General features: G+C 30.3%; 15 protein-coding genes across 20 annotated transcripts; 5 read left to right on the plus strand and 10 right to left on the minus strand.

The window, feature by feature from the left end:
* Window positions 1-1,454: 1,454 nt before the first annotated feature.
* Window positions 1,455-2,455, minus strand: LOC114162476. The gene has a single exon (XM_028046389.1). It carries the CDS (start codon window positions 2,415-2,417, stop codon window positions 1,878-1,880), a length of 540 nt encoding a protein of 179 aa, XP_027902190.1. The 5' UTR covers window positions 2,418-2,455; the 3' UTR covers window positions 1,455-1,877.
* Window positions 2,456-5,887: 3,432 nt separating this feature from the next.
* LOC114162299 (39S ribosomal protein L41-A, mitochondrial) lies at window positions 5,888-9,089 on the minus strand. The gene is made up of 4 exons (XM_028046137.1): window positions 8,946-9,089; window positions 7,136-7,286; window positions 6,660-6,724; window positions 5,888-6,203 (listed from the first exon to the last, which is right to left on the minus strand). The coding sequence occupies exons 2-4, from the start codon at window positions 7,278-7,280 to the stop codon at window positions 6,135-6,137; spliced, it is 279 nt and encodes a 92-aa protein (XP_027901938.1). The 5' UTR covers window positions 7,281-7,286; window positions 8,946-9,089; the 3' UTR covers window positions 5,888-6,134.
* A 2,248-nt stretch (window positions 9,090-11,337) lies between these two features.
* Window positions 11,338-19,834, minus strand: LOC114164313 (queuine tRNA-ribosyltransferase catalytic subunit 1-like). 3 transcript variants are annotated; one of them, XM_028048942.1, is made up of 16 exons: window positions 19,587-19,834; window positions 19,328-19,371; window positions 18,948-19,041; window positions 18,146-18,324; window positions 17,927-17,977; window positions 16,679-16,735; window positions 15,836-15,956; window positions 14,931-14,997; window positions 14,773-14,814; window positions 13,975-14,080; window positions 13,780-13,890; window positions 13,391-13,462; window positions 13,201-13,302; window positions 13,064-13,110; window positions 12,917-12,944; window positions 11,338-11,805 (listed from the first exon to the last, which is right to left on the minus strand). In XM_028048942.1, the coding sequence occupies exons 1-16, from the start codon at window positions 19,711-19,713 to the stop codon at window positions 11,662-11,664; spliced, it is 1,392 nt and encodes a 463-aa protein (XP_027904743.1). In that variant the 5' UTR covers window positions 19,714-19,834; the 3' UTR covers window positions 11,338-11,661. The 3 variants fall into 3 exon arrangements, with proteins under 3 accessions (XP_027904743.1, XP_027904745.1, XP_027904744.1); XM_028048944.1 differs by having other exon boundaries at window positions 19,476-19,819; XM_028048943.1 differs by having other exon boundaries at window positions 18,948-19,371; window positions 19,476-19,820.
* Window positions 19,835-23,184: 3,350 nt separating this feature from the next.
* LOC114162289 (isoamylase 3, chloroplastic) lies at window positions 23,185-39,767 on the plus strand. Of its 3 annotated transcripts, none has more exons than XM_028046119.1 (24): window positions 23,185-23,630; window positions 23,736-23,802; window positions 23,891-23,959; window positions 24,526-24,683; window positions 25,574-25,667; window positions 26,842-27,078; window positions 27,320-27,424; window positions 27,980-28,084; window positions 28,420-28,554; window positions 28,696-28,782; window positions 29,305-29,356; window positions 32,089-32,152; window positions 32,521-32,620; window positions 33,774-33,874; window positions 34,398-34,449; window positions 34,565-34,627; window positions 35,962-36,051; window positions 36,130-36,202; window positions 36,344-36,423; window positions 36,623-36,727; window positions 36,798-36,896; window positions 37,027-37,088; window positions 37,251-37,359; window positions 39,369-39,767. In XM_028046119.1, the coding sequence occupies exons 1-24, from the start codon at window positions 23,500-23,502 to the stop codon at window positions 39,498-39,500; spliced, it is 2,370 nt and encodes a 789-aa protein (XP_027901920.1). In that variant the 5' UTR covers window positions 23,185-23,499; the 3' UTR covers window positions 39,501-39,767. The 3 variants fall into 3 exon arrangements, with proteins under 3 accessions (XP_027901920.1, XP_027901921.1, XP_027901922.1); XM_028046120.1 differs by having other exon boundaries at window positions 23,186-23,630; window positions 23,886-23,959; XM_028046121.1 differs by lacking the exon at window positions 23,185-23,630 and having other exon boundaries at window positions 23,730-23,802; window positions 24,431-24,683.
* Window positions 39,768-40,925: 1,158 nt separating this feature from the next.
* LOC114162615 lies at window positions 40,926-42,257 on the plus strand. The gene has a single exon (XM_028046562.1). It carries the CDS (start codon window positions 41,448-41,450, stop codon window positions 42,072-42,074), a length of 627 nt encoding a protein of 208 aa, XP_027902363.1. The 5' UTR covers window positions 40,926-41,447; the 3' UTR covers window positions 42,075-42,257.
* A 7-nt stretch (window positions 42,258-42,264) lies between these two features.
* Window positions 42,265-47,996, plus strand: LOC114163691 (formin-like protein 5). Its single transcript, XM_028047986.1, has 3 exons — window positions 42,265-42,284; window positions 42,401-42,512; window positions 47,229-47,996. The coding sequence occupies exons 1-3, from the start codon at window positions 42,265-42,267 to the stop codon at window positions 47,790-47,792; spliced, it is 696 nt and encodes a 231-aa protein (XP_027903787.1). The 3' UTR covers window positions 47,793-47,996.
* A 3,519-nt stretch (window positions 47,997-51,515) lies between these two features.
* Window positions 51,516-52,606, minus strand: LOC114162674 (blue copper protein-like). The gene is made up of 2 exons (XM_028046628.1): window positions 52,317-52,606; window positions 51,516-52,154 (listed from the first exon to the last, which is right to left on the minus strand). The coding sequence occupies exons 1-2, from the start codon at window positions 52,480-52,482 to the stop codon at window positions 51,766-51,768; spliced, it is 555 nt and encodes a 184-aa protein (XP_027902429.1). The 5' UTR covers window positions 52,483-52,606; the 3' UTR covers window positions 51,516-51,765.
* Window positions 52,607-65,596: 12,990 nt separating this feature from the next.
* On the minus strand, window positions 65,597-67,664 carry LOC114196071 (30 kDa ribonucleoprotein, chloroplastic). The gene is made up of 5 exons (XM_028086580.1): window positions 67,247-67,664; window positions 67,056-67,154; window positions 66,659-66,946; window positions 65,970-66,216; window positions 65,597-65,882 (listed from the first exon to the last, which is right to left on the minus strand). Exons 1-4 carry the CDS (start codon window positions 67,586-67,588, stop codon window positions 66,010-66,012), a joined length of 936 nt encoding a protein of 311 aa, XP_027942381.1. The 5' UTR covers window positions 67,589-67,664; the 3' UTR covers window positions 65,597-65,882; window positions 65,970-66,009.
* Window positions 67,665-68,849: 1,185 nt separating this feature from the next.
* Window positions 68,850-71,562, minus strand: LOC114164226 (centlein). Its single transcript, XM_028048812.1, has 6 exons — window positions 71,172-71,562; window positions 70,797-71,063; window positions 69,769-69,920; window positions 69,537-69,642; window positions 69,318-69,440; window positions 68,850-69,203 (listed from the first exon to the last, which is right to left on the minus strand). The coding sequence occupies exons 1-6, from the start codon at window positions 71,361-71,363 to the stop codon at window positions 69,066-69,068; spliced, it is 978 nt and encodes a 325-aa protein (XP_027904613.1). The 5' UTR covers window positions 71,364-71,562; the 3' UTR covers window positions 68,850-69,065.
* Window positions 71,563-87,058: 15,496 nt separating this feature from the next.
* LOC114162666 (transcription factor bHLH94-like) lies at window positions 87,059-88,874 on the minus strand. Its single transcript, XM_028046621.1, has 3 exons — window positions 87,957-88,874; window positions 87,486-87,872; window positions 87,059-87,401 (listed from the first exon to the last, which is right to left on the minus strand). The coding sequence occupies exons 1-3, from the start codon at window positions 88,431-88,433 to the stop codon at window positions 87,309-87,311; spliced, it is 957 nt and encodes a 318-aa protein (XP_027902422.1). The 5' UTR covers window positions 88,434-88,874; the 3' UTR covers window positions 87,059-87,308.
* Window positions 88,875-112,162: 23,288 nt separating this feature from the next.
* LOC114196081 (RING-H2 finger protein ATL11-like) lies at window positions 112,163-113,827 on the plus strand. The gene has a single exon (XM_028086598.1). The coding sequence runs from the start codon at window positions 112,438-112,440 to the stop codon at window positions 113,527-113,529; it is 1,092 nt and encodes a 363-aa protein (XP_027942399.1). The 5' UTR covers window positions 112,163-112,437; the 3' UTR covers window positions 113,530-113,827.
* An 8,861-nt stretch (window positions 113,828-122,688) lies between these two features.
* Window positions 122,689-124,072, plus strand: LOC114196022 (putative clathrin assembly protein At4g40080). The gene has a single exon (XM_028086510.1). The coding sequence runs from the start codon at window positions 122,724-122,726 to the stop codon at window positions 123,747-123,749; it is 1,026 nt and encodes a 341-aa protein (XP_027942311.1). The 5' UTR covers window positions 122,689-122,723; the 3' UTR covers window positions 123,750-124,072.
* A 2,379-nt stretch (window positions 124,073-126,451) lies between these two features.
* LOC114196177 (protein DETOXIFICATION 27-like) lies at window positions 126,452-132,830 on the minus strand. The gene is made up of 8 exons (XM_028086732.1): window positions 132,332-132,830; window positions 131,696-132,237; window positions 131,519-131,605; window positions 131,358-131,414; window positions 129,890-130,128; window positions 127,179-127,297; window positions 126,762-126,851; window positions 126,452-126,662 (listed from the first exon to the last, which is right to left on the minus strand). The coding sequence occupies exons 1-8, from the start codon at window positions 132,638-132,640 to the stop codon at window positions 126,588-126,590; spliced, it is 1,518 nt and encodes a 505-aa protein (XP_027942533.1). The 5' UTR covers window positions 132,641-132,830; the 3' UTR covers window positions 126,452-126,587.
* LOC114196178 (ruBisCO-associated protein-like) lies at window positions 127,320-128,811 on the minus strand. The gene has a single exon (XM_028086733.1). The coding sequence runs from the start codon at window positions 128,348-128,350 to the stop codon at window positions 127,967-127,969; it is 384 nt and encodes a 127-aa protein (XP_027942534.1). The 5' UTR covers window positions 128,351-128,811; the 3' UTR covers window positions 127,320-127,966.
* Window positions 132,831-137,028: 4,198 nt separating the features above from the next.
* On the minus strand, window positions 137,029-141,714 carry LOC114162563 (protein DETOXIFICATION 27-like). Of its 2 annotated transcripts, XM_028046493.1 has the most exons (9): window positions 141,257-141,714; window positions 140,625-141,166; window positions 139,917-140,003; window positions 139,766-139,822; window positions 138,928-139,166; window positions 138,716-138,834; window positions 138,319-138,405; window positions 138,035-138,090; window positions 137,029-137,230 (listed from the first exon to the last, which is right to left on the minus strand). In XM_028046493.1, exons 1-8 carry the CDS (start codon window positions 141,695-141,697, stop codon window positions 138,043-138,045), a joined length of 1,620 nt encoding a protein of 539 aa, XP_027902294.1. In that variant the 5' UTR covers window positions 141,698-141,714; the 3' UTR covers window positions 137,029-137,230; window positions 138,035-138,042. The 2 variants fall into 2 exon arrangements, with proteins under 2 accessions (XP_027902294.1, XP_027902293.1); XM_028046492.1 differs by lacking the exon at window positions 137,029-137,230 and having other exon boundaries at window positions 137,825-138,090.
* Window positions 141,715-144,179: the final 2,465 nt, after the last annotated feature.

The raw sequence follows: 144,179 nt of genomic DNA on the forward strand, positions 1-144,179 counted from the left end.
TTCCTTTTATGAGAGAGACACCAATAAACAAAGGTAAAAACAAACCACACTAATAAACAGAAGTAACAGAAACTGATTTCATATTTTTTTTATAAACTGTCACTAAAAAAAAAAAACACTCAGAAACCGTTCAACCATTATCAACATGATCTAATTAATGCATATATTCTGTTTGTATAAGCAATTAATATATAGATCCTTTTTATTTTACTTTTTATAATCATTTTTAATAATTAATATTGAGATTTGTAATAAAATATTTTTGTCATATATAAACATTCAAACATGAAAATCAAGTATTATAAAATTTACAAAATTCAGGCACATTATTCAACTGAATGAGCTAAACACTTGTGTGTGGTAACACGTAGACCTAATATTTTTGTGAGTTTTAAATTTTAGTGAATACAGCAATGTCTTTTCTTATATTTGAATGTGTATTCTTTGAAAATTCCACGAAGATTAGGTCTAGATCCTTAATGTCTCTGGTTAATTAATTTAAATTTGAAATCATGCTACGTGTTCCATATATGGGAGAATACATTAATTTTGAGCTTCGTGGTTCCAATTCAGATATTTGAACTTCACAACGCAAGCAATGCAGCGAAAATTGTAAGGGCCCACGAAAGGTTACAAGTTTCTTATTCAGACTAATCTCTGTATATGTGTAAATAAATTAAAAAAATAAAAACTAAGGAAAGGAAAGTCAAAGTTTTGAATCAAAACAGTGAAACCCACCTTAAAATCTTGTTACCTTGATTAAAAATTGGAAAAAATAGCGAAATAAAACCACTTTTGAAACATTGAGACTAGGAACGGTAGTGGGGCGGGCGAGGGGTTTGATTAAATAATGCTCAGCTTAATTTCATTTATGATTTTTTAAAAATTTAAATAGATCCATAATTTTTATTTGATAATTAAGTTTTTTAGTTTTGATAAATAATTGAATTATTTTTTTATATTAATGTTGTGTTTATACATGAGTTAATCACTAATATTTTTAGTTTTTTTAATTCTTTTATTAGTGTTTTTTTTTTGTCACTTGATGTTGGGAGTATCACATATCACATGATAATGATAATACCACATAATAGTATCTTAGTATTTTTTTTTTTAAATGGAATAATTTTTGTCCTCTTTAACATTAAACAAAGATAGTAACAAAACTTAATTATAATTTATATACATATTAAAATAATTTAAAAGAGAATATATATCAAATTACTTTACCTAAATATTAAAATTAATTATATTTTATAACTTTTAATTTTAATAAAAAAACTCTATTTTAAACTTATGATTTTTATAAAATATTAAAAATATAAATATAATTTTTAAAATTTTAATATTTACAATAACTTAAAAATTTGTATATTTTTGTCTGATAGTTTATTTATAAATTTAATATAACAAATAAATTTAAAAAATAACGATGATGGTTAAAAAAATTCATATAATTAATTAATTACACGATATATCTTTTGATTATTATTAAAATTTGTGATCTGGGGTGGGACACTGTTTATCCTTCTAAGCTATGAAATGACAGCATCAAAACCAAGTCATGCCAGCAATACATGTCTCTCTGGGCAAACTACTACTTCATCAGATCTAAAAGGAATAATATCATCCCTCTACAATTTAATATATACGTACCCTTCGTACTTATGCATAAGCCTTTGATTATTCCCTCTGTTAATCAATATCAAAAAAGTGTTCATTTACACAAATCCTGTCTATTTTTCTGTCTTCCTTTTGCAGAAAGGAGATTTGGAGAGGTAGAGTAATTAACATTCAATTATAATCCACTCAAATTGTAGGGTGGGATTTGAAAGAAAGAATGAGTAATTAATGAATGAATACATGAACATGGATGGCTAAGCCAGTGTTTGTATTAGAGACGTAGTATGAACCAGCTTAGTGCCTTTCATCTCTTCGATTCTCTTGCTTTTGGGATGAAGCAACTTGGACCAGAACCCACTTTTCTTCCCACTCTTATTATTCTCACCATCATCACCTTCATCTTCGTTTCTTCTTCTCCTTCTCCTGGTGGAAAGAACGCTCATTGACTTGCTTTTGAGGAATCCGGCGTGCTTGGCGGTGAAGAGAAAGATGGAGGCGGTTCTCGGTTCATTGGAGAAAGCAAAAGGAAGGGCTGCGGGAGAGGCACAAGAAGAGGAATAGGAAGAGACGGAAGAAGAAACGGAAGATGAAGGGGATGAAGAAATAGAGTTTGTTTTGCGGGAAGAAGAGGAAGAGGGTGAGTCGGAGGAAAGTTGAGAAAGCTTGTCTCTGAGACAGAGAGAACATACGCCAGGTGATTGACGATGTTTGGGGTGTTTCTTGCAACGAGCGTGGGGCATGAACCTGCCAATGATGTCCTTGTCTTTGGGGGGTGGTCGTGGAAGAGTTGCCATTTGTGAAGTGTGTGTGTGTGTGTGTGGAGAAGTGGTTGATATATAGAGAATGAGATGAAGGAAGGAGGAAGGAGAAAGGAGAAAGTTGGGGGAGAGTGAGGGTGGTGTGTTTCACTTTCCGTGATACTTCATGGCTGTTTCCTAAAAATGGTCTTTTTGACGATGTTTGCATGCAAGTTGAAAAATATGACTTGGTTAAAATGGACGACCCTGATTTATGCATGTGTGTTAAGACGCTGCTTCTGATCAGATGAGTCCTCACTCTGTGGAACAGGCCAAACCTCTTTTCTGGGGCGGCTTGGAAAATCTCATCTTTAAGAACCAAAATCAAAGTTGACCACGGTAAACGATTCAACGTCCCCGTTTTTCTATTGCCGTTTCCAACTACGCAAATTAAATTACACTTCTATTTTATTTGGAATATTAGACATTATCAGTTGCTGTCACTAACATTCATAACTGATTATATACGGTAAGGGAATTTGTGAATATTAAATTGTTTAGAATTAATTATCTGAGTTGGCAGGAGCAGAGAAGTGTGGAGGGTAGCATGTGAGGTGTGTGTGAGTACAGAACCAATGGTACGTTGCCATGCCTTGACTTAAGTTTCAATAGAGACAATGTATACTTTACTCAACTTCGTGTCTTTCATTCTTAACTTAACTTCTGAGGTGTGACAGCTGTGTATTTTTCCTTCCTTTCGTCAATGAATCGATGGGATTCACTGATTCACCCATTCTGGCATACACTTTCTTCTTTCTCAGATGCAGATTCAAGGTCTGTTCCCTATTGCAGAGGCCTTTCCTTTGCTCTATTTTGTTTACAAAAAAAATATATATATATATATATTTGATTGCGTTAAATAAAAATAATTATAATATTTTTTGAATTGAAAAGAAAATTATAAGAAGTTATTTCGGAGTGTAAAGTTCAAAAATAAAATTTAAATCAAGCTTGTTTAAGGTTAAAATAAAGATATCTATTCAAGTCTAATATATCTAAAGTAAAGATATATTTAACTTAATATAATAAAATACGTTTAAGACTACTATTCTCTTTTATAGTAAATGATATATATGGAAAATTTTATTATTAAATAAATTGTAATTAATAAAAGTTACTGAGTTAAAAAATTATTTTACCAATTTTATATCAACGCAAAATTATTTAATGTATTATTTGTTTGCCTCAAAATTAGCACAACACAATGTTACCAATAGATTAAAAGAGTCATTCTTTACCATTCATCCTCTCTTATCATCTAAAATTTATTGAGAATGACAAGTTTGGTGAATCGCACTTCCCCTTTCATCGTCTTCCTCTTACTTGAGTGTAGTTTTTAATAATTTCAAACCATATGAAAGGAATGACATATGACACTGCTTCAATTAGAGGGATGTCAACATGACGAATAAATTACGGATAATAGCTTCTTCATATCTTACTGCTAGATAAATATTCACTTTGTACCTATATCAATATCTTGCGGATATCCATTATGCAAGTACTCGCATATTTTTTTAATGTTCACGGATATCCACAGGTACCCACGAGTATTTACAAAAGAAAAATTTAACATTTAATAAAGTATTTTAATCATAAATTCAAATAAAAATACAACGCATAACATTCATAAATTTCATACAAAAGTGCAAATAACCCATTTAAATAGTGTTGAATAACAGTTCACAAAGAAATAAAGATTTTTCAAAACCAATTGATAAAAAATAAGTCATTCAAAATCAATGTGTTAATGTTTTAATCACATTTATTTTATTTTTAATTTAAATTAGAGTATAGCAGGTACGAGTATCTATGGATACGGATACTATGATACTCGTACACCTGTACCTTAATTTAGAATTCATTTTTTTTATTATTGGCTTTCATATTTCCTCAGTAGACCATTTTTTAGACTTACCTTCTGTTTCCCTATTTTTTGACCTCTTTTTTTATTTTCCGGGGAGAAAGCTGCCTATTTTTACATCTAGAATTTACATAGACAACATATATCACTGTCAAGATTAAGAATAAATTATTATTATTATTTAGATTAGATCTTTCGATTTCAAAATTCAAAAATAAGATCAAATTAAAAAAAAAAAAGATTGGGTTGCGCCATACATAGAAAAGAGTATACAATAATGATGTATTTGACAAATCAAATACCATCGTTTAATTTAATAATAACATAACGAACCTTTGGGATTAATTGATAATAGTAGTTGATTTTTGTAAAAGATTTCATTAACTCCTAAGTCATATCGAGTAAACCTTATTGTTTCAAGAATTCTTAATTCAAGAGTTGTAGGAAGGGATACATGCTCCGTTGACATGCAAGTATAAAAAATACTCGTACATGTTATTCGCGAGTATCCATTTACAATATTAACTTCCTAACCGTTACGAGTTTTCAAGTATGGATCAACCTTCAGTTTCACTTCTCATCCCACTTTCATAATATCAAATAGTGTATGTTTGGAACAAAAAACAGAACATCATAAAAATGATCCCTTCCTTGTCAAAACGAATCGTGGCACTTAGGCTGCTGTTACACTTTTAAATAAAAAAGAGTATACCCTGACTAATGGCTATAGCTTTTAGCCTAGTGGTAAGCACTTAATCCTAACAAGTGGTATCAAAACATGGTATAAAAATCGATGGTTAAAACTGGCTCAAATGAGTGCAGTATAGTCCTTGTATCGAAAGTCTTCCTGACAAAGGTTTGAAGTAAGTGTCTCGTTAAGAAGAACACCGGTACAGAACAAGCAAAAAATGAATACTTGTGATTGAGAATGTTTTCGCTGGAAGGAGAGTGTACCAGTGTGATTAAAGAAACTTACCCTTGAGTGAGAGATTGTTAAAAATAAAAGTCTCACATTGACTACAAATGAGAAAATAGAATACTATATAAAGATAAAGACTCATAAACTCATGAATTGAGAGTGGTATCAATGCCTTTTATATAATTAGACTTATGTCTCATTGATATTATGTCTACCCAATAAAACCCCCTTCTTATACCTAACAAAAACTAGTAGAAATGATGATGGATCGAATTACTTTCAATAGAAGTAACATAAAGTCCTATTCTTAAGTTTGGTGCACAAAGACTTGATAAAAGAACATTTTTTTTCGAGCTGATTTAGAAAAAAATAACAATTTCTCAAAAATCAAATTTACAGAAAGCATAAAACTATAATTTTCTTACAGTTTATTTAACATGTTCAGCATTTCCCATTTCATTTTCTATTGCATGAGAAGAATTCGCTAGACTTTTAGAAACAGCGATGAATTGGAACCACACAAAAGTGTCAAAGCTGTTACTTCATTGTTTGGAAAATTTCAAGGGAAGTTGCTCTTCAAGATTACAACGTCAATGGCAATTTATAAAAGCATGATAATCTCATTTGGTTTAAGGTCTTTCCAATTTTAAAAATTCCACTCGATTAACTCCACAAATTCAAACATAACCAAAAATCATAAACATGAAATTTATTGATAATTTTGATAGTCCAAATCATTCATCGCATTACATATTTGAATGATATTTGATACGTTAATATCCAATTAAGATATCAAATATTTGTGCAAGGCAATATCTCAAGATGTTGAAATTTCAAAAGAAGCGAGAACAAACAACAAAAACGAAGGGCATGTCCTCTTCGTTTAAAATATCTGCAGTTACAAAGAAGTATCTTATACTACTCAATTTGGTTATTTGGCCGGTTGGGAAGCTTCAGAAGTCTTAACTTCAATAGGACACTGAGATACATATGGTTTGAGCTGAAAATAAAAATAATGGACTATATGAATCAATTATGCACGAGAAAAACTAAATTCATAGAAGTGTTAGCATTGCAGAAATTGTCGATCTCTAGTAATTCATGAAGAAAAATAATATTTTTCATAATAGCTTCCGATCATTTGTAGGAAGATGAAGCCATCTTCTTTTGACCTATCTAATGGTCGAGTAGTGCAGGGATGATGAGGATAAGAACACTGTCTATGAAATCAAAGGCAAGTGCTAATACATAAAAGCACCATGTTTGTTGCCATTGTGTAAGGAGACGAAGAAAAGTTCAAACATAAATAACCGTAACTGACCCAAACTATGCCAATAAAACTCAATGAGTTGAATAAAGAATTTATCCAGGTAATTGTCAGCATAGTATGTTGAAGAAAAACAGGTGAACAACAGAAAAATATAGCGATGAGATTAAATGAGTGGAAGATGCAAACCTTGAAATCAGTCAAATCAGGAACTACATAATTTGGCAATTTTTCTTGCATCAGTACATACCCACCTGCAACAATATGGAGACTTACATTTTATTTGACAGTAAAAATAAATGCATCAATATAATATGTATGTTGCTTGGAAAATTATTTTATTACAATACCCAAAAGTTATAAATATTATTAGAGTAACAAATTAAGAGATTTTTATGAAGCCACTTTACTAATTACATAGACATCCAGGACAAGAGAAACAATCCAAATTATTAGCAAGGAGACCACAAATTTTTAGAGTTCGTCATAGAAATGCAAATAATTTCAGTCAACCAAACCAAAAGAACTATACCATGTCACCCGACTTGGTTTAAAACCAAAGTAAGACCAATACAACAATAAAAGTGTATTCTAGTCAAGCTAATCCTTAATTATCCTTAAACAAACAAACTGATTCGACCTCAACGTCAATTGAAGAAACAAACCTTTGCGGGTGTGGAAACCAGTAGGCTTGCAATTCTTGCCCTTGTAATAACCACGAGGAGCACGTTTAGATGATAGAATGTCAAGTGAAGATGTTCGCTTTCTTCGAAATGCCCTTCCTATTCCTATAATGAGCCCTAGAGGCATCTTTTTCTGCAAGTAACAAAGCCATAATCACAAAAATCAAACATGTATGTCACAATCAAGGAACGACATATATAAAACACAAATAGTATTAATACATGATCAAATACAGAAAAAATCTGCAAAAAAAAAAAGCAACATTGTGCACTAGCAATTGATGAGGGCCAAATAGAAAGACAGTTGATGGATAAACAGAGAATTCAAGATGGGTGGGTTTGTGGAAATGAAAACTAAGGGAAGGGAACTCATCTTTACTCACCCCTGTTCGTGGACCAAACACACATTGACCATATAATTATCATTTGGATCTATTTTATTATTTTTTTGGGTAAGTTGGGCGTGAACTGGTACCCTTTTCTATTTGGCAGAGGTACGATTCAAGTCCAAGCCATCCTTTCCAAACTTCAGAAGACGCAGCTCAGGTTATAGCATCCATGTATCGTGTAGGGAGCAAATGGAAGAGATCCAAATTTACGAATCAAGATTCAAGATAAGAAAAAGACAGATGCAATTATGAATTAAATTAAATCAATTAGACTTCTTTTTCGTATCCCTCGTATTCAAAGAAATTGTGTTTATTATGACCAATTAATCAGTGGCTGTCGAACACAGAACTTCTATTCAAAACAAAATCTAATAAATAAAATACTAGCAAATAATCACAGGACAATAATAAAACTAAAGACAATTTCCAAACAACCATTCATTAAAATACCACCAAGAGTTATACCTTCGAAAATTCAACTGTCAACATATATCAGAAATTATTTCTAAAAAGTTTAGGCATTTCATCAAATAGGACATAGGCAAGTATGCTTATCAACTATATCTCCATAGTCTTAAACCAGCCCAAAAAAAGGCTTCAGTATCACCTATGACTTTAAATGATTTATAGAGACTCAAACATTGATGCTAACCATAACATGATTGCACATCCCAAACAATGATTGGAAGCATAACTAAGTAAACAAATAAGGAGAAGCACAAACTGTTGTGAGTCAAAAGCTTGGGAAGCAGAAGGCGACAAGAGCCTCATGTGACGCTTTGAGGAAGAAAAATAATTGGTGGGAAGAGAATGAGGATGCCAACAGTTGGATTGTGCTTGGTTGCAATAGCGCAAAACAGGATAGGTAGGGATTACAGAGAATTGCGTTGAAACATAATTGCCTCTGAAGAAAGTAATGAGGTTTTACATCTTTAATAAATAATGATGGTCAATTCTAATGGATTGTATGTTCTGTGCAGCCTTTCCTCCATCACAGCCTTATGACAAGCCAGATGGATCAGAGGTATATGAGGCTTCTAAGGAATTATGATGTTGTAATAGAACAGCTAACAGCTTCAGAGTTATCAAACACTTAACAGCTTCAAAAAGGTTTGTTTCATCAGACCGTAAAAGAAATACATTTTTGAGTGATTGTAAGACACATCGAACTCATCGTACCAGACCCTAACAAATAGGCTTTAGCTTTCTCCGTGGGACTCAACAAATTATTTCCTCATACTCCCACCCTAAAGTTCCATTTTTTATACAAATTAAACAACCCCAAAAGCGTAGCACCAAACAATATTGAACAAAAACCAGAAAAGATGCAGAGAAAACCAAAATAAAAGCGTGCAAATTCAATAAAAGAAAGTGTTAGGGAACAAGAGCTTCCAGAAGTATACCTGGAAGTCGCAGAGATAAAGTTATACGCTATATGAGGAATAATCGGAGGAAGTGGCGAAAGAAGAAAGACAATGGCACCTGAGGGTTTAGGGTAGAAGGACAAAATACAAAAATATGAGTATAGCAATTCGACAAAAAATATAAGTACTTTGGGTGTGAGGAAAGGTTTTTCATGTTTCGAATTATTATAAGTTAATAATTGAAACATTTTGTTGATTTAGGGAATAATTTATCACGTTAATATAATAGCTAATGTGTTTTAATTTAAGTAATAATTTTTTAAAATTTGAAAAGGTTCAATTTTCACTCTTTTCATATTTTCTTTCGTGAATAATAGAAAAAAATTACAAAAAAGTATAATTTATTGAAAATGTTATTCTTTTATAAACTAAATCAAATATGAAAATAAATTTGTTTTAATTTCATACATTTGTGAAACTATTTTTTTTTCGGTACTAAACATTTTTTAAAAGTAAACGAAAAATGAATATAAAGGATAAATCTAAGAAATATAAAAATAGTTATCATATTAAAAAAAAACAATATACCACTTTAAAAAATTACAAATTTTTCATAAGATTAACTTAATATTTTAGAATTAGTGCTCATAAGATAATAATTAATATGATCATATATAACTTTAATTAAAGTGAATAAAATAAAATAAAAAGGAGTTAAAAATAATTCTTATTCAACATATGCTCTTGTGTTAAAGTAAAGTTCAAAACATAGTATTCATAAACAATATATAGGAAGGTAATATGCTTGAGGAGAAGTTCATTTAAGGAATACTATTTGCTCCTTTTTTTTCAATAATTTGCTATTTAAGATTTTTTTTTCTTAACATAGGTAATTTTGCATCCATAATTACAAAAATGAGCAAATTTAAAAAAAAAATTGGACAAATCGGGTAGTTCCACACGATTTCATATAAAGAAATCATGTTTCGATGAAATCGTGTTTCCCTAGCCAATTTTTCTGTCAAATGGTCATTAGATATGAAATCGTGGGGGCCAAGATGATTGTCAACTTGAAATCGTGTGGGGTTAGACGATTTTCATGGTAATAGATTACGAAGGGGTGTAATTGATTAAAATGGCTATGTTGTGCTCCGACATTCTTTACATTTTGTAATCGATTACAGACTCCATGTAATCGATTATTATACAGTCTGATACCCAAAGCACGTAATGTAACAGTATTTGTTGAGACTTGGGGTGCTTCGATGTTAAAGGGACTTCATTGACAATGAACTCTACGATCACAACCATGCTTCTCTTTCACGTTTTATGTGTGCAATGGCGGGGTTTGACCGTAAATTTTGAAGGGACCAAAATAATATATTTTTTTTCTATTTCGTGTTTTAGTTGTGATAAATGAATGATCAACTTGAAATAAAAAAAAGTGGTGATAAATGAATGATCAGCTTGAAATAAAAAAAAAATGTGAAATTACTTGACCCTTATACGATTTCAAATCAAAAATCGTCTTGACTCTTATAATTTTAGAGTTGACCATTTGACATGGAAAAATCATACAGTGGACACGATTTCTTCATAATAAAATCGTGTAGGACAACACAATTTGCTCATTTTTATAATTATGTAGGCATATTTGCCTATTTTAGAAAAACTCACTTTTTAGGTTAGAAGCTACATACATTTTGAATTCTTGCTAAGAATTACAAAGAAAACCGAAAATATCATAGTTATGATGATGCCTACTACTCTTGCATCATATGAAATTCATTGATCAAAATTCCAACTAAATTCTTTCATGATTTAAGTAGTCATTAAAGTAAACATCGCTCATTGAAAGTATGCATAAGGTACCAAGATATAGTAAATAAAAGACTAATACCTAATTGTTTTAAAAATAACCAAAATTATTTTTAACTAAATTTCCAATGGCCATGAATTTTACAGAATAGACAAGTATTCGTCCTTAATTTTCTTTTGACATAATATGTCAAATTCAAATTAAAGTAGAGAACTAAATAACCTAAAGCAAAGTTAATGCTTAATATTGTTGAGGTTAATTTTCATAACTAGAGAGTACCTATTGCTCTAGAAGTGTCTAAATGTACTTACTAGGAGTGAAGGTAGTAACCCAGAAGAAATTGAAAAATGCAAGCAGTTTAATTGAATACATACTTAGTCAACCTTTATCTGATAAAAAAACTATCACAGACTTCACTGTCCAATTCGATAATGTTCTTCATGAACTTATTGACATAAATTCATAGACCTAAAAAAAGGTTTATAAACTATTTTTGAAGCTACTTTTTCAAATATCCTTAGCATAGAGAACACATGGTATAGAATTTTTTTCATGCTATTGCTCTATTAGTTTTGAGTTTAAACGAACTCAGACGGGATTGTACATGTAATATTGAGCAAACTTGTGGTCATAAAAGAGTTACATTTAAGCTTCGCTTCAGTGTCAGATAATCTCTCACTACGTGTACTTCGGAAACAAAAACAGTATATGAAACAATACATCGTTTTACATTCTATAGCATACAAGACGAATCTTCATATGCGTGATAAAGAAGAACCTAAAGGGATATAGTATAAATTATAATTCTAACCTTTCATATTTTTTTTACTATGGCGGCATAAGCAGAATACAAAATTTATGCCGCAAGAAATCATAGTAAACTACAGTGTATCTCTTCAATGTAACTTTTTGGTTCTATTCGTCTGTGTATCATCTTTACCCTGCTAAAATAACTTCTTTGGGCATGCTTTTAGAAACATATTCTTCGCATGATGAAAATGGAGCACAGCAGGAAGAAATGTCGATTCCAGCCACCTCCATAGCATCGCAGACCCATTCAGGAACATCACCTTTGGGAAACTGCAGCATGAACTAGTAAGTAGGTCTAACAACTACTTGGATTGAAAAAAATAATGTCAACAGAAATATTTTAAAGGTTTCAATTTCAATACAAAATAAAACTAAACAATAATAATGGCAAGAAAATAAAAACCCATGACATGCTTCTAACAAAATGATATCCTGTGTTTACTATTCGAAAGTACTGCTCAAGTATTAAACTGAAGGTTATATGGCTAGAAGTAGTCCTGAAAGGCCAAGTCTGGATAAGAACTTCTACAACTAAGATATGTACCGTTTTGGAAAAACTCATTCTGGCTTTCAGGGTGCTATAGCCCGAGTTTGGCTACAAAGCTTACTCCTTGCAAGGTCAGAGGTTTAATATTTGCCTTTCCCTAAGTAATTCTAGCACTATACCATCAATTATCAGTATAACAAACTAAGTATTGCGTGAGAACAAAGGGAAAGAGTAGAATGGTTCCCAATCAATTCAACTTACTTGACAAGAAAGTACAAGGAAAAAAAAAGTTAAAAGTGTATGCATTAAAATGTGAGATTTTTACAGTGTCATTTATCACTCATCGTCATGTATGGTAAGTTTATGAACAATATTTTCTATTGGTTGATAGTGTGACCCTTTTATACTTACAATATATAGCTTTTCATTCTTTTAAGAAAATTATTTAATTAATATTTAGAACAGTGGATAGCGGTTATAGACATAGATACAAGTATACTCACTATTTGATGGGAATAAGGATCAAACACAAATTTCATGCACGGGGATGGGGACAAGGATGTGCACAAAATTTTACTTCAGGAAGAGTGGGTATAGTCAAAGCTAGACCCGTTTTACCCCGTTGGCATCCCCACAGACAATGGAAAACTAGACATGGGGTTGATAACCTCTGATGACAGGTTCACTAACATTGATATCACTCCACCTTCCGTTTTCTGCTATTCTTTTGCTTTTAAGCTTTAACAAGTATTTGAGAGCAGAATTCACAAATCTATAACTAAAGCACGAAATCAGTTTAGTAGGGAGGAGGGTGTTAAGAAGACTTTGTTAAACGAAAAAAAGTCAATGTGCTGTGCTCAAAATTTAAGGTCCAGGCGATTTTCTCGAGCATACCATTTTGTGTAGAAAGTCACATACAAACCTAAAAAAAAAGAAAAAGAAAAACGGTTATTGACACATAAATAAGGGAGGAAATTGTTGAATGGATTTAAGATCAAAAGTGAGATGAAATGGGAGAGTAGAAATTGAATATGAACTTACTCTGGGAACCTTCCTTCAACTATTGAAGAGTGTAGATTCCTACTGAGCTGCAAATTTTGGAGATGCAACGACTTTAATCAAACACATTAACACAATATAGTTATAATAGTCTTTTTATCAGATGATATTACTTGTACCTGCAGCATGTAGTATAAATTATGATACGACAAAAGTTGAGATCCCATTGCATCTTTTGTCACAAGGCAATGGATGTAAGCCCTGGTATAGTTCTTGCAAACCTGTGACAGAAGAAACAAACTAAAACACGTGCAGGGTTTCTGCAGAAAGATTTATCGGATAAAAAAAAGTTAACCTACTAAAACATACCATACAAGGGCAAGTGGGATCAATTGGACGGGTGTCTTCGGCCATTGCTTTGTGTTTTAATTTTAATACTCCCTGCAAAATTACAGGAAAAAAAGTAAAAAAATATATTGACACATAAATGAGTAAAATTTATAGATTTTTTTTAAAACTAGTATTACTGCAAATATATTAAAACCAGTGCAATAAAAAATTGAATCACTTGAGCCTAATAGGGAGACATCATCATTATCTGTTAAAGTTCAGTTTTTCCAATGTTACTATAATTACAATTTTGTTACCAGTTTCTTGGTCCTTGTACAATTATTAGTAGTAGCCTTGTATAAGACCGTTGTGTGCACGTGTGGGGAAAGAATGTCAAATTATGAATAAAAAGGATAAAAAATGGCCACCTCAGGAATGAGAGCAGTGCCAAAGCGTGCTGTACGGGTGGGATACACGCAGTCATACATATCAGCACCCAAAGCACTACAAACAACAATATCAAGAGGATAACCAACTCCCTGAAAGTTCATGCAAAATGTGATAACATTACACTGATTATTTTAAAAACCAAAAATCGGTTCATATGATCAAGTCATTCTGACCATAACATATCGTGGTTTATCCTCTGGCAAAGCAGCAGTGCACTGAGCAACAACTCGCCAAAATGAATTTTTATCTTCACCGCCTGAAAGACCACCAATAGCATAGCTGTGACAAAATAAAATTATATTTAACCCCACATAACTATTGAAAAAACTATTAATTTCAATTTTCAAGACTCTTCTGTGTGCAGGTATTCATATATAAAAGCAACTTGGGTCTATGAAAATTATGTTCTTTTTGCTGGGAAAAAAACCAAGTGCAAGTAAAAGTATTCAAACATTACCATGTAAAAATACATGTTTTCAAGTGTCGATTGCAAGGGATAGTCTGTAAGGTTCATTCTAATTTGCGTAAATTCATAAAAGAAAACCTTTATGCATCAAAATGTCTTGTATACTAGAACAAAGTCTCCAGTATGAATTATTTTTTCTAGTATCCATGGATGACAATAGCAATTAAGCTCAATGAATTAAAAAAACAGATCAGGCAAAGGTCCCCCTTCCTTCAAAAAAATGAAACATTGATATAGACCAAAGGGGAGAAAACTAACAAGTTAAATGTAATTAACAACGTAAAACTATTTTTTAAGCTTAAAACTTATCATAGTGCACATCTGATTTATGAATAATTTGTTTGATCAAGTTCAGTTTAGAAAGGCAACTGTACCCAAAGCCAAGTCAAATCAAAGTGGCCAGTAGGTCCAGTACACTCTAGTCTTTTTCTTAAAACAACCAAAAAATATAAATAGTATCAGAAAACCATAAACAGTTTACATGTTGACAAGAATTTACACCTACCCAGGCAAATTGCGATCCACCAGACCTTTAGCACAGATATCCCTGATAACAGAATACCATAATTTATAAGCAATATGCAACTTACACAGAGGTAAAATAGTAATCAAATATAATGAAGAATAAATAGCAAGAAGGTTATGTTTTGTGCTTCAATTCACCTCAATATAGGATCTAAACCACCTTGAACAATACCGAATAAATTTTGATCATGAGGTCTTTTGTGAGCTGTTACATAAGGAAATGTGTATCGTTATTTAGCACACAAAGCAGGCAGTCCTAAAACACTATATAAATGGAATTAAAAATATGGCCTATCATTTCTATTTAACATTCATGCTAAAATAAATACCAAACCTTTTACAAACTGACCATGCGATACATCTTTACCAGAATTTTATACATGGCACATGCTAAGTGAAAAACATAAATATCTTTCATCCTCTCTTCTATAACAAAGTATCTAATGTGCTGTGATTGAATAAAAAGAACTCAAGAATGGAAAACTATATAAATTTTTCCTTCCATTGTCTGTCTTTTACAGTTTTATCTTCTTTCAAGAAATAGAATATACAACAGAAATGTGTACTAAATAAAATTAAGAAAATATATTACTGCAATAAGGCTATGTTTTTCATTATGAAGAAATAGCTGTCCAGTAACCAAGTGATATACAACTCATGCAGCCACTATAAAAGAAATGAAAAAACAAAATTTTAAATGCATGTTTTCCATTTCAAAGATGTGCATAGTTATCAATATTATAATTTACTAGATCTAGAATGTAAAGGTTAATCCAGTGATTCAATTAGAGGAAAAATGTATGACTGATATGGTTTAAGGGTTGCTTCTCAGGTTAGCTTGAATAACGTCAAAGTCTGAATTTAAAATGATTCCAGTTGCACTCATGCTTCACAATGAAGGAACAAATAATTGAAAATCGGAGGATTACTTTCTTATTTTGCATCACAAGAATAAGAATTGTGCAAGTTAGGCCAGAGTTTGTCCGGTATCACAATTCAATTCTCCTTATTGTGACTCTGTAATCCACCACTTCAATATTTACCTGCTATACATCTATCTATCCATCTAAGTGTTCGATACATAGCTTCCTCAACTCGTGGACCGGTAATGGTGGTCTTTACAACATCATCAAGAGCCATAATGATGTCTGCTCCAATTCTGTTCTGCATAATTAATGACAAAAACATGAAAGCCCATTAAACAAAAGAGCATAAAATCTTTCAAAATTCTTACTTAAAGGTACAAACTGTCCCAGCAACAAATGAATGTATTAACCTGCTGAATTAAGAAATAAGAAAGAAAGAAATATAGAGGGAGAAAGTATAGAATTGTTTAAGTGAAATTGGCCAATTGTACAGTACTAAAGATATGTACAATGTCTATATATCTCTATTAAAAGACAAGTGAGGACTTTTTCCACGTAAAGACAGAAAGAAATATCTTAAGAAAATAAACAGAATTATGAATGATTAACAATTACAGATGTTCCATCGATAATAAAGTGAAGAATATCAAAGCCAAGAATATTACGGGCTGTCTTGAACTGTTATTTGTAAATCTTTCTATAATATAATAGCAAGAAAGTTGAATAAAGAGTAGAGAAGAACAGCAACATCAGCAAAACAGAGAAATGGGAAAGAAAGATAAAGGACAAGACCTTTATATAAGGTCTAAATTCCAAATGTTCATGGAAGTTCTAAAGAAATATCAACCTTCCCTCAATTTGAAAATAGTGTAGAAATGACTAACTTAAAACAACGAAATATTTTATTTAAACTCAAAATCACATTATGCAGAGTACTCAAAATCTTAAGCACAACATACTAATTCGGCTAAAAAAAGTGCCCAGGTAAAATTAAAAGAAAAACACGGAGAAAGGCATTACTTGGATTTGAATTGATTCCTCAGGTGTTAGAAGCATTGGCTTTCCATCAACCGGTGACTGCATCAAGAGAATAAAATTTTGTTGCAATAATACAAATAATAAAAGATGGCTATATACTTCATTAACATAATTCCATAAACATCACTTCATATAAATTCTTTTATCAAAAAAATAATTAAATAAATGCAATCAATTGATTGTAAAATGACCGCCACACTATTCCATTAATTGCAAAATGCAAAGGAAAAAACACTTCAAATTTTAATATTATCATATCATGCCTCCAAGGGATGTCAATGGGGTGAATGTGAGTGTGGGTAGTATTTCCCCTGAATCCATCCCTAGTTATATTAACAGGTATTCAGACTGGCAATGGATGGCAATTATCCATGGATAATTACATGTATACCTGAATTTAAAAAACATAAAAGGATTAGCACCACTTAATGCTACGTGCTTGTACAATAAAAAAAATCAATATGTATGAAATGTTGAAAATCATAATCATGACATGCATGTAATGTTTGATAAGACAAATAAATTTTATAAGAAAATGGGTACCCATGTGTAGGTATTAAAACACCCATAACCACTCATCCAGCACCCAAATCAGACAATGGAAGTATCCATCATGACCTCTTCGACAAATATTCTATCAAACCTCAGACGTCCATCTAATCAAAATGAGAAAAGCCAAGCATTGCACTGTTTTAAAAAAATGTTTGACCAATGAACCAGGGGTCAGATTGGTTCATGGGTCAACAACATGCATCATATATAATATGTAGTTATCTGTAATGTGTGAGAATGTATTAGTAAACCAGAGGTACAAGACTAAGTAAATATATAATGATAAATATCAAATGCTTTTCTTTTCTTTCCATTTCTCTAGATTATTTTAACAAATTTGTACTATGAGACCTGCAATCAACATGGAATATTAGGAGAATTGAAAACCAGTCCATGTTTGATCCAGTAAAGCCCAAATTTCAGTTAGGCATAAAACTAGGTAATTTTTAGAAGTCTAAACTAGTCCAACCCTCCAGCTTTAGACAGTTTAACCAGTTTCCACTGTTTTGTGGGTTAGAAATGATTTAGGTTGTTTAGGGTTTAATCACACTGGTATGCAGTCAAAGTTAGAAGATTGGAAGGCATGGTCACAAACTAGATTTCAGAACACAGATCATGAGTGAAGCACAGAACATACTATCGAAATATTTTCTACATCTTAAAAAGGGAAAAAAATACCTGAAATGTCACACCTTTTTCTGTGATGTCAGCGAGATGCAACAGCGAAACCTAAAGCATCAGTGAAACAAAAATGAATTTATTTAACACGGATCCTGAAGATACATTACAAAGAAGATAAGTGTCTCATATACAAAGAAGATACAAAGAGATGGCCCAAGGTCCATTAGTTACATTTAACAAAAACTATAACCAAATACACATAAGGTCATGAACTACCATTTGAAAGCCACCAGAATCTGTAAGCAGACCCCGTTGCCAATTCATAAAATTATGAAGGCCACCAACTTCATCAAGAAGCTCAGAAGTAGGTCGAAGGGCCAAATGATAAGTATTTCCAAGTATTATTTGGCAACCTATATCCTCAAGCTGACTATTTGTCAATCCCTTTATTGTTCCTGATCATTCAAAAATCCCAGCTATAAGAAAAAATTACAGCATCTCAATTGAACCACAACCCGTAAGCAATGCAGCACCCAAACCAAGACAATCACATCAAACAAATGAAAATAACATCATTTAATATAGTGTTTTCCATGGACAAACAATAATCAAAGCCCATAGGAAAATAATTCACTTCAAAATAAGAAACATAAATTCAGTATATTGCTCCATTTAAAATGGAAAGAACAACTAAAATATGATTTTGATCTTTCATCTAAATTTTTGTTCCAGTTTGGTCCCCTAAATTTAGAAGGTTTCACTTTGATCACTTAAGATGTTTTTATTAGATTAGATTGTTCCTTCCAAGTTTGCCACGTGTGACCAAATTAACGTAGTAGACTAACAGAAGAAACATTTTGGTCCAACAAAAACACAACGGAGTGAAACTTTTTAAAATTGAACTAAGCAGACCAAACTGAATCCAAAAATATTTTAGCCATTCGGGAACTTGTTTAAAAAATAGACCCTGTTTTTTCAGTGCAAGCAATGTTTTAAGAAGGAGAATAGAAAGCAGTAGAAAAATTATTTTTCTCACATTGCAGCAGCGAAACAGAAAGAATAAAGTTTGAACGTTGACCTTGTGTGCCCACAGGCATAAACAAAGGAGTTTGGCACACATGATGAGGGAGTGTCAACCGAGCAGCGCGAGCACGGTTGAATCTGCCAAGAACCTGAGAAAAAAAGAGAGGAAGATTTCCAAGAATAACTGAATTACAATTTAAAGCCATTAAAATATCATGCACTGGCAGGACTGACAAGCACGTGTACAGAGATTATCAGTCATGGCATCATCTAGCTAAACATGTCATGCATCCATCAAGGCACCGTTCATTCAAACATTAAAATGAACCAAAAATTACTCAAAGCTCGATTAAGAAAATTCAATTTCATTCAACAGCAACAACTTAACAGAATAAAAAGTGAGACAATGTGGCAGTAGATGTAGCGTCGGTAAACCTCAAAAACAAGCGCCATCGCGTTTGTGACGGTTGTAGAATATCCTGACATGGAAAGAGGATAAGAATAAGGAAACGTAAAAAAAAAAAAAAAAACGTCTGCAATAACAGTGAACGTTGTCGGTGAGAGAGAATGAGAAATAACTTACAGGTAGGGAGAGAGAGAAGAAGAAGAAGAAGATGCGGCGAATGAAGGAGTGAAGCAGCGAAAGAAAGTTAGGGTAGGTTAATGTGAAAAAAAGGTGTGAGTGAGTGCATACCTTGGCGGCTGCGAGTGCCAGAGTGTAGCGGTGGCAGCATATTTGTAGTGTTTGTTTTTGGTTTTGGTTTTGGTTTGAAACACAAACACCAAGTGATGGGAGCCTGAAGGCTCGTCCCTCGAAACATGCGAACGACCCCGCTTTGACCAACAATGTTCCTGTTCCACAACGCGTTCGCTCTCTCCTTTCCCACTTTTTGATAAAATGTTGTTTGTACCCAAGGGCGTCCCAATAGTGCCGGAAGGGAACTTACTAGGATAACTTTACCTACAATTTAAGGGTATGTGTCTCTCCGCCAGGCTCACCCATCCCTATAGGTCAAACCCAAGGCGCCATTCACATGTGTACTTGCTACAAAAAAGTTTACCTACAATCTTATTGCTAATAAAAGAAATCATTTCTTTAATTGCCTTGGTTTAAATATTTCTACTTATAAGATAATATAACATAACATAAGTTTATGAATAGCAAAATATGTGGCATCTTATTGTAAGTTTATAATGACGCTTCTTATAGCGTCAATGTTTTGTGTGTGTTTGTAGAAACACTTTGATATTTGATAATAGTGAAAAAGTCAGCAAGATTTGGTTGCTGGTAGTAAAATGATATTTTAACCTATTTTTTTTAACCCATTTTTAATCCATTACTTTAATGACTATTAGATCATCTTTTTTTATTTTTTTTAGTGATGTGATGTGATGATCTAATGGTGATTGAAGTGGTGGGTTAAAAGTAGATAAAAAAAATGGGTTAAAGTATCATTGTTCGTTAGTGGTAAGTTAAATTATACCATAACACTAGCATATACCAAATCTATGTATATAATCAGAATTTTAAATATAAATTATATTAAATTTAATTTACATGTTAAATGGATTTGTGTTTTGTTAGAAGTGGATTAACTCATACTTTGTCGTCACCAACTTTTTAATGACTGTAATTAATTTGTTTTGAAATGTTAATGATATAATTTGTTTTGAAATGTTAATGATAATACATCTATTCTAATAAATACTACACCCAGGTCCATTAATCATGGCCCATATACAATAGTTGACATCAATGATTGCTGTCTACACCCCCATAATCGCTCAATGTTACAAGTCTGCAATGGAAAGTGCAATGGAAAGTGCAGAACGAATTGAGATCTTAAATTCGTTGGCCCGTATAATCGCGACTTGTACGGGCCTCGGACGGGTTGGACTGACCCACAATCAATATTCCTCAAATGAAAATCAAATTTTGTTTGTTAAATGTTTATAAATTTGCTTTATCATGTAGTAATTGTTTATGACTTACATTTTGTTTTGAAATACCTAACTAAAGGTTATTTATTTATGACCTCAATTTTTCTTCAATCCTCAATCGTTCAATTCCAATTTTCTCTTCTTTTTTTTTTCAGAAATTTCTTTGTTCATTGTTGAAGCTGCATTCTTGAAGTTATCTAGATAGAGGCATGCTTGAGGAAAAGTTTGATGTTTTCATTTCCTATTTACATTAATATTTACAAAAAAAATCAATTTATTTTCGCTTTGAAAGATTAGTAAGTATAAGAAAATATGAAAACAATATTTAAAATTGGTTACTTGTTAACTTTTTTTCACGGACAAGCTGTATGAGATCAATCATGTTGTGATAATATGGTAGGTCACATGTTATCTTTAAACTTGTTACTGGAAAGCTCTGCCATTTCCATCGCAAACAATCTCATCAAACTATACATCAACTTTAATTCTACTTAATAAATAAATATATTTTGTAATTCAGACATCAATTATGGATTCAAATTGTAAGCCAACGAACAAATGAACAAATAAAGTAAATATTCTATTTTTTTTTCATATTCAAATAAAATAGATTATAATAGATAATAAAATAAATGACAAAAAAATTTAGGACTCTTGTTAACCGAATAAAATGGATAACAAAGTAAATTTCTTAATATCTTCTTATTCTATATAATAATAATAAAATATAAAAGTTAATTTTAATTTGAAAAAAGATAAAGTTGTTTAATTTTTTTTTAAATTAGACTGGATTAAAATAAAATATAAATATAAAAACAAAATTTGAGACTAAAACAATAACACCAAACGTGATAGATAACATTGTCGATATCGCGTGACATGTCATATCGACACATAATATTTTTTTTTAAATAAAAAATAAAGTAGAAAATATATAAATTTTTAAAAAATCATAAAAACAACAAACTGATGACATATTCTTAATATACACTAGTCACGTAAATAACCTAATTTCATTCGATTTTTCAAATATAAACTAAAGTGAGATGCATAAAACCAAAAAACTTAATTGACATTGAAAAAAACAAAGACATAACTTAATCTAATTTAACTATTAAAACATAATTGCAACAATTTATTCTATTAAAACATTTATTTTATCTATCATTGAATCATTTAAAAATTTTCATAAATTTTACTTTCAAATATCTTTATTTTCACTTTCTAAAAACAAATGACATTATATTTCTCTTTATGAATTAAAAGAATGGAAAATGACATTATATTTCTCTTTATGAATTAAAAGAATGGAATGTGATAGCTAATTTGTCACCATAACTTAACTTATTAGTTGGTGGTTAGTTACTGTTCATGGAGATAATAAATAAAGCAATAATGCTGAAAAATGGTTTAAAAACTAAAAATAAAACTTTAGAGCTAAAATATATAACTATGTTAAAAGGAGTTGATATGATTCATACGGGTTAATTCACCACGAGTTGGGTTGAAAATAGTGAATTCAACCTGATTCACTTTATGACGAGTTAAAAATTTTACAACTCGATTCAACTCATAATGAATTGGTGAATTAAGTGAGTTGTCTCAAGTAAAAAAAAAATATATTTATTTATTTTTAAGAATTTAAATATTTAAATAATTTTTTAAGCAACCCATAACACGATAATCACAATAAAATTAAGAATTAACGTCTTTATCATGCTCACCACCACTAATATATTAAGAGAAATTAAACATTTTTTGTCATGCTAATTTATCAAATTTTGTTTCAAATAATATACTATAAAGATTATAGTTAAATATTAAAGTACCAACTTATATAACTTGAAAATAAAAATTAATTAAACATTTAAATAATTTCAATATTACTGAACATTATAACATTTAAAAGTAAAAATATGAACTTATAAACTTATATAATTAAAATAATAAATAATGATTAAAAAATTTTAAAAAATTTTAAAAAAACATTAATAGATTATATAGATAAACCCAATTCGAACCCACAAATTAAATTAAATGAACCTAGTTGAGATCGACCTACTCTAAAAAAAACTTAATTTTCTTAACCAATCAAAATCAAATCGATAATGAACCGAATTATCTCGGATGTTAAAACTCATTTTTACATCCCTAAAAAATAGTAATCCTTTACATGAATCAAACATATAATATTCAGCGGAACCAGATCTCCTGCAATTCATTTGAGGACTGCCAAGTGTGCGGTTCCCAATCTCACCGCTAAAGTGTTCAGATCGTTTAGTAAACACAAATGTAAAGCTTACGAGCCATTGGATACAACTGCATTTTGAGGGCGGTTCATACTTAAAACGTAGATGATCTGCATTTAGCAGTGAGAAGTGTGGTGATGAGTGAGATATTTTATACGGAAAAAGACGCAGGTCCCAATAATGCAACACCGGACACAACTCCACCGTCACGTTCTCGTCTCTATTCCCAAACTACCGTTCACGTGTCAGCCATGAATTTCGCATTGCTTGTTTCCTTGCCGTGACACAAATAGCGAGAGCACCACCGCTCAATCTCACATTCACCGCTACCGCAACACTCCACTTCCAACTCCTCATTTTCGTCTTCATCATAATAGCACAATCCAATCGATCACGTCTTTCACTTCTCCACCCACGATGCCCCTCCAGCCATTACTCTGCGGTTCAAAAGTCGCATCTCAATCCACACTTTTCGCTTCGGCGTTTTCCGCCAGAAACAACGCCGGCCGCTGTTCGTTCACCGGAAATTCGTCAGTCCGTGGCGTGAGGTACTCCGCTTTCAATTCTGCATCCACTGGTTGTAACTAGCAAGAACATTAGGTTATTACTGAGCGCAAGTGTTTTCGAGAATTGTCATTTGGTTTTATTGTTAGGCCGGTGAGGTTTATGAAGCAAGCATCGGGAAGCATAACGAGCGATGAACATGGAGTTTTTAGCGAGGTACGTTATTGTAATGCATTCTTTAAGTTCTTGGAGTGGTTTCTCATAGTCATTTTAAATTTTGATTGAAAATTTTGGCATAGGTTAGACAATGGATCGTTCCAAACACAGGACACCTAATGCTTATGGCGGTCGTGCTCAAGAAGGGGTTCTTGAGGTATTTATGTCATTACATGCGTCATTGGCCTTGAGATGAAAACTTTTATTTCGTACAATAAATATCAGAGAGCGTGATTGTAGCACAGCTGGAATTTGTAATGCAACTTGGTATTTAATGTATGGGTTTGTTTAGAGAAATTTCTTTATAAGCTTTCTATGGAAAAATAAAACGATTTTCTCCCAAAGCTAAAATATTGGATAGAAGTTCGGATGATTTTGAAATTATTCGTAAGCTATTTTATGTTTCCTTATTATTTTCTTCTCCTATAAATAAATGGCTACGAAAAAGTTTATCCAAACAAAATTTGTCTATAATCTATCAATTTGATATAAAAAAGAGCAAGGTTCACGGATAGGAAGCCTTTTTAAATTTTGATGTTCGTCTCATTACTTCTAGATGACATTAAAAGTTCACATTTTAATTGTTGAAGCAAATAAAGTTGGATGAAATTGATGTAAATTTGCATAGGTTTAGTAGTCAGTCTAAATGGCGCACTTCAACTATGATAAGTGCCACCTTGCATATCCACTTTTGAAGGGCATCAATATATGTATCAATTCCAGGAAGAATCCTCCAAAGTGATAGAGAGCAGACCATCATGGAAAACTTTCCCAGGCAAGGCATTTCCATTGGGTGTATCAGAAGTTGACAGTGGCATCAATTTTTCTATTTTTTCTCGACATGCAACTGCTGTCACTCTTTGTTTGGTCCTTCCTGAGAGGTAAAATTAAATATTCTTTATGTAAGATGAGATTTGTTCAAATTTTAAAATATTTCATATACTTGAGTATATATTTAAAAAATGTGTTTTGTTTAATTTTTATTTTAGCTACACTTAAGCATTCTTGTCATGATTATTTAGTTTCTAGCATTGACTATTTTTCATGTTCCGTATATACTTCCTCAAAACTGTAAACTGTAATACATGACGCAAGAGCTTTATTAATAAAGATTCAACGTCTCATTCATTTTGAGATCAATTTTGAAAGCTTAAAGCATTTCGGCTCAAGATATTGATGTGTGTCACAAACAGTTTCACATGGTTATTGTTACATCTTAAATAAAAAATAAACTTTGGATATTGTTCATACTATGCACTATCAGTTGTTTTTTTATTGTAGCTTTGGTTTATAGGTGTTAAGGTTATATATCTACTATAACTATTCATTGACCCTAATGTACTAACTTAGGCTTTTAGGTAGTCCTTATTGACAAAATGGCCTTCAGTTCAATCTTTCTTGTCCTCGGTCAATTAAAGATTTAGCTCCATCTTGTTGTATAAATCCATTTTTTGAGGATTTTCTTTTCCATTAAGGTCCTGATAAAATTTGGCGGAGGGTGCAGACTGCTAAATCTTTCTAATATTTGGAGTTCTCTTCTGTGGCAAGATTATATGTTTTTTCTTTGGGTGGGGGTGAGGGGGATTGGATGAGGTGCAAACATAAATGTTCTTTGTCTTGGTAAGATATATTTTCTTGACTGCAATATTGCCTGAATTATCAAGCCATTAAACTTTATGCTTTGACTCTAGTTCTTAAAAAAAGTTAAATATAGCCACAAAATTTATTGGCTCCCTTTTTGTTTTGCGCACTTTTTTCTTTTTTTTTGTAGGGGAAGTATAGACACATTGAGTGGTGGCATGATAGAAATGGTATTGGATCCTGGTTTGAACAGAACTGGGGACATTTGGCACATTTATATTGAGGTATATGCTATTCGACTACCTGGACTTTGGCCTTGCCTTGGTCGTGTGCTGAAATTGTTGTTTTAGATTCTGTAACACCTTCAAAAATACAATAGCTACACAATTACCGAATAGCTGTCCAAATTGTTTAAATAAATAATACTGTTCTTCATATTTGAGCATAAAATTTTGTATTTATATGTAATACCTTCGTTAATTTTTGCAGAAATGTTGGGTTGAGGAGATAAAAATCAACTTTATTGTTGTACCTGCATTTTTCTAAAATATATTGTCAGTGTGGTGGGAATTGTTTGGGGCATGTATGTTTAGATAATCACGTCGGATTCCCACATGATTTACTTTACTGTGGAATGGTGATGTAGATTGTTAAAAGTTTTAAATGTAATTGGACTATATGTTTTAAATTTGTTGATGTTATACCATGATGACTGTGTAGATGAAAACATCTATTAAATTTCGTGTAAGCTTTTCACTTACTTTCTCCTAATTTTTATATTGGAATACGTATGTGTAGAATAATTTTCTTTAAGGAGAATACCCTGTTGAAAGAGGAAAACACCTGTCAACATTTTCTTTCATTGTTAAGGATTTCCTCTCCTTTGTTATAATTTTCTATTGTCATGTCTAATAAAGATTCTGTTCCTAGTAAACGCCATGTCAAAATACTCATAGGAAACTTAATTGATTTTTTGTGTCTCACTTAACTTGGTTGATCTTGAACTTATGTAGTCATTATGAAATATTGATTGATATTTCTTCATGCAATTGGGCAAACTTCCTGGTTGAATTTTTCTTTTTTTATTGTAAATTAATCTTGTTATAATAACATCTAAATGATTCATGTTGGATCAGTTTTTGAAATATTTTCATGGTTTCATATACTAATAGGGTTAAATAATGTACTTATCTGTCATAGATAAATCTACATCAAACTTTTCTTATTTAACCTTGTACAAATTTTAGATAACGCCATCACTTTTTTCAATGCTAAGTACTGGAACCAATTGAGATACAAAACCCAATGGCTTTACATAAGAGTTGCACACTTGTACTGGAGAATAATAAACTTTTCTATCACTTTATCTATTTTCTTTATTTTCTTTTGACGTGACCTAGTTCTATCAGAAGTCGACTAAAATAAGCATTCAAGTATATGTACAACCTTTAATGGCAGGATCTTCCTCGAAGCAATGTTCTATACGGATATCGCATAGATGGACCTCAAGACTGGGGTGAGGGGCATCGATTTGACAGCAGTGTTGTGCTTGTTGATCCTTATGCAAAACTAGTTGAAGGCCGAAGGTATTTTGGGGATATTAGCATGAAGTTGTCTAAGTTTCTTGGCACATATGATTTTGACAGCTTGCCTTTTGATTGGGGAGAAAATTACAAGCCTCCAAATATTTCTGAGGTATTTTCCCAGCACAAATGCCTGCCATTTCTTGTAAGCGATATTCATCACAACATTTTTGCTAGATCAAGGCTTTGTACAAGCTGATTTCTGCATAATTATGTCTATAGCTAGCATTCTACCTCTGCTTTGTGTGCTATTAGACTATGTATGCTCTTCATTTTGACTGAGAATATATTTCTGGTTGAATGAAGTCTAATGCTTGCTTCCATTTTCATTATTTTTGTTGCTGCTAATGCAGAAGGATCTTGTTATATATGAGATGAATGTCCGTGCATTTACAAATGATGAATCTAGTGGTTTGGATAGCAGCATTCGTGGTAGCTATCTCGGTGTGATTGAAAAGGTAATATTTGTATTATAATTAAGAAAAATATGAAGCATCACTATAAATTTTTGAAAGCTATATTTCCTTGGGAAGTGTTTGTCCAAAATGTATCAAACTATAGCAGTTTTGAACCTAATGAAATCCTTGCGTCATGAAACGGAGTGAAGCAAGCTTTCCTTTGCCTCAAACGGAAGTTTAGTGTTAAAATATAAACAGCTGAGTAAAAGATGTTTTACTGACAAAGTGAGGATTTGAATATTGGAATAACATTGACTTTTTGCTAAAGTTGATGTAAAGGTATCTCCTTCTCCCACCTCAAGATTGATGTGTTTTAGTTAGAAGAGTCTAAAAAAAGTAAGAAGGTTCCAATCTTTTTAATCATACTTTGTCAGGGACATATAACTGAATTCAAATCCAAAGGATAGAATACTGTCCAAGGAGAGCTAAGCTATATTGGGCCTTTTGAAAATTTCTTTGATATGTCATATAAGAATACATGCCACAACAAATCTTTACTCACGGAAAATTTATTCTCTTTCTTTATTTAAACTTAATTTATTTCTTGTCTTGTAGATTCCACACCTTCTAGAGCTTGGTATCAATGCAGTAGAATTGCTGCCCGTCTTTGAGTTTGATGAGTTCGAATTCCAGAGGCGTCCAAATCCCAGAGATCACATGGTAAACTAGAAAAGTATTTTTCTTTGTTTTTTGTATCAAAGTTAATATTGAAGCTCTTCCTTCAGTACTGTGTATTCCCAATAAATAAATAAATGAAGCGGCTTCTGCTCTTTATGCATGATCTCCGAAGAAATTCAGTGCATGATAACTGAATACATATTGGAAGCACAAATTTATTTTGATATTTAGAGTTGATGTGCAAATATTAAAAGACCAACTATGTCTGGGATATGTATATTTCTTTGATCATTGAAGAAATTTTGAATATGTAACTTTGGTTTACCAAGTGGCTGCTATGTCATATATGACTAATGCTTGTATTTTTTCTTTCCAAGATTAATACGTGGGGTTATTCTACAATAAATTTCTTTTCTCCTATGAGTCGCTATGGTAGTGCTGGTGGAGGATCAGTTAATGCTTCTCGAGAGTTCAAAGAAATGGTTAAAGCCTTACATTCTTCTGGTATAGAGGTAGTAATGTTAATATTACACTATCACAACTTTTGAGTGGAAGTCTGCTTGACATTGTTATTTTCTGTTTTTGTCTTATTTATATTATCTCAAGTCTTATATACCGCTTGGCTCTTTCACTAAATCTTATCCATAAAACAGGTTATTTTGGATGTGGTCTACAATCATACTAATGAGGCTGATGATGCCAATCCTTACACTACCTCATTTCGTGGCATAGATAATAAGGTAATTTCAATTTGCAACTATTGTTTTGACAGATTGTGTTACTTGCATGTTATAATACTTGAAGTGAAGTTAACTCTTACGGTCCAATTTTAATTATCTTATGCATTAGTTAGTCCTATACACACTCTACTCTACAGTACATGGTGTGTGGAAAGAACTTCAGAGATATTTTTTCAGTTAATAATAATTGATAAGAATCCACAATAACATAAGTTATGTATATAGGTTTAAACATAAAATGAGGTATAAAAAAGACAAGAAATAATTTAAAAGAAGATAGATTAATTCAGTTTTCTTAGAAATTTTAGGGGTATAATGTCAACTTTTTCTCATTTTATAATTCTACAACAATTTAAAACTATTCCTGGGGAATTTCTCTATCAAGTACTTTACGTGTCATTGGAAACACTATTTAGCTTTGAGGTCATCCATTCACTAACAAAATTGTTCTGTGATGTTAGTACATAGAATGTTAAAAATGACTGCCTTTTCTTAATGTGAAAATTTTCTTCATTTCTGCAGGTTTATTACATGCTGGACAATAATGGGCGATTGCTGAACTTCTCTGGCTGTGGTAATTTTATATCTTGGTCTAACCATTAAGATTCTATCCTTGTAGCTTTATTCATACAAATTTACAACTGCATACACCTATTTTTAAGTTATACTATTGAAATATTTTGTTGTTTTTTCTATTTTAATTTGATTAGACTTGTCAATTTGACTCATGACCTACTCATCAACTCCAACCCACTCTTAAAATAACCTTTTTAGTGACCCACTTGAAAAAGCCACAACCCTCACATACAATGTGTTAGGTTCAGGGTTAAAGTCGATTTAGTCCACTACTGAGACTACATCAAGGGAAATAATTGACATCACAATATTAATTTGCAATTCTAAACTGCATCATTGAGTGATTTCAACTTTGAATGTACACAAGAAATTAGACAACTCTGCTTCATGTGCTACTTTGAAAAGAAGTAATTACTGTTTTTTTGGTGTTATATTCATTTTGAAAAGAGAAGCAATATTTTGATTTAATAGTTTTATTTACTGTCCTTCTAAAATACAAAATTATTACTTTTGATCTTATAAAATTGGTACGTTTTTATTTTGATTAGGTAGAACATTTCTTTATAGATTTTATTTTTTTCAAAATCTAAAATCTCTATTTTTGTTTTTTAAATTCATTTTAACATAAATGATATTTATATTACGAATTAAAAGATCTCATTTTTGTACTATAGAAATTAGCATGGGGATTAAAATATAAGGACATTCTATTGATACAGTATCTACAAATTATAATGCAAGAAAGTGTCTCCTCAAAACATAAATTGAGTACATATATTAATGTGCCAAACAAAATTCACTTACAAAAATAATAACTATGATCATGCAACTGATTTTTGTATTAAAATCGAGCCTATTTCGATATAAAATTAAAACTATGTATAAAATGATAATTAGTGCTGCCTTCATTGACAAATGAAAACCAACAGTTGTTTTTGTGCCACAATTCACAAAAACGAAATCCATTGTCTTGAAATGAATTCTTCTACTCTTTCATACAGCTAAACTAAATTGTAGAATGTAAAAAATGTGGCGACAATATGTTGCACCTATAATCATGTTTTCCGTAACTTCAAAACAAATTTCCAACTAACTTTAAAATTCAACCCACGAAAAAATGTTCAGGGGCGAAAAATCCAGTCAAATTTGGGAGATCCACTATTATTTTTAAGGAATATTTTTTAGTTTAAAAAAATTGGTCCCTGGACTGGCACTTGTCCAAAGGGCTTGTGGGCATTTTGGTCCCATTAGCTTTTTTGGCTGTGTTCCACTTGGATTAGGATCAATCCCTGTTTTCTGGGCTAAATTTGATGTTGTCTATGCATGTGTTGGCACTTGCTCTCCCTTAATGGGTAGAAAATCAGCCAACCATGAATTTGAAGAATGGGCTGCACAATTTATATGGTATGAAAAAGTACAATGGCTGTTGGTATAACATGGACAAATAGGAAACAAAAGTACTTGCTTGTAGGAATGAGAAAAGCACGTAATAGACAAACGTGGCTATAATAGATAGCACGTAATGTTGTCCATGGACTGTCAATCTGTCCCCTGCCTGAGGTACCTAAATTCAATTTTCCTCTGGTCACTTGCTAAGGTTCAGCTTTGGGTCCATGGCTTTGAATAGTTCAGGCATAAAACCATACAAACTGCGCATTTTATACTTGGGAAATTTTGAAACTTTTGTGCAAATTGCAGTTCAAGACTTCTCAAAGGGGAGAAAAACCAAGCCAAAATAACTAATGCATTTCAAAGTAAATATTCTTTTTTCGTGAAGAGTATTTTCTTCCTAAATCCTAAGAGTCACATTTTTATTATGCTTACTTTGGAAAGTGGATTTAGGCCTAACTTAATCCTATATAAAATGAGATTTACATCTATTTATATACCATAATTTGGTAATATCTTTTATTGATGTAGGATCTTCAATACATTCTCTTACGCTGAGGGTTGCTGAGGGCTGGATATATCGAGTGTGAGACTAGATATTTGTAGGTGGTCTAATAGATCAACAAACCTTGTTAGGATAGATTTGTACACATTTATGCACGTTAATTTGATTGAATCTGCAGTTGATGTGAAATCTCTAACACTTTTACGAAAATAAATATATTTTGTGAGCAAACTAACATGAGGGACAAATGCTAAGAAGAAATGAAGACAGATCATAAATATAGATTGCACTTTTGGGTTAGTCTACGTTAAGCCTAGGCTTAACTGTTAAATGGTCTGGGCTACACTTGGAGTCTGTTAATTAAAAGCTAGGCATGTTTGGCTAAGCCCACTAAGCATGCAGGTTGTCGAACTCCAGAATCCACTGTCATCATGGCAAGAAATATACTGGAAAGGAACCACAATTTTAACCAAATTGGACTACTTTTGTTAATGCTCAGTGTGGGGGACGTATCATCACTTCCACCTTCACATGACCTTTATGAAAATCTAGATACCTGAAGCTATGTAGTATTATTCCTTTGTTAGCCTTCTGCGGAACCTTATTTGTGCAACACCAGGGGACTCTTAAATTTTATGAAAACTTCCATTATGTGGAGCTTCGCCTTCTTATCTGAGGACATTTAATATGCAATATTTTCTTTCTGGGACTACTTTCAAAATTTAACAATTTTTTATTTATTATTATTATTTTTTATTTCTATTATCACCAACATAATTTTGGTATATTGATATCAACATTAAGTTTTCTCACTTCACATGACTGTTTATCCCCAGGAAATACATTAAATTGTAACCATGCTGTAGTTATGGAGCTAATTCTTGACAGCCTAAGACACTGGTATGGACTACTTATACAATATTATTTTTTAATTCTGAATTGTGTCTTGATATGACTTGATTTCTTTCATGAAAATAGGAATTCATTGAATTCCAGCTTCTCCGTGTTTATTTGTATCCCATGGAATTAATACATTAGAATTTTAGATTTTTAGATTCTTTTTTACATGGCAATCAATAAATAAAACTGGCATGTTTGCATGAGGATCTGGTAATGCATGACTATTGTTATTAATTTTTTAAAAATGAAAGGAATCATCTTTTAGCATTGCAAGTGCTATCATTTACAAACTAACTTAAGTCATAATTTTCTTTTTAGTTCCTAATAAGCATTGTTGTGTTTTTTAATAATAATTTACGTTATTGTAGGGTCACCGAATATCACGTGGATGGATTTCGATTTGATCTTGCAAGTGTCCTTTGTCGAGGAATTGATGGCTCCCCCCTTAATGCCCCCCCGATTATTAGGGTAAATTAATGAATTCAGCTGTCATTTGGTATGGTGCTTACCAGTTAGTTCAGTCATTTGAGATATATTTAATTTCTGAAAATATTGCCAGACATGAGTTTGACATTCATGTCATTCATAATGCAACACTTTAGAAATTCTAGACCGTTTTAGTTTTTTGTTCCACTGTCTCTATTTGTGTCCATGAGTGTTTTTAGCTGGGTAATCTGAAGTGAGGTAATTACATATGCTTTCGGGGCCAATAGAACTAGACCTATATATTGTGTCAAACTAATGCATCCAAACTGAAAACAATCAGCTTGTTTTTGACATACGGAGTTCATACGACTTTCAGTAGTCTAAAGAAAAAAAGATAGTCCAAATTTTCTCACAGGATGTTAATGACATTTCAAGCAACTCATTACAGGACCGTGTGAGCAACTTAATGTAATATATGAAAATTTGCTTTACCTATTCACTATCTTGCCCTGGGATTGGTTAGAGGCATGCATACCATTAGTTATACAGATTAATAAGTAGTGGTGACATTAAGGTAGACAAAGGGGTTGAGGTAGAGTCAGGAGAAGTATTTCTAAGATTAAAAAGTAAAAGGTTTAGATGGCACATTTGATTAAACAGGAAGCAAGTAAAACTACATTTGATCAAACGGGAAGCAAATAAAACTATATAAAGTTGTGAAATGAACTGTTTTGCCAAATTGGCACACAGAAGGGAAAATTTGTTCCTGTTGCAGAATAGAGAAAGGAATTGATTTCAATAACACATGAGCTGAAAGCCTGAAATCAGTTAAATGAAGAACTTGTCCTACAAAATAGATAAAGGAATAAAATGAGAATAGTATTAAAATCTCCGGATCTTGAAGACCTTGGCACCAAGTTGAAATTTATGCCTTTCCTTATTAGAAATTAAAAGCCAAATAGAACTGACAAACTCAATAAGAAATTTAGGGACAATGAAAGCTTGGATTGGAGTTCATTTGGTTTTTGAATAGTTTTGGTTGATTTGGTTTTGCCAAACTTTATTAGTGTTAACCACACGTGCATTTTATAGACTTGAAGACAATAATTGAGTAGTGGTTTTGTCCCTCAAGAAGAAAATTGAGAATTTATAAATTTTAATGTTTCAGTGAACTAATTTTTATTTACTTTTGCAGGCAATTGCTAAAGATGCAGTCTTATCAAGATGTAAAATTATTGCAGAGCCTTGGGATTGTGGAGGTCTTTATCTTGTTGGGAGTTTTCCAAATTGGGATCGGTAATTTTTTTGTTATTAATGTTTCTAATCGTAAGCAAATATTTTATGAATAGTCTTTGTTATAGTCCTGTACATCCGGAAGGTTTTAAACAGCGTATAGGTTACTAGCTTAATTCTTGATTTCAGTGTTTGCTATCATGAGTCAGTCATTTTTTTTTCTGCTTGCAACCTTCCCACTTGCAACTTTCCCAGTAATCATTATGAGATTGCACCACAAGTAATATAACATAAAATCACCACTAAAGTTACTTTGGTGGTTCTAATTCTGCCGTTGAATTCCTCAAGGTTGTTGAACATGATATTGTTTGTAGCTTCTTAGCATGAAATGGTGACTCTATCATCACGTGATCTATATGTCTGTGCCAATGGTCACCATCCGAGATATTAACTTTGGTGCTGATAACATGATTTCCCGGACATAGTCTCTGCATAAGTACTGGAAATTATTTCTTCAGTGGAGAAGGTAATCTATTGTTAAAAAAGAAAACATGTTCCCTTCATTAATGGTTTATGTTTGATGCAGGTGGGCTGAATGGAATGGGAAATATCGTGATGATGTACGGAAATTTATTAAGGTAATTCTAATAGTAAAAAGATACAAATTTAAATAGATCGAGATTGTCCAGTCTATCTTGATTTATGGCTTATTTGATTTGTTCCTTTGTTGTTTCCTTAAAAAAAATGTCCTAGGGTGATTATGGTGTAAAGGGGAGCTTTGCTACTCGTGTTGCTGGGTCTTCTGATCTTTATAGAGTAAGCTACTTATAGATATTTATTTTTGTTAACTTTGTGGATTTGTATCATGTCAAAGACCAACTCCTTAAGTTGTTAAGTGGAGACCTAGGAATTACTTTAAGCTCTAACAAACAACTATTGAATTTAACTTTCTCGAGGTAAAATCTTAGATTAAACTACCGTAAATTATTTTCAAGACGCAACATTTTATGACAGGATGGGCCACAGACCCAAAATAAAGAAGATTTAGCTGTAAAATTATTTATAGGATTAGAATTGTTTGAATATGATGTATAATATTCAGTTTATATTTTAATTCCCTCCTAAAGTTAGATGATGAGATTTGTAGGGTCATCATTTACCATGTGTCTAGAAAGGGAATTCACAATTTCAAACGAATTAAAATGCATTGAATTTGAATAGGTTTTAATTCAAATCTATTGAATTTTACTTGTTTGGAGAGAGTACATTAATTACCATGAAATACAAAAAAATATTTTAATATTAAACAGTATTTAATGATTCAAAAATATTATTTGGTGATATTTTTCAACCAATGTTGGTCAAGGCTATGATCAGACAAAATAACTCGTTGTGTCAACCGAGAAATAACACTGGACTAAATCGGGAGAAAAATAATCCCAACAATGTAAAATAAAAACTCATGTCAGTGTCAATGGAAAAACTCTTGTCTAAAACAGTCCCAATGATAAGAAAAGCTATAAGTTACATAGGCTGAGAAAATAGTATTGCCAACAATCGACAGAATCATGGCTAAGCCCAAGCCGATGACACCTCAGTTGAGGTAAAGCTGATGATGCCCTGGCTTAGGTCAAGCTGATGAAAAAATATGAAGAGAAGAGGTGTAAATTTGAGAACTAAGTTTGTAAAGAATTTCAAATTCGTACTTTTTTTAGGTGGAATTTGAAATTTCATGATTTTAAGTAATCAAAATGCTCTTAAGAATCTTCAGAATTTCAGTTTGTTTAATATTTTTTTTATTGAAACAACATATTTTGTCATAAAATATTTCAAATTTTCCATAAAAATTCAAATTAATTATCCTCTAAAAATTCATTTTCCAAACACCCTATTAGTTATTAGTTTCTCTTAGGTTATGTAAGTATATTCCTACTTATCAATCATCAATGAAAAATATGAATCCACCCAAATGCACCATTCGTGCCTTTTTTATTTTATGTGTCCTACTGAGTTAGTGTATAGTGTATTGAAATAATGGTCTAAGATATAGTGTAGCTGGATTTGACCTTAATTTCATGAATTGTGCTATACTATGCTGCTGTATAAATAATTCTATAATGACGGCTTCCTTCCTTCATTTGTTCGTACAGGTGAACAGGCGAAGGCCATATCATAGTATTAACTTTGTTATTGCACACGATGGATTCACCTTGCGTGACCTTGTTTCATACAATTTGAAGGTAATTCTTTATTTTTTTTCTTCAATTTGTCATGATTCATCAAAACTATGTATATTCCTTGATTCTTGTTTTTTGTAGCACAATGAAGCCAATGGGGAAGGTGGAAATGATGGTAGCAATGATAACTTTAGTTGGAATTGTGGTTTCGAAGGTAGTTTTCAAATTGCAGTTCCTTGTCTACTAAAACTATAATATTTTAGTTTGAAATGATGATATCAATGTTTCTTTGTTGGGCCGAGATTGTAATATTTTCCTTTTGCTGAACTTTTTTTTAATTGTATTTGTTTTGCAGGGGAAACTGACGATGCTAGTATAAGAGCTCTGCGATCACGGCAAATGAAAAACTTTCACTTGGCACTAATGATATCTCAGGTGCACATATAAAGGGGATTTTTTTTTTCTTTTAACCTATTTTTTATATATACATGCAGTTTAGATAGTTACACTATGTCTTGATTAATTTTCATTTTTAAAGAAAACTTGAAGACAGCAATATATGATTTTCATTTGTTTCGCATTATGCTATCACTGAAAGAGAATAATGATTTAAAATTTTGTAATGAATGACCAGGGTACACCAATGATGCTTATGGGAGATGAATATGGTCATACTCGCAATGGAAATAACAATAGTTATGGGCATGATACTGCCATAAATAATTTTTTGTGGGATCAGGCAAGTTTATAACATCCCTCTATACCAATTAAGAAACTATTTCTGAACGGATTATCTTTTTGCTCGATAGTTGGATGCCCGGAAGAGTGATCACTTCAGGTTTTTCTCGAAGGTGATAAAGTACAGGCATGCACATGAAGTATTCAGCCATGAAAGTTTTCTCAGCAAGGTAAAATATCCTCTGCTTCATTATGCCGATGCACATGCTTCATTTTTAAAGCGGTAAACATTGATGCAAGCAGTTCTATTAGAAATAATACTCTTCCATTATGCTGATGCAACAACTATTTTTTTTGCAGAATGACATAACATGGCATGAAGACAATTGGGATAATCATGACAGCAAATTTCTAGCATTCACGTAAGAATATATGTATATCTTTAATTGGGAAATGAGATAGATAAGTCATAGTGCTTCTTTCTAAAATTTTAATTAGTGAATGTCTATTTGTTCGCTATCAGACTTAACTGAGATGGACTTAACCGCACGTGCTCTCCTTTGTGTTTGTGAATGTGCATGCAGGCTTCATGCCAGGAGCGGGGCAGATATCTATTTGGCATTTAATGCTCATGATTACTTTATCAAAGCTCTGCTGCCCACACCTCCACAAACGAGGAAGTGGGTCCGTGTGGTAAGATTTTCCATTTTTGGGGCATATCCAAAAATACATTATTTTCTCTTGCATACATAATTACAATGCATAGAGGAATATTATGGCAAACTCATCTCTTGCCCCAAATTCCCGGTACCTTTTGCTAGAAGAGGAAGTAAATTAACCTCCCCCCTTCAGAATCTGCAATCTGCTCAATCTGAATGACTGACTGAACGGAGACCATAATGATGGGTTACTGATTGCAAGAATGATGACTTTATTATTATTAAAAGTTAAAAATGGGTTAAGCATATATTTCATCCCAATAAATATGGAATAGCTCGATTTTAGTCCTTCATTTTAAAGAGGTTGAATTTTGATGCTCTATTCTCAAAATTGTGATTATTCAAGTTTTAGTAATCAAAAACGGTCACAATATGTGAATTATTGATTACTGCAAGTTGTGTCGGATTTAGATCACCACAAAATTGTGAATTATGAAACTTTATAATTTAGAAAAACAAATATCCTTAAAATAGAAAGGGAAAAGAACAATATTTCAACAAAATTTCTTTCAAAATACTTCAATTCAAAGATTAAGTCACCACCATATGATGTATGACCTTACCCACAAAAGGATAAAGCTAGCACTTCTCCTTGACACCGAGCCACGCATCAACCTGCAGCATAATTTTGAACTAGTTGACAACCAGTTGCTTAAGTATGTGTCAAAACATTTATCAATTGACTGTGATGTTACTATTATTATATTATTATATAAAAGTTATCAATTGGATGTATATGGTAAAGGAATTGTCAAAGCATCATTTCTCAGATATATGGCATTAGAGACAGCTGTTGAACTTTGGGTTGGGTGGACAAATGTTAGAAGTTGTATTGTGATGAAAACATGCCCAATCAAATACTGGATGTAAAATGTGAGTGTCGAAGCTCTAGGCTGAAAAGGGACAGGAACACATACACAAGGGTTGGAATTGGTATATTCACGATTTGATAGTTTCATGATGAAAGTTTGTCATAGGATGAAAATAATTCTGTTGGGGAATGGCCATTGGTATGAAAACAAATCACACGACTCTTGAGTCCTCATTTTCTCCCTATTTGCTTGATGAGGGTGCTTTTGTTGAGAAGAGTTACTTATAGGCTTATTAAGGTATAGACTAAATATTGATAGGTAAGTGAAGTCATCGAAGAAGAAAGAGTTATTACCTTCTCAGTGTCGATAAAGAGAAAGTTGTCGTAAAGAATCTTTAAAGGGATGAAAATGTAGGAGTCTCGCGTCAAGGAAGTGATGTTGAACTTAGATCTAGAGGTTTCTCCACCAAATAAACTAACATTTTGGTTTGAACTATTCTTTTATACTTAAGTCTTAACAACAAAGGAATAGACTCTGGAGCAAGAAAAAGTCCAAACGTAAGGATTTTTTCATGAAAATATTTACCCAAAGTAAGAGTACAGAAAATCCTGTCGTACTTTTTTAAAGTTCAAAATCTTGAACGCATCAGCTTCTTCAGGCTTTAGCTTCGTAGTATTTAATGAGATTGTGTGTGTGTTTTCATTATTGCCGATTTGAAGTGTATTATTATAGGTTTTGATTTGATACCCTTTCTAATAAATCAGAGTGGCAAGTGCTGAAAATTTGTGACGCTTAGACACTTCTGGCTAAGATCAAGAAGAATTTAACATGATTATACGCATTAATAGTTGAGGAGCAACCTTGGCTCCCACCAGGGAAGAAGACAAAGGTGTGGGCACAATTTGTGAGTAAGGGCGTAGCCTAGCCTAGTCTAAAATTGGCAAGCATTACCCTCCCCCCAAAAAATCACACCCTCGCCCTGGATAATCTTGTTGGAAGTCAGTCTATGGTTTTGACTTGATCGAAAGAATACATCTATCAAAGTGTGATTGGATCCATGGTTGCTAATTTATATTTCTTCCGAAGAGCAATAATATTTTATTTGTTGCATGTCCACTTTTAATTCTTCATTATTTTTTCTATTTAATTTGAATTATGGACGCACACGCAGGTGGACACTAATCTGAAATCACCGGACGACTTTGTTCTTGATGGTGTCCACAGCATAGAAAACACGTATAATATAGCTCCATACTCCTCCATTCTTCTTGAGGCCAAGTTTGACTTTGTATTAAAAGGATAAGGGAAAAGCGGATCAGCTGCAGTTTAAGGGGAACAGAGGCGTATGAGGAAAATTTCACATCTTATCATTTCCGGAACGGCACAAGGCATGGAGTTAGGTATATTGTTTATATTGTAAATTTCGTTTGAATGGAATAAATGCCCTTTCTTTATAGAGTTGGAATAAATGTCAGTAATTGATATTTGAATCGTGTAACGTAATAACTCTTTTAATTGTTTATTATTTTTATGAAAAAGAAATATCATAAGTCTCAAATTTCCATCTTAATATCTTTATTCAATTTCTTTTATAACTCTCAAGTTAAAAGTTTAATTTTGTTATTTTTCATAAAAAATCATTTAAAACGTCTTTTATATTATTTTTTTTATACAAACTTTCATTTTTAATTATTTTTTTGAACCCAATAAATTTTCTAGTGATGAAAGAAAAGAAAAAGGAATTAAAAAATATATATTCTTAAAAATTAATGTCAACACTTCATCGAATAGAGTCAAATACACATTGAGATGAGTTAGAATTGGACTTGAATATGTTAATTCAGACAGGGTTCCTCAAGTTTGGATTCATGTCCAACAATGTTACTTCAGGTCAAGTTTAAGTTGACATAGGTGGATGGAACCAAACAAGTTAGGTTGGATTTTAACCTTTCAATTAATGTTGTGAACATTAAAAGTTAATTAATGAATAATTTATCATATAAAATATTTAATGATTAATTTATAATTTAAAATTTAGTAATCGAAGTTCTAGTTCAAACTCACCTTCCTTCGTCTTAACCTAGAAGTGAACCGGAATTGATCCATGGACTATAATTAAATTGATAACTCTATTAATCAATAATATAACTATTTATATTTTTTTACATTGGTTGCCTTGATGTATTTAATTGAATTTTGCTAATTTTAGGTGGGCAAATACAATCTAAGAAACTAGTGTTAACATTTTCTTTTAAGAGTAAAGAAGTAAAAGTTAGGTATTGTAATTTATAATAGAGTATATTTCTTCTTATTTTCCGTTAGTTGGGTTGCTCTTCTCAATAATTTGTTTTTCAAAGTTTTAATTTTATAACTTATTTTATAATAATAATAATAATAATAATAATAATTATTATTATTATTATTATTGAAAACACGTACGCTATGTGTTAACTTTTTTTAGTTTTAAAAACAGATATAAATGATTTTTAAAATTGTATTATAAATATTTTTTATTTATTTTATAGATATTTTTTTATTAAAAATATTTATTTAAGTTTAAATAATTAATTAAAAATATAAATAAAATGAATGAACCAGTTAAATTTACAAAATCGGTTACTTAAAATATAAAAGATAAAATAATTGTTTAAATTAAAAGAAAAGTTATTTATTAAAGAATAAAATTGAGAATAGAATTATTAATATCAAAATAGAATACTTTATATGTAGGTATAGATATAAAATGAGTGGTGAATACATTGTTAGTATCAGATTAAAAGTTGGGAAACAATCATTTAAAATGGTAATACAACAAATTAGTTTCTTATAAATATTGTTTTTGCTGTATCACTAATTTTTTTTCTTTAAATTATCTTTTTGTTTTTATTTTAGATAATGGAGTTGTTTCTTAGTGATGCAGTAGTAAATAACAATAACAGCGGTGGTAAACTATTTGATGACAGAAAAACAGCAATTACTATAATTGAAGATATAACTTTATTTCACAACAAAAGTTAAAGATCGGGTAACCCCAAGTTCTAAGCCATCTGCCCCGTTTTAGCGTTAGAAACAATGGAAATGTAGATTTAAAAAACTTTAAAAAACCGTAGAGAGGAGTATTTCTGTAAATTCACAAAATCGACCGTTGGAAAAATTCAAAAAGACTCATCAATACACCCTGTTTATATACAACTATTCGTTTCAGAATCTAAATCCATTCTTGCTCTCTCTCTCTCTCTGCAACGCTCCTATGGCTGACAACAACGAAGAGCAACAACAGAGCACGACGAGATCATCGATCATGGAGTGGAAGCACATGCACCCACTTCACCAAATCGCCGAAACACCCACCCACAAGCTCCTCCTGAAGCAGTGGCTGAAAGAAGAGGAACTCATCAATACCCGCATAGCTCTGAAGGAGACTCAAATAGATTCGACCCGCAAAGAGATCACCACACTCTACATCTTCTTCTTCCTCTTCCACTCCACCACCCTCATGCTCCTCTTCAACGCTTCACAATCATCACCGTCTTCTTCCTGTCACAGGTCATGGTTCCCTTCCCTTTGCTCTCTGCTATTCTCGCTCGGAATCATATGGGCCCTCCGCTACAAGAGCGATGTGGAGGCTCACATGGAGAAGATGCTGCTGCGGGAGAAGGAGGACAAAGGGTTGCTGGGGAAGTGCGTGGAGGAGTTGAAGAAGAAAGGGTTGGAGTTTGATTTGTTGAAGGAGGTGGATGCTTTGAGGAGAGCCAAGAGTTTGAGGGTGGAGAACAAAGATGTTAGGAAATGGTCTTCGAGAGACTTTGTTTCCTTGTTTTTCTTCTCCATGGCTTGCTTCTCTCTTGCTCTCACAAGGGTCATCTTGTGCAGTTAGGAACCAATTTATTGTTCTAAACTTTTAAATCCTTTGATTTTGGTTAAGATTTTTGCTATGTGTCAATTATTATTACCATTATTGCTAGGGGGGCAGTTGCAGAATGTACTGTTCTGCTTTAAAATGTGTAATTTGGGGATACTATATTGAACTTGTGGAATAAAGTTAAGTTTATTTTTCAAATCTGATCATGATTGCTGGGGATGGAAGGTGAAATGTGATGCAAATGCTGTTTTTGATTCATAGAAAATTATAAAAATGAAGTTGAGATTTTTATGTAGCCAATTCTTAAATATACTGTTATGGATATTTGTTTGAGTGTTAAGCTGTTTGGATGATGTAGCACAAAGATGCTGTGAAATTGATGCTCCATACAGAGAACATTTGTTTGTTTATGCCAGAGAACTGCAATTTCTAACCACAACTTTTTCAAAAACTGTTCTACCATGACCCAGTTTTACCTTATTATGATTTTAAAGAAATAAAAGTTGAGCATGCCACAGATCCACCAAGTTAACTGTGAAAGGTTTCCTGTGAGGTATTGACATATAAAGGTATTTCTTATCAGTCAAAAAGGAGGAAACTGCCAACCAGTGAGCAGAGAAAATATATTCTCCTTACAATAATATAATAAAGTTAAATATATTTTTATAATAAAATATTATTATACAAATTTACAAAACAAAGTATTTATATTAAATTTTAATTACATTTTTTATAAACATAAATTTCTTTTATAAATATTAGTGTCTATACGCATTTTTTAAATATGTGTGATATTATATTAATAGGTGATGATAATATAATGTTATTAAGTTAATATACAAAATAAAATTATATTTATTAAAAATAAAATGAAATATATATAAAAAAAAAGTTTGTATAAGTAACGGTCAATTTTCAAAAATTTAATAAATAATTATATTTTAAAAGATAAATAATATTTTAAAATATGAACACAAAAGAGAGAATATTCTTTATTATTGTTATGGATATTCTATTATTTCTCTGATCCGTGTAATTTTGATTACAATACTCAACACATGGTGATTCGATAAATGAAAAATATATATAAACACATACTTTCTATCTTAATATAAAATATTTTAATTTCTTTTTATTTTCAAAATTAAACTAATTGTGTTTGGGAGAAAGAGAAAATACGTCAGAGGATAAAATTTATATTGTTTTTTTAAAAATGTAGGAAGAAAAATAAATAAATTTGAATTTCAAATTTGTGAAAATGAACGAGTAATTTTGATTGATCATGGGTAAAGATAATCTTGATTATGGGTGTTGTGGAGTAAATAGTCTAATGTCTTAAAAGAATATTAATTTGACTTTATTTTAAATGCAGAAATAGAATTAAATAAAAAATACAAAGACAGAAATAATCATAAATTTTTGTAGTATTTTAAACGATATCTTAAACGGTTGAGTTGTTTATTAAGTATATGAAATTAAATATTAAGACACAATTTAAAAGGTAAAAGAAAATTTGATGTTGGTAAATCTGAAAAACTATATTAATTTATTTTAAATATATATGAAAAAATTAAAGATAAAAAATATATAAAAATTCAAGACATGAAAATTCAAATTTCATCTCTAAATTTATAAATTAAAATTAAAGATATATTTAACGATAAATCTTTTTTTTTTCTAATTACCTATACATCTCAACAACTGTGCAATAAAAATAAGTTTTTAAATCTCCAAGTAACTAATTTAATTTATTAAATAAATAAAAACTAATTAAAAAGGAAATGTTTGGAGTGTTCTTTCTATGAAAAGTTTTTATTTTAAGTTTAATTATAAAATGTCATTTTATTTTATCTTTAATTGTTTTCATGAATAAAAATAAAAAATTGTTAATTTTTTTTTTATGATTATTTTTCGCATTTGATATGTCAGTGTTTTGCACATTATTACCTTGTATTTTTATATTTAAGAATTGTAAATGTTAAAAAATTTTCACCTAATTGCAAAGAGAAAAATAACTAAAGTTTCTCAAATACTTTTTTTTTTAATCTGGCTTTTGATATAAGCATAGTCATAACAAATTCTATTTCAGTTAGTTGTATAACAAATATAAAAACTTGTTTGATATGTCTGCATTCTTATACTACTATATCATGGTTAAAAAGGAACAAACACAAAAATTGTGATTTATTATTACGTCAATTTTTTAACAAATAAAATTTAGACTTTCTTTGTAGTCAGCCTTTTAATAGGCATAAAAAATTTATTTTTTGTACATTGTTAATATCTATGTCAGTTTTGACATAAAAAATTATAAAAAAAATTATCAAGATAAAGTAGAACACTTAATTTTAAAAAAATAAAAAAGAACAATTAATTTTTTGTTTATTTAATATTGTGACATTTTTTTAAGATAATAAAAGTTTGACATATTTTCAGAGGAAATTGATTTATTTTTTTAATTTAACCATGATAAAATTTTGTTGATAAAACAATATAGTCTATTAATCTTAACCATGATTCGAGAACAAAAGAAAAATAATATGATATGATAACTAAATAAATATGGTTTAAACGAAAGTCATTGTGCATGTGACGCTTTCTTTATTTTAAAGCCGTATAATCTCACACAACTTTTTAATTTTATAATTTCTTAAAAAATAATTTATTTATGTAAAATCGGATTAAAAATAAAAATTATTTTCTTAAATATTATACGTTTTTGCTAGGAAAAACTATGTTTTTTTAATGGCTATTAATTTTTGTATGCAACTCTAAATAGACATTTTGTGGTAGAACTCTAAATTCAGTATTTTTATCAATGTTGACCAACTCAACAAATAACATTAAAAAAGAGAGTCCCTTAGCATAATTCATTTTCAAAACAAAACTAATTATAGAGATCAAATATCAATCACTGTATAAGCATTGTTCCTCTTGTTTTGCTTCAAGAGACGGAAATGGACATATATATTGGGTAAGAAGAAAAAATTAAAAAAAGAACGGAATAAAAAAAAATGAATAAACTTTCTACTTGAAATGAAATGTTCATAATATAATATTCAGAAAAATAATCTTTATGTTTTAAATGTAATATTATATTTATATGTTATTGAGTTTTAATTAATAAATTAAGTTTTCTTAATAAATTAATGTTACTAGTAATTATATTTTATATAAAAATAATTAAAATTAATATTAAAATAATGAATTCTAATATTATAATTGTATATTAAACAATTGTAGTAAGTTTCTAAATAATTTTGAATTCATTTAATTTTAAAATTTTAATTCTATATTCATATTTTATAAAAAAAAAAGTTTACATATAATTTCACTTTTCATTATTTCTTTCTTTCTTTCTTCTTTCTCCACCCTCCCATCTATCTAAAAGAAGAAATATATTCCTTTTGGAGGGGACATTATCTTGCTAGGTCAAGACTTTTACAAATATTCTCAGTCATTCCAAATGAGATTATATGCATGAAATTATAAACTCTAAATAAAATTATGTGGCATAGGTATCCGAATGATAAATATTAAATTATGATTTGCAAGAAAATAATATTTAAGTTTAATACTCCTTTCTAGATCAATGACAACATAAATATCTAGATGATAAATTTTAATACTTTCTAAATTACGAAATAGATAGATAATATTTATTTAAGCACAACTGTAAATGCATCAAGTCTTACTCATCATTGTTTAAAACTCAAAGCTGAGGTAAACATAAGGCAGAATACACATTCGAAATCTTCTAAATTTCAATTATAAAAAAATAAAATCTTTTAAAACATGATAATACTTTTGAAATTATTTGTACAATTATAAACTTTGATTTTAAAATAATCAAAGTCTATAGTAATATATACTTTAATATTTTAAAATAACTCAAATACTATTACAAATAATTTCAAAAATTTCAAAAATATCACTGATGATATTTTACTACTAGAAATTCTTATATTATATAAGATTTTTCTTGCAAATTTGTTAAAAACATTTGAATGAAAAGACTTTTTTCTCCTATTTTTTCTAAGAATTTTAATTGACAAGTAATTCCTTTGTGTGTAATCATTTCTTACAAAATTATAAAATTTGCAAGTATTTTCTACAAAATGTGTTGCGAAAAATGTTTTATACAAAATATTTTGCAAGAAAATTGGTAGCAATTTCTTGCAAATTTTTTTTCACAACAAAATTTGTAAGTGTTTTCTACAAAAAAAAATTAAAACAAAATTGACAGAAAATATGAAATTTTTTAATAGTATTTTTTGAACTATTTACACATTTTTAGGTTTCGATTTTAAAATAATTGAAATCTATTTTTCTGTCTAAAGTTAAATATTTAGAAAAGTTATTTCCATCCGATAACATTGAGTCATTATTGTGAATCCTTCGTTTCCAGTTTGGTATTTTTTTCTTGGTTCTCTTCTTTGATTATTTTTGTTTGCAATGATTGTTAATAAGACATGCCAATTTTTTAAGCATGTTTCCAAGGTTCTCTTAGGTAGACAATTGTTTTTATCAGTTTCAGTAATTATGAAAATAAAGATATTGATCGATAACAATAAAAAAAAAAATTGATATTTTTAATCGTTTTGTTTACGATAAAGTTTTACAAAATTCATAAAGAATCGATAATCTTAATTGGACCTTTTTTTTTTTTATTTCAACTAAACATTTTAATTTAATTCATATTAATGTAGGTGATACTTTTGTAATACTAAGAATATATATATATATATATATATATATATATATATATATATATATATATATATATATATTTTGAGAGTAGTAAGTGATTGCATGAGGAGGTGTAATTTTAGTTACGTACTATGCATAGAAAGTTTTGAATGAAATTGAAAGAAGCCAAGCATTACATAATTAGAATGGTTGGTTTAGCGCAGTTGACACTGCAGGACCTATGGAGAAAACAAAACGAAAACCTCTCCTCACCTCAGATGAACAAAAACACATTACATCGTTTTGTTTCACCCACAACACAAACATATACATATAAAACCACATCCTTCCCTTCCCTGTTCCTCACATGCATTCTTAATCTTCTTTTTCTTTTTCTTTTCCCTCAACCACAAACCATGGCAAAAACAACCTTCCTCTTCCTCTTCGCCACGCTACTCCTTACCTCCGCTCTCGCCGTAGCTCCCTCCGGTTCCCCCGCCCCCAATCCCAGCCCTTCCTCGCCACGAGCCGCAGGCCCAAAAGCTTCTCCATCCACCGCCCCCAAAGCTTCTCCTCCCGGCGCCTCTGCCCCCGCCGCTGCCAACGCCTCCGCCCCCTCCGCCGCCAACGCCTCTGCCCCAGCCTCTGCCCCCGCCGCGGCCAACGCCTCTTCCCCCACTGCCTCTTCTCCAACCGCCACTGCCCCCACCGCCAAAGACGCCTCTTCGCCCACCGCCAAAGACGCCTCTTCTCCCGCCTCTTCCCCCACCGCCACCGCACCAAAGGCCTCCACTTCTCCGGCGTCTTCTCCACCGTCTCCTTCTTCCTCCTCCTCACCTACCGAATCCCCAACCGAATCTCCCCCCGCTCCCGACGCCGCCGATTCCCCTGATACCGCAGCCGACGCCTCCATTCCCGCTGCCGCAGCCGATGGACCCGCGGACGGTCCCGCTGCAGAGGCTCCCGTCAGCTTCGCCCCCCACCGCAGAGTCTCCACCGCCGGAGCTGTCGCCGTGGTGTTGCTCGGCGCCGTGGCCGGGTTGATGGTGTAGAGATCCGTCAGTTTTGTATGGTTAGGGTTTACTTTTATCGTTGGTACGAGGTTGTGTGGAGTTGGAGTTAGAAAGACAGCGAAGATTTGTTTTTATTATTGTGATTCTTATTAACGTCGTGTTGATAGTGACTTTTGGGAGATCTTCATTAGGGTTCTTGTACTCTCTGAAACTGATACTACCATCATATTATTTATTATCAATTTATCATCTTTTTCTTCCTTTTAATATTTTTTTTATCCCTTTTAAAATTTGTTAAATTGTTGCTTTGGTACGATGATATGTAGTTTTTAGGGAGGACAAGTTTTTGTCGTGTTTTGGAGTGTGGAAGCAGGTGACAGTTTTTACAGTTGGAGTGGGAAGGTTCTTCTTCTTTTTCGGGTTTTAGAGTGCTTAAATTTCAGAAGTAGAAACAAACATTAAATATAAATGACCTCCTATTTTTCAGGAGCAACATGTAACATGTGATGTTTTAGAACATTGACTAGAGGATGTAAAAGATGAAAATTATGGAACATAGAAACAAGAAGCAACAAGTTGTGGTTAGATCTAGTGCAAAAACTAAACTTAGAAAAATGATTTTTGGACTATATGAATATTTTTAACTCACAAATAATTTCTCCTGTATTTAGAGTTTTCTCACGTATTTAATGTGTCAGATTTCTCACAACCCTGTGTAACATGACCATATATATGAAGCATGTAGAGGTTGAAAGATCTTTGATCAAGAATAAACTTGATAAAAACATTATGGAATTACGTACCAAAATAAAGGACATGAAGATCAACTTGCAATATTCTTAACAAGATTTGTAACAACTAGATTTTTGGAAGATGGTTAGACAAATTGGGAACATATAACATTCTGTTGTGAGATGAAAATATTTTATTAGTTAAATTATAGGTTTGCATTCGGTACAAAATATTGTATAATCAATTTTTTTTAATTTAATCTTGATTTTTAGAAGGAAAATACATATACGAACAAAATATTTATAAGAAGAAATATATGAAAGAAAATTATGAAATCAATTCTATTGTTGATTTACCTCAACAATATTTTTAGTTTGTTAAGTAATACTTACTTAATGAAATAAACTAGAATTTCTAGAAGGAGAAGGATTTTCCAAATCTCTTTTTATTTTTCTCCATTTTACCAAAAAAAGAAGAAGGGTGGATAAAGATTTCGACCAAGTATAAATTGGTGATAAAGAAATGAAATAATCGAAACATTAATGAAAGGATATATATTAAATATAATGCAATAAAAATGTTGCTGTATTGTTTGGATATTTTGTGATGAAATGAAAGATAAATGTTTGAAAAAATGGATAGAGATTGATATGAAGCAATAGAGGAAAATGTATCATGATGCATTTTTTTTTTCTTGAAGTTTACCTTGTAGTTTATTTTAGATTTTAGCACTTATCTAATCATAGCCTTAAGCTATAATCGTTGAGGAGGTTCAAAATATAAAGAATCGTCAACGTGAAGAAAAGTGTTTTCCATAGTTTAAATGTTTGTATGTTTAAATTTACTTTAATTTTATTCAACTTTAATAATTTACTTTAAAGATGCCATCAGAAAAGAAATAGATGTCTGGTTTCACGTCACAGTTAAATATAAATATATTATTAAAGTTTAAATTTAAATATTATTTTGATTCATTTTATTTAATTTGGTTTCGTTTTCGATTTGGGTTTTATTTTTACTAAATTGTGTTCACTTTGGTATTTTTCCTTAACGATGTTTAAATTGTCAATATAATACTATACATGGTGGCACTACTTATATTATGTTCATTGTTAATTATTACGTGGCCTAGTAATTAATGTAGTAATTACAATGGATAGTTCAATCCTATATTGTGTTTATTATCCATTTAAACGGTATTAAAAAATATCTAATTAAATACAATTTAATAAAATAAAAAAACATATCAAATTAAATAAATTAAATTATAAGAGGGATCAAAATAATATTTAAATCTATTATCAACTTTAATTTTTCATACCAATTGTGAATGAAGTCACATTAAACCTGTCTTTAAAACGAGTTGTACAAATCACAGATATAAAATTAACCAAAAGTTCGATTCGAGATTTTTATTTTTTTTAAGATTATAGTTATCGATACATCTTCAATTCCATATTATGATTGATAATTAGAAAATCTAACCATAGTTAAATTACTAAACCCTAAACAATAATATTTCCCCCTAGTAATCAATTTGATTTTAAAAGAAGGCGATGCTTCCGCATCCTATTATTTTTCTTTCTGCATCCCATGAAAGAAATGTCGTCACTGATATTTTAATTAGAAATGACAATGCGGGTCAGTTCGGCCCACATAAGGCCTGTACAATGTGGGTTGGCCCGTCCTATCCCATACATTTTATGTGTGTTGCAAACACTTGCCCGCGGGCTGACCCGCTTTTTTTTAATTTTTATGATAAAACTTTTAATGTTTAAAAATATACATAATACTTGTTTTTTTCAGTTATACAAGAATTTGAAACGTTAATGCAAAAGTCCATAAAAAAGGTAATTAATATACACAAGTGCAAGTTTTTCTTTTTAATTTTATGCGGGATTGCCGGCCGGATTGCGCAGACTGCGGACTTATGCGGACTGGACCACTGCGAACCTACGGACTCACTATCCTGATCCGTCCCACATTTTTTTTGCAAACCTGCAGGCCGGCCCAACGGACCGAGTCCTAATTAACACTCGTACTTTTAACATTTCTTTTTTTTTTACTTTAATCTTTAATTTTTTTCACAGCACCTTCGGTGGCATTCCAATTGAGCAAATTTGGTATACTTTTGTACACAGTGCTCGACAACTTCGTAACTAATACACATAATTTTGAACCTCACACTTTCACATTTTCGGACACCAAATTGTGGAATTAACAATTTCACCTTTCCGAAAGTCCATTTCTATTTTTGGACTTAGCTTTGTTGAACACAAAAAAATCTATTTTGGAATTATCTTTCCGGAAAATATCTAAAAATATTATTACGGATTTAATTTTCCAGAATCATATATTATGCTGCCGGAGACAATAATTCCGAAATCAAATTCCATCGCTCACCCTATTCTAGATCATATTTTATGGAAGTTTATTCTGGATTTCGATTTCCTGAAACTTTCCTTCACCGTTTCACAAACAAGGGCAGAAATGGATTAAAAAATGATGAGATGCAGGAAGAATTGCCTTAAAAGAATTGTTGTTGGTCACTTTTATAAATATGAAAAAGGTTTATAATTAGTCATGCTGAATTTTTAGTTGAATCTTAACTCTCAAACGACTTGTCTAAAAACTGTATAGATTATTATTATTATTATTATTATTATTATTATTATTATTATTATTATTATTAATTACAAAAGAAATCAGTTAAGAGTCACAATTTCTAACAGTTTAATCTATTTTACTTTTTTTGCTGTATATTACTTTCAATTTTAAATTCGGAGTTTTTAAACTCTTTCAAATTTTCTTCATGTGCTTGGTAGTGTTTTTCATAACTTTTATATTCTGTTGGTTAACTTGAAATTACATGAAATCGACACATTCTTTCTCAATCTACTCCTATATATATATATTTTTCTTTTATATTTACTCGAATCAATTAGACTGATGTTTTACTCTGTTTTTAATATAAGAGCTGTTTCTCTTCACCCATATGCATAGAAAAAAAAAATAACATATGTAAAATAAAATATCTTACTAAGCAGCACCATATAGTATTTAACAAAAATAATAACAACAAAAGACCAAACATGAGAAATTTCCTAGATAAGTAAGACTACAAAAGACCTGAATTAGTACTAATAGATAAACCTGAATAAGTCAAACCAGAGAACAGAGTGATAATAATTATAATAATAATTATAGTAACAAAACAGGGTGAAAGAAACTCTAAAAGCACTGCCTCTGTCCTGGCTCAGCGATCAAATATCTCACGCCATGCGCAAGCCAAAGAAAGAGATCCATGAAACAATCAACATGGCAACAATTGAAGACACACCACTTGTTGAAGCCGAGTTTGATCTAGCAGCGGTGGTTGTAGTGGTGGTGGTGGAGGTTGGTGTGGTGGCTGTTCCATCAGAAGGTGAAGCCTTTCCGGTTGAAGGAGTAGTGTCTTTTCCTGCTTTGACAGTGACGGCAAGTTTCATGCCACCAGAACAATGTCCAGGAACAGAACATATGAAGTAATGAGTGCCTGCAGTTTTCAGAGCAATGGTGGTTGCGCCACTACTGTCTGTACTAATTGAATTCCCTGCGCTGCATGATTTGTAGTCACTCTCTTTAACTTCATCCACTGTGTGCCCAGCTCCATAGTTGAACACTGTCACACAAAATCAAACTTCAAAATTATCATTTTTTATAAATAATAAATGAAATTTAAGCTAACTCATGTAAAACTAATAATATGAGGTTTGTATCTATTTATATATTATAAATTTGTTTTATTTTTATCTGTCGTCGACGTGCAACTTCTAACACTTACCAAGAGTATCACCCACTGCGAAGGTCTTGTCACCGGTCCATGAACTATAATCAGCACCGATTGCCCAACCTGAAGAATCTCCGACGGTGTGGACGGTTGCGAGGGTTGGCAGAAGCATGGTGATTGCTATGAGTGAGCCCAAAGGCAAAGCAGTGGAGGAAGCCATGATTTGGTGAGAGAATGGGAGAAGTGAAACAGAGTACTACAGAGGAGGCTTTGAAGATGCAATTAGAAGATGGGTTTGCTTTATATTGTTGAGAGAAGGTTATGGGAGTTGTTAAGAGTTAGGTCTGCATCAGGATATGACTTCAGTTACACTTCATACCTAACTCCCACAAAAGATGGTGTCACTAAATAGTGGTTGAGTTCAATTATTCTGCTGTAATCATAATGCCTTTTGACTAAACCTCTAGTACTCTCACAGGATCGGTTGTAAATCGTGCATGTAATGTAAGTATCTCGATTTTAAAACTCCCTTAAACTGTTGTTATCTTTTGTTCTTTTAAGGAAATTTCATGTTCCAATTTTGTATTAATATATTCCGACCAATACGGTTGGGAAGTTAACTGGTTGTGCTTTCGAGAAACTCCTGTCTTTATCTGATAAGGTCCTTTAATACTCTGCATAAGTGATTGAAAACAAGTACTTACTTAGAACCTACACAATAATGAAACTACTAACACGTTATGTAAGATAAATTATTAAGTCTTTAGTAACTAGTATTTGTTTGCTAAATTAAGTTTTTAATAATGTACGAAACTTTTAGCCATGCTATGAATCAATAAATAATAATATATTGTGATGCTAAAAAGGAGCATTAATAATTATAAAGTGTTACACGTCAACTTTTGTGTGAAAGATATGATTGCGTTGGTCTTTATGGCCACTCCTAAGGAATGAATGAATGAAGATAGTAGATGGTATTGGACAAGAAAATAAAGCTACTACTTTTGAAGGGATTTAAGCACAATTAATAAAATAAAACCACACCTTCTAGAACGAATGACATTTGAAATAAAAACATTCTAACACATAACGTGGTGTTTTGTTTTCAATATGGTTTTATTTCCTACCACGTAACTGCATATGACATTTGAAAAACAGGAAGTTAGCATGAAGAAGATATGGTGAAGGTGGCAACGGAGAGAAGAATTTGTTTGTGGTTTGGGAAAGAATGTGACATGTGAAATCTTGATCCTAACACCTTACCAAACACGATGACTAAAAAATAAAGTTGAGTACCACTTTAATCTTTGAAATTACTACATAATGGCTACGGTTACGTTTTTAATTATTGAAATTGTATAAGCAAGAACTAAAATTAGTAACACTTATCATTTGTATAATCTAAAAGGAAAGTGTGAAGTGAAGCCTGGTTGTATGGGGTCCTTGGGTAGGGTGGGTCTTAGCCTGAGCTCTTAGTGACGAGGCCATTACGTAGAATAAAGGTGTTGTAGGGGCCCCTACGATAGGGCCAACTACTTTATTGTGGTTTTAGTTAATATCAAGGGAACAATGATATATAGGATATAAAGGGTTTGAACTTTCCAGCTATATATTCAACTCAACTTTATCACCATAATTTTGTTGTATGGTATTAGATATGAGATGAAAACCAATTCAATCTATCTCAGCTTAGTCGTTGTTAGATTCTTTCTACACTGTACATTCTTATAGGTGTGCGTTAAGAAAGTTATCATAACCATTAGTTAGCAGGGGAATAAGAAAGTATAAAGGGTTAGATATATTCAAATTTTATATATTTAATTATTATAATTAATATAATAAAAGTATATATAATTTAATATTGAAATCTTTGTATGTTTTTTTTTTAAAAATTATAGTTTTGAAATTGTATTTGATAATTTTAAATAAGTTTTTTTAATTTCATCTCTTTTCCTATATATTTCTATATTTGAGAAGGTTTTTTTATAATAAGTTTGAAAGAATTAATCTAAAACATTCTCCCTATAATTTAAAAGAATTAATATGAAATTTTTTCACTTATAATTTTTTCAATCTTAAGAAATCGTTCTCTAATTTAAGAATTGAATTCCTAGCATGCTTGAAAATAGGTGAAGAAGTGAGTATATTTCTTTTATCACTTCAAAAAAAGAGAATCTATTATTTTATTTTTTATCAATATATCTATATAAAAAAATTAAGAGTAAAAAATAATTTATCAAAATCTAATCAAATATTGAGAGATGTAATTACTAAAAAAAACAAATATGATAATCATGTCACATTTAAAGAATGGTTATAAAAAAACATATAATACATAACTTTTCTTTTTATATTTATAAAAAAATAAATATAAAGAAACTCAAAAGATGAAAAAAAAAACTAAATATCAAATTAATATTTTTCTATCAAGAGAAATGAGAGAGTTGCATCTTTTATCTTAAAAAGAGTGATAAAATGAATTTATATTTAACTTTCTATTTCTTTTATAAACAAAAATAAAAAAAATGTAAAACTAATAAATAAATACACTATGTAAGAAACTTAAAATGAGAAAAAAAAATCTCAATAAATTTTATTATTTTTATTATATTTAATCTTTAATTTTATTATTTATTAATATTAAATGTTATATTTTATAAAAATAATAAAAATTAATCTAAAAAATTAAAAATCTTTGGGGGCCGTGGCCTGCGGACAAAGTCCGCCGCCTCAATTTTGACAAAGAGTACAAAAAGATAGTTCTAATTATTTTTTTAATGTATCTTTTTAAAATTTAATTCACGTAAATAAAATTAATTTTGCAAATATTTGTATATAAATTATAATATATTATATATTATAATAGATAGTATTATTTTTAATCTTTTATATTATAATTATTCTTTTTAAAACCGAAACAGTCATAATTCACAAGGAGACACTTTTATGATTTCATTTTATATGCATATTGTTTTATACGAGATTCCTGTCAATTTAGTATATTCAATGCTAAAGATTTTGTTTACCTTACAATGTATCTGATAGATATTTAGACAGGGTTTACCTTAGAGATACAATATATAAGTTTTTATGAAGTTAGTTTATTAGGAAGATATAACAACAAAATTAATGAAACTTGAATTTAATCTAAATAAAAAATTGACATAAATTTAATTTAAAATTTTAAGATAATAAATTTATGAATTTTTATCTTTTTATATAGTATTTAACTTTTTAATTTTTATTCATCGTAAAATTTAAACTCACAATTCAATTTTTAACGGTATGAACACAAAATTTAAGATAGTTCGTGTTTTAAAAGATAAAACTTAATTTATTGTTAATAACATAATAATATAATGGTTTTAGGTTAGCTTTGTGTCTTTGTTGGTATCGCGCAGCGGAATGTTTGAGCGTACGGACAAAAACAAGAAGGGGGGGGGGGTGAATTGGTTTTTGAATAATAAATTGACACTTTAAAATTTTTCCAAAATTTATCAAGTAGATCAATAAATAATTTCTTTATAACACAATAATATATAAAATAAAGAGATAGAGAAGAAGATTGAACACAAGTATTTATACTGGTTCGGATCAAAAGACCCTACGTCCAGTTGTTAATCTTAAAAACGAGATTAACTAAATCACTAACAAGTAACAGATTTACAATCAGATATTTAGAGTGTAAGGAAAGAAAACACCTCTCTTGAATCACACAAGAGATGAACACCTCTCTGAATCACACAGAGAATCTTGACCTTAGCTTTCCTAGCAACAGCAGCAGCACTCAATCTCCTAGAACACTTCTCAGGAAAAGTTATCGCTCTACCCACACTAGGTTTTTCAAAGCTTCTATTGAGAACACTCAGAGAACTCTCTTGCAGTCACAGCACTAGTACTCTAGCTTCTCAAAAAGGTAATTGAGAAGTAACTCTGAAGTTCCTTAAATAGGGGTTCCAGAAATTAGGTCAAAAAGCTGAACAGTCGCGCCCCAACAGACCAGGATAATCGATTATCACTAGTGATAATCGATTATTCCAGTGTGGTTTATGGAAAACAAATTTTTGAGCAGATAATCGATTATCAGAAGTAATAATCGATTATTCCAGTGCTTTCTTGAAAAATTGGTTCAGCTTAGGATAATCGATTATTTCAAGTGATAATCGATTATCATTTTGATGTTTCGAGAAATACTAGAATTTTCTTGTACAACACAGCTTCTAACTTAATCTAATTACATTTTACAAGATAGCTTTAAACATTATAACATGTAGTCTTCATATTGTCTTCCAGATGGCTTTCATGCTTCTTTTATCATCATCAAAATCTTGCTTCAGCATTTAGACTTGTATTGCTTTTGCCAACAATCTCCCCCTTTTTGATGATGATCAAAACAATATGTTTAAAGTATCTGCAATCAAAATATCTTACAAGGAGATTTGTTAGTAGCACTGTTTTTAAATGTTTAAACTTTTTCTCCCCCTGTTTTGATCACATGAAAAAAGGTTTTAACAAAGAAGCTCCCCCTCAATTTGGCATAGGTAAAGAATTATCAAGACAAATAGACTTATATTAAAAATAAAACTGGAAAACATATTACAATTGCAAATAATGAAACAATAATGTAAACTGTTAAAAATCTTGACTCATGTCATCATCATCCTCATATTTATCAAATTTATGTTCTAAGTTAGAGATCCTAGAATCTAATCCTCTAATTAGGCCAGTGACTTCTTCATGTCTGTGAGTGGAGAGAAGAAAGAATTCTTCAAGCCTCTGATTGAGATTTAAAATGTGATCCTCTAAAGAAGAGGATGAGCCACCAACACCACTGGATGATCCAATATGTGTGTCAACAGGAGGAATAGGAGCAGTGGGAGGATCTTCTTCTTCTTCATTATCCGAAGAAGGCATATCATCCTTGTGAATGAAGGTATTCCCAAAAGGAATAAATTTCATCTGCTTCAAGGAGTTTTCTGCAATTTTGTATGCTGCAATTGTCTTATGAGACTGTTCATCAGAGACATTTACCCCTTTATACTCACAAATACGAGAGATGAGCAAGGAATACGGAAGAGGATATTGAGGCAATCGTTTGGCTTTTAGCATGGTGTCAAGAATGAGGCTTGGCCAATAGATGGGGATGTGGTTGAGCATGGCATATATTATCATAAGATCGGCTTCACTGCACTGTGCGTGATTTGTACCACGTGGACATAGAATCCAAACAATGAGATAGTGAAGGAGACGCTCATTGATTTTGAGAGGTCCAGCTAGTAATTGACGACCAATTTCTTGATCTGGGCGTCGCATAAAGGATCTATATGCAAGAATTCTGTTGAACCCTTCTATGCCAGCAGTGAGAATAGGAGATGTGCCATCATGAATGGGAAATTGTGCAACATTTTCCCAAATATCATCATCTAAAATGATGTCGATACCTTTCACTTTTGTGAACCCAACTCCATCTCTGAATTTGTAATTGAAGTAAAAAGCTCGAACCAAATCTGGATAGTAAGTGCCTTGCATCTCTGTGAAGAATTTCACACCTTGTTCAGCCAGAAAGTTTTGAATGGTGAAATGGTGATTTACAAACCATTGAGACTGAATGAATTTAGGAGTGATTAGGGGTTTGTCTTTCCATAGTGTGATAAATTCAGAACGTCTCTCTTCATCCGAAATCCATCCTTCAATGGAGGCCGTTCTTGGTGCAGTTGTGGGATGAGAGGCATGAGATGCAGTCCTTCTGCGTGTAGGAATTTTTCTGCGAGAGGATTCAGCCATGGTTTAGGTAAAAGAGAGGGAAGCCTTTGAGAGTTTTGTGAGAAAATGAGAAAAGGAGAGGGTCTTGAGTGTTGATGAAGAGAAAAGAGTGTTCTGGTGACAAAAATGGCTAATATTTATAGAGAGAAGACTCCAACGGCCATATACACGCAATTTGATGAAAATCTAGCCGTTGCAACGGCTAGTTTTTGAAATTTGTTGGTCCAACGACGTGTAATAATCGATTATCCTAAGACGATAATCGATTATTGGTTCATAAACTGAGCAAAATATGAAGTCTGACGAGCTGATAATCGATTATCCTAAGTGATAATCGATTATTCCAGTGAGTTTTGATTTTTGGCTCAGAATTAAGGATAATCGATTATGGCTTCAAATAATCGATTATTTAAAAATGTTTTTGAATTTTTAGGAAGAGATTTTAAGGATAATCGATTATTACCCAAAATAATCGATTATTCCAGTATGTTTTGAGATTTTTGAAGAGAGTCTGATAATCGATTATTGACACTTGTAATCGATTATTTACGCTATTTTTCGGATTTCTTAAAGATTGTGAATTTTTTGCATTTTAAGAGATCTCTAATATGCCTAATTCTCTTCTTAATTCATAAAATCTATCTTTAGCTAAAGGTTTTGTAAAGATATCAGCTAATTGATGCTTTGTATCTACATATTCTATTTCACAATTTCCTTTATTAATGTGATCTCTTAGGAAATGATGTCTTATTTCAATATGTTTTGTCCTAGAGTGCATTATGGGATTTTTGGTTAAATTAATAGCACTAGTATTATCACATTTCAGAGGTATGTGATTTAAAAAGATATTATAGTCTTCTAGTTGTTGTTTCATCCAAAGAATTTGAGCACAACAATTTCCAGCTGCTATGTATTCAGCCTCTGTAGTTGACAAAGCCACACAAGCTTGTTTCTTTGAGTGCCAAGAGACTAATGAACTACCTAAGAGGTGACAAGTACCACTGGTACTTTTTCTATCTATTTTACAACCACCATAATCAACATCAGAATAGCCTATCAAATTAGGAGACGCTCCTGAAGGATACCATAGTCCAAAACATGCAGTACCTTTTAAGTATTTTAAAATTCTTTTTACTGCAGTAAGATGTGATTCTTTCGGATTGGCTTGAAAACGAGCACACACACATACAGATTGCATAATGTCAGGCCTACTAGCAGTAAGATACAACAAAGAGCCTATCATGCCTCTAAACATAGTTTGATTTACCTCTATTCCTGATTCATCTTTATCTAAGTAGCAGGAGGTTCCCATAGGAGTACTTGCTTCCTTAGCAGTATCCATTCCAAATTTCTTAAGTACTTCTTTGCAGTACTTAGATTGAGAAATGAAGGTTCCATTTTCCATTTGCTTAATTTGAAGACCCAAAAAGAATGTCAACTCTCCCATCATTGACATTTCAAACTCTCCCTGCATTATGCTTGCAAAGCCTTTACATAGTGAACTATCAGTAGACCCAAATATTATGTCATCTACATAAATCTGAACTAGCAAAATATGTTTATTTACTCTTTTGATAAACAGAGTTAAATCAATCTTACCTCTTTCAAAATCATTTTCTAACAAAAATGTACTTAAACGTTCATACCATGATCTAGGTGCTTGTTTTAATCCATACAATGCTTTCTTTAATTTATAAATGTGATTAGGAAACTTATAGTCTTCAAAGCCAGGTGGTTGTTCAACATACACATTTTCTTTTATAAATCCATTTAAGAAAGCACTTTTGACATCCATTTGATATAGTTTGAATTTCATGAGAGAAGCATAGGCAAGAAGTAAGCGTATAGCTTCTAACCTGGCAACTGGAGCATAAGTCTCATCATAGTCTATACCTTCTTCTTGTCTGTATCCCTTTGCTACAAGTCTGGCTTTGTTTTTAGTGATGTTTCCATCCTCATCCAGCTTGTTTCTGAACACCCATTTTGTTCCTATTACTTGGTGTGAATCATCCCTTGGAATGAGTTCCCAAACTTCATTTCTTTCAAATTGATTCAGCTCTTCTTGCATTGCAATGCACCATTGATCATCTTGAAGAGCTTCGTCTACACTTTTGGGTTCTATCTGTGAAACAAAGGCAACAGTCATACAGAAATTTGACATATTTCTAGTAACAACTCCCTTTGATATGTCTCCAATGACATTTTCCAGAGATAATCCTCTAGGTGATTTCCAACTTTTGGCAAGATCTTCAGGTTCAGTCAGTGGATTTTCATTTAAATACATCTCATCAAGGGCTTCTTTGAAATATTCTTCATCACCTGCATTTGTTTTATTTGACTCAAGAGGGTTCTCCTCAAGGTTCACAATTTCATCAAAAACAACATGCACAGATTCTTCCATATTTAATGTTCTTCTATTAAAAATCCTATAAGCTTTACTAGTTAATGAATAACCTAAGAAAATAGCTTCATCAGCTTTAGAATCAAATTTACCCAAGTTTTCTTTTCCGTTATTTAGAACAAAGCATTTGCATCCAAATATTTTTAAATGTGCTACATTAGGCTTTCTTCCTTTAAACAATTCATAGGGGGTAACTTTTAAAATTGGTCTAATGAGCATTCTATTTAATACATAACAAGCAGTGCTCACAGCATCAGCCCAAAAATATTTAGGCACATTATATTCGTTCAACATAGTGCGAGCTAATTCTTCTAAAGATCTATTTTTCCTTTCTACAACTCCATTTTGTTGAGGAGTTCTAGGTGCAGAAAAATTATGCATAATTCCGTTTTCTTCACAAAAGTTTTCAAATAATTCATTTTGAAATTCTCCACCATGGTCGCTTCTTAAAACTTTAATTTTCAAATCTTTTTCATTTTGAACAGCTTTTGCAAATTTTTTAAATGCTTTGAATGCCTCACTTTTTAGTGTGAGAAAGAAAGTCCATGTATATCGTGAATAATCATCAACAATAACAAGAGCATAATAGTTTCCTCCAAAGCTTTTTGTCCTTGAAGGGCCAAATAAATCCATATGCAAAAGTTCTAACGGTTTTGATGTAGAAATTATATTTTTTGAATGAAATGAAGATTTTACTTGTTTTCCTTTTTGACATGCATCACATAGTTTATCTTTTTCAAACTTTATTTTTGGTAATCCAATTACTAATTCTTTGGAAATTAGTTTGTTTAATTGTTGCATGTTAATATGAGCAGCTCGTTTATGCCATAACCAAGGATTTTCTTCTTTAACAACCAAACAAGTTATATCACTAGATGATGCAGTATCAAGATCAATCAAGTAAATATTATTGTGTCTCATACCTTTTAATGCTACTTCTTTAGAGTCCTTTTGATGAATAGTGCAGTAGTCACTCTCAAATATTACTTTGAGTCCTTTATCACATAGTTGGCTTATACTGAGAAGATTGTGTTTTAGTCCTTCCACATACAGTACATCCTTGATCTCCAAAGTATTTCCTCCACCTACATCACCTGTTCCAAGTATCTTTCCTTTGTTGTTATCCCCATAAGTGACAAATCCTTGTTCCTTCTTTTTAAAGTTCTTAAACTTCTTTTTATCTCCAGTCATGTGTCTTGAACAGCCACTGTCAAGATACCACATTGATCTTCTGGATTTAGAAGTCATCTGCAAAATAAGGAAACAATTCATTTAGGTCCCCAACAACTTGTTTGGGTCCTTGGGGTTAGAAAAAAAATATCTACTTATGAACAGGTACCCAAGTATATTTCTTATTAGGAACACCAAAATGTTTGATATTGCATTTGTTTGAAGTGTGACCCTTTTTCATGCAATAAAAACATGTAGTATTACATGAATATGTATCTCTAGAATGATATGTTCCTTTTTCTACCCAAACTCTACGAGTTCTTTTAGTTTTACTTTTAAAACTATGATTATGAGCATGCTTGGTTTTATTTGGATTTTTCTTGAGATTAACCTTTTCACAGTTTTTATCTTCTAAGGCATCTTCAAGATGTTTTTCTAGAATACATATATCAAACATGTAACTTTTACATGATGCACATTCAATAGTTTCTTTTTCTTTACTTTCTAAATTTAAAATTTTACTTTTCAAAAATTCTTCTTCTTCAAGAGATTTTTCAAATTTGCTTTGTAAATCTTTAAAATCAGATTTCAACTTTCTATGAGCAGTATCCAATTTACTAGATTTAATAAGCAATTGTTGAAAGGCATCATACAAATCATCATAATCATTTTCGGGGCAAGAAGAGTTTACCTCACTATCAGTATCATCATGATTTGCCATCAGACATAAATTTGCTTCTTCATTTTCAGAATCACTGGAATTTGATGAACTTGATGCATTGTCTTCCCAAGCTATATATGCTTTTTTTTTAAAGAATTTTCTACTCTTCTTTTCTTCACTTTTCTTTGAATTTGGGCAGTCAGCTTTGACGTGTCCAGATTCTCCACATCCATAGCATTTGAAATTTGAGGATGATCCTTGATTATCCTTTTTGTTGCTCTTGAATTGATTTTTACCTTTGGCCTTCATGAATTTAGTAAACTTCTTAATCATGAGACTAAGATTTTCATCATCATCGGATTCTTCTTCTTCCTTTTGTCGTTTGCCTTTAACCACTTCGGTTTTAAAGGCAATGTTCTTCTTTCTTCCAATATCTTCTTCATCATTTAATCTGCCTAGTTCAAGCTCATGTTCTCTCAGCTTTCCAAATAGAGCCGCCATCGTCATTGTCGCAAGATTTTGTGACTCCGTGATGGCTGTCACCTTAGGCTGCCAAGTCCTGTTCAAAGATTTAAGAATTTTTATATTTAATTCATCAGTGTCGAAAGTTTTACCTAGACCTTTGAGATGATTGACGATATGTGTGAATCGTTTCTGCACATCGTAGATAGTTTCTCCTTGCTGCATCCGAAACATTTCGTATTCTTGGATCAAGGAGTTTTTGCGTGCTCTTTTTACATCATCTGTTCCTTCATGGGTTACACGTAATATTTCCCACATTTCTTGTGCACTGGTGCATACTGAGATCCTGTAAAACTCATCTAGGGTTAAGGCAGATGAAATTATATTTCTAGCTCTTACATCATATTGGGCTCTTTTATTTTCGTCTGCTGTCCATTGCGAAAATGGCTTTGGTTCCTGCACATCATTTACAATATTAACGGGAACAAATGGACCATTTAAAACAGCATCCCAAATACCCCTATCAACAGATTCCAGAAAAATTTGCATCCTAACTTTCCAGAAAGGATAATTTTCACCAGTAAATAGAGGTGGTCTGTTGATAGATGCGCCCTCGGCAAAGGTTTGATTTTGTCCAACCATTTTCGAAAATTTTGAATAACTATCAAAGCAAGCTCTGATACCAATTGTTGGTATCGCGCAGCGGAATGTTTGAGCGTACGGACAAAAACAAGAAGGGGGGGGGGTGAATTGGTTTTTGAATAATAAATTGACACTTTAAAATTTTTCCAAAATTTATCAAGTAGATCAATAAATAATTTCTTTATAACACAATAATATATAAAATAAAGAGATAGAGAAGAAGATTGAACACAAGTATTTATACTGGTTCGGATCAAAAGACCCTACGTCCAGTTGTTAATCTTAAAAACGAGATTAACTAAATCACTAACAAGTAACAGATTTACAATCAGATATTTAGAGTGTAAGGAAAGAAAACACCTCTCTTGAATCACACAAGAGATGAACACCTCTCTGAATCACACAGAGAATCTTGACCTTAGCTTTCCTAGCAACAGCAGCAGCACTCAATCTCCTAGAACACTTCTCAGGAAAAGTTATCGCTCTACCCACACTAGGTTTTTCAAAGCTTCTATTGAGAACACTCAGAGAACTCTCTTGCAGTCACAGCACTAGTACTCTAGCTTCTCAAAAAGGTAATTGAGAAGTAACTCTGAAGTTCCTTAAATAGGGGTTCCAGAAATTAGGTCAAAAAGCTGAACAGTCGCGCCCCAACAGACCAGGATAATCGATTATCACTAGTGATAATCGATTATTCCAGTGTGGTTTATGGAAAACAAATTTTTGAGCAGATAATCGATTATCAGAAGTAATAATCGATTATTCCAGTGCTTTCTTGAAAAATTGGTTCAGCTTAGGATAATCGATTATTTCAAGTGATAATCGATTATCATTTTGATGTTTCGAGAAATACTAGAATTTTCTTGTACAACACAGCTTCTAACTTAATCTAATTACATTTTACAAGATAGCTTTAAACATTATAACATGTAGTCTTCATATTGTCTTCCAGATGGCTTTCATGCTTCTTTTATCATCATCAAAATCTTGCTTCAGCATTTAGACTTGTATTGCTTTTGCCAACAGTCTTTATGTCGAAGGTATTGCTGAATTTATTCTTTGGACTGATCAAGTTATTAATATATATAAAGAACTATATTTTCAAAGAGACAAATTCAGAATCGTTGAGAAAAGAAGGGAATTTTAATTCGTGAAGTGAAACAAAATTGGGTTTATACACAGTTATCAGATCATATATTTCTTCTTTTAAAAAAATTGAATTGTGAAAAACTATATTATTAAAAGGAGTAATGGTAGTGCATGTTGAAAATATTATTTAATATCTTTTGTTTTAAATTGATCCGATCCACGTGGGTCAAGCCAATCCCATACTGGGTCAAATTGACGATTGGACATAAAAATAGAGAAGAAGATTCCATCTAGGTAGACTCCCTACTTTCCAAAAATCTCATACCACACCTCAATCAAGATTATATAAAGGAGAGATAGCAAGCACACACATATATAATGTTTCCATTTTTTGAGACATAAACATTACCATTTTAATGCCAAGCAACTTACTATATAGCTAACATTACAAAGTGAAGAATAATTTTCAAACACGACCGAGATTCAAGTCATGGAACTCAATTCCGAAAATTAAAAAAAAAAAACAGAAAACAAAACAAAACAGTGACAACAAAATTCGGCTGCACAGTCCCAAAAAGTACAAAAAATATGGCGGCGAGTACCAAAACAATTCAATAGTACCACAAGGACAATTCAGGTTGTGTTTCTACCAATTCAAATTATTCAAGGTGCAATGTAGCTTCAAAAATGATTTTATCAGGCATTGTGAATCACTGCATCTCAGAATCAAATCACCCAAATCGTAAAGTGATTCATGTACGATTTCTGATGATATTGAAGTATTTAGAACATTACGAGAGAGATTTAGATGCACTGTCAACAATCCTCTTTTTGTTGACAACATATAGAGTAGACCCAGTAGCAATAATCTGACTTTGGGTTGTGATTCAAGCCAACCGTCAAGTAGTATTCACAGACTATAAGCCTGCTCTTATGTCTTATAGCAACACTGTCAAAGTAAAACCAAATAACTGTCTACTCTAAAAGAATTCACAAAACATGCCTCAAGTGTTATTTATTGATAGAAATGGGTAGTATTGTTCTATTACATACATTTCATGGTCAAGCTTCAGTTCTAGTTTGAATGGTTTAATTTTGCGTCCTTCCGATAGATTTAAAACCAATATTCTTACGCTATTGAACATATTGAAGACAGAAAAGAAAGAATACGTTGGATCACATCCACATCATCGTGAAGCAACTACTAACCAGTGAAGATGCAAACAACGTCACTAATATACATATGTTTCTTGCTTTCTTAAGATATAGTTGCATGCCAACAATTGTTAAATTACACAATAAGGATTTGTTGACTCCATGGAGATGCTATCATTCATTTACAGTAACTATTCATTCTTGAATCACAGAAATGATTGCACTTACTCCAACTCTTTCCTTGTATCTCGAGCCTCTGGTTTACAAAGCTTCAAACCTGTAAAAGAGGTTAATGTAAACCACTCAGAGTTTGGAATGTCAGCAAGAATGAGCAGATATCAAAATGTATGAAGCAAGGACATACAACATCAACAACATTGGTATGCATCAGGGAAAATTTGATATCAATCAGCTTTGTCAGCTTCTGCCTCATTCACACTCAACTCAGGAGTATCTTCAGAGTTTGGAGTTCCCTCTGCTGGCTGTTCAGCTTCTTCCCCATTCACACTCAACTCAGAAGGAGTATCTACAACAGACTTTGAATTCCCATCCCCTGGTTTCTGAACAAATCGACGACCCCGATCCACCCTGATTGCCCTTCCCATAAATTCCTGCAGAAGAACAATTTTCCCTGCGTCACTAACCAAAAACAGTGTTCCAAACACTAAAGGCTTGTTTGATTCCCTTCTCACTATAAAGTTTTAAAAACCATTTCTAAAACATCTTCATACTAGTCAACACTTAATTTCTCATAGAAAATGTATTAACTTCTGAAAACTGTTACCATATCAAGTGTTATAAAAAAAACAAATAACTAATACATGTTTTCTCATCATCTCTTGTTTTCTTCTAGTGTTCGTGGAACAAACTTTTGAGAAAACAAAAATATACAGGGGAGACAAACATTTTCAAATGTGCTTATGTTAGGAGCAAAACAAATAATAAAAAAGTAAACAAACAAGGTCCAAGACATTGCTGATAAAACTTGTGAGAATGACATTCCCCATACTCAATAATCCAAGTCCAACCAAATAAGAAGAAACTCGGAGTTACCTTTCCTTGGAACTCAGCAAGAGCAGCCTCGGCTTCTTTCTTGGACTTGTATGACACAAATCCATACCCTGACGGCTTTCTAGGATTGTCAAGAAATACAACCTCGGCTCTAACAACTTTATTAGTTCCGGAATCAAAAAATTCCTTGAGATCCTTGGACTTGGCTAAATAGGACAAGTTACCAACAAACAAGTTAAACGTCACGCCAGGATTTGGTTTCACCGGAGGCGGCGTTTTCTTCTTTTTCGGCCGAGCATAATTGACTTTCATTACACGACCCTCAAACTCCTAATCGACATTCATAAAAGAAAAAAAAAAAAAAAAAACATTATTTATGATAAAAATGTGTGCGTGTAGTCGTCAACAGCAGAAGCAGTGTAGAGTGTTTTAGGCTTACATACGATTCGAGTTTATTGAGAGCTTCAAGAGCCTCTTCTGGAGAACCCATTTCGACAAAGGCCAAACCCCGGTTTCTGTTTTTCTTATACATAGAAAGCTTAACCGCAACAACGGACACAGTTTCAGGAAAATAAAAACCTTAAACAAAAAAAAAAAACAGTAAAAAAGAGGAGGAAAGAAAAAGCGAACCTCGACTTCGAGGACTTTTCCATGTTTCTCAAACAAAGAACGAATATCCTCCGGGGTGCTTGTCCATGGGACGTTCTGAGCGAGCAACCTTGTACGAGAAAATTCTTCTTCGGTTACTGGCTGGGGTTGTTGTTGGGAAGTGGAAACGCATGTGAGAGTGAAATTAGGGGTTTGTTTGGTTGTGGTAAGGGATAAGGGTGGAAGGTGAAAGGAAGGGCGATTGGGGAAGTTGATGGATTGGGAAAGGGAAGAGAGAGCGATGGGATGGGAATGGGAATGGGAATAGGTTTGAACCGATAACTGATTTGCAGAGGTTAAGCACACAACACGTAGAAGCGCCATTGCTCAACAATGCCATTCACAAAGCTATTCTTCTCATTTTCAATATCACCACACAGCTTTGGTGTGTGGTAAGTGTCACGGGAAATGGATAAGACCATCTTCGCTATAAAACGACACCGTTATCTTTGCGTTGTTTTCTTTCTGTTGCCCTTTTTTTGCCTCTAAACAATTTTTACATCAACGTACACGGCTAGGCCTCATCAATGAAAAGAAAAAGAAAATAATAAAAAGTGAGATGAATTTAAACGATCTACGCAGACGATTTCTCTTTTTTTATCCACGTTTCATAATACTCATTTTACCTTTAATTATTTTATAATTAATTTATTTTTAATCATTTTTTTTAATTTTTTTTATTTTGACCGTTATTCTAAAAATCCTTTTTAACAATTATTTTATTTAATAATTATTTTAAAATTTATTACATATATTTTAAAAATAAATATTATTGATCTTATAAAAATTAAAAAATGCGGATACACATACGCGTTAACGCTTATGTTTTCGCTAGTTCTGTCTAATAAGTTTTATGAAACTCTACTGTTTAAATATTTGTTATGTTTTCTTTTATTTTTATATCCTTTTACTGTTTTAATGAGATATATGAAACTGTAACGGCGGAAAATGTTATCCTAATTTTTTTAAAATGTTATTGATTATTTTGAAACAGATATAATACAAGGTTATGCCTCTGGATTTGGCTAGGGTACTTGGCTTATCATTGGTTAGCGAGTATGTGAGGAATATTTCAGAATTCAGTAACAAACCTCAGGACTATGCATAGTTTATGCTTTTGAAAAAGGATAATGATATTTGACACTCGTCTACTCATGGATCAGAGACTTCAAAACCGCTTCAATAATTCAAACAAAATCGACTTCATAAACAAGCTTGATTCAAGTTTTTCTTTTTTCTTTTCTCAAAATAGTTCGATTCAATTTTGAACAAGTTCGATTGGGTTTTGTGTGCACACTACTGTTTTCTTGATCGCTCTTTAATTAAGAACACATTTAAATTAAAAAAAAAATCAATGAAGAATGTAAGTACCTTAACTAAAATTAATTACAAAAATAGGAAATCTAGAAAATGATTGACTTAAACTGGACCTTCATTGGACCTTTGCAATTATAAACATATTAAAGAAAATAAATTCAATTCAAATTCACATGTTCCAAACAAAACACACAATATATCATCGATCAGTATATATAAATCAATATTTTCCATATAAAAGTGCAAATGAAATTTGAAGCCAAAACCTACGTTAGTAAACCTATAAAAGTGGGATGTAAATCAAATAGTAATTGTGCTTGTAATCAAATGTAAACAAAAATAAGAGTTGCTCCCTTACTACGCCAACCCATTGCTAAATCAGAAACAGTGTTGGTTCTTAATACATGACATTAAGCTTAAGGGATGTGTGTTTGACAGTATCCAGTCTTCAACGTCAAACCAAATCCTAATAGTATATATGACGTTACTTCTTACGCATCCTACAGTCCGGGGAGTTCTGTCGCAAGGGAGACAAAGGTTGTCTAGCTAAATCTTTATCGTCCAAATCAAACTTCTTCATTGGGCTATTTGTCCTGGGACTCACAGACTTTCTCTTGTTTGACTGCATAAGCCAAATGAATATAAATATATGTGAATCGCCAATGCACGTATGCTTTAAATATATGCTATCAATATGTGCACTTCATTTTTCTTTGGAATTATAGAAAAAACTCACCTTGGGTGATGGAGTGTTGGTATGTTTCTCAGCAGAATCAGGATGGTTCCTTTCCTTGCATAGCATCAGTAACCTTTTGTTCTCCTTTTCCAATACATTATTTTCATCAAAAAGTACTTTGACCTAGCAAGACCATGCAAAGTTGGATATTTATCAATAATCAAATCATCCAAAACAAAAGTAAATGGTCCGAGAAATTGGGGACCAATTTATGTTTACCTCCTCCTCCGCTTTGTGAAGGTTAGTTCTCAGATGCTCCTTGTCCTTCTCAAGTGACTTCACTTTGGCAACAAGTGACAAAACACTCAGAGCAGATGGACTCAAGCTACCATATCCAAAAAAAACAAAATAATTAGCCTATTAAAAATGAATTGACAAAAACTGAGAAGTCACATTACTTACACACATGAAAGAAACAAGAGAAGAGAATGAGGAAAGGTTGCAGACTCACCCCTTCCACACATTCAGCAACTTCTTACAGGACTCATTCTCACTGTTTGCTTGCAAAAATGCATATGTAGAATCGTCATCTCTAGTAATAAGTGATGCCAAAGCAGAACCGAGTAAATTAGTTTCTCCAGGCGGACACGCAGAAGACTGAATCTTCATGGAAAAAGCAAATAGCTTGGATCAACACTACCATTTCATGATTAAAAAAAGAAAAGGAGGGAAATGGAAGTTTGGAAAAGGACATAATGTTGGATATGTTTGAACAAACATTTTCATAAACACTCGTATGAAAAAAGATTAAACTAAGTTATTCTATAATTAAAATTAACTTAGGCATAACTTAAAAATAATCCTTTGGACAAGCTAATATAAGATAATGGATAAGTTAATTTTCACTATGGGTAAAACTTATTTTATTTTTTTCTTCATATACTCTTAGTTTGGTACTGTAAGGAGTTCACTGATATAGATATAGGTGAAAAGGAATATCACTTGCCGGTAGTAAAACTACATTAATATAAACGTTGTCAGTTTAACCGCTGACAAAAGTCAATCATATATTATGTGCAAACAGCACCATGATGCATTATTATTATAATTATTATAATGCATATAGCATACTAAATAATCTCAATTCCTTAGGCAACCAATGGAAACCAAAAATAAACCATTATTAAAGATAACTCAGTTCATGCTAATGTCAACGTAGCTACTGATTTGAAACAAAAAACACATCATATCAGCAACTCCAACTTATGGTGGCTGAATTACTTTCCAAAGACCCTCCTAGCAGCACATACAAATACGATCAGTGATTCGTCTATTCCCAAAAACCCAAAGGGACATCATTACTCTCTCAGCCGTTAAAAAATGAATAAAAATGAAGCCTTTACCATTATACTAAAACCCCTTCAAACCCCCATAACTAACATTCCAATATTTTCCACATCAAGTTTACAACCCACTAATTATGTTAGAACTTAGGTATATATTTACACTGTTAAAAGAGGGTGCGAAAAAAATGGTTACCAGTTCATGATGATGCTTATATTTCTGCACTTCATTCTGCATCAAGAGCAAATCTTGTTGCAAATTGAGAACCTGGGATTGCGCCTCCCGTGCCCGTTCATCAGCATCGTTCCCAAATTCCATCAACGCTTCCCTGTCCTTGTCATACAACGCGCACTCATTCTCCAACCGACAACGTTGGGCTACCAACTTATCACACTTCAGTGCCAGCCTATGATTCTCCTCCACGAATTTCTTCAGTGCTTGCGCGTTCATAGTCGCTTCAGACTGCTCAAAAAACCCAGAATTCGCATCATCAAATTTTCAAAAAAAAAAAAAAAGAAAATGACATGACATGACATGACAAAAAGAGAAAATCAAGAACAGTCTCGAAACCTTGATGCACTCGATGAGGCGGGTTTTACGCTCCAATTGAGGTTTAAGTGAGCGCAGACATTCGCGGAGACGCCACTGCGAGTCTTGAGAAGCTCGAAGCTTGGCCACTAGGGTTTCCGCCGGTACGGGAATCCCTAAGGAATCGTCGATGGTTTGTTTAATGCAATTGTCCACTTCTTGAGACAGATCCATTGGCGCAATTGATCGAACTCAACCAAACCAAAAGTTCAGAATTTGTGTTTGGATTCAAAGGATTAGAGAAAAAGGACGAATTCGTTACCCTTTATGGTGTGAATGAGTACATGATGTGAAGAAGGGACAAGGTGAGACTTAACCCTGATTTTGGTTGGAAAACGAAATCAAAATTGATTCTTTGTATATCCTCCATTTAATTTAAATGGGCTAGCCGTTAGGATTGTGTTCAGGGTACCAGCTTTTTCGGAGGTCCACAACTCTGTTATTTTATTCTTTTTATTGCTCTTTCCTTACAAACACTTCCTTTTACCGTTCACTAGCACACGACACCCGTGCGTTCGTACAGATAAATTTGTCTTATTTGTATTTATATATAAATACACATAAATATTTTAATTAATATTTTATTAATTATTTAATTTTGTTATAAAATAATTTTAAGAATTATAATTTTTAATTTTAACAAATTATTGATGACATATGTTAATTATGTGAAAATTATAAATTACAATTTATAATTTAAAAAATTATACTTAGATTGATATTTTTGAAAACTTTAGAATTAAAGAAAGAAGTTTCAAGTAAACATTGAAATTCTAAATAATAATATCACATAAATGTGCATATATTTCAAAAAAAATCCTTAAAAGTTAAAAGTTATTCTTAAAAATAATTTGTATAAACAAATAAGTATTAATAAAATAAAACTTTAACGATACCACAATGATTAGTATATAAGTAGAAGTTTTAACTAAATTTATCAAAATTTGAACTTGAATCTTCTCACAAAAAATTCATCTCCTATGTTAATCTTGAAGATGTACCTGAAAATAAAAGTTACTTATTAGGCTATTGTGAAAAAAAAGGATATCATCAATTATCTAAAACATATTTGAAAAATATATTAAGTATAAACAAACAACCAAGAAAATGTATAATGAGTATAATAAGATAAAACTTTAGTAATTAGATATGGCAATAATTGGTATATAAGTAGAAGTTTGAACTAAACTTACAAAACTTGAACTTGTATCTTCTCACAAAAAAGAGAAAATCACCTTCTATGTCAATCTTGAAGATATATCTTTGAAAATAAAAATTGTTGGTATGGCAAATAGGTAAGATATTCATGAAAAAAAAATAGAATGTCACTAAATATGTAAAATATATTTAAAAATTATATTAAGTATAATCAAACAACAAAGAAAACATATAATGAGTAATAATAAAATAAAACATTAGCAATTAGATAAAACAATAATTAATATATAACTATAAGTTCTAAACTCACGTAAACTTGAACTTCCACTTTTGCACAAAACAATCATCTTATGTGTCACCTTTTAGGTTGAAGTCTTCATGTCTACATACTGATAAAAAAAAATCCAATTAGTAATTGCACATAAATATGCCATAAATAAAACAATTAATAAGATTACAATTGACCACAGATTTTGAAAAAATTTCCTTAAAAACAACATTGGTAGTTGTTTTTAACGATTTTCCCTCTTTATCATGGATTAAAATTTTCAGACATTGCTTGCTTTGCACTCTAGAAAATGTCACATATAATTGTCCATGACTGAATACAGGTTTTGGAAAGTATAATCTTATTGCTTTAAGTGATTGTCCTTGAGACTTATTAATAGTCATAGCATATGAAACAGTTATAGGAAATTGCCTTCTAATAAACTTGAAAGGCCAAGGTGATTGGGATGGAGACAATGATATTCCTGGAATGTAAATTAAATTTTCAATATTCTTCCCAGAAATGATGTTTGCTTCAATAACATGATTTGCAAGCCTTGTGACTATTAGTCTAGTTCCATTACAAAATCCTTCTGATTGATCTAAATTCCTCAATAACATAATTGGAGTTCCACTCTTTAATTTGATGTTATGATTTGGAAGACCAGATGTTTTTAACTTGTTAAGAAATTCTAGAGTAATTGTCTCTGGTGGAGAGTTATAAACTATATCAGACCTATCAACTGAGTCAGAGCTTAAGTACTCCTTCTCATAAGGAATTAAAGAAATAATGTAAACATTAATCTTATCAATAGTCTCAATATTCGATGCCAATATAGCTCTGGACTCTATAAACTTCTCATTTTTAAAATTCTCAACTATGTTTGGATACATAAACTAAACAATTGCTTGAATAGGATCAATGAAATTAGTGATGAGAAATTTATCAGGAATGTGTATCTCTGCATAGCCATCATTTGATTCAGATAGATTTCCATCTCCTACAAATAATAACCATTCTGAAAATTGTGTAAGGTCCTTTAGATCTTAGTTACTGGCATGACTTTGAAGTCTCATGTTTTTTGTCAATTTCAATAGTTGACAATATTGCCAAAGATAAGAGGAATTGATAGAAGCATTAACAATATCATATCTACTACCCCTTGGAATGACTGGCAGAATTTGTCTAAAGTCATCTCCAAATACCACAACCTTGCCACCAAATGGACTTTGTGCATGACTTGATGAACTCATGATATCTCTAAGACTTTTGTCTAGTGCCTCAAAGCAAAACTTATGTGCCATTAGAGCTTCATCCCAAATAATAAGTTTGCTAACTTTTAGGAGCTTTGCTAATTCACTACCTCGATTAACGTTGCAAGTTGAGTTTTGCAAAGTAGGAACATGGATTGCAAACTTTGAGTGAGCAGTTCTCCCTCCTAGTAATAACAAAGATGCTATGCCATTTGATGCTACGGTTAAAACAATATCACCTTTTGAGCGCAATGCAGAGGCTAATGTCTTCCACACAAAAGTTTTTCCGATCCTCCATATCCATAAAGAAAAAATAGGCCTCCACTTTGTAAGTTAACAACATTCATAATATATCAAATGCACACTTTTATTCATCTGCAAAAAAAAAAATGAGCAAAATTTAAATATTTCTGTTAGTATTAATACATTAGTTAAATATTACTTTACATATGTAACGATCATAAAGTAAAGTATAACCTGTAAGAGAAGTTAATAAACATCAGAATTCATTTGCTAATTGTTCTTTGTTGTAATCTCTTTCAGCATGGATTAATTTATTCCCAACTTTAGTTCTCACAACATCTTTTGGTAGTGGCATTGGAGGATAATCTCTTAAACTTTTTTTCTATTAAGTTGCAATAGATCCTCAATTTGCAATACGGCTAAGTTTTGTAATTCATCATCATTTAGCTGCAAGTCTATGATTTAGATTCATCAATAAGATTAACATTCTAATCCCAAAGTTAGAATAATTAAGCAATTTGCTACATTAAAGTAAGATTATTGAAAAGATGTGTACCTTGATTTCTTGTTAATATTTTTGATAATGTAAAATATCATCCACGAAGCGAGGCCACGTATGTTCCCAAACATGCTCAAGTTTATTAATACTATTAGAAATAAGCATTATGACAAATAATTTTCTAAGGTAGTGATCAGATCCCCACTTGCTAGCTTCTTTTATAGCTTCAATGTATTATGTATCATCATGAAGAAATCCCATTGCAAAGCGAGCTTCCCGAAAGGTAGGATATTCAATTCCAGAAACAATTCTAATTTCTTTGTAGCTACATGGTCCTTTAACTACAGCCAACATCATTCTTAAGTAAAACAATTCACCAGTACTTGGTGGGATCCAATTTAGTGTTCCAATAGTGTAGCCTTGCTTCCTTGGTTGCCAACATCTATTCTTAGAAACATAAACAAACTTTGTCACAAACTCTGTATATGTAAAAATTGTACCTTCATTGTAGATTTCATTTGCTTGCACCGATGATGTAAACATTGATTTCTTTACACTTGGCTTAGAAAGCAATGAATCCATGTCCTCTTCATCATTGAAAAACATAGATTGCTCATTTGGTAGATGAAAATATAGTCTTTCAACTGCTGGTGTCCTTCCATGAATTGGAAAAGAAAAAAAATTCTCCAACAAGCTTCACATGGAGAAACATACCTACAATCGAGATAATGTTTGACCTCATCAATGTTTTGAATTTTTAAGTCACCTTCAACTTCTGAGGAAACAATAGCAGTTGTTATCCTATCATATCCCTTGTTAATATACTTAAATAAGTATTTTATTGACGTGTTTTGGTTGCACCATTCAACATTAATATGTGCTCTGTACTTAAGTAACAACTTTGCATTATAAGGGACAACAAAACGGTTGTGAAGAAATGTACCATTTTTTTCTATCTATCCCTTGTTAATATACTTAAATAAGTATTTTATTGACGTGTTTTGGTTGCACCATTCAACATTAATATGCGCTCTGTACTTAAGTAACAACTTTGCATTATAAGGGACAACAAAACAGTTGTGAAGAAATGTACCATTTTTTTCTATGATATTTTCATCATTTCTCCTCCTATACAAAGGATATCCATCTTAATCAACAATTGTTGTTGCTTGAATTTTTTTTTGGAAAAAACTTAGAACATCGACCATTTTTCATGCATGGTGAAGCCTTAATAGTTAACCCACATGGTCCATGCATTATATGATTCTTAACACACTCATATAATAATGGATCCTTTTGTTGGTCTGGAATCTCTGCTGAGATGATTTTATTGATATCTTCAAGGCTAGGATACTTATTTGAAGGATGTAAGAATAAAAGTATGTGAGCATGAGGCAAACCCCTTTTATGGAATTCAATAGTGTATATATATGTAAAGAATGCATGTTAATTGGTTAGAGGCATTTAAATTCAAATAATGAAGTGTCAATGAAGCTAGTTACAATAGGAAATTTAATAATGAGGAAAATTTAACTTACACACAAGCACTTTTCCAAAAATTTCATTCAGCTTAAAGTCACCTAGTAATTCATCAAGCTTTATTTTAAAAACTCTAGATATTATATCAAGCCTGTCTTGAGTATTTAGATTCATTGGTCTTAAAACCCTTTGTATTTCTGGCCATTGTGGATTACATGTAATAGTCAAGAATAAGTCTGGGAATCCCAAATAACTACATACTGTCATGCTATCAAAATATAATTGATTCATGTATCTTCTACTTCCTACAAAAGTAGAAGGTAAGATGACTCGTTTTCCAATATTTGATGGTTGAGATTGATTTTGACCATGAATTGTCGAGTTTAAATCTTTTTCACTAATTTAACCATGAAATTCATTAATTTGTTTTTCTTATTTTAACAATTCCATTAGGATTTCTAAATTTTTAGAGATAGTTCATGTTTATTTCATTATATTTATGTCGGTTCATGAGAAGTCTTCCACTCCATATATCGAAAATCTAAAATAGACCTGAAAAACCTTTTATATGTTGGTGGGTTTGCATACTTGAAGTTATTTTATGATGTATTGATTTCATCGGATTCCATTTAAGATAAAATGAAGAGGTTCCACCGTCATCCTTCGCCGTTTAGACCGAGGTTACTCGAAATGCTCATCTCTAGAAGAGTTTGGTTTTGAGATTCTTGATAATTATACCGTGCACGAAGAAATTACACAACATTTATTTGACTAAAAATATATATTAATAACTTATTTATCTTATTTAATTAATTTTAAATATACTATACAGAGGAACAAAGTCGTTATAACTTCTTGTTTTAAATATTTTTATGATATCATAATAATTATAATTTTTTATATGATCACTAAAACGATAACTCCATAGAGAATAAATTATATTTGACTGATGTCACGATTTATACCTAAATTATTTTTTAAATGATAGAAAATTGATGGATTTGAGTTTAACATAAATACTAATAAAATACTATGTTTTAAATGTTAACTACTGTTATTATACTATTCTCTTATTAATAATACTACTGTTACTATACTATTCTCTTATCTGAGTATCTAAATATATTAAATTATTGGATAGAATTATGTCACATTTAAGAATTGTATTGGACAAGTGTGACACTGTATTGCGAGAATCTAAATATATTAAATTATTGGATAGAATTATGTCACAATTAATAATTGTATTGGACAAGTGCGACACTGTATTGCGAGAGATACAATTATATTTCGTAAGAAAATATTTTATTTATGATATTTTCAAAATGTAATTTATAATTGTTTTTAAAAATATGTTAATATATTTATATTAATTTATATTAATTTTTAATAATATCCTGCAACAATTTTTTAATACGAAAGGGTTAATATATACTCAAGATGAAATATAAATGGTAAGTAAATAAAGAAATAAAGGAAGAAGAAAAAACTATCTTAATATATTTTTTATTACATTTAATTTTATATTTTATTATTTATTAACATTAAATGAAGTATTTTAAAAAAAAATATTTATCTAATTTAAATTTTATAAATACTTATTATATTTATACTGTAAATGTTGCTCCTGAAAAAAGATACATGTAATTTATTTCATAAAAAGTATTCCTATTTAATTCAATGTTAAATATGTTTTTTTTTCTTAACTCAATAAAAATATAGTTAGTTTTTATTTAAAATTTTGGTCCAACTTTGTCGTTTAGAAATGCGTGGATTTAATTTTAACTAATTTTTGTTAAATTTATTTGACATTTCAAACGTGTTTCATTGCAACATTTGAATTTTTAGTACTTCGACATATTATTAAGACTTTAGTTAAATTTAGTTCTTCAAATTTAGAAATGCGTGAATTTAATTATTTTAATAATATTTTGTTAAGTATTATGAAACACGTTTGAAACATCATATAAACTTAAAGGAATTTGGTTAAAATTATTAAATTGACTCCTTTTTAAGACTGGGGTACTAAATTTGGTCAAAGTTTCAAAGTGAGACTAATTTCAATTTTAAAATAAAATTAAATGACTAAAATAAAGGAAAGTAACAAGTTGGGAATGAAAATTATAAACAGATACTAGTAGGAAATGGGTAAGAGTACTTTTCATACCCACATGTTAATGGGACATGGTACAAGTATCATTTTTACATGTGGACATCCGTATCCACTAAACTCTAATTAACAAAATTACCCTCATATATCTATTATGTTGAACGTGATTTAATATTTAATTTTTTAATTTTATTTGGATTTGTATGAATTTGAATTTATTTGGACTTTATTTGAAAAATATAATAGTGATATATTGTATTTTATTTGAAATTATGGTTCAAATATTTTGTTAAATATTTTTAGAATTATTTTTGTAAATACGCACAAATATTAAAAAACATTTGGGTACCCATATAATAGATATTGCACAAATATGGAGACGAGTACGATGTGGATATTTATCCGAGAGAGCTGCTATCCATAACCTACTCACATCATTAACATCTCTACTTTTGTCGGTAACATCATATTTGATAGTTGGTTTCTTTAGTGAATTTCTTCGATAAATTATAACTCTGATCTCACACCCAGTCTGATGAGATTTGTTTATATATATATATATATATATATATATATATATATATATATATATATATATATATAAAGGGAGAATGAGTGAGAAAAAGAGAATAAGCAAACAAAAAATGGAAAAGGAGAAGGAGGAATAGGCTGAAGTTAGGCGATTGACTCAATAGTGACAATCGTAACGATAAAGATGAAAAGAGAGAAAGAGATGAGGAAGACAAATAACACTTTGTGACAATTTTTACTAAAATATTTCACTAATCGTCGATAATTATCAACAATTACTTTAATAACATATTTTTTATCGTGACAATTCATCAATATAATAGAATTACCACAAATTTTTTGTTGTTATTGACAAATCGTTTCCATCTTTATGTACTGTTTTGCATCTCACATGTTTTAATAAGTTTATTATGAAAAAAATTAATTTTAAAATCTATTCTTAAAAGTATTTCGTATCTTATCGATAAAGCTTCTTTTATATAATTTATACCGAAAATCTTATTTTATAAAACTGGTTTAGGAAGTCTTCTTCGGAAAGTTTAGTCTAAAATGTTTGTTCCAAAAATCTTGTTATTAAAGGGTTATTTTAAAAATTTTGTTCTAGAAGATTCGAAGTGTTGGTTAATCAGGAAGTCGGCATTTAGATATACCATGAAGTTAGAACGGTCAATTCAAAGGGTAGTAATTTTGGAGGCGCAGAGAGTAATTGGGGAGGTACATAAAGCAAAATCATGTGAGATGATCCTTATAGTGGCCTACATAATAACGGGCTTGTAAGGGTGTTCAAACTTGGATCTTCAAAATATAAATTGGAAAAAACAAATTTGAAGTTTTGTTATTTTCGTGTTCGATTTTTGTAGTGATTTTAGTTGGAAGTTATCGATAGCAATTTTAAATTAAAAATATTTAATAAAAGTGTGAATTTTAATAAAAATATTATTATAAATTTTTTATAAAAGTTAGATTTGGTATTAATTTTTAGAGGTATAAAATTGTTAAATTTTAAACAAAATTGGATAAAAATAACGAATATAGAAATCAGATTGAATATAAAAGATTGATTCTGACACGTGGCGAATGAATGAATACATAGACATTTTCTTGAAATTTAAAATAAAAAATAAAAAAACTAAACGCGTGACTATCAATGTTCATTATCATTAATTATTTAAATGGTGTAAAAAAAAACTAAATTGAACAGAATCGATAAAATTTAAAATCTATTTAAAAAAAAATAGAACTAAAACGGCAAAACTGAATAAAAATTTGTATTCTGATCTAAAAATTATAACTAAAGTTTATGTATACGCATTTTCAATTCTTATTTTATCCTATTTTACAACTTCCACATCCAATATAGCTTAGGTATTTTTGAATAACAACTAGTATGTAATTAATTTTGTAGTCCTTAAATAATAACCCGGTTTTTATCCTTTTCTCAAATAGAAATAAAGAATAAGATTATTTAATTCGTCGACATATTTCACCACGCCTTATTTTATATTAATATTTATTTCAGGACATTTACATTCTCTTGTGTTTGTTTAGAAAGATGAGTATGTTTTAAGATATATATATATATATATATATATATATATATATATATATATATATATATATATATATATATATATATGATGATATATATTTATTGATTCATTGGTTTAAGTCCAAGTGCAGTTAAAAAAATGTTTACTACAGTTTGATATTGAATTGTAGTTCATTTAAAGAAAAGCAAGATCCTGTTGGTATGTAAGAAAAAAAAAAAGTTGTTATTTCTTAGTATGCACCTTTATAAGAAGTTTGACTCTGGGGAGATGAAGTGAATGTTAAAAAATGTTTTAAAGAGCTAAACATTTTGGAGTATATTGGATGTTAGAGTTGATGAGTTTAAAAATTTTGTAGTGTGAAAAGAAATTACTTTGTGTGATTTGAGTAAGAAGATAGGAGCAGAAGGAAAGTTAGTATAGTAATTTCCCTGGAGGTTGTTCTCCTTTTTCAAAATCTCAATCATTTGAAATCTCCATCATTTCTTTTGGGAAAGCTCTTTCATGTTAAGTCACAAACCTGTCCTTACCTCACCTCCATGTTCATGACAAAGAATCTTGCAGTCCCAACAAGCACAGCGTTTCACACCTGGATACACCTTTAATCAAGTTTCATTTTCAATTCACTTTTTCTATAAAACTAAACATACACCGAGCATAACAAAAATACTTGCTATGGCGATGGTAGAGGATATTTTAATATTCATTTATAAATAATTTGAATGTGGGTATCATATTTATCTGTATAGATATGTTATCAAAAAAATTAAAATTAAAATTTAATTTTTATTTTATTTCATATTTTTTATACTTATATTTATATTTTATTTTAAAAATTTATAAAATATCATTTTTTAATATATGCAGGTATCCAATGATACCCGTTGATTTTAAAAATTCACAGGTATTTTTTAAATAGGTATCAACGAGTAAAGGGACGAATAACATGTGAATTACTTTGTTGCGGATCGAGTTATAAGTAGGCATTGTCCAAACCCGACTCGACCCATTGTCAATTCTATATATTACAAAAACAATCTAGTATTATCAACGACCATTATTAATAACAAGTGAAATTCGTTGGTAATTTGTATCTTCTGACAAATTACTGATGAGAAATTTCATGAATAACGTGCTCGTTTATAAAATTTTGCAACGGATTTATTAAATTCTCAATAATTACTTAATTTTTTTCTATAAGAAAACATATTTAAAAATTTAATTAAAAAAACGAGTTTTTGAAGTGAAATTTGTCTTTTAGTCATTGTGAGATGTTCACCTCGTTTTTCATGTTGAAATTTAAACATTTTATGCATGCATCTAAATATTTGTAGATGATTGGACTAATGATAAATTTTTCGAAAGAAGATTCATCAAGAAGACACAGTACCAATAAAACATGAAATATAAGAGATTGAAATCATCTCTAACTTAAAACTTGTTAGTCAATAAATTTATGAGTCTTCTCCATATCTTACTAAATTTACTTGTGTGTGAAAAAAACCTAAAAATAAGTAAAAGTCTTATTAAGATATGGTGTCGCAAAAAGAAAAAATAATTCAATTAAATTTTCTTACATTAGTTTAAAAAAAGAAATATATTATAAGATACAAGTGGAGAAATTATAATGAGTATTTAGAAAAGCATGAACAGTAGAGCATTGATAAGGTTGCGCATAAAGGTAGAATTAGGAAAAAGTGTGGTGTATTATTGAATTGGAATGGATAATTAATGAGACAAGAAAATATTTGTATGCCTTTTGGATAGCTTCTTAAGGCAAGCTAGGTCTACCTTTATAGCTCTTTCCTTTTTCCCTAAAGTGACAACAAAATATAATGGATCATTCATGAGTTGGATGTGAAAGATTTTTAATTTCGCCATAAACATCACCATTTGACACGTGTGGATTATGATGCACAAAGCATATGAATGAAGAACGTAAAGACAATACACATAACAAGATTAACCACATTCAAAAAATATAAATATAAATGTGTATGGATCATCCTCTTCTGACTGTTGACCATGATTTGTCTACACAAATTGTCCTCAGCAGTAATCGAGGGCACATTCTCTGCATGTCACAGTAGCATTACATAATCCACAGTCTTCTATTTCTAGCTTTATGTATCTATGCACATTGTATATCACACCGAAAACGAAAGAAAACGATCCAAAATCTTAATTTGTGGAAATTGACGTATACCCTCACGTTCAACACCAGCCAAATCATGCAGAAAACCAATCCTCCAAAGCCACATTTCAGAAAGGGTCATCATCGGTAAACTATCAAGTTAAAGTTTTGTTTTTTTCTTTCTGATTTATGGCCCTTTAATTTCCCATTGCCGCACTCCTTGTATTGTATTAATTTAACGGGTGAGTGAGTGAGGGATAATGAATTGGTCTCTAAAATTTGGTGGATAGTCCCAATTACAAGTACATCTGCAGTGACGTGTAGTTTTTTGCCTTAAAGATGTTTGTGAAAAAACCCCGTCCAAATTCGTGATATATGACATAGCCAGAGTAAAGGTATGAAGTTATCTATTTGGGTGAATGTGTGTGGTGCGAGGAAAGTTGAAAACGAATTGAACAAAGAGAGTTAAAAGCGTAAAGATTTTCTTGGAACAATTGATTCGTGTCTACCCAAATGAGGTGACATGTATGAAAGTGGTAAATTTTGGACATGCATTTAAAATAGATAATTAATGATAGATTTCACTAAAACAATCTTAATCATTGTTCATAGTAAGTGTGTTACTAGTTTTATAATGGGAAAACTTTAGGTTGGATGGTACTAAACTGAAAAGTAAGAGAATGATCATGGGGGAAGCTCTGTTCATTTGATGGGTACATGTCCTATTACTTTCACCAGATGTGAAGGGAAGAAGAAGGAGGAGGAAAAGATGATTATTATTGTGTGGAAGCACAGAATGGGAAAAGATGTTTAAAGAATATTCACACGTGAAAGACAAATAGGAAGGTGTGTTTATAATTGCGATTTCATTTAATGAATGACTAAAGTTGAAGGTTTTTCAACTGGTTGTGATGGTTTTGCAGGTACTTGATTGTTTAGAAATTTATAATAACCCGATATAGATCTGAATCTTATTTGGTTTCCATTTTCCTTCTTGTCCTTTTCCGAGTAAAATGCACGAGACCAAGTGCTTGCGTAACTCACCAACTTATCCCAACATATTGCATCACCAAATTTTGGCTTGGTTTGCTAATAAAGGATCTCGTCAACTTTTCTTCTGTTCCTAATCATCAAATATTTTGTACATATCAATATTCATGCATTCTTTTTTATTGTAGAGAAAGTGTTATATATTAGATAATTTGTTACCTATATGTCTGATAATAAAATCGTTGTCGATCACTATGTATATGAGATATTATTTGATTTTGGTGTGTGTATTTCGTCACGATTTTATTTTTAAAAAGTAAATCAGAAGATGAAATGAGAAAATTATACTTAAATAAACTTAATCTTAATTTTTAGGCGATGTAAGATTACTAGGTGTAGTAGAAAGAATTAATACTAGTATTCTAGATATAAATAGTTCACAAAAAAATAATAAAAATATTGCCACATAGGATAAAATAAAGAAAGATGAGAAGAGAATTTTAATTATGACCAGAATTTTCTTTACACCTTCTTTATGTTATCATCGTAGACTTTTAACTCGAAATTACACCGGGGGAATAATCAAAGATGTCTATGATTTAGTTTTTTGTCTTGGAAACACTAATAGGCGAATCATGGCTGTGATTTAAATAATTGAATGGAAAATATAGTTTAATTAGCATAAAAGGAACTCATTATCACACATTTAAATACTTTTTGAAAGTATGTTATTTATTCCTCTAGATAAACGTTGATTTCTTATGCAACACTTTATTTTAAAACGCTAGTAAAATATTTCCCCTCTTCATGTTATTCATTTATTAATGTTTTATTGTTTTATTATTAAATGTTTTCTGACTTTTAATCCTGTAAATAAACTAAATCCATAGTTTTAAAATAACTAATTAAATGGTATTTAAGATTAGTTAGCAAAGGAATTGAAAAAAAAAACAATTCAGCTTTATTTTTCTTTTAATTTGAAAATAATAACACACAACAAATTTCTAGGTAGGTATATGTGGTTTAGCGTATTGATTATGATCACCTCATTCACAATTTTAGATGTTTAAGGTTGATGTCACGTAGATAAAAACATATTTAGGAGATGAAAAATATTATCATTTAGATCAACAGGTTTTAATTTAATATATTGATGCTTTACGTCTGCATAACCAGATGTAATATATTAAATAAGTACTATATCATTAGAGTGAGAAAATATTAATTAAAATTCAAAACATCAATTATTAACATTAAAGGATATAGAAAGGAGGTAATATTTTTATAAAGAAATAATACAAATATAACTAAAATTTATTAAAAAATAGTTTTTTCAATAATATAATATTTTTATTCTATTTATTCAGAGAATAAAACTAGTGATTAGAAAGGTTAAAAAAGTTTTGTCATCTATTATTGAACTTAATGAAGTTACAAATAATTAATTTTGTTTTTGCCACGGAAAGTGAAGAGGAAAGCGGAACAATTGATCCTCTCGATTTAAAATAATTTAGATTAAATTTAGATATGTAAAGACTTAATTACTGGGAAAATAAATAAAAAATTTCATCTGTGAGGTGTTACTAAAATAAATAAATCAAATTTATTCATTTAGCAACAGCGAGTGTATTAAATACTGTCACATTCATTTTACAGCAACGACTTAAACATTTTTTATAAATCCCAAAAAATTAGCTTAATTTTCAAGAGTCTATATAGTTGACATTTTTATTATATTATATATGCGATTTTAGAGTACGGGAAATTATTTTCTTTATATCAAGAACACGTTTTATTCTTTGAGTACAATAAGAATTTTGATACAACGAAAAATATTTGATTTTAATATTTCGTATAAAATATTTAAACCCTCCATTCTAAACTATTTTAATGAGTATCTATAAGTAAATTGTCATTTTTTATTATGTATAAGAAATCAAGTTATTGCACTTACCTTCTTTAATTTTTTTTAGATTATTAGATTAAGAGAAAGAGAATAATAGAATATAAGAAATACTCTATAAATTTAACTTGAATGGAAATATTCTAAAAAACGCATATATATTTTGATGCTTTCCTTATGTCTCACTATGAAGCAAATGCAATGTATGTGATCACTTTATACATGATTTTTTTTATTAATATTTTAATTACTAATTATTATATAGAAGGATTTCATTGTAATTATAAAAGTTTTTTGTAGGTGCCACCATATACAATCATATCTCCAAAACATTGATAATCTGTCCTACATGAAATTATTTTAATTGCAATTGGGTCATTTTGTACAATAATTAATAATTAAAAATAAACTAATAAATGAAATCGCGTCTAAAATTGAACATACATGACACTTGTTAATTGGTAACACATGTAGACATCACCAAAATGTGTTTTAAGAAACATGTACACAAAGATTGACCGTATCTAAATTGGCTTTCAAAGATAAATGTTACCTCATTGGCCATTTATTAAATTTGTTATTAAAAAGAGTACTTAAAATATTAATTCGATTCAACTTGAGATGCAACTTTTTTCTCTATAACACCCATTTTAGGAGTTTTTTCATACTAATCTATTAAAACAAACTCTAGGAAAGGTAAACTCACCCATACAATTTGCTATTTTTGATAAATAATAAGATTTAATGTGGTTTTATCGAACATATTTAAAGCACTTGAAGTTGAAGACCTTTATAAGTTTAATAATATATATTTTTTAAAAGAAATATTTTTATTAAAACATTATGTTTTACCGAAGGTTTACCTTACCATCTTTAATTATGCACATTATATATTTCAATTGTGTTTAAAAGTTTTTTTTTTTTCTTTTCATTGATATTAAAGTCAAATCATTCTTGCAACACAAGCAACACTTACTTTGATGAGTTGTGAAAGGACATTCAATAATATAGAAACATATAAAGTATGAAATATGGAGTGTGACATTTAAACAATTTGAACCAGAATACATATATTTCGGATAAAGCAACTTTCGGTAATTAAAGAATTTGATAAAGATATATGAAGCTAGATTTGAGAACTGATCTATTTAGAATGAGATCACTTTTGATATCACTAATTATTGAGTTACTTAATGGGAATTGATGAATAATTAACTTTGAGTGAAAGAAAAAAAAAATACAAAAATTAAGAGTCGTACAAAAAAAAAACTAGGTTTTAAATTTCTACGCCTAAAGCAATTATTTTGGTTGCGTTATCACTTGACCGTCCTTGATCTTCGGTAGAGGCACACATAAAAATAGCTATTTTGATAAACAATTATGTTTATTTCACGCTCTATTATCAGGTGCGTCAAGGAAATGAATGTAAATAAGAAATATTGTAAAAAAATTGTGACAAAATAAAAGAAAAATAGAATAGAAACTAAAATTAAAATAAATATTCTTTAAATAAAGTATGGAGAAGCAAATCCAAGTGCAAAAAACTACTATTTTTACACGTCGGGGATATGTTTGTCTCTACGAAAATGCGCGAAGAAAAACCGAAAACAGGAAAATTAAAAATATTGTTAACTGTTTTTAGTTATTTTTCTTTATTTTCGTAGCTAAACAAATTCCATTTTCAATTTATTTTTGTCCTTTATATTAATTTTATGAAAGAAAGTAAAGAAAGAGAAAAAGAAAAAAAGGATTGGTGCATAGTAACTCCCAGCTTATTGAAATGGACTAGTATTTCAGTGAAACTTGTTAGGCAGTTGGATGTAGATACAGCCTTACGCATTTCAACTACATTAAAAAAAAAAAAAAAAAAAAGATAGAACAACGTTGTTAACCCCCTCTCACGTTGCAACGGACACAATCACTTATATCCTAAATTACTCCACCAACAAGAGAAGGGTAGAGAATCTTTTTAAATGAATTAAAACAAAATTAATTATGTTTAATTCAGCTGAATGCAACATCTTGGATTGTGCCTAACAGTTGATTCACCGCCGCCGCAATTTCATCCACCGTGTTCAGCTCGCACCCCTCCTCTACCTGCTCCGTCAATCCAAACACAGAAGAATAAGAAACCATGGAAGAAGCAAAAAAAAAAAAAGTGTTGGTTGAGTAAGAAAGAACCTTGACGCTGATGGAGTAAAGAACCATGTGGTGGAGAGTGGTGACATTGAGGTGGAGAATGGTGAGTCTGAGACTTTGAAGGCCGAGAACGATCTTGATGAGATGCGAGGGTTGTTTCTTCGCGAGAATCTTCAGATTGGCATGACTATCGACCATGGTGACCTCAATGTCTGCTACGGCCCACTGTTTCTGTTCCTGCTTCTGCGTGCCACGTGTCGTGTACTGAGGAAACGTGAAGAACTCGGCAAAGGGTGTTGTCCACCCATTCAACCCAACATTCTCTTCCTCGCCCTGCTTCCTTCTCTTTTCACCTTCCATTGATTGCAAAACCTGTTCCAACTCCTTCACGAAGTTAATGGCCCCTCCAATGATAGAAGCTTGGTCACCCTGTTCAAGTAAGTAACCACCTACTTAATCTTACACTAATTCTTAACTAATTAACTAACTAATCATCATTAATTATCGACTTACCCTCTGAACGTAAGAGGAGGGCATCAAGGATCGGAGTACGGCTAAGTACTCGTTCATCTGCTTTCTGCGGTTCCGTTCAACTGCAATGTGGGTCATCCTCTGGTTTTCGATTTCTTCTTTGTTTTTAGCGCTCTTCGTACGGCGCCGTTTGCGTCGAGTGGTGGTGGTTGTTGCGGTGGCGGTGGCTTCGGCCGAGGAAGAAAGAGGTGGGATCATGGATTCATCGACGGTGCAGGCTTCAGGGGAGGAGTGAGAATCCCATTGTTCCTTCACATTTTGCAAGACCGAGGTAGAAGAGGAATCCCAGGTTGTGTATAGATTGTCCTCTATGTTGTTGTTGATGATTCCTAGGAGGAGTTTCTCTTCTTCCGCCGCTTGAAAACCGTAGTTGGGTGCTGCTCCTACTGGGGAGTAAAAATAATCCTTGCAAGCGTACGGAAACGGATCTTGCGGAAATACCACAGCCTCTAGCGCCATTGTTCGTGAGTTTTCCTCACGAGGTCACGAACACAATACTTTTGTGGGAGATTATATATATATATATATATAGAGAGAGAGAGAGAGAGTTGTGGGAAGCTACAAGGGAGAGTAGTGGAGAGAGGAAGAGAAGTGGGAAAAGAGATGGAGAGAGAAGAAGAAGAAGAAAGTTGAGGTGGAAGAAGAAGAAGCACTACTACGTTACCAATGGACCAAACAAACTCTCCCTTTTATCAACGCATTACCGAGAAAGCTTGTTACCTTTTCAACATGATTATTATTCAAACAAACAAAAAGCTACAGCACCCTGCACGTGAGGTTTCATTGCTGTTCTAGACCACTTCATTGATCGCGTAAACTCAATTAGCTACACACACACAGATTCTCTTCGCGCTTTCTTTAATGCTTTATTTCCAATCATAATGCCCATGTATTATTAGTTAATGTCCTCAGAATAACTACGTCATAATTATTAAAATGCTTGCCCTGTGTGTGTCAGATCTGTATCGAAATGTGCTATGTTTTTTCAAACATTTTATGCTGTCTTGTGTTATTCACTTGCGCTGTATAATTTTTCGTTCCCTCTAATTTCTGGAGAGGGAAACAATTCACTTGCGTTAGAATATCATAGTAGAGAATACACGACTTCAATCTATTTCGTGAATAACGTGGTCTTATCCGGAGTTGCACCATATTAAATTTTCAAGTACGTGAAAAAAAAAATGAAAGCATATGGTAGGCGGTGCTTGAAAATGTATGATTATACAATCCAATAATCAAATGACATCTAGGAAAGAACAAAAAATGGTTGTTGCAAAGAGGCAAGGACGGTCATCTCCTTCGTCGATATCGACACATTTGGTGAAACAGAGGGACAAGGTGGTCCTTTTAGAATAAAAAATGAAATGTGGTAAAAAGAAATAGAAAAGGAGTGGATGGATAGAGTATAAAATTGTGAGTTTGTGTAGTTTGATTTGGTAATAATGTGGTCGGGTATTGGGACATGAAAAAGAGAAAGAATAGGAGAAAGATCCATAAAGAGAAGAGAAGAAAGAGAGTAAATAGGTGAGGCATAGGACAAGGTTCAGAGTTCAGAGGAATCCATGTGACCACACAACAGAAAGGGCCATTCTGTAATCATCTTCCATCAACAACACACACCATTCTCCTCTCTCTTTCCTTTTACAACCATACTGTGCCCTTTTTTTTTTTTTTACCATTTTATATATTCATATTTCATGTTTACACAGTAAATATGTAAAGTTCCATTTTCAGGATTTAGACGTGCCAACGTACACGTAACAACACCATGCTATGTCAGACTTCTTTACACCACATTTCTCTTTTCTTATCAACAAAAATTATTACCTCTTTTGTTAAAGTCATCAAATTATTATTATTATTATTATATCCACTAAAGTTAAAACTCCAAGTATCATTAGATTAAATTGAAAATAGTAAAGACGGGTAAACAAGAAAAAACGAACAGAATTTTGCAAGAAATAAATAGATTGAATTTGAAATGTTGTTAACGAATCAAAGTATAATACTTTTGATGTAAAAATTATTATAATTTTAATAGAAATAATGAGAAAAGCATTCAATTAAATAAATTCATATTATTATTTAAAATTTATTAGACTAGACGCTCACACTTATACCAAAACTCATGGTGATTCTATATAAAACATTTATATATATAAATTAATAAATTAACAAAATTGTATATTTGATGTTTCGTATTTGAATTCTCTTAATAAATTAAAAGGTTAAAGGTTAAATTCTTACAGGATAAACTCATTTATTATTATTGTAAATCTATCTTTGTATGAAATATGTATAACCAAATCAAATCAGATACTCAATAATGTTTTTTATTAGATCGAATTTGATTATTAATGGCTAAAAATTTCACATTTATTATTAGAATTATTTGGCATGATTACTGCGCTCTATCTCTTTCAGTTTTTACTTTCTGTAAATCTTCTAAGAAAGATGGTGTTCAAGTTAGTGTTCTGTTATACTTTTCAGAGAAATAAATAAGGAAATCTAAAAGTTTTATCTCACAATTCACTTTTATTTATTAGGTTATTTCATGAACTTTGTATTGCTCACCGATTGAAAACTCTATATTTGTCATCACTTATTATTAGTTATTTTCTGAGAAAAATTGACTTTTTATAGAATTGAAGATGTTTCTCTGAACAATTTTTTTACTACTAATTATTTGTTCATAACTTTAATCTTATTACATATAATTAACACAAAATTTATTTCATTTCTGCCACATACATGTTTGACAGGTTCAAAAACCATTAATTAACCATTTGACTACATAACTGTAAGCTTTCTTCCCTTTGTTTTCTTGGGTCTCCCTTCTGCAGAATGTGAGTAACACAATATTATTTATTTATTACCATTATAATATTCCCTCATTTTTTTATTATAGTTCCGTTGCCAACATCTGATATTCGAGTATAAAACGATTAATCTAATAAATAAAAATGGAAACCCAACTGGCATTCCTTTGAATTATCAGAAAAAAAAATGTGGATTACGTGTTTCGATGACTGCTTAACCATAGAACAATTTGGCACATTAAGATACGTGGATGCTAGAATATAGGTATAATTTTATGCTACATCTACAACTACTACATCACTAAATACTATTATAATTCATTTCTTAATTCACTACCTGTTCACGGAATTATTGTCCGTACTCATGCCACCGATTTTCATTAATTCAAAATCATATTCATAAATCATGCATTATTCTGCCATTAATTTAAACCAACATGCGTATAATTAAACTTCGTTCAAAACTATGTTAGGATCGTACAACAATAGCCTCATAATTAATAACTATTTCTACGATCCTCTCTCGTGAATGCTCCAGAAAAACAATACGAGTGCGTAACGGGATTATTCTTTCTGGTCGTGTATACGTATACATACGCGTATTTTTAAGAGAAATGTTAGGTGTCGCAAATCCATTTTAAAGATCGTATACGCTATTGTTAATGAAAATGTTCACTTTGAAATTACAAATCACATCACATGCAATGATTCGTTCGGTACTTCCATGATTTGCGCGCGCGTGTGTATCTTTGAAGTATATAGAAATAATACGTGTATGTCTACGGGTATGGTACGGGTGTATTTTTGAAGTTAGAAAAAATTGATAAATGTATAATTTATTTATCTCATTTTCCTTAAAAAAAGTATTAAGAATGAATGACGTGTGTTATTTACTTCATCTTAAAACAGTAAGAATTAAACATCCATAGTTCAGACTATCATGTTTTGATACGTAATAATTTTTAAATTTATTCTATATATGTTATTTTATTTTTTATCTTCTATTTCTCTTAGCACTATTCAAGCAAAAGAAACTATCAATATCCAACATTACTTAGCAATAACTTACTGTGAATTTTGGTTTAAAATAGTACGATTTCAATACAATTTTCTTAAATAATATTTATTCAAATAGTAATATATTTACTTGCTAAATTGGAAAGGTTTCGATGTTGAAAATAAAATTCTAAACAATAAAAGAGGATTGAATTCCTTTACGTAGCATATAGCTTGATTAATAAACAGTTACTAAATGTCAAATAAAAACTTTTGTAATTTTATTCAACTAATAGGTCTAATTCAAATTCTTATTAACATATAAGAGGTCTTTCTGATTTATACAGTTCTTATCTGTTTATTTTAATTAATACATATATATGTATATATAAGAGATAATAAATTCATAATTATTTTTTTACCAGTTTTTAATTATATAATTTTACCTATATATGAAAAAGAATCATATTTCATAATTATTTCACATTTCATTATAAAAAATAATATTTTTTATTTAATATAGAATATATAATTGAACAATCTCTTCTTCAAAAATATAATTATACAATATCATTTAATTTATATAAAATCACTACTATTTATTTTCTTTTACAAAAGCTTATCCTATCTCACTTCTTATATGATCTTTTTTTTTCCTTCAACTTCTGAGTTCTCTTGTTACTCGCATATATATCTTCTTTTTAACTTATGGCCTCAAATTCTTTTAATATTAAATTAAAATCTTTTAAACAATATTTCAAATTTAAACAAAAACAACATAAAAGTAAAATACATTATACAATTAAATATGTATAAAAGTCATATTATAATTAAAATTAATATTCACATTAATATCTATAATAATATATTTATAACAATATATAAAAGAAAATTCCTATTTGGGTTCATATTTCATATTTTTATTCTATCATTAATTGTATTTTAAAATTAAAAAATCAAAAAGTATTTGAATAGGAATAAATTATTATCCAAACACTAAAAAATATACACACTCTTCAATAAAACATACACTACAAATCATCTACTTTAATCACCGTTATTAATTTTTTTTATTCTTGAAAAATGAACTCAAACTTACATCAGTCATTAATGTAAAGTCTTACAGAATTATCTTCTTGATTTCGATTTGAATTAGTTTTTTTTTTTTTGTAAAAAGTAGCACCCAAAAAAAAAGAATTTCTTGGTACGTATATCCTTCACTTGTAAATATGGAATGCCTTAATTTTTATAATTATACATTTTAATAAATAAAAAATAAAAGTATATAAATAGTCTATAACATTTTATTTATTTTTTAAAAGCTTTATCTTTTTAAAAACCACTTTACCTAATTTTATCTAAACTTTCTACAATATCGGCAGTCCCAATTTATATACGGTAACGTGAAATAGTTATATATATTTTAAAGATTGCATAATATAGATATGTATACAGTAACTTGTAAAACACAGAACAACCACAGAGACATCTAAAGATTAACATAAGAAGTTGTAAAAGGATGAAAAAAAGTGACAGAGTTGGTGCAGTTTGGAAGAGACGCAGGAGCTAAAAGTGAGTGGTAAATAGAAAGAAGGAGATAATCCAGATTAGTGATTAATTAAAAAGTGAAGATGTGTGTATGAGTTGGTTAATTTGCATGTGGGTGGAGCACGAAACACGCGACCAGAAACTCCAGCCGCGTCACAGAGGCATGAGGAAGGAATAAATAAAAGCAATTTGTGTAATATAGTATGTTAAGCAGAGTGATTCGGTGAGAAGAAGGGTATTGATTAATGAGCTAAAACCCCTGTTGTGTTTCAGGGTTGTTGACTAGTTTAAGAAACCAACCTAAAATTCTGGGAACCAGCGACTTGTTTTACTTGCACAGATTCTCTTAATCACCTTTCTTTATGCTACCCTAACCTATGCCCTATGCCATGCCATGCCATGCACCATCCTCAACCACAACCTTTTCTTATCATCAAAACTTGTGCTCTACGTCTTCATGCTCAATTTCCTAAATTACGATCAAATTTTGACTAGTCAATTTTGATAATTTTCATTTATAACATGAACTGATATTTTTAAGTAATTTTAAAATATTAAAAATAAAAAAATGAAAAATTACTTAAAAAATAACATTTAAAATCGTAAGAAAAAATTGTCAAAATTTAATAGTTAAAAATTCATTTTCATTTTGTAAATATCTCATTTTTCAGAATTCATGTTTACTACAAGTTTTCACTTCATCGTTTCACTACTAAAATATCACATATTTTTTATCAATTTTATTTTAAAATATTTTCTTAGTAAATACATACAAATTTTGTTAAGAATAATGATTTATAGAAAAATTTCTTAGTAAATACATGCAAATTTTGTTAAGAATAATGATTTATAAAAATTTCAAATTTTATAATTTAGTAAATAGTAATTACCTATCAATTAAAATTCGTAAAAAGATAGCAAAAAAATATATATTTTTTAAAATTTTTATAACAAATTTGTAAAAAAAAAATCTCAAAATATGAAAAATTTGAGTAGTGCTGGAAAAGAAAAACAAAAGAATGTGCTTTCAACATTTTTCTTTTTCCCTTAAATTTGAAAACAATAATGCACGAGACATAATTAGACATAAAAGTTAAGATGTCAAAAAGGTTTGACAAAATAACTACTTCTTGTCATCAATTTGATCCAAAAAGCTAACGAATTCAGTCCACTACTCCGGAGACAAGATAGGATTGGTTCACCAACTAACCATTTAGTTTACATTTATAATTTTTGTATTGTAGAACCAAGTTATATCATATTTATTTGCCATAATTTTATTTATTTATATTAACTAAAACAGGAAAGGTCCATAACATGTTTATTAATAGTTAAAATTGATTAAAACTAATATGAAATTGTTTAAAAAATGTCTTATTTATTAGTTTATAAATTTTAATTAATTTTTAAAATATATTTAAAGAATAGTTCGTTGGTTACTTCTTTACTATCAAATTATTGTGATTAAAAGTTGTGTTCTTTGTTTTATTTAAAGAAAACACTTTATGTTATGACTTGAAAAAGGAAAACACTATGTAAATGGTATCAACACTGCAAGGTCTTTGAAACTTTTTGAAATGCAACAGTGTAAAGTTAAAAAGTAGATTCACGAAGGCTGGGAGCATTCCACTGGCTTCTGACTATAGATGCGAAGTATGAACAAAATGCGAATGAGAAAAAGTTTTCAGAAGCAACCAATTTTCACCCTCTTCCTTAGGGTTACACCTAATTTCTCTATAATAAGCCAAATTTATAATTTTCACTACTGATTTTTTAGCTATAAAATAACTAAATGTTTTACAAAAAAAAGAAAAACTATGGTCTCAAATTTAGACAACAACGACGATTTTTCGATTGTGGATCATGACTGTTTCTCAAAGACAACCTTGATTCTTATACTAATTATTGAATTTTGACAAAAAAATTTATAGTTGATAAATAGGGTATAATTCTTTTTATTTGTGAGTGAGTTTTATGTTTCGATTAAGATTTGATTCACTCAACCATTGTCATGAGATTATTAATGTTACAACAATTTAGTTATTATTATTTACATGATTGTAATATGAAATATTCAAAATTAAATTGTCCACAATTTTTAAATATGTGGTATAAATTGTCAATACTTTTAATTTAAGTACATTATTAAAATTATCTTCTTTAATAATTGTTGCCTATTATTATTTATATTTTTTAATGCGTTACTTCAAATAATAAATAGTCAGCATTCTTAATATAAGATAAATAAAACTTAGTATATAATCTATAATAAAAAATCATCACTTATTCCTACTCTATTTAAGTAATAATTTTTGTATCATTACTATCATATATAAAATGACTTAGTGTTTCTTATCGTTTAGTGGTAATTTTCCAGAGAATATTTGGACAAAATTTTCAGAAGTTTTAGAAGAAAATATATTTAAATAAAATTTGATATTATACGTATATTGAAAACGGGAAAAATAATTTAGAGAGATGATAAAATTTTTAAAGGAAAAAAATAAGATAGTTAAAATTTTAATTTTATATATTAAATATAAGTTAACATTTTAATCCTCATTTTTTAAATCATTTCCTATTAGTAAACTAAAATAATAGGTAATCAAAGGCTTTTAATTATATTTATAGCCTTTTAATTTTGAAATGAATAATGGAGGTAAGGTTTTAATGGTAATTTTATTTTACTATTTAAATCAAAACAACAATCATTTTGAAATGTAGTTTATGTTAGAAATCAAGATGAGTTGAAACTCTTATACCGGTTAAAAATGAGTAAGATGAATAATGAATAATCTGATAACGAGGTTCTATATTTTATTTTATCCTTCCATACGTCTTTAAAGGACATTACTATGACAAAGCACACCCTTTAAAGTGGACAATATCTCGTATACATGTTAGTTGACAGCGATTATCATCAGACTTGGAGCGAAACATTAGTCTCACCCTTGAGGGAGGTTGATAACGGAATCATTGGTTCCCTTAAGTCTTCCCTTGAGGATGATTTGTCATTCCCCTTAGACGTCAACTAGGGAGCTTATGTTCCTACCGTACCCAATAGTCTCACATCGCTTAAAAGTTGATGCTTAAGGCAATTTAAATACCCTTTCCTCCTTCCACCATCTGATGTGCTTTTTAAGAATAAAACTATGATGAAACACACACTCTAAAGTAGATAATACCTCAAATGTTTGGTGATAGAGAATGATTCTATCATCAAACTTGGAATCGAAATAATTAATAAATCTATAGTTTTAAGGTTTTGAGTTGAAAGTGATCTCTTATACGAGTTTGTTCATGACTCATTAGTGTTGAATATCCCAAGAAGCCTAAGAGTGATATCATAATGAATGATTGTGATGCCTTGACACACACATATGATATAAAGTAAGTGAAAGTTTCTAAAATTGTAAAATGTCATTTTAAGAAAGCATATCTTGTTGTAGAACGACACGGTATGTCACTATTAAAATGTTTGTATTTAAAAACTATAATTTTAAAGTTTTTGAGTTAAAAATGATATTAAAGTTTTCCCATATATTCCATAAAACAAACCTAGCATTTTCAACCTAATTATTTAGTTATAAATTAAGAGTTAACTTGCTTTTAATTTCTAAACTTTAATAACTCCGATATTTAAAAAAGAAAAATATAGTCTGACTAACTCAATTGCCTATTATATTGTTTTGACACGTTTTTTCATATTTTTTACCGTTTGAGTTATTTTTACCATTTGACACATCTCGGTTCAATTATTAATCTACAACGTCATCTAACAAGTCCAAACACATTAATATCATTAAGTTAAAAAGACTATATTAATTTAATAATAAAGTTTAGATATCTAAATGTATATTTGATAAATAAACAAATTTTAATTGTTTTGATATTTAGAGACTAAGAAAATATTTAATCTTAAATTAATAATTTAAAAAAAAAACGGCAAATGTAAAAGAAAGAAACGGCATGGAAGGAAGAGGAGAGTATGCATAAATTAGTGAAAGAGATAAACTAAAAATGGCATAATGGAAACGTCACTTATACATGTTGGATGTCACGGTGATGGAGATGTTCCAAGACATTCTCACAGCAAATGCAATGAACTTTTAATCATATCTATTATAACACCAACTATGCCTCCTTTCAACTTTCTTCAACACTTTCATCAATTTGTTCTGCCATTTTGGACTTTCTTCTGTGATTGACGTCGAAACCAACCTATTCATTACAACTTGGATTATAAATTTTCAAATATTTTCCAACCGTTAATTATAATTAACTTTTTGCAAAAACAAAAATAAAAAACCAAACAAATTAAGTTGCGTGTGTCACTGCCAGAACGGTGATAAGACAGCTCTTTTGCCCACTTTATGTGTTTTTTAAATTTTACGTATTATTAATAGATTTAAATATATATATTTGATTTCTTAATTTTTATATGAAATTGAATTTTGCTCTTATTTTTAAACTTTTCAGATTTTATTAATGAACAAATTTATTCATCATAATCAAAATAATATTAAAGATTTATTATGTAACAAATAATATTTTCAGTATATCTAAATATTGATATATGTTTGGTCTTAGGTCTTACATGGATACGTGTGTATGAATACACACGGGACAATCGTTTATTATATATAATATTTAAATTTTGATAAAAAAAAAGTTTAATTTTATAATGAAATTCAAAACTAAAAATATATTTAATTATTTTAAATAATTTTTAAGATATATAATATTTAAATGTGATTATTTTGATGACATTATAAAAAAAATAAGATTAAACACTTTATATGATTCTTAGTATTTTTTATTTTTTTTTGAGGTTGTAGAAGATATAGGTAATAAGGTAAGGATAATATGAAGCCAATAGAATTGGAAAATACTAATATTTTGTAGCTGTGATAAATGTTTAAGGGTGTTAACAGAGTGGGTTTTCCCGTACCCTCTCTCTTGGATAAATATTTGTCATATATATGTAGTTATATTTGTGCGAATATTCGTTATGCGGATACCTGCATAATTTTTTAATATATACAAAAATTTATGAGTACCCATATGTATTTATAAAAAAAAATTAACAATATATATTAATCGTAAATTCAAATAAAATACAATATATAACATTCATAAATTTCAAACAAAATCCAGATAATAATTTAAATAGTGTTGAATGATAGTTTAAATGATTTATTTTAAAACTAATTAATAAAAAAACTCATTCAAAATTAATATGTTAATATTTTAATTATATTACTTTTTAATTTAAATTAGAGTATACTATATACAAATATTATGAACTTATATTCGTCTTGTTAACTTATAAGTATAAAAATTACTCATATTCACTGCTACGAATAGTCGCAAGTACAGCCTTTTTTTTTACATTCCTAATATCTTAACGTTGTATTCCATCAAATAGTAGAGTAAAAGAGTATTTATAAACTTATAGATTATTTTAGAAAATGTTAACAGTAACTTATATAAAATGTTATAGATCTTTACCTATGTAAAATATTCTTAATTTTTTTCCTATCTTAATCTCTTTTTACAAAATTATAGATTTTGCATGATATTTCAATAGTTTTATCTTAATTTTCTCTATATATTTCAAAAATTTGCATTATACTATAATACTCTTCTTTAATACACATTCGGCAACTCTAAGAATAATGATTTTTTTTAAAAAAATTATGGTTCTAAATACAATTTTTCTTTATCTATTCTTTGAAAGTTTGTTTAGTTATCTTCTGATATCTTCTTCGATATAGATAGTAATAGCAATTTAAATATATTTCACCTATTAAATTTTAAAAATATTATATAAAATTATTGAAAATTTCTTTTAAAAATAAACAGTATGAAAATCGCAGTAATTTAAATTTAAAAGTCAAAATATTTATATAATATATAATAACTCAAATTTCATATTTCCTTTAAATTCAAACAAAAATAATATTAAGATAAATATATAAAATGATTTTTTAGGAAAATAGTATGATTAATAAAACAAATGTTTTATCGAAAATAACAGTGACGGAGTTACTCCACTATTTTACATGCATAAGAAATGAATTTATTTTGTTTTATTCACTGTTTATTTAAAAAAAAAAAAATCAGTTTTAGTTTTGTCCCATATTGTAGGCATAGACAAAGTAGTCACTTTCCTGCACTTGTTGTGCAAATTTTACTTCTCAATCAAAGAAGTGACTTTACCGACAGAAGTGACATATCTTGAATTTTTTTCCAAAATAGACCTCTTTCACCTTTAATCATTAAGATCTATTTTTTACTAAATAAGTTCAAAATCCGGCTCCCAATTTAACACAGTGGTTTCTGGTGTTCAAAATAAGTTCGAATTTAACTTCTCAAATATGGAATTCTAGTTAGATTTTTCGGGTTTTATTTTGACTTTTTTTTTAAATAAAGTTATAAGAAAAGTTAAATGTTTAATGAAAATTAGTTAAAATTTAATTTAGCTATGACTATAAAGGTGATTGCTTTTGATAACTGTTTGATAATATCTCTTTTTGTTTATCATTTTACTATTATTTTTTTTATCAATATAAATATTTTTATTGATTATTTTCTCTCTTAATTTTTTTATAATTATTTTTTAAAATTTTAATTTTAAAAAAAATATTATATATATTATATATTTTTTAATAATAAATAGAAAAAATAGTTTTTTTACTATCATAAAATAAAGGTGGATATACATGGTACTAGTTTGAGAATCAAAGATACTACTCTTGGATTATTTTTTTATTTTTTTCCTTTTCCTGAATAAAAGGAAAATTAATCTCAAAATTTTTTTGTTAATTTTTATTATTTTTTTCGTTCCACCTTCATAGAAATTATAAAACAATTAAACTAACAATAATTTATATTTACTTACACCACCCACATCAATATTTACTTAATGTAAACCACTTTGTTCTAATACTTATTCGATTATTCAAAGATCGAAATTTTTAATTACATATTTTTACTTTTATATTTATAAATTGTCCTTTCTAGGGATGTCAAAAAAATCCGTACCCGCGGGTATCCGCGGATAAAACCCGTAACGGGTAGGAAATGAATATTAAAAATGGATACCCGCTATCCGCGGGTATGGGTATTTTTGATACCCGCATGTTAACGGGGCGGGTACGGGTATCATAGTATCCGTACCCGTGGATACCCGTACCCGCTAAACTTTACTAATATATATATATTAGTAAACAACATTATGAGTCATCAATAATGGTGGTCAGATTCTTACCCCACAAATGAGTAAATTACTTCCATATACTGTGGAGGTATTGATGTGTCTCTAAGACTGGTTATGGACCAACATGGAAGGTAATAAAATTAACACTTTTACTTAGATATTTTAATTAAGTGATTGTTAGAAATTTTTACTGAACTTCTTATGTTTTAAGGCTTTTCTAGATTAAAATTGGACAACATGAAACTTTATATAATGTTGCAAGAGGTGGACATTGATGAAGTTAGTAATTTCTTTAATATTTTATTCAAAAATAAACTACAATATAAATTGGTAGTGATTTTTTATTTGTTTGTTTTTCAAGAATCAATCGGAGAAATGAGACTTGTTGATCTAAGCACTAATTATGGTTAAATATTTATTTTTTAAAATATTTTTGTAAATACCCGCGGATACCCGTGGATACCCGCGGATATGAAAAAAATAGACGGGTACCCGCATAACGGATACCCGACGGATATGGGTACGGGTACGGGGCAAATATTTTTCCAGCGGGTAAAGTACGGGAGAACTACTACCCGTACCCTACCCGCCCCGTTGACATTCCTAGTCCTTCCCATTTTGAAAAAGATTGCAAATCACGAAAAATCATATAGTATTTGATCATCAGGATTCAGGAAGTTAAATTTTAGTCTAAATTTAATGTAAACTGAATCCTCAACTTACAGGAGAAAATGTGTATTTAATAACTAAAATTGAAAATTTCATTTTAAAATGGGTATATTTTGAAAAAAAATCAATATATCTCAGTTAATTTGAAATTTTGTTATTTTTTTATTAAATATGTTTTTGGTTATTTAATCTTTAGTGAAAATTGAAAATAGTTCATTCTTGAAACATTGACTCAATTTAATTTCCTAAGAAAAATTTGGATTTAGTTTCTTTAACAAAATTTTGTGATGTTTATTTAACGTTTCAAATATATTTCACGATAATATTTGAGTTGTTTATACCTTTTTACACATTTTTACACTTTCATATTAATTGTGAAAAGTGTTTAAAATGTCAAATTAATTTAACAAAAATTTGGTTAAAATAACTATATTTATTATTAAAAAGAATGAATTTTATAAACTTGAAAAGAAACGAATTTAATATTTACTTAAATTTAAATTTAGGAGATAAAAATATATTTAACTTTTTTTCAATTTCTTTTAAACATTGTTTTACGGTAAGTACTTTTTAGAATGTGTTGAAATTTTAGTTCATTTTCAAATAAATTAAAAAAGAGAGTATTTTAGAAAAATATTAAAAACTGTATTAATAAAACTAAGAACAGTAAATAACAATCTTCTAGTCTATGATATATGTTCTTTAGGCTTAAATATATATTTAGTTCTTTTTATTTAATTTAGTTCTCATTTTTGTTTTGTCTTTAATTAAAGTTTTTATTTTCGTCAACTTTTGGTTAATTTGATTCTTTTTATTATTGGTGTTTAAATAGTTAATGTTTTTTAGAAGTATATACCACCTGTTAGCTATTATTTTTTTAATTTTTTTAAATTTTTTTAGTTTCAAAAAAATTGTCCACGTGTTAAGTCACAATTGTACCACGTGTTAATGTCATTGTCACGTATCAGTTTGTGATTATATTATTTTTTTTTGTTCAATTTACTCCTTATATTTATTATTTTTGTTTATTTTCGTCTTAGTTTTGATTAAGATGAATAAATTTTGCACACCAAATTTAATATCTTTTATAAAAATTATACTAATATTTTTTCTAAATTTGAAATTTTTATTAATTATTTTTTAAATTAAATTATAAAATATGAAATTTAATTATAAATTGAATAAAATTTTTATATTTAATTATTAAATGGAATATAATTATTTAAAATTTTATAAGAATATAATTATTAAATATTTTTTATAATATTTAAATTTTATAATACATATATTTTTAAAATTGATATTTAAAAATATTGAAAATATTTTAGAAAAGTAAACTAATATTTATAAAACTAACATTAAAATATAAAACATTTTAGATTTTAATATCAAAAATGCAATAAAAATATTAAATATTTTAAATTTAAATGTAAATTTTTCAAATGTTAATATATATTTTTACAACTTTTAATAATTATATTTTAATAATATTTTAAAAAATTATATTTTATTTAAAAATTGAATCTAAAAATTATATTAAATATATAATTAAATATAATAATTTATAATTGAATTTCAAAAATAACTAATAATAATGTTAATTTTAAAAAAAATATAAATAATATTTATAAAAAGTTAAATTTGATCTCAACTTAAAAGAGAAAAAATTGTTCCAGTTTAATAAAAATTGGGATTAAATTAATAAAAAATAACGAATATATGAATTGATTGAACAAAAACAACATATATAGTGACTAAATTGAACAAAAAAAAATAATATAACCATAAACTAACATGTGACACAATTTTGACTTAACACATGAACAATTTTTTTGAAATAAAAAATTTTAATTTTTTTTAAATATTTAAAAAAATTAAAAAAAATTAAAAAAATTAGGAGATAACACGTGACATGCAGTGTTAGAAAATGTTAAAATATTTATACATGTTAGTAAAACAAACCAAATTTACCAACATTTAACGAAAATAGAGACCTAATTAAATACAAAACCAAAATCAGAACTAATTTAAATAGAAAAAGAAAAATAAGGAGTAAATATATATTTAAGCCTGTTTTTTATTTGCTCGTATAATTGTGCTTTCGGTTTTTTTATTTCCGTTTTTACTGGGCTCTGAGTTGGGGTTACTAAACCAGGCTTTGTCAGCACTCTTAGTTCGTTAGATTAACTTTAGAGTGCCTTGCTCGTTTCATCGTTTTATTATTAGTATGAAGTGCAGTAGTAATCAATTGGGTGTGAGTAGTAAACAATCTAATTTTAGGTTTGGGCTACTTCAACCATTACATAAGATTGGTTTTGGGCGTTAATAAAGTTGGTTTGGTGTTTTATGTTTTATGCTCCTCTGTACTCTTAAGACTGTTTCTTCCTACACCCTACCATTTTCTACCTGCACTATACCACTTCCGAAATTTATTTTTCGGAGTATAATAAACAATTTCGATTTTTTTTTCCAGAAGCCAATCAAACCCTCCTTTTACAGAAAACATTTCAGAAGAATTTTATTGGGGTGGGAGTAAAAATTTGATGAGGTGAAGGAAGTAATTGTATATTCTTAAACAAAAACAGGTTATTTAAAAAGTTTTTAGAATAGTCAATTTCAATGTGTTCGTTTTAAGGAGAGATGAAATGCGAGAAAAGAAATAAGAATGAATATGATGTTCGCTTAAGGGTATGTGCGTGGATGGTAGAGCGAGTATGGGGAGGAATTCATCACAATTTAAATCGCGGGTATAACGCGATGATTTGCTGGGAATGGGTTGGGGTATTACATATTTACCCCTCTCATCTCTCTCACGTGCCATGGAACCAATCCTCACTCCAACATGAGAAGCTGCAGCCATGTGGCGGAGAAAACAGATCCCATGTAGCGGAGAAAACCAGATGTTGTGTGAAAGATTGGATCCCATTGTGCTGGATCGGATACGTGGGTTGAATACAAGCAGCTTGGATCGGATACGTGAGTGAGTGGATCGAATCCAGGCAGCTTGGATCGGATACGTTTGGTTGTGGATTGGATACGAGTGTGGTGTGGATCGGATACCTTCTATGGGATCGGATACGGCTTGTTTTGTGTCCTTTTCAGATCCAATCTTCCTCCCTTCCACCATGGCTGTTTCGTTTGATGTGTTTAAAAAATTTAACATATTAATTTACAAACTAATTTAACTAAGGGCTAAATGGTAATTTGATTATTACTTCTAATAAAACATATTCTTTAATCTATCACATCAATCAAATCTTTTGCAAACTTTCACAAAAATTACTTCTAAATCTACTTACCATCACTTATAAATCCCTTAAAAACAATAACACAAATTTCACTCTTAAATCAACTCAAACCCATCCACTCACTCTCTCCGAATCACTTTCCTCCAAGTGAACACAGCATAAATATTATCACTGTAACAAAATTTACATTTTAGAAGTAAAAAAAAAAAAAACGTTTTGAATATTCTAGATAGAAAACTGTTTTGAATTAGTCCCTTTCCGAATATCCATTCCAGAAAAATCCTCAACAAATAAAAACTTCATTGTATCGATTCATATTTTTTTTATGGATCGGAATTTACCCTATTTCAAATTACCACCAGCACTACCAAGATTGTCAAAATTATTATAGTTTACATCACGATCTCGATAAAACCAAAACTCGGAGGAAACAAGCTTGAGATAAAATAGCAAGGGTGGAAGGGATATTTTAAAAGTTATGCGGTGCAGCTATAATATTTAGGGGGTGCAGAAAAAAGGTTTTGTTTCACTTTAGCAAACGGGTCGAGCTATTGGATCCATCAAAATCATATATTTGAAACCGAATAAGCATTTTATGCATTACTAGCGTACACAGCACCAGCGTATGTATATATATATTTTATAAAATTTGTGATAATAATATAATGTTATTAAATTAATATATAAAATAAATTTATATTTATTGAAAATGAAGTGAATTGTTAAAAATAAAGTAAAATGAATAAAAAATTTAATTATTAATGAATAATAAAAAAGATAAACAGTTATATAGAAAATAGGTAAAAATAACCGTTAATTTTAAAAGATTAATAAATAATTATATTATAAAGAGTAAAATTGATATTATGAAATATGGACATAAAAAAGGAAATCTTCTTTATATATTGTTATAGATTAACTCGTAAACTCGCTTAAAGAATTATATTTCCTCACCGATCCCATTTTTATTTGATTTTGTAAATTTGGAGATTTCTGTTACTAAAATTCGTTGGAAGAAACATGTGCATATATATTACCAGGCCACCTCAATAATTGAGACAAAATCTTATAAATATATGCAAATTAACATATAAAATCGGCCGATTCGATAAAAACTTAATAGAGGGTACTCAAATGAATTTAATATGTCCGAATGGACTAATAAATGATAAATTTTGATTTAAATTTAGGACGCTTCATTCTTAAATATATCTTTTTAAACAAATTTAAAAAAGATATATTTTTAAACAAATTTAAGAAGATATATTTTGAGAATCCATTCCAAATTTGGAGTCAAACTTCCAATTATTATTTCTGATTAAAAATAGAAAAACACCACCACCCTGTAAATGTCTCGATCGAAACAAAGATAAAAAATAAGACTTTAAAAATGATGAATATTTTAGTTGTATTTGGTGGCATGCTTCGAGAAGATTGAGAAGGGAAATAATTGCAAGGTTCATGAAGTTATGTGGTTACGTAGATGATGAAGGTACTTTAGAGAGTAATTTATTTGGAATTTGAGGAGGGGATGTTCCTTATTGCGATGGGTGTCTATATTAAAAAGTAATAGAGTTTTCGATGGAAATGACAGTGACGAAAAAAGTTTTGGTTAGAAATAAAAATAAAAGTGTTGAATTAGTTGAAGATGGCGACTGAAAAAGACAGAAAAACTAGCTTCACTTGTTATTATTTATTTTCTTGGATTGGATTAGATATATTCGATTACTTGCTGCTTTCAATTTTATCGTTTCACCACTTGGAAAAAGATGAAGAGAAGATTATGACCCCTTTCAATGATTCATTATCTTTTTGGTTTAGCAGAATCGTGTTAAAATCATATTGTACATAATCAGTTGAAATCGTTATTAACTTATTTTGTGTTAAAGTCTCTTATATGATTATGTTGATCCTAGATTTTTGGAGTATCAAAAAATCGATTTTTATGGCAATTGGATAACTTTAGAAGTAATGTAGTAGACAACTCCTTCTTATTACTACGGCTAATATTTCTGTTTCCATTCTTTGATAGGAAATTTCTTTATTTTTGGAGTTTTTATTTTCATGGAGTTCTTATAAAAAAAATATCAAATCGTTACTTGATTTGATTTAATAACAATGATGAGTCATCTTATCTAATTTGATAAGACGAGAAGAGAGGTTAAAGATAGTTTAAGTTTTATAAACACTTATTTTTGCATCTAAAATAATCATTCTTCTTTAAACATGTATTAAAGGATAAAAAAAAATATTCCTTACTTCTAAAGAAACCTTCATAAAGAAATAATAAAACAAGTTATTGTTATATTTCCTTTACCTTTGTTAGGCTTCTAATCTTGATGATTGTTAAATTTAAACACTAATTTGTATTAGATTTGATGTGTTTATGTGTAAACATTGGAAATTTATCTACTTTATAATAAATGTTGGAAGTCTCACATCGACTAGATATAAGACAATTTTATAGTATATAAGTGAGGTTTTGTGATATTGAGTTAGGTTTAAATTATACTTCTTACATGATATCACGTCAGGTTAAAGTGTCTATCCTATGATGCACCAATACTTTAATTTATCTTATATATTTATGTTAAACATGTATTTGTATTTGGTACTTTATAAAATTTTATGTTGAAAATGTTTAATACATTTTATTTGAATTTGGATTCTCACATCAATAATTATACATTAATAATGTTTTTTTAATAGTTTTTTGTACATTTTTCAATATGTATATATTACTATTGTGTCCTATTATGTTCAAAATAATTGTATCGACGTATCTTATACGTGTAGTATCAAATATACATACTGTATCCGTGTATCATAGTTTTGAGCTAACAAATATGTTAAATAATTTATATTAGATTTATGATTAATTAGTGTAGATTTTACGATCATTTAGTGTGAATATCGTTTAAGATTTCAACTTACATTTCAACTTACAATTAAAGTCTAAATCTTATTAAGTTACCAATTACTTTGAACAACAACATAAAATAATGTTTGAGTCATCAAAGCTATTTTATCATTAGGAAACACATAAATTAGGTTATATTCCTAGTAAACATTCATGAAACTTAACGAATTATAATCCAATGATCGTTTAATAGCAATTAATGTATGACAATAGATAATAATAATACATGACACATGCATTGAGGAGATGTCTAAAGTAAGTAAACATTTTTTTTTTCACTTCACTTTTCGACTATTACTATGTTGGCAAACTATGTCATATATTTAATTTTTCAACTATTAGTTACTGTCATTCATTTCTATATTTTTTCAAGTTTGATTTTATTCTCCTTTTTCATCAAACTTTGTTCTTCTTTATCACTATTTTTTTTTGTCACACGATAAATATAGGTTGATCTTGACATATAAACAATTAACTACACATAATTTTTACATATTTTATAGTAATTTGAATAATTTGAACTTCAATTACTTCACTCAATTTTGACCCTCTTATATTAACATTAATTTTTTTTAAACTGTCTATGATCTTCCATTTTCAAATACCATTATAAAACCAAGTTCAAAAGTTTATGGCATGACTAGAATTATTCAAGTAAACATTTATTTTAGTTTAAACTTCCTTTATAGCATTTTCGCACTATATGTCATGAGATCCGTGTTTTGTTGAACTTATAAATTAGAGTTTGGATTTTTTATTGATTTTTCTCTGTTATTTCTTTACTGTACTTTTAAAATACATTGATGGCTATTAATTTTAAAATTTTTAAATATATTAAAATTATTTTTAGAGTACCAAAATAATGTATTTTTAATACTCAACAGAGAACAATAAAAAAAATTCAGTAGAGAAACTAAATTCTTATAAATCATTCACACACAAAATCATTCGTAAATATATTGAAATTTCCAAAATAAATGTTTCATTCACGTCACTCTAAATTTGTGATCGATATAACAAAGTGAGTTTGCTATTCCTTTAACTTTTTTAGACCTTTTATATATTTTAAGATGTCTTTCTATCATAAATTTTTAATTTGTAGTATTTACTTCTTTTAATAGCTTTTCATAAATTCAGTGTTAATTATTATATACGCCCCTCCTTACTTCTAAGTTAAAATGTAACCTTTTATAGATATAATGTCTTTTATATTATTTTAATGAGTGTTCTTACCTACGAAATAGTGGAAATTTTCTTCTTCTATTTTCTTCAACCAGTAATTTGAACATTAATCTGTCAGTTTTAATATATGACATGATTAGAGGTATGACTTTTTGTTCTTTACTTTTTTATCAATTATTTTTCAAATACTTTTTTTGAAAAGATTATATGAATCACACTTATAAATGGTCTTACAAACAGGTAAAAAAAAAAGCAGAAATAAGATATATTTTATTAATTGATTTCTTGGAGCGGTTTTGTTGGAATTAAGCAGCTTAGCATAATGGACAAAAATCAAGACGAGGTAGAATTGAGTTCTTAATTAAAATTGTGATTTTAAAAACTTTGCCTTTTGATATTAAAGTTTAATGGAAATTATTTTTATTATTTTAATAAACACAATAAAATAAAAAGAATATGAAAGAGAAAATTGCATAAAGTATTTATACTGATTCGAATAAAAACACCTTATGTCTAGTTATTAATTTTTAAAAAATGAGATTAACTCGATCACTAAAATAAACCAAACTTACAATCAATGATAAAAAATATTAGGTTTAGTAAACACATCTCTTGAATCACACAAGAGATGAAGACACCTCCCTTTAAATCCATAAGGCATGAGATCACCTTCCTTGAATCACAACAAGGAATGAACACCTCATTTGAATAACACAAAAGATGACTGGCTTCTTCTAGCAACAACGATAACACTTAATCACTCAAGATCCCACTTGATGAAAGTTATCGCTCACCCATACTAGGTTTTTCAAAGTCTTCCCACAAAGAGTTCTCGGATACTCAGACTTCTCTAACTTCTATTCTTCCAAATGAAACCCTAACACTTTATTTATATAAGCCTATTTATAAATTAGGTTAAAAATGTGAAAAGTTAAGTCACAACTGCCACAGATAATCGATTATCATAAGTAATAATCGATTATCACATAAACTTTTCTAAACCATTTTTCTCGCTGTGATAATCTATTATCAGTAAGGATAATCTACTATCAGCAGGTGATAATCAATTATGATAATCGATTATTGTAGTGAGTTTTGCAAATAAATAAAATTATCTTGGTGTTCTACTGTTTGGATTTTGTCTTTTTGACTCTTGACATAATAATTTAACTATTTTAAATAATATATACATATTACAAGACCTAAACAATTAAATTCTTAAATCTTCGATGTATCTCTTGAATCAAAACATTATTCTTTAAAGTGTTTAACAGTTATATATATATATATATATATATATATATATCATTATTAAGTCTTTATACTTCTTTAAGTCATAATCTTCATGAAAAGTCCTTATTGAAAGAAGATATAATTTTTTTATCAACATGATTGTTTTTCTTTCCAAGAAAATTGATAATATGGGTTGAAATCCAATTAATGGCCAATCATTGCTTTTTCTTCATCACCTCCAAAAATATCTTTACCTTTTTTTTTTTTCCATCATTTCCGTCATCTCTCGTTGAATTTTATTTCAAATTCTAAATCTGTTCGATACTAATTAACTTTTATTTTTAGAGTTGACTTTGGTGGTTTCAATAAAAAGGATTTGCCGTTCATTTTTGTTTTTCGTGTTTTGAATCATTTTCTGGACTCACTGAGATTGATTATTTAATATCAACTTTGCTACAAGTTTCAAATACCACTAAACCATACAAAATTGGACTCGTATTCTATACACTTTAGCAACGGCACCTTTTGCAAGAAAAAATAAAAAATTCTTAAACACATATGTTTTGTTCACTTCTAATTATGATAACGGCCATTTAAAAAATAAAATTGATAAAATAATTATTTTATTTTTAAAATTACTTATTAAGAATAAAATTAGATCCTAAAAAGAAAATTTCTCTTATAGATCAAAGTAAGAATGTTAATAAATAAACATAAATCTCTTATTTTAATAAATTTTAAGATTAATCAAAAGAACAAGCTATAACAAAACTTCCTAACATGCTAAATTTCTTTTGTAGTCATTTAAATATTTGTGTAAATTAATTTAAAGTGATTTATTTTTTAGTTAGTGTGTAGAGTTTGAAAGTTGGGAAGTTTAATATTGGGGTATTAAGAATTGAAGGAATTAACCCTAATTAATATATTAGTAATGTAGGAGGAACTTTGCTTATGGACTATAATATGCCAAGTCAAACGTAGTTTCTGTTCTTTCCATTTGGAGGTGAAGCCACAGTGATTAAAGATAAAAATAATGTTATTGGTATTCCATGCAATGGATTTAAATATTTATTCCCACATCTTTTACTTAATTTAGATCCTTCCTTTCAGTGATTTGTTTTAGCATGTATCTAATTATTTATTGTGGTGTTCTAAATTTAAACAGGCTTAATTTTGAACCAGTTATTAGGATTGTTATAAATGTGATGACTTTGAATCAATTTAGAAAAAAAAAATGATAAATCAAATCCTAGGTGATAAATTACTTTCTAAAGGACAAATCAGCTGTATATAAAAAATAATAATATGTTTTAGATGTAATTGTAGTTTTAGAATTTTTTAAATGTAATTATTTTTTATTATACTTTTCAGTACTTTATTATTTTTTATTATGTTTTTTATATTTAAGAAGTCATTTTATTTAAATAAATTTATTTAATGAATATTAGTTAAATTAAATTTTATTTATATTTTAAAAGTTTAAGTTCTTTTCTCTTTGTTTAAATTGCTACATTGGATTTTTACATTTTTTTATTAGTTTCCACATAACATTAATAATGAACTATTCATTACTTTAATTTGCAATATTCATTTATTTTAATTAAAGTGCATAAAAATTTATAAGTGGCGCAATAAAGGGATAAAAAGAAATTAAGAATAATAAATAAATGTATTAAAATATAATAAAAGAAAATACAGTATAAATTATGAAATAATTGAATTTGAACTTGCCAAATATACATCTATTACCATTATATAGAGTATTTTGACTCCATTCTCTGTCTGCTACATCAATCACAGATAATTTTCCTTTTGCATCCGTTAGGAAATGAAATGAGAATTTCGTTAAAAAGTTTTGAAAAACGGTTGAAGAAAGGTTCAAATCCCCTGTTATCAATCATGATTGTTTGGTCTACTGAATTCACATATATATTTTTTCTCTTCCTATCTATAATGATACTTTAGGTTTCGTATATACATAAATACATAAACCTTACTAATATTAACACTGATATTTGCTTTAACATGGTTGTCTCACGGTAAATATAATGTGAGATACTATTATTTTAACCTATCTTTATTCATCTTGGTATCTACTTATTATTTTTATTTTTCTTTATCCAAATGTTTTTAATTAATATTTTATTTTTTCCACCGATCAGACTTGTTTTTGATTAAGTTGGAACTTGATGTCTCCAAAGCTAAAGTCCATGGATGTTTTATTTGGTCGGAAGATAGGACTGGTGACGAAAGGACAGAAGTAGATTTCATTATTAAATAAACAAAAAAAATATACATGTTATAATAATAATAATCAAGGATGTTTGAAAAAAAAAACATTTTTTGAATACCAATTTTAAAATAAAAGCTTTATCCTGTTCTGAAAACTTTCATGTAGGCGCAAAGTCCATGTAAACTCCAATTTTTTCTTGGCCACCATAATCCAAACCCTTACGGTACCGTTTTGTGCATCTTATTTCTGCAACAACCACCGAATCATTAACTACGACGAGACTCAAAACTGAACCAAAGAAAAGTGATCAGAGGAGCAATCAGCGGCCATGAACGGTGGCTACTATTAATTAAGACCAAAACTTTCAGATGAAACATTGAAATTCAAACTCTCATGACCACTCTCCCACTCAAACCTCACAACACTTTCCACCATGACCTTTTTCTTTTCTACTGCTATTTTATTCTCCTCACGCACTTTCCGCCGCCGGCCGCCGCGCAGCTCCCCAACGCGCTCACGCCACCGCCGCCGGACATGTTCTCCAAGCTGAAGTTCGACAAGTCCATGGCCATCGTTCTGGTGATCCTGGTGGCGGTGTTCTTCTTCCTCGGGTTCCTCTCCGTGTACACGCGCCAGTGCGCGGAGCGAAGGATGCGAGGGAGGTTCGACCTCTCCATCTCGATCGCGCGTCGGCCACGCGGTCTGGACCGCGAAATCATCGAGACCTTCCCCACCTTCGTCTACTCCACCGTGAAGAGCCTCAAGATAGGACGCGCCACGCTAGAATGCGCCGTGTGCCTGAACGAGTTCGAGGAGGAGGAAACGCTGCGTTTGATACCCAAGTGCAGCCACGTGTTCCACCCCGAGTGCATCGACGCGTGGCTCGCAAATCACTCCACTTGTCCCGTCTGTCGCGCCAACCTTGTCCCCAAACCCGACGACGACCCCTCCTTTGTTTCCATCCCAATCCCGGATCCGGTTCAGCCCGTTTTACACTCCCCGGTCCAACCCGAACCCACGGTTTCTCCTAAGCCCAATGATTTCATCAATCGCAACCGTTCACCGCGGTCAAGGTCAACGGGTTTCAGCATCGCCAGCTTGATTCCGCGATCTCACTCGACGGGTCACTCGCTGGTTCAACCGGGAGAGAATTGCGAGCGGTTCACTCTGCGTTTGCCTGAGGAAGTGCGGAACCAGCTGATGACTTCCACGACGCTTAGTCGCACCAAGAGTTGCGGCTTGAGCCTGGGTCTCACGCGCGAGAACAGTGGGAGGAGGGGTTACAGAACCAGAAGCGTTGGTCACAGTCTTAGTCCTCACGTGACAAGAGGCATGGGTGGCACCAGTAGCAGCCCTCACGTGCGGGGACATGACAGACGGTGGTTTTTTCAGAGCCCTCCGACCAAGGACTCCATTAAGGAAGATGTCGGCGAACGTTCTTCGGATCGGCTTTTCTCGGAGACCACGAAGGATACTGATAATTAAATGTTTGGTTTGTTAATTCGGTGGATGAAGGTCAATGAAAGATTATTAGAAGATGAAGATGATGATGATATCATTACTCTTTACTATTGCGATTTACGGATTCCGAAGGAATTGCTCCTTTTACACATACACTGTATGCATGTATATAACAGTATTTGTTCATTTTTATGGTTGTCCAGTTTGGATTTTTTTGTGTTCTGGGTGGGGAAACAAATACAGAATTCAGAAACAAACACTTTATTTTATGGATGCTTATCTTCTGCAGTTTATAATCAACAGAACCTTTTGCAGCTGTAAATGCCTACAAGTTTTAAAATTTTATTTATAATATTTGTTTTGATCAACTTAAATGTAGTTTTATAAATGAACTGAATTGAATCCAGTCCAACTTCTGTACTGGTTCACCACATTAATTTCTTTTGCTTTATTCCAATGTCGTTTCTAATATATGTATCTCTTTTTTGTGTGCATATAGAATATGTTAGGAAGAATTGTTGAATATTCCTTTATACTTATTTTTACTAAACTTATTAGAGACGATAAATTTTGGTGGGTTTTGCTAATGTTTTTAAGACTTTCGGCTCATTATTTTGTTATTAACTTACATTTCATTGTTCTCTATAGTTTAACTCATAAATATAAAATCATTAAAGAAAAAGTTTTATTTATATTATGAAGATAATTACATTTTCCGACAAAATGAAATATTTACTGTCTGGTTTGGAATAAAAACTTAAATTTGTAATTAAAATAGCTTATTTTAATTGTGATCATTTAGGAAACTTCCGATATAGTTTTTTTTTTTTTTTATCATAGAGTTGTCAAAACGGATAACTTGACTCGACTCGATCCACCACAGATTGATCACTTAGTGAACCAACTCAACCTGACTCACTTATTAGCGAGTCAAAAAAATTTGAACCCAACCCGGCTCACCACGGGTTGGTGGGTTAAACAGGTTGGCTCACGAACTCACTTAATTAAAAAATTACAATTTTTTTAAATTTTTGTTTCAGTCAAAACTAAATTATAATTATAATTAAAATCTAAATAAACTTCAATATAATCCAAATAAAAGCTAAAATAAAAAATACTAAATTATCTATGTGTTGGCTAAAAAAACAACCTAACCTGACCCAAATGCACAGTCCAATTTAACAAAAAATACTTACATGACCCTTTATTTACGGGTTGATGACCAACGCGGCTCACCACGGGTTCAACCCGAGTGAGTCGGGTAAAAAATCAACCCGTATTGAAATTAATAAAATATTTTCAACCCAACCCGGCCCGAACTCGTGGTGGGCTGGGTTGACTCGCGAGTTCTAATCCATTTTGACAGCTCTACAATTTTCATTTTTGTAAAACTGATCTTTTATTTCCAAACAAAATTAATTATCTTAAAAATTATGTGTAGAAGATAAAACTACTTATAATTATAATCGATCATAAAGGTAGTTCATTATCAAAATAATATAAAATATGTAATTGTTTCAAATCCTTCTTAAATGAAAAATAACCATTGAAATAATAATTAATTTTAAATTATGTCAAGTATACGTAGAATGTTATCACAACTTTTAATCGTTATTTTGTAATTAACAATTTTAAGTACGCTTTTATTTTCTAAAGTAAACCATTTTATTTTAGGAGTGGCAAATAGAAAAAGGAAAGGCAGCGATATCGTTAAAAAAAAGGGATAAAGTAATAAACGTGATAATTAATGCGATAAAAATTAAAGAAAAAAAAACTGAGTTGGAAAAATAAAGAAAAGAAAAATTGAGTAAATGGCAGTTTTTTCCTAATTATTTTCAGTGTCTCTTTTGAAATGTGGTTGATTACAAATATAATTTTGTATAGGTTGTAGATGTTGTAATTGCTTTATTTACAAAATAATACCATTCCAAAGGTTCACTATTTGTTGGCTTCACATGTAAGTTCCTTTTTAGTTAACAAAGTACACACATGTATAATTTATAACCCTCTAATTTTCTTTTTGCTAGTCTTTAAATCGTCCTCAATTTTAATGTTTTATATTCTTGAACGCAACCTTAATTTGAAATATATTTTTAAATTCCACCTATTGCTTTATGAAATAATATTCAAAGCAACATGTAATCTTTTAAATATGTGCATATGAGAGATGATTTTCATAGTCGTTACCAATATGGGTTATTATTATATTTAACCAATAGTTTATTTTAAAAACCAAAAAAAAAAAACATGACAACTACGTTACTAAAAATTTAACGATTAAATCCCTTTCTAGTGAACAATGTTTTATACTATGATTAACAGGAAGTCAGAATTGAGAATGAACCTAGCCATATAAATATTATTATATTAGAATGAAAAAACAATTATATGAAAACAGAATCTTTCAATTGATCAAATCATGACTTTTTATCATAAATTCTGACGATAACAATGTGCTATGCAATAAGTTTAAATATTGTAATATTTCATAAAATAAATATAAAAACTCAAGAAATAAATTTGACTTTCCACTCCAAGTTTTATATGTTCTTATTTTTCCTTTTTCAAACACCTATTTTTATTTTTTTTCCTTTCCTTTTCATCTCTCACTTTCTAAGGAAAATCCTTCTTCGTGTTTATCTACGTCAAGTGCCTTACACAGCTTATTTATACAGATCAACATTAATTTCAATTTAAAGTTTATATCGCTATATATAATCATATATAAGTTATTATACACACAAGAATAATGTATATTTAACAATGACTTGACAAATGTCTCACAATATTCTTGTACTTCTTTGTTCATAACAAATTAACATAATTTTGCCTCTATTGTTTCTCAAGTAAAGTTTTGCTTTCGAAAAAAAAAAATAGTTTTATTACATTATTATTAATTTTCTCAAATAACTAAAATTGAGTATAACTAATGATTTCATTTTGTTCTCATTAATAAGGTTGACTTTGATGTACCTCGGGGTTGTTAAATAACATTAAATTAATACGAGTTTTTGTAAATATTATGAATTAAAAACAACCATATTTAATTTAATGATCAAATTTTGGACAAATTTATGTGATTGGAGATATTGCTTCAAGAGGCTTTGTACTTTTAGAAGGAAAAAAAAAGAGGTGAATTCGAGTGTTAAATGAATGGGAATAGAATTAAGGTGGATTTGAATGTTGAATGAAAATAGAATTAGGCCTAGTTCATGCCGCATTCAATAATTTCATATTCTTTAGAAGTCGATATTTAAGTTGGTTTAAATATTTTTTTATCTTTTTATTCTTTTGAACCATTTTTTAAAGATTAAATCGTGAAGAAATCGATGTTTCCAAAGTAAAAAATATCTCAGATGATGAATGATTAACCCTAACAATGTCTTAGGATCGAATCATTTAATTTAAAATTTCCTTGACAATTCCAATGCTTGGATTAGTGTAATGCCTATTAGGTTTATTAACAAACCTAGTCTATTAGGTTTATTAACAAACCTAGTTAATTTATAGTTAGCACGTTGTAGAATTTGAAAAATGTAATCATAAACTTTAACTGAAAATATATATTAAAAACTATCTTTAATAGTAGAAAATTTATCATTACATAAGAATCTAAGAAAAATGATCTTGCCTCTAAAAAAATTGTGCCATGGCTTCATTACTAATCCCTTAATTGATAAAGGAGAAAGAGGAAAATAATAATTTAGGAAATAAATAAAAAATAAAAAAATGGTAGAACTCGTTCTGTTATTTTACATTTATTTTTTATATAACTTTTATTTTATTGTTTATGAAATCGATCAAGATATTAAAAGTGTTTTAAAAAATATTTAGTTTTTATTTCTCACATATATTTATTTTACAAATAATCAAATATTTTTTTTTACGTAATTTTGTTCTTTAAAGTGATTTATTATTTATTTTTATCTTACATATTTCCATTTTATAAAGCAAGCACCATGTAAGTGTTGGAGGAAAGTTAATTGTGGTTGTTGTTGATGATTTAAATTCTTTGATACTTAAATTGTTTTGACATGTGAAGTGCGTTAGGCAAAGAGGGAAAAGGAAGTTACGTATACGACTATACCTTCTTTTTGACATTATTCAAGTAATATAACTTCTCAAACTTCACAATAACTAATCACAAGTAAGCACATTAAATGCAAATCTAATTATTAATCACGAGAGATTTTAATTTCTTTAATAAAGTGTGTTTCATAGGAGTCCTATAATCAGTAAAATTGTCAATGATCTAATTCACCTTATACACAGTTTTGACAAATGTTAAAACATAATTTTGATATTCACATATTTTTGCATCATATTGTTTTATTAGTGTACCTAGCACAACATAATATTTATTTTAGGACAACATCATCACAGTAGAAAATCGTGTTTTATAATTTGTAGAATCATGTTGTTGATATTAAAGTTGTGAAAGTATATCTTAAGGTTAATTTATTTCATCACACATTTGAGTGGGATTGAATTAAAATATTTTTGTAAATTTTAATATAAATTAACTTTTAATTTAATCCGCTCAGAATCTGACTTATTATGGATTTAATTTTTTTTATTAATAAGTAAGTCAAATTAAATTGATTTATTAAGTGAGTAATTTATGATGTATTCGAACAAAATAATCCATTTTATCAACTTTAATCGTAAGAGTTTGCAATGGTCGAAATTTGGGTGTGATGACGTGAATCATTGTCTTTATGTTGTTGTGAGTGAAATTATGAAAAGAAATATAGGTAAAGTTAATAGTAGATAAATGAACTTTTTTTCCAAATTGGGTTTATATAGCCTCTACTTGCTCAACTAACGTTCGCATGTTCTGAGAACAAATAAATAAAGAATGCAGAGTGTTAGTAGCAACCCAGAATTCAACCAAATTTATGTACCTACATATGTCTTTGTCACTCTTTCACCTATTCGTAACTCTATGCTTGTGCCTTCTTTTGGTCTAACATTTTGTATTGTACTTCATGCGCATAAGAGGTTATTATATATTACACTGCCTTTTAATCCAAGCTTTCATAGTCTTTTAGGAAAGAGTTTCGTATTATACAATTTAAAACTGACTTTTAGATTTTAATATTTCAAAACTCTTTTAAGTAAAGGATAATTTATAGGTTTAATTCCTAACTTGGTCCACTAATTTTATTTTACTTTTCAAAAAGATTGTTTTTTTGTTTTTTTAATTTTGTCCTCTAAGTAAAAATATTTAATTTAGTTATTTTTATTATATTGATGTTAATATAGTAATTGTACATATCACATCACGTGTCAAATAATAAAATTTCTAATATTTTTAAATTTTAAAATTCATTTTTTATAATTAAAAAAATCTGTCATGTGTGTGTTAAATATGGTCATCAACATGACACTGTCACATGTCATTATTATTATTATCACATGTCAATATTTGAAAAGTGACACTTGTAATTTTTAAATATTTAATATGATAAACAATAATAATTTGAATATTTAGGTGGAATAGTTTTTTATTTAAATTATAAATAAATATTTTAATGTGTATAAATAATTTATAAATTAAGTTTAATTATTAATTTAGTTTGAATTGAAAAGATATCAAATTGATTATTTTTTTTTAAAAAATTAAATTGAATTAAAATTATAAATATGAAAAAAAAGTAAATAAAATTAAAGGAATAAATTAATAATTTCTAATTTATATATTGTGAGTCTGCGGTAAATTTTTAATACGCAAATTCATTTTAATATGTCAATTTGAGAGATTAAAACTGGGATAAGACAATTGATCCAAAAACCATTTTTTATTTTTTAAGAAAAATAAAAATAAAAATATTATTTATTATATATAATGTATTATTTATATATTATAAATATACAATAATATTAAAATTTTAATCATTATAAAGACTTACAAATAAAGTTTGAATATAATAATTTAATATGAACAAATAATAATTATTTAATTTATTTGATTAGAAACATTAATTAATTAAAACTTAAAAGATACTTACATTCTTTTAATATATATATATATATATATATATATATATATATATATATATATATATATATATATATATATATATATATATAACAAACCACGGATTAAGAGTTTCATACCAATTTCCTAAAACATTTCTTCCTGCATCCCTTTTTTCTTCCTGGACCCATAAAACATTTTATCCCCATCTTGCCCTTGAACAGAAACATATTAAAAATTCAAAATTTCTTTTCCTTTTCTTCACAGGACATCCCTCTTGACCTTCATGTAATATTCCTCACCTATCCCTAATTTCATCTTCACATAATTATTTTTGAATTGTCCAATCTAGAATGTACTTTCAAATTTGAGAGTGTATATTGAATAACGCAATTCGGTATGTAAATTTATATATCAGATTACTGAATTCGATATCTAAATTTACATATCGAATTGAGTAATTCGGTATGCATTTTGGAATCTAGTAATGCATACCGAATTGGCTGTTAATTCAATATACACTCCCAGATTCAATAATGCAAATCGGATTGACTAATCCAAAAGTACATGCTTTTTTGTTTTTTTATTGGTGACTAAAGTTATCTATAATTGTCAAGATAAAATGACAACTTTTATTAGAGAACATTATCAATAATACTATGTCAAGGTTGTTTCTAGATACCAACAAGTGCGAACATAAAAATGATAATGTACATCGATTTCTATTTTTTTGGTTGCATTCAATGGTGATGTATATCACTTACATATATTTAGTTGTTGAAGTTTTAAATTTACATTGGTCTCACAACATGATAAATTTAATAATTTGGATTGAGATTTAATCTTGTTAATTTTTTTGGCATTTCAAACAAACATCATAGAAATAACACAAGTATGTTGTTTGGGTCTTAAGTTTGATACTTTTGCTGGAATACACTTAGGCTTCTTGAATTATATAATTGAGAAGCATATTTTTATCTTATGATTAAGACCTAAAAGAAGTATAATCTTTCATAATCATTATTTATCCATTTTGTTAAGCCAATTGGATATGCGGGAGAATTTGTTTGGATTCTAATTGTACATCTATTATCTTTGTTTTGGTTCCTTCATCACTTGGAATCATATTTTTCGACATGGAACGAGTAGAGGCTTTGAGCCCTACATAACAGCAACCCACACACAATAAACTTGAATAAAAAAAAAAAAAAGGCATGCACTTTCAGATTGGTCAATTAAATATGTATTACTAGATCTGAAAGTGTATACTATATTATCCAATTTGGTAATGTGGTATACACCTCCGTTTGTGAAGTTGAAATTGGTGATGGGTGAGGAAAATTATGGAGATACTAGCCTAAAGGTTAATAGGGACGGTGTGTGAAAAAAGAAAAAATAAATTTAGGATTTTTAATATATTTTTATTTAGAGATAAGATAGAGATAAAATATTTTATAGGCGTGCAGGAAGAAAAAAGGAGGTTGAAATGCTCACTTTCCTATGTCAAGCCAACCCACTCTATCCCATTCTTGATAAGTCACTGGCGAAATGAACCAAAGTAGGGTGAACCTACCCATTTTGTCTCCTCAATCCAGTTAACATAATCCATACATTAATGACTTTCAAAATTTGCAATTCAAAACATATTTTTTCACAGAAATATACCTTTAGATTGCACATTCGGGAACCGAAAAGTGCTTTCAGAATACATAATTTAAAAGTAAAATCAGTTTACAAATTGCATAATTTAGATTTTTTTTCATGAAAAAAAAAGAAATATATCACACAATCTAAAAGTAAAACTTTTAGATTACAGAATTAAAAGGAAAATGAATTGCAGAAAAAATGAATTTTGAACTATATAATATGAAAGCTTCTTTTCATAAATTAGAAAGATCAAATGAGAATTTTCATATGCATGGGATGCAGAAGAAAAGTACGAGAGTGTAAAAAGAAATCCCCTACAGCTACCTAAGGCAAGCCCAATCCAGAAGCACGGTAACGACGCTGTATACTTTTGCTAAAAACCCAATTGGAATCTCAGAATTTGTACTCAAGCCCCGACCCAGTTGATGTTGTGACCGATTCCAAACACGGCCCATTATTATCCAACATGACTGTGTGTCACCATCAACATTTGTATGGATTTCGTGAACAAACTAAGGTAAAAATTGGTTCAAATCATGAGTACAAATTCTGTATTAATTTTTTGGGTGCTGTCGTATTAAAAAAGATGCATATTTTCAATTCTTTTTAATATATTTTAAAACTTTAAAATTAATGATAATTAGCATATTATAGAAGTACATACTTTTTAATATATTTTAAAATGTTAAAATTAATGATAATTAGCATATTATAGAAATACATAACAGGAATAACAGAAAAAAAAAAAATCAAATTCTCAAATAATGCACCTAACTTCCGATTCGAATTTGTAAGTGGTTTAGGTTTAGGATCAGTTTTTTACACTTTCAACCATGTGGAGTGCATTTATAAGGAGAAAACACGGGGCAAAATGGTCCAATTTCAATCCCGATCAATTGGAACCATTTTATTAGGCAAAAATACACGAAAACTAATCACCCAAGATCAATAAATTATGGAAACGCTCATCATAAACTGGTTTGGGCAAAATGGTTCTTGAAAATACATACACTCCTCAAGCTAAAAAATGAAAAGGGCATCTCAAACACGTGATTCGTATTTTTGAACAAGCAACTGAAAGCGGAAATTGAAAGGAAATAGTAAGATAATAATTGAAAGAATAAAAGTCAATAAAAGCAAAGAATAATATATATCTCTGAGCCAGCGAATGTGACTAATTTCTTCAAATGGTGAAATTAAAAAAAATAAAATGAACAAAAAGTCTCTATTATACACATAATCATGAACATGCGATAATAAAGTTGAAAGAAATCGATAACAGGTTCCTTACCCGCGTTATCAATAGAAGGAAACATCGTGGAAAAAAAAACAATGAAATTAGAGGTGTTCTATCCACATCCCTCATTACCCAACAACATCATATCTAATTACAAAAAAGACAACACACCACTGTCTTTTTCCATCAATAAATAAAATTTAATTATTGAACCGTATGCAATGCGAGTGAAAATGGGTCTCTGACTACGTCAAATTCAATTACTCCAATGCACACACAAAACGCTAACACTTTTTTATATATATAAACACAAATTATGTTATTTCTCTATATTTGGTAACATTCATAATCCAAATGGCGCAGCAAAAGCGGTTCAAAAATCTGACCCAAAACCTCAAAGACAAAGCCTCCGTCATCGCGGCGGTGCTATCCCCAAAGCGCCACGTGTCCTCCGTCCGGGTGCACGTTCTCCGCGCCACCACACACGCCCTCACGGCGCCTCCCTCCGAAGAAACCATCGCCGCGGTACTCACGGTGGGGCAGGGCTCCAACCGCCACCCGCGCGACTGCATCGACGCGCTCATGGACCGCCTGCACCAGACGCGCAGCGCCACCGTGGCGCTCAAGTGCCTCTTCACTCTACACAACGTCGTCGTAAAGGGATCCTTCACGTTGAAGGACCAACTCTCGTGCTACCCTTCGTACGGCGGCCACAACTTTCTTAACCTCTCGAACTTTCGCGACGAGTCGGACGTGGAATCGGTGGAGCTGAGTTCTTGGGTGCGGTGGTACGCCGGCGTGCTGGAACAGAGCCTCACGGTTTCCAGAGTCTTGGGGTATTACCTCAACGCCTCTCGCGAGTCCCAAGAAAGTAAAAAGATTATCCTTTCGAACGCGTCGAATGCGGATTTGTTGTACAAGGTGGAGGCGCTCGTGGGTTTCGTCGAACAGATAAGCCACGTGCCTGATTCGCTTCACCTGCAGAGGAACGAGTTGGTGTACGAGGTTGTACGGCTGGTGGGCGAGGATTATAGGAGCGTGCAGGTTGAGATTTTGTTGCGCGTGGAAGAACTCCGGGAGAGAATGGAGGATCTTGATGTGGGTGAGTTGAACGAGTTGGTTGGGTATTTAGGGAGATTGGAGGAGACTCAGGAGAAGTTGGTTCTTTTGTTCGTGAATAGGAAAAGGAACAATGGATTCTGGGATTTGCTTCACAACACTAAGATCAAGGGAATCACGAAGAAGAGGGAGATTGAAGGGAAGTGGCTCACGGTGGTTGTCAACACCGGCGCCGCCGAATTGGCTCGCTCCACAAACCCGTTTCTTGACCCGGGGCAACTGAGTCCGGTCCCACGGGTAGATTTTGCAACGGTAAGGTGACATATGGCAACGGTTACTTTCAGTGAATAATTCGTTTTTTTTTTCTTTTTGGTTGCTTTTTCCTTTTTCTTTCCCTTGTATTTTGTGGGAATCCGCGCATTGTGCTCCTTCCATTTGGAAGTGTGGTGCTATACTTTTTCAATTTTTTTGTGATACTTTTTTGTTTCTTAGTTTCTTAGTTTCTTAGTTTCTTTGATCGTTCGATGTTATGTTTGCGGAATGATTAAAGTGAAAAAATAATTAGAATCATCATGTATATGCTTGTAAAAAGAGATTTCTGTAGAAAAAATAATAATAAATTTCATGAACTCTTGATTTTTCTACCCTTTTGTGTTGCTATGATCTGGCTGTATTAGGCGTGTCTGCTAGGTTATTTTATTAAAACAATACTAGGAAAGATAATTAAAAATATAGTAGCATATAAAAATAGCGATTAGTACATAATTTATATTATTTTACTTTATGATTACTTTATTAACTCCGAATTTAAGTTTATGTAGGGTAACTTTATAAATGATATTGAATGTCATGAAGATGGAATTTCAGTTCATATTGAAACATAACATGACACCCATATGTAATTTTCGTCTCAATAATTGAAGCATAAAAGGGCAGTGTAGTAAACAATTAAGAAAAATTGTGGGAGAAGAAATGTATAGAAAAACAAAGAGGACAAGAGCGAAAGAAGAAAAAATGATTGACTTGTACACTGAGTAAGACGATGTATAGATATTAAATTATAAAAGTAAATGTTTACCAAACACCTGTTTTGTGTTTATTTAACATGATTCTCGAATATATTTGATAAAAAAAATTTAAAATCCATTTTATATGACATTTCAAATTTCTAATAATTTTCTTCGAAGAAAAAAAAATCTTAATTATCTATTTGGTTCTAAATTAGAAAATTAGCTAAATGGTGAGACATTTTTTTTAATAATTAAGAATCTAAACAAATGGTTTTTGATGTATTTTTAAAAAATCTGTATCTGTTAGTCTTGAGAAGAAATATTAGGATAAGTTTTTAATATAGCAATTTTCCATTCATACAAATACATAAATACATTTAATTTTGGATACATAGTATCGAACAATTTTGTTAGTTAACTGATAAATATCTCTTTTCGGTTTCACTTTCACAAACTAAAAGCTTTCTTTCACATTGTCAAGATGTATCAAATTTATTATTTTCAAACTTTCTAAATATTTAACAATTCCTTAATTTTAATAATTACATTTTATAAAAAGCAAATTTCAATTACATAAATTAAAATGCAAGCTAATATAATCTTAAAGTTCTCGTAAAATTTAACATATAATTGCAACTATTTTCATCTAATCAAGGTTAAAGTTCTCCATTATACTGATAAAAATTTTACGGTAGGAAGAGCGAATACCATCATCATTATAATTCATCATAAAATATTTTCTTTCCTTCAATGTTATTTTTAGGGTTAAATATGTTTTTTGTCCCTTAATTTTTAGTGAAAATTGTCCTCAAAACTTTAGACTAATTTAGTCTCTCAAATTTAGAGATGCGTGTATTAGTCATTTTAACAAAATATTTGTAAATTGATTTGACGTTTCAAATACATTTCATAATAATATTTAAGTTGTTTATATCTTTTAACTCATTTTTCTTCAACGTTGGATGAGAAATGTGTATAAAACGTCAAATAAATTTAACAAAATTTTGTTAAAATGACTAAATTTATCCAATTTTTAAGGATGAGAGACTAAATTGATCTAAAGTTTCGAAAATGGATTAATTCCAATTTTAATTAATAGTTAAAGGATTAAAAACATATTTGTTATTCTATTTTCACTTCATTGCATATTTATTATTGAAATAACCTTTATAAAAAAAAATTAAAAAACTAGCTTCTATCACATATTTGTATCCTAATATATATTTGGGAAAATACTTTTCATAACATATTTTTTATATTTATAGAAACTAATTGCCACAAATTTATTATACGGAAATTAGTTTTCATAATATAAAAGAAATATGAGACTAATTCTCATAGTTATGAAAAAGTATAATACCTATCAGTTTTGATCATGTATTAGAATATATTTATATTACAAAAATCAATTACAATACAAATTCATAAAGGTAGGATATAAAAAACCAAAAAAATAGTGGCAGAGGTTGTGAAGAGAAAAAGGGGTGGTGAAAATAGTAGTCCCAGGTCTTTATACCGCTTGATCCAGGCTTTTTGAGTGAGTCTGATTTCAACAAAATTTCCACCCTCGGAAAGTGTACAAATACAAAATTGCTAACTACAATCTCTAAATTGCTAAATACATTTTTTTTCCTTGAGAATTATGTTTTGAACCATATGCTAAACTCAATGGTTCTATATGATATTTATTTATTTTTCAAACTCACGCCATCAACTAAACCTTTAAAAATGATATAAATATCAGAAATTAGTTAGGCTGGGAACTTGTATAGTCAACTGATAATGAATCTTAGTTATATGAAAAATTAAATTGTCTACACACCAGTTCCTAAAAACATATGAAAGAAAAAGGAATTAATGATACACGTGAGACAACATATTTATTTACAATTTTTGACTATCATATCTTAAGAAAATAACATTAAATATAGAACTTTGTAACTATATCCCATATCAAGAAATTACGGGAAATATAAAACGTTGAATGAGCAACAATCATACAAAATGATCGAAGAAAGAAAAAGTAAACCGAATAAAATAGTAAATTAAAACTTTGAATATATGATTGAAAAACAACATAACCAATAACTTGTACGATAATATATTGGAATTTTGTCAAGAATAAAACTTATTTAAAGAAAAAGGAACGTTAATTGGAGATTTGCAGTGCCGCATTGGAATTAGATCTCGACCACTTATTTACCCTAAACCGAGCTTTCTTCGCCTGCAAAACGCAATGAAAAGAAAATATTACAACATGCATACAAATAATTTATATATTATGAAAACTTTAAAATTGAAATATAAATATAAATATATGTACCTCACTTTCCCAATCACATCGTATTGTTACTATGATGAGTATGAATGTTTGAAGTGCTGTGCCACCGAAGATCATGCCAGTCCATATACCCTGCCATCAACAACATCACATTAAGGCTTCAAAACAAGGTAATTAACAAGAGTTTAAATGTGGTAATTAAATGCGTTTCATGTAATATTTCACTTAACGTTAAAACAAAAATGTGTTAAACAACTCAAATATAATCCTGAAATATATACAAAACATCAGATAAATCTAACAAAAAATGATTAAAATGACTAATTCTACGTATTTCGAAAGATAAATGACTAAATTAGTCCAAAATTTTGAAATAGACTAATTCTAAAATTCACTTTAAAGTTAAATGACAAAAATATATTTAATCCTAAATTTAATTAGTAGATTAGTTATACTTACTGCAACACCAGTTTTGAAGACCCATCCCATGATAATTCCGAGTGGGAGGCCGATGAGGTAATAGCTTCCTATATTTATGTATGCCACGTATGATTGCCATCCCGAACCAACAGCCACACCTGTAATATTATATAAGATATGTTATAATTTTTAGTTTTAAAAATGTGTGTTATGTTGTATCAAATGAATCTTAATTTTTTGTTTGATATTCAATATAAATATTCATGGACCACTGCTTGTACAATTTTCCAACTTAATGTTGGTGGTAGTGATGCTATAGCAAATATTAAGTGTTGTGTTGTGTGAATTATTTAAATGAAAGAAGGTTGCATGTTGTATTAATAAATAGGATGAATGTGATGAATTTCTCAAAAATTATACAACATCACTAGTGCAGATTATTGTTTTTAACTCGCTTTATATGTCTCGATTATAAAAAAATCGAAACATATAATGGCGCGGTAGCATTTTTGCAATTCTACCCAACTTTTATGCCTCGGTTCACAGAACACCCGAAGCCAAAAACGGTGTTATGCTTCGGTTGATAAAAAATCGGTGCCAAAAACTAGCATATGCCTCGGTTGCGGAGAATCGAAGCCAAAAACTCACATATTTGGCCTCGGGTGATTGACAACCGGTGCCAAAATGCGTGCCCTTTTTTCTTTTTCTTCTTCCCCGCCGCAGTCTCCATTTCTCTCAACAATTCCATTTCTCTCTTCTCTCTCCCTGCAACCTACCCCTCCACCGTCACTGGTTCGCTGTCGCCGCTGGTTCGCTGCACCTCCATTTTAGGGTTTGTTGAAAAGGGTGGCTGAAATGCAAAGTGGAAGAGAGGCTGAAATCGGGGGCTCGATTTCCTCGTACTGCACGTCGATGTCGTCCACTTGGAGGTTCACCTCCTGGATGAGGCGCGTGAGTGAGTTGGTGGCGTTGACGATCCATGCTTCTCTGTCGAGGGATTTGAAGGGGTGACGGTTGCCGCGGTTGCCGATGGAGATGAACACTTCCACCTCCACGTCCATGCTTCCGGCCTTCTCCTTGAACCGCTTGATGGCTTCTGGTGTTACTTGCGCAAGGTTCCAGACGGGGCGGAAGATGCCGTTGGTGGGTTGGTCGCGTTCGTCGTAATCGGTGGCGAAGTTGAGTGCGATCTGATACTCCTTCAGGACCATGTTCGAGAAGTGTGGAGGAGATTGTGAACAGAGATTCAACCTGTGTGGTTAAGGGAAGTGTGGAGGAGGACGAAAACTACGTTCCTGTTTCGATTCAATTTGGATATTGTCGATTTCCATCATGCTCTCGAACGACTTACCACAACTGCAGTGGTGTTCCAAAAAAATGTCCCCTATGGCATTGGTTCTTACGTTACCCGAGGTAGAAAAAACACTTTATGGCTTCGGTTAACACCCGAGGCCAAAAGACCCCAATATGCCTCGGTTCTAAATCCGAGGCAGAATAACAAAAACAACCGGGGTCAAAAGTCCTTACTGCACTGGTGCATGGACACCAAATTGGGAATGGTTAGATTTTTCAAGCATGTATCAAATTGAGGAGGTTGTTTACAACCAATGGAAGGATATGATATAAGACACTATTGAAAAAAATACATATTTTTTGTCAATTTTATTTTGAACTTTTTCTTTAGAAAATACTTACAAATTTTGTTACGAATAACAATTTGCAAGAATATGTTACCAAATTTTTTGAAAAATATTGTACAAAAATGTTTTGCTAATAAATTTTTTTGTAAGAAATACTTGCAAATTTTATAATTTTGTAGGAAATAATTATTCACAACAAAATTATCTGTTAATTAAAATTCGTAAGAAAAATAGCAAAAAAAAATCTCTTTTTGCAAAATTTTATATCAAATTTGCAAGAAAACCCCCACAAAATATTAAAATTTCTATTAGTGAGATATTAGTCTTGAATCATTGCAAGTGCATGTGTTTCAAGATATATCTAGTAGAGAGGCTTTGTTATAAATTAGTTTAACTAAGTTCACACAATTGTTATGAATGTTAAGGATAAATTTAATTGTTATCAATGATAAGGTTAATGAATTTAAAAATAATCAGTTGGTGGACTAAAAGTTTTACCGAATTTTAGTTATTAAAGTTTATACCTACATACGATAATACATTAATTTTTGTAACTCTAATATAAATTAGGACTTTTTCATCCTATTTGTTTAATAAATTGATAAAAGATAATTATTGTAAGAGTACACTATTAAAAAAACTCATTTTAAAGAATAACACGTAAACTAAGTAGAATTGAAAGTCGATTGAAACCCAAAAATTCCCTCTTTTATTAAACTGCACTCTTATTAAAAATGGTTTGAAATAGAATTTAAACTTAATTCAATTTTAAAAAAATTGGTTTGAAAATAAAAATTGTATTTATATATATATATATATATATATATATATATATATATATATATATATATATATATATATATATATTACAAATTAATTGATCTCAGACTTTTTAAAAAAATATTGTAGAATGACCGTTAAAACTATGTTTGAAGGGCTATCTTTGAAAATAGAAAGAAAATGGCTTATTAAATATTGAGAGGCACATGTAAATTCCGTGAACACATAAGATTGAATAGGTTGCATTTGGCTGCATATACGTTGGAATTTGAGATTCCATGGACGATGAGAGTGAGATATGGAATATCATTATTAAAAGAAGATGTGTACCTGACAAAATTGGCTGAACACTATTGAGAAGAATTGTTATGGCTAAGAGGAATGACATGTCGTCAACGGCTTCTAATACCGAAGAGCTGGTGGTGAATATGTAAGCCAAATAATCATGAAATATCATTATCAGAACACACAAGACAACCCCAATCGCTATCGATTGCGTCACTGACACTTGCGTTGCAAATTTTGCTCCTTTTCCATTCCCTGCACCCAGCTCGTTTGCCACCCTCACTCTGCAATTTCATTACCACAATCTTCAATTATTCACCCTAGAAAATGTTTTTTTTTTTTACATCTATGGTTAGACTGAAATAATTAAGAAAAGTTAAAAGTGATACAGAAGTAATTTTTTATTTTATTTTATTATTATAAAAGATGAACCCGTGAAGAAAAGGACTCACAATCCATGACAGTACTTAATATCTCCCCATAATTATAAATCTAAGATTTTATGTGGGTGACATGAGGGGTAAAGATAGGAAAATAGAAATACTAGGTGCAAGATGAAAGAAAATAATAAAAATTTTAAAAATGTGTGTTATTTTATTTTTTATATATTTTGACCTTTTTTTGGTACCAAACACGTTTAATTTTTATTTTACTTTTTATTTATTTCATGCTACCAACTTATTCTAGTCTATATATTTCTCGTTTCTCTTACCGATAAAAGTATGTATGAGAGTAAGAAATAAAATAGTAATACGAGGTGACATAATTTATAATGTTATTGAAATAGTTTATTCCACAATACGATGGATTCTAAACCATACTTTTAATTAAGATGAAAAGCAAAGTACGGTTTTATGACAAGTTTTTTTTGTTTTTGTTGTAAATAACTGACTAAAAAATCAATGTCGACATTGATTTTTCTTGTTCTTTTTGTGGTTGAGTACCGATCCTATGACTGATCGGACAAGATAAATGACTGTGGTTTTACTTTGTTTTATTTAAGTCACGTGGAATCTAATATTATCTTCAATGAAATTATCACATCTTGTCAGTTTTCAGCACTGTAGCATGAAGACGTAAATATACGAAAAATTATTTTTTATGAAAGTTTTGTAGACAAATTTTTTACGATCACATGACATGTGACCACAAAAAATTAATGTGGTTTGAAAAAAAAAAGGTTTAATGTATTTTAAAAAATAAAATTTTGTCAAACTTTAAATAAATAAAAGTTTGTCAAAATGATGCTACCTATGTTACCCAAGCAATATAGTTCAAACTTTTTTCTCAAAAGGAGGAAAATGAAGATCATTTTCTCGCAATAAAGATATAAGTAATGATGGTGTTTTTAGGTTACTCGGTGAAAATCCTGAAGTCGTTAATCAAAAGATTATCATACAATCAAGGAAAAACGTGTTTTTTTCTCAAAATAAAATGATTATCTAGTCCAAAAAGTGTAACTTTAATGTAAAAATAATAACTTTTGAGTGATATAAATTTAAATGAAACGTACCCTGTACCGGCGAAAAAAGCCAGGGGAATCATCATCTCCCACGCATTAATGGTCATACTGCAAAACAAAATGCAACATGTTACAGTAAAATAACGTAAATATAACTGAGTAAATTTTAGGTTCTGCAGAATTAAGGTTTAAAAAAAGAGTGAAGAACTTACCATATAGATAAGGCATCAACGGCGATGGTGGCATTCTCCAAGTGGCCAGTCATAAGAACCAGTATTCTGTAGTACCAATTCTCAAAGCTGCATGATTGAACACCCATATTAATTATTGTTTAACTGTGTAGGTAAAAATAGAAGAAAGAAAAAGTTAAGAAGATGATAATGGAATACCATAACATGACACCAGAAGCAGAAGAGAGTTTGAGGAATTCCCAGAGTCCAGAAAAGGCTTCAACAGAGAAACCTTTCCAAGTTAAAGGGCATCCACCATACGCAGTATAAGCGTACATGCCAAAAACCAAAACCCACCATGAAATATCCAGAGAAATAGCTGCACCATAAAGTCCAAAATCCCACACATAAACCAAGGCCCAACTAGTGACCGCATTCACCACCAAACCCGCCAGAGAAGCCCACGCAATAACCGCCGTCTTCAGCTGGCACTGGAGGAACCTCTGCAGAGGAAACTGAAACGCAAAACTGAAGTGCAGAGGAATCAGCCACACCGCCACCACGCCGCTCCACTCCGCCACATCATCCGGCTGCCCCAGAAACTTCAGAAGCGGCGTCGCGAATATGTAAAACGGCAACAGCACGAAACAGCACACGAACAGAACAATCCACGACCTCTGCATGTATATTCCCAACATGTGGTATCTCTTCGCCCCGTACGCTTGCCCGCACAGTGTCTCCAACGCGCTCGCCATCCCCAGCTGTGTAATTAGTTACCAAATCACTTTCAAATATCGATCATAACATAACACAGGGAATGTGAGTTTACCGGAAAAGGGAATTGGTGATGCTTACCAGGAGGCCGAAATTGAAGCCAACGATGACGGTGTTCGCTATAGAAATGGCGGCGAGTTCCACATCACCCAGGTGACCGGCGAAGGCTTGGGTGATGACGTTCATGTTGAAGGAGGCGAGGCGGCTGAAGATGGAGGGTCCGACAATTACCCATAGTTTCTTTGTTTCCAGCCAGAGTTTGTTACCAAAACTTTGTTCCTCGTAGGGTTGGTCGTGTCGTTGTTCTGCATGAATAACCGCCTCTTCCGGTTGTAGGAGAGCTTCTGCAAGGTTTTTCTCGGTTTCATCGTCTCCCTTGAAGCTCTCCATGGCCCTATGGAGGAACAAAGCAGAACCTAACACCGCTGTTGCTTCATCTTCTTCAATCTTATCTCTCTATATATATACCACTGCAATTTCCTTAATATATCTACATGTTCATCTGTATAAGTATTTAACAATTCAGAACATGAAGTGTTTTATACAATTTACCGATTGAAAATAGAGACATAAAAATGGGTTCTAATTTGTGAGTGAATTTAGTTCACTGTAGGTTCAGATTTGGCCGAGAAAAATTCAATTCTTTTTTAAAAGTGAGTCGAATAAATAAAATTAGATTTACTTAATGTACGAGTTAACCAGGATTGAGTTGGGTGAAAGGTAAATTGGCTCACTTGATCAACGAACATTTTTTATAATTTTTAACTTTTTTTTTTATAAATATTTATTATTTTTAATTATATAGATTCACAGGCTCGTATGTTTAAATGATAGAATGATATTTAATAAAATATTTAAATAATTTGAATGTTTAATTATTTTGTTTGTCAATATATATACATTAATATTTTAATATTTTAATCTTTAATTATTATTTTTATAATTAAAAATTAAGTAAATACTTTGATTCTATTATTATACAAAATAAATTAAGTTAATTTATTATCATTATAATATAATAAATATATAAAATAAATTGAAAAAAAAATTTTAATTAAGTTAACTCACTTAATCCGTTTCTGATCAAACATTAACGTATATAATGGAGTTGTTCGTTTTTATTCATTAGAGTATGTATTTTTATTTACTTTTTAGGTATATATATATATATATATATATTTCAGAATAAAATAATATTGTATTTGATGTTACTCGAAGATTCCGTGGATCTCTTTTTCTTGGTAGCATCGAAATAGTGAATAGCAAGAAGACGAAAATGTTAAAAGTAGGGTTTTTATCTCCAACTTGAATAATAGTTCTTGATTCTTAATGATTAAAAGGCAAAATAGAATACAAACACAAGAGGAGAAATAGAAGTGTAACACGATTACTGATGACATGAAATAGAAAAAAAAGGTTTAAAAGGTAATATATATAAAATGTGTGGAAAAGGAATATGACATTTTGACTTCATACAAATTGATATTTGGATTGGATTGATATGCAATTTATATTAAAATTGGACTGATCTCATCCATACATAAACGACTTTTCTTTAAATAAATATTGGTTAATGATGTAATTAAATTTGCATGACCACCAATTATTTTTTTCCAACTTCAGAGGATATATCTCATGAGTATAATCTTTACATTCAAAGAACTTTCTTTTCTTATGAAAAAAAGTAATAAAATTTTTATTTTTTTTTACTTTCATAAGTAAAGGATATTTCTTTAGTGTTACTTATAATTTTTTCATTCAATTCATACATTCTAAATACTAAACGTTTTATAAGTTTAAATAGTATTTCGGTATATCAATAGTTTTATATAGCTTGTGAGTTGAAATGAAGAACAATTCCAATATTTTGTTTTCTTTTTTGACTGGTCTTTTAAGACTAAAATCGTGATGAGAATTTTAACGACTATAACTATACCATTGATCGAATTAATCATAACTATTGTTGAATAATTCTCTCCTTATAACATGATAATATAACTCATATATTTAATTCCATATGTATAGTTTCTTTGTTTTTGCTATATATAGAATATGCGAGGGCTATATAAATTGTGTGGCTATTTAATATTGTAAGTTTTTAAATTGCATTTTTACAATTTTTTTAAATGATGGTATGATAAAAATAAAGTGGGGCAAAAGAAAAATAACAAGTGTCTGAAAATTATCGAACCTTCTTAGTTGCGGATAAAAAAAAATTGAACCTGCATAATTACTTAGAAATCCGTGAAAAAGACAAAAAGGAACATATACGTAGTTAGTCTGAAATTTTAATACAATTATTTTTAAAATTCTGCATAATGTTGTAAACATTTGTATCGTATTATACTTGAGTAATTTGAGTAAAATGAAAAATGTAATTTTGTGTTGACTGAATAGCTTTTAAATATGTTCATATATTTAATAGAAATTTAAAAATGAAAATGAAAAACGAAAAATGGTAAACCTCCACTCAAAAAGTAGAATGAAATATTACAACTATTTATATAAAAATATTTTCATGAGTCAATTTTGCTATTATATTTAATTTTATGATATTATTCATTTAAATAGAAATTAACCTTCCTTATAAAAGTTATCGAAATCAATAAAAATAGGATCCATGTTGTTTAAAATTTCAAGAGTGGAGTGGAGGAGCCATACCTTAGTTAGGTTCAAACTTTTGGTAGGTAGAAGGTTGGTTGTGCTATGGAATGAGCACAGCCATTAAAATAAAAGATAGATTTTACCAAAATAATTTTTTTTAAAAAAAACTTATTTTACAAAATAATAGCAAATTTAAATCAAATTTATTTTTTATTTAAAAAATATTTATAAAAAAAATCTACTCACTTTCTTATTTTCTTTAAAAAAACGACATGAATTAAGAAAGTGTATAGCCAATAGAGGCACGTGCTTTTGCTTTTGCATTTGCACTCTGCATCTTCAATAGTCACTTACATTTGTAGATTTTGGAAAGAAACGTTTAAGAATAAAGTGTTGTTTAAGAAAGTTATATGCCAAACATGTTCACCACATCCTCTCTTTTTGGAAGTGTCAAGAATGGATGGTTATGGACAAAGATTCTCTGTCAGAGATAATTTCGTACAAATACAGTAACACGTTTAATTCTGTGTCACTCACTTACCACATTCACATCCAACTATGAAGAAATTAATATTGATATTGCAATTTTATTATGCAATTTTTTTGTAAAGTTCTTTCATTATTAAAGTTGAAATAACATGTTGAAGAAGTGATGGATTGGTTTTGGGAACAAAAGAAGGTGATGCCAGAATAAAAAACAGATTATTCAAACAATGGTGGACAATTTCTGCGCAGTCAAGGGTAGCAGGTTATTAAATTAATCAATTTTAAATTTTACCTTTTTCAGAAATTCATTTATTAAATTATTAGAGTGGAGAGCAAGATCGTCTTCAAGTGATAGTATAACTATTGTTCTTTTAGTTTCATAAGATATGTATCAAAGCACGACACCATGATTGAAGAAAATAATTAATTGAATTTTAGTAATTTAAGAACTTTAGCCAAATTCCCTTTTTACAAAAATTAATTATAATTTGTAGCTTTTCATTATATATACCCACTTTGTATATAAATATATAGATGTAGATAAAAACTATTCTCAACAAGTTTTTAGATTTAGCCTTACCATTAAGAGCCCATAAATGTACGAATCTGATTTATTTAAATTAGATCAAATTCCTACTAAGGTTATTATTGGGAGTTAACATGATAACTTATCATAAAACTTTTGCCAATAACCGTAACTAATTAATTTTATAATATCTGATCAATTAAAAAGTAAAAGAAAAAAAAAACTATATAACAGCTGTAACAACATAACTAAATTATAACTAACTTTAACTTGTTATTTATATTATAAAAGTTTAATTAGTGATTTAGTCTTCTAATTTATTATTGACCTTAGTTATCATACCAAATGAATCAAAATAATGAATTGGAGAACTAAATCAATAATTAGACCTATTATAAACTTAATTAAATAGTTATTATATAATTCTTATTTTGGAGTGTGAAATTTTGTCACAGTTCTATTCTTGAAAGGGAGGAATGAGTATTTAAACTGCATTTGACCTCGACTCCTAAACAATGTGGATCCTTCTAATATGAGATTTGACTTTGAGAGTTTTTGCTTATTTGATCATCGTAGTCCATTCCTGCATTTACCCCATCTCATACCTTGCACAAGGCGGCAGATGATGGAGACTTGACGGACAAGATCGTGGAGCATCCATCTAAGGAATCTCAAGACTGTGGTAAAATAAGATTTGTGTTTCATAATAACTTAATATTGTCTATGTAGAAAAACTATTTTAAAACATGAATAGATAATTCGGAATAACAAATATAAGAAAGAAAGCATATATATTATTAAGGTAGAGTGAAATTTATATATATATATATATATATATATATATAATTTTGTATTGAAATATAAAGATAAAAAGGTTGATCATAGGACTAAGAAAGGGATTGAAACATGGAATTGAAAGAAAACTTAGGAATGAAAATCAAATAATGATCGAAAACTCAAAAAATTTATAGAAAAAGGCGTTCGTAAGACAAAATTAAAAAATCGATTATTTATGATCGAAGTGAAAGTTGAGGCATATGGTAACTAGTGCAAATATGGGTTTAGTAGACATAATTGACACAATGTATAATTTTCTTTTATTTGATTGTGACTTAATTGCCAAGAAAGTAGGAAAATACAAATAGGTTGTTCATGTTTAATTCAATAATGATGTTTGTTTTGGGTCACAAATCTCATAGATTTCCTTTACAAGTTCTTGTTCTATCCTTAATAATTCATTCCTACATTTATATTTGTTGCAATTTAAGTTTATAGTTACTTAAATCTCCCTCTTCACCATTGTGTTCTTCCTCACCATCTCTAGTCACTACATTACATTTCCATTCACACCATTTCATCTCCATCTAAAAATACAAAAATAATATTATCGGAAAAGAATGCATAAATTTCTAATTGACATCCACAATCACATAAAAAGATAATTCAATGAATTAAATGTATTTGTCAAATTGATCTCCAATATAAACGGATTGCGCATGAACTTTTGTTAGTTATGAAATCCTAAATTAAAGCACTTTAAAAACACTCTGATTTGTATTAAAAAATAAGTGTTTGCTAGTTTTATTTACAAAGAATCCACAGAGTTAATTTGATTAACCAGAAAACGCATTAAACTGAGTGTCAAACCAAATTTTTTGAGAAACAGGATAATACAATATGTATTCATTTATATAAGCTTTTTTTTAAACTTAAAACTAGTTACACCACAATATAATTGGATATAAAAAACTGGATACGATTTGAATATAATATCATTTTGCATGTAAACTTATTAAATGATTATAGTTATTTGTATAAATTTATAATGATCATCTTATTAAATGATTCTGGTGTTGCTTGCTACAGAGTGTAAAATTGTACACTTCTCTTCCAACACCAGCCGCAGATAAGAAACGTAAAATGTAAATAAAAAATAAAAAACAGCTGTAAAATAACTTGTAGAATTCATTTAATGAATTGTATAAAACATAAGAAATTATGTGTTTTAAAACAATTAACTTTAAGCAAATTATTCAAATCGCCTTTGTGAAATAGTAGCAATTAGCTAAGCACAATAATTCTGACTGAGACCCTTTTTATGAGGCAAAGAATAAAACTACCTTAAATAAGAAATCATAATTTTCACAGTCATTAAATGCAAATTTAACCTTTGTTATTAGTTAGAATGTGCTTCCTCTTTGATATGAATTTGAGCTTTCCGAACCTACAAACCATAAGCAACCACATGACTGTTAACGAGTTTCTGTAATCGTTCACTAGAGAAACGAAACAGTATATATTACTTCAAAGTTGCTATTTACTGGACATAATACAGACTCGTTTTTTAAGTAGACGGAGTGCATTATGTGGTTTAATTTTGTTGGATGAAAATGAAACCAAAGAAAGTGAAACAAAATCGTTTCATTCCATGTCCGAGCGTTGTAAAGCATACCTCTTTTTCCCAATCATATCTCATCGTAATAGTAGCCAAGATCAATGTTTGAACCACCGTTCCACTCATCATTCCACTCCACATTCCCTACACCAACAATATTGTTACCATGGTTACAAAGGATGAATACTTTTATTATAACATCTTTGGCACCCTTTTCATTCATAAAAAATCTCACGGATAGATGAATATACTTATGTAAGAGTAGATTGGACATTTAGAGTCCAACCACATAAGAAATTGACACCACTTTCAACCTAAAATCTTAAGGCAATGGGTTTATGGATATGTGTCTTTATTCTTATATAGTGATCTATTTTCTCATTTCTAATCAATGTGAGACTTAGACTCACACTTGAATTTCTAACCGTGTCAGAGTAGGATATGGTAGACTTACAACAATACTCGAAGGACGCAACCAGCCAAGGAGAACCCCAAGAGGTATTCCAACCAAGTAGTAACCGCCAATGTTTATATATGCCACTGCTGCTTGACGACCAGATCCTACTGCCACCCCTGAAGAGAAGCAGATACCAGAAAAAAGCACAATGTCAAATTGAAATTCGAGTTGATTGCTTATACTATAGGGTGTGTTATATACTCTTTCACCTGAAAGAACTGGTTGAATGCAGTTAAGAAGAACAGTAAAAGCTAACAACGTTGCCAGATCATTGACCATTTGGATAACTAACGAGCTCGATGTAAAGATCAAGGCAAGATTCTTGTTGAAGAATACAATTACCAACCAAAATATAAATCCCACCAGTACAGTATTTACCACAGAAACCACAGTTGCAAATTTTGCACCTTCTGCATTGCCTGCGCCAAGCTCGTTTGCTACACGAACCCTGAGTTGAAGAATGTTATATGAGTAAAGGGTTGAAAAATTAATCATCGAATATGGTAGGTCTTACTAAAATTTAAGGGAAAGAAAGCAATGCTCCTATAGAAAACTCACCAAAATTAAATGATAAATCAAGATCTCATGAATCATCACATTCATTTTTAACAAGTCTCCATCTTTTGACAGAAACATGTCAGCAACTAAGTACAGATCAACGACAGTGCAAGACAAAGTATAAACCCTTTTGAATTATTCTATCACAAAACTTACTCCTTGTTCGCGCTAACACATACAATTATCTCCAACAGCATTTTCACTTGGTAAAGGGAGGTAACACTCTCAAAGCAAATCAAAGTTCCAAATGTTATAAGTCCACAGTCTCGTCAGAATCAATCAACAAAAACACACCAGGATCGTTTGTATCGATTTGCAGGGTTCTGCTTCTGGACATTAGTTACATTGGAGTATACATCAAGGAATACTCAACCTCACCCATGAGCTAACTAGTTTTTCAATATAGTTAAACATTTCTCCATACTGAAAATGAATAATATACCTCATTTCAGGAGTGTAAGAAAGGGGGACTTACAACCAGTGACTTACCCGGTTGCACCCAAAAATGCAAGCGGTATCATGGATTCCCAGCCATATATCGTCACACTGCCATGCAAGGTTTGACTTTAATTCAGCAAATACTCCAATAAACCAATATAGGGCTAAACTAGAAAGAAAAAACTAAGAAAGCACAAATTACCAAACTGAAAGAGCATCAATTGCAATCTCAGTGTTGTGCATATATCCAGAGACTATAAGCAACAGTCTGTAATAGAAATTCTCTAACCTGCAAAGTCACATTAACAACACTAATAAGCACATCAACCTCAAAGTCAAGAACCATCATAATTCTTTAATCCAAACATTCATTACACAACTTATCAGAGTGACATTTCAATTCCATCTAAAGAATGGTACACATATCATTTCCAGAAATGTATCTAGATATTGTCCTAAATAAGATCCTTTCTCACGCAAATTTCTAATGAACACTTAGACAAGAAAATAAATGAAAAATTAATCTCACTTAAGTTAAAGTAAACTTATTGAACTCAGTTTTTGAAACACTTACACAGGTTAATTGTGATTTATAATAAAATTTAATTTTGTTTACTTTCTATTCTAGCCAAAGATATTGCAAGACCTTCAGTTGAAGCATTTACAGTCCTTTTTTTCTCCTACAGGGGAATACTTGAGACTATTTGTAAGCATAAGCAAGGTTAATAGCGGCCTCATTTTTCGGGAGCTTTGCCTCCAATATAGCGTCGTGGAAACAAGATCCCTTTACATATATTTCATGGAAACACCTATTTGACCAGAAGCTACATTTTCTTATATACTTTTAGCAGACGCATTTATCCAAGCAATACCATAAGTGGAAGAGAGAAATAAGTTAAGAAACACTAACGCAAGCATGACCCCAGAAGCCAAAGAGAGTTTAAGGAATTCCCAGAGACCAACAAAAGCTTCAGCAGAAAAACCAGTCCACGAACACGGGCACCCACCAAAGAGTGTATACCCGAGCATTCCCAAAACCGAGAGCCACCACGAGAAACCAATGGAAAGTGCAGTGCCAACGATCCCAATTCTCATCCGATAAACAAAAACCCAACTCACTACAACATGAATCGCAAGAGCCGCCCCTGAAACCCAAGCAGCGATACCGGTCTTTAACTGGCACTGCAGGAACCGCTGCAATGTGAACTGAAACGGGAAACTGAGGTGGAACGGGATCAACCAGACCGCCACCAGCCCCGCCCGCTCCGCCACCGCGACGGGCTGCCCCACCAACTTCAACAGCGGCGTCGCGAACACGAACACTGGCAGCATGAGAATCGAGGACAGGGACAGAACAACCCACGAGCGTTGCAGATAAACGCCCAACATGCGGTGCTGTCCGGCGCCGTAGGCCTGGCCGCATAGCGTCTCAAGCGCACTCGCCATACCCAACTACGTAAGAAATAGCACAATGAAAAGACAATGTTGGTTGATAAGAGTGGAAAATAGTGATAGCAAAAACAATAAGCGAGTGGCTGGTACCATGAAGCCGAAGGTGATGGAGATGAGGACGGTGCAGGCGAGGGAAATGGCGGCGAGATCGAGGTCGGCGAGGTGGCCGGCGAAGGACTGGGTGACAACGGTGATGGAGAACATGGCTAGGCGGGTGAAGATTGAAGGGGCGGCGATTTTCCATAGGTTGCCGGATTCGGAACATGATCGGTGGAAGAGAGAGCGAGTGTGAGTGTTAGATTCGTTTTGCGATGTTGAGTTTATTAGAGGAATGTGTTCTTCGTTGCGAATATTTTCCATACACTTTTGCTTCGTCAAAGAAATGTTCACTCTCATCCGTAACTTCACTGTGATGTGTTTGATTTTACTTACTTGAATCTTCGTTGAACACTTTCTAATGTTGGATTCGGTTGCAAAATCTAAATATCCAAAATAGATTGCTAATATATTAAATCTTGATGGATAATGCATGATTATTCATACATACCCCCTCTCCTTCTACAGTCAATGTTAAAGTTTTTTATGAAATCTTGTTTATCATGAAAATACCTATCATAATGAAATTAATTGAATAATATTCATAATTTATGTTCATGGCTTTTGGCTAGAAAAACTCAAGTTATCTTTTGAACTACATATGAAAGTTTACTTATTTTATAAACAACGGTATAGGGGATAAAATTAATATTATGTTTAGTAAGTGATTTCTAATTTTTTATATTATACTTAAGTATTACTTTTCACCTTCAATTCACATATTAATTTGACAGCTTTCAATTCAATCATTTTTTTTTCCTCAAAATTCATTGTTAGATTGAAAAATATTTTTACATAAACTAAAACACACCAATTATTCGTTATTTAAAATTTTTTAAAGACTCATTTATGTGAACTAAAATTTTATACTAATTTAAAATATTTAAGATTTGGTTAAAATTTACTAAATTGTTAATAAATACGGTTTTCTTCTTCTTATTAATTAATTTTAATAAAATTTAACATAAACAATATAAATAATATAATATTATAATTAACCATTGTTGATATACAAGAGTCAATAACAGTTAATTATACATATGGACTTAGCATAATCGTTGTTATAATGCTTTTTCATCAACATTGTGAATATATTTTTTATGTAGCAACGAAATTATTCAAATGTGTTACATATAATATCCACCCCACGTGTTCCATATTCCCACTATACCAAGTTGCATTAAAGTTTCATATATTTCGTGAATGTAGAGTAGGAATCACGAATCCTCATTTACAACTAGTATATTTTGTCGGTAAATAATCATTTCAAATTTATATTATTGTGAAAATAATATTAAAGTGATTTTCATTATTAATGATATAATATTTTTATAACAAATGAAATTATCAATATATATATACACACAACACACATAAATATTTCAATTTTCAATGCGAAAAATATTGTTTTTTAATGTTGTATGTCTGTACTAAATTACTAATACTTGAATCTAAAAATAAAAACACAAAAACTATACCAACTGAAATTCCACATGAAAATCAAATCGTGTATGAGTATAATGATTATAATAGAGCACCTATTTTCGTGTTTAGTTTTTATAATTTATATAATTTGCTACACCTCCCATGCTTCTAATCAAACTATTCAATATATATATATATATATATATATATATATATATATATATATATATATTTATTTATTTATTTATTTATTTATTGGTACAAGATTTCCTTATAAACAGGAATGTAATTAAAGGGTAGCAGATAACGAAGATGGTGATTGATTATGAGTATGAAAGCAAAGCAAGTTGCATGCACGTGGGAAGAATTCTGAAAGTGGATAACCCTCTTGTGAGTGTTTTCTAAGCATAATATGTAATGATCTCATTTAAGTTTTGTTTGTGACTACACGGAACTCACTCATCTTATACTTTGAATTCCATTCAAAACATGTTTCTGGTAGTGCTTCCTGGGGTGGGTGTCACTTCCTCACTTCTTTAAAACAACATAAAAGATGTTCCTTTGTCTATGTTTTTTCTGCTTTAATCTATTCGTAGTTGTCCACTATATCACAAAAAATTAACACACTATTATTATAGTTTTAAAAAGAATGTGATCAGTAAGCTATATGGCGTTTCTGAATGCCCAATTTACGTCACTCTATTCATTTGGCGGCGCAAATATGAACAGAGCTTAATCCTCAAATAAGACATTCGTAGGTTTGATGGAGAATATAAATCTTTAATACTGTTAATGGAATGATTCCTTAAAGGCTAATGTTTTTTTTATCAGCTTTCTAACAACCTAATTGCACCTTCTACTAGTTATACTCTTTTTTTTCGGTCCCTTTCGAGTTATTCATTTAATTAGGAATTAGAATAATTAATATATACAATTTAATGTTTCTTGAAAGAGTTTTTTAAAAATTAATAAACCTTCCTTCCCTCTCCGAATAATCAAAACCATGATTCATTTATAATTCAAGTTGTAAATATATAAAATTTAAATCACGTATATATACAGTTATTAATGTAATGTAACTTCATACACATACCAAACCAACGTATATTATATATATCAGACTTAAAAAACCATCTGATAAAGCTAATGTCTCGTTGGAGAATGATTTGGATAAGACAAAAGTCTGTGGAATATTGAGGATATCCTAAACAAGTTTGAAATTTTTAATGTAAACCAAAAAAACAAAATAGATAAATTTTAAACCGCTGTTTTTCTTTCGATCAACTAAAAGAATAATTACGAATATTTTTCCTTTTCCTTTATCCAAACAAATTAATATATCTTAAAATGCACGCCAGAAATTTAGAGAAAACAAATATAAAGATTTTATGATAAACCTAAAAGAACCGAGTTCTTAAATTCAGACAAAGTTTTATACAGAAACCAAAATTCTGCGTGAATTATAATATACACCAAAACTGTAACTAAATCA

This window comes from Vigna unguiculata, chromosome 9 (assembly GCF_004118075.2).
Source record: "Vigna unguiculata cultivar IT97K-499-35 chromosome 9, ASM411807v1, whole genome shotgun sequence".
NCBI classification, from domain to species: Eukaryota; Viridiplantae; Streptophyta; class Magnoliopsida; order Fabales; family Fabaceae; genus Vigna; species Vigna unguiculata.

Excerpts from the sequence above, each read along its gene's own strand:
- LOC114196022 (XM_028086510.1), top strand. The coding sequence starts at position 122,724 with ATGGCGCAGCAAAAGCGGTTCAAAAATCTGACCCAAAACCTCAAAGAC.
- LOC114162476 (XM_028046389.1), bottom strand. The coding sequence starts at position 2,417 with ATGGCAACTCTTCCACGACCACCCCCCAAAGACAAGGACATCATTGGC.
- LOC114164313 (XM_028048942.1), bottom strand. The coding sequence starts at position 19,713 with ATGTTTCGAGGGACGAGCCTTCAGGCTCCCATCACTTGGTGTTTGTGT. Across the intron at positions 13,891-13,974 it reads ATAAACCACGATATGTTATG|GGAGTTGGTTATCCTCTTGA; the intron begins GTCAGAATGACT and ends ATGAACTTTCAG. Across the intron at positions 13,111-13,200 it reads ATTTATACTACATGCTGCAG|CTCAGTAGGAATCTACACTC; the intron begins GTACAAGTAATA and ends CAAAATTTGCAG.
- LOC114196071 (XM_028086580.1), bottom strand. The coding sequence starts at position 67,588 with ATGGCGCTTCTACGTGTTGTGTGCTTAACCTCTGCAAATCAGTTATCG. Across the intron at positions 67,155-67,246 it reads GAAAAGTCCTCGAAGTCGAG|CTTTCTATGTATAAGAAAAA; the intron begins GTTCGCTTTTTC and ends GTTGCGGTTAAG. Across the intron at positions 66,217-66,658 it reads TTGCTGAGTTCCAAGGAAAG|GAATTTATGGGAAGGGCAAT; the intron begins GTAACTCCGAGT and ends GTTCTTCTGCAG.
- LOC114162615 (XM_028046562.1), top strand. The coding sequence starts at position 41,448 with ATGGCTGACAACAACGAAGAGCAACAACAGAGCACGACGAGATCATCG.
- LOC114162563 (XM_028046493.1), bottom strand. The coding sequence starts at position 141,697 with ATGCATTATCCATCAAGATTTAATATATTAGCAATCTATTTTGGATAT. Across the intron at positions 141,167-141,256 it reads CCATCACCTTCGGCTTCATG|TTGGGTATGGCGAGTGCGCT; the intron begins GTACCAGCCACT and ends TTTCTTACGTAG. Across the intron at positions 138,091-138,318 it reads GATATGATTGGGAAAAAGAG|GTTCGGAAAGCTCAAATTCA; the intron begins GTATGCTTTACA and ends TATGGTTTGTAG.
- LOC114162666 (XM_028046621.1), bottom strand. The coding sequence starts at position 88,433 with ATGGCGCTAGAGGCTGTGGTATTTCCGCAAGATCCGTTTCCGTACGCT. Across the intron at positions 87,873-87,956 it reads CCTCCTCTTACGTTCAGAGG|GGTGACCAAGCTTCTATCAT; the intron begins GTAAGTCGATAA and ends TTACTTGAACAG. Across the intron at positions 87,402-87,485 it reads TTTACTCCATCAGCGTCAAG|GTAGAGGAGGGGTGCGAGCT; the intron begins GTTCTTTCTTAC and ends TTGACGGAGCAG.
- LOC114196177 (XM_028086732.1), bottom strand. The coding sequence starts at position 132,640 with ATGGAGAGCTTCAAGGGAGACGATGAAACCGAGAAAAACCTTGCAGAA. Across the intron at positions 131,606-131,695 it reads GCTTCTGGTGTCATGTTATG|CTTTGAGAATTGGTACTACA; the intron begins GTATTCCATTAT and ends TCAATCATGCAG. Across the intron at positions 130,129-131,357 it reads GCTTTTTTCGCCGGTACAGG|AGTGAGGGTGGCAAACGAGC; the intron begins GTACGTTTCATT and ends ATGAAATTGCAG.
- LOC114162674 (XM_028046628.1), bottom strand. The coding sequence starts at position 52,482 with ATGGCTTCCTCCACTGCTTTGCCTTTGGGCTCACTCATAGCAATCACC. Across the intron at positions 52,155-52,316 it reads CGCAGTGGGTGATACTCTTG|TGTTCAACTATGGAGCTGGG; the intron begins GTAAGTGTTAGA and ends TTTGTGTGACAG.
- LOC114196081 (XM_028086598.1), top strand. The coding sequence starts at position 112,438 with ATGACCACTCTCCCACTCAAACCTCACAACACTTTCCACCATGACCTT.
- LOC114163691 (XM_028047986.1), top strand. The coding sequence starts at position 42,265 with ATGATTGCTGGGGATGGAAG. Across the intron at positions 42,285-42,400 it reads ATGATTGCTGGGGATGGAAG|CTGTTTGGATGATGTAGCAC; the intron begins GTGAAATGTGAT and ends TTGAGTGTTAAG. Across the intron at positions 42,513-47,228 it reads CCACAACTTTTTCAAAAACT|CTCCCTCCGGTTCCCCCGCC; the intron begins GTTCTACCATGA and ends CTCTCGCCGTAG.
- LOC114162289 (XM_028046119.1), top strand. The coding sequence starts at position 23,500 with ATGCCCCTCCAGCCATTACTCTGCGGTTCAAAAGTCGCATCTCAATCC. Across the intron at positions 34,628-35,961 it reads GGTCTTCTGATCTTTATAGA|GTGAACAGGCGAAGGCCATA; the intron begins GTAAGCTACTTA and ends TTGTTCGTACAG. Across the intron at positions 36,424-36,622 it reads TGGCACTAATGATATCTCAG|GGTACACCAATGATGCTTAT; the intron begins GTGCACATATAA and ends ATGAATGACCAG.
- LOC114196178 (XM_028086733.1), bottom strand. The coding sequence starts at position 128,350 with ATGGTCCTGAAGGAGTATCAGATCGCACTCAACTTCGCCACCGATTAC.
- LOC114164226 (XM_028048812.1), bottom strand. The coding sequence starts at position 71,363 with ATGGATCTGTCTCAAGAAGTGGACAATTGCATTAAACAAACCATCGAC. Across the intron at positions 69,921-70,796 it reads ATAAGCATCATCATGAACTG|ATTCAGTCTTCTGCGTGTCC; the intron begins GTAACCATTTTT and ends TTTTCCATGAAG. Across the intron at positions 69,441-69,536 it reads TTCACAAAGCGGAGGAGGAG|GTCAAAGTACTTTTTGATGA; the intron begins GTAAACATAAAT and ends TGGTCTTGCTAG.
- LOC114162299 (XM_028046137.1), bottom strand. The coding sequence starts at position 7,280 with ATGCCTCTAGGGCTCATTATAGGAATAGGAAGGGCATTTCGAAGAAAG. Across the intron at positions 6,725-7,135 it reads TGGTTTCCACACCCGCAAAG|GTGGGTATGTACTGATGCAA; the intron begins GTTTGTTTCTTC and ends ATATTGTTGCAG. Across the intron at positions 6,204-6,659 it reads CTGATTTGACTGATTTCAAG|CTCAAACCATATGTATCTCA; the intron begins GTTTGCATCTTC and ends TTTTATTTTCAG.